Source organism: Tasmannia lanceolata, unplaced genomic scaffold, assembly GCF_043159265.1.
Source record: "Tasmannia lanceolata isolate RefF3 unplaced genomic scaffold, GAP_Taslan_0.1 ptg000023l, whole genome shotgun sequence".
Taxonomy (NCBI): Eukaryota; Viridiplantae; Streptophyta; class Magnoliopsida; order Canellales; family Winteraceae; genus Tasmannia; species Tasmannia lanceolata.
The window spans coordinates 23,320,692-23,464,870 of NW_027518700.1; the positions used below are offsets into that span (position 1 = coordinate 23,320,692).

At 41.1% G+C, this 144,179-nt stretch overlaps 2 protein-coding genes across 2 annotated transcripts; one reads left to right on the forward strand and one right to left on the reverse strand.

The window, feature by feature from the left end:
- Positions 1–21,130: 21,130 nt before the first annotated feature.
- Positions 21,131–84,623, forward strand: LOC143856170 (anthranilate synthase alpha subunit 1, chloroplastic-like). Its single transcript, XM_077366272.1, has 11 exons — positions 21,131–21,593; positions 21,682–21,866; positions 21,959–22,148; positions 31,989–32,140; positions 32,524–32,639; positions 32,750–32,996; positions 33,140–33,196; positions 48,335–48,487; positions 80,725–80,805; positions 82,323–82,409; positions 83,943–84,623. The coding sequence occupies exons 1-11, from the start codon at positions 21,419–21,421 to the stop codon at positions 84,264–84,266; spliced, it is 1,767 nt and encodes a 588-aa protein (XP_077222387.1). The 5' UTR covers positions 21,131–21,418; the 3' UTR covers positions 84,267–84,623.
- Positions 84,624–112,762: 28,139 nt separating this feature from the next.
- On the reverse strand, positions 112,763–115,949 carry LOC143855945 (uncharacterized). The gene is made up of 2 exons (XM_077365990.1): positions 112,896–115,949; positions 112,763–112,771 (listed from the first exon to the last, which is right to left on the reverse strand). Exons 1-2 carry the CDS (start codon positions 115,947–115,949, stop codon positions 112,763–112,765), a joined length of 3,063 nt encoding a protein of 1,020 aa, XP_077222105.1.
- Positions 115,950–144,179: the final 28,230 nt, after the last annotated feature.

Genomic DNA, 144,179 nt, shown 5'->3' on the forward strand with positions numbered 1-144,179 from the left:
CCTAAGTGCGACCATGGTTGGACTACAGGACATAGTCTCAGTGGGGCCCATCATGGGTTTCGCAAGATAGACCGTCGGATCCCTGCGTCGATCCCACTCATTACTTGCTTGTCCCATAAGGATCATAGGATGATCCGGGATCAGGATTTTATCCTTTGCACGGACGGATATGATCGCCTATATGAGATATAGGGAGGAGGAGCACCGAATAATATGGTGCGCGCACACACATGTGCTAGATATTAATAAATGGGATTTATTAATTTATTTGGATAATATGAAAATCCTATTTGCTGAGAATATTAAAGAATAATTGAGAATATGTGTGAGAGAGATTGAATTTAGTTTCATAAAATAAAAGTGTTTTATTTTTTAAAAAACTATTTATTGCAAAGAGAATTGCAGAGAATGAAAGCATTGCCGAAAATGTCTTGCTCGTGCATTGACCTACGAAATCAAAAGAGATTTGTTTTCAAATCCCAGCAAGGTGTTTCAAATAGAAGGAGTTTCTATGGTTTCCAAAAATAAAGGATATTTTATGATTGGACACATGGTACCTGCTAATGGAGTTACCAATATTAAAAGGGTTTTCTCTTTGGAAAGTCATTGCTTTCAAAACACTTTCTATCATGAAGGAGTTTTAGCTTTAGTATCAAAATCCAATCAAGGTTTTAATTTGAGAATGTATTGTAGCTGGCTATGGAGTTTCTAATTAGAATATTTTATTTTAGAAACTCTACTTGCAAAGATTCTCTTTTAAAACAGCAAGCATACTATTCCAACATGGATGCAAATAAAGGTAGGTGGGATTGTTATAAATTGGAGGTGACATGGACGTCCACATGGATGTCCAAAAGCTGATGCTCATTAAAATCTCTTCCGTCTTCTTTATTACTCAATCTCTCTTACACAAATGTTGTCTTTCTTTTCTCTGTTGAGTAAAGAAGGATAGCAATAGAGGAATAGTTTCTCTCTCTCTCTCTCTCTCTCTCTCTCTCTCTCTCTCTCTCTCTCTCTGTCTCTCTCTCTCTCTCTCACGGCCAACACTATTTCTTGCTGGAAAAGCATTCCAAAATATTAGAGAAGAGTTCTCTAGCCCTCCTTAAGTTCGTGCAAAACCGAGAAGTCGCCACTTCAACTTCCGAAGTCCGTGCCTTGAGAAAGGCGAGCCGATCAAGCAAGGAGTGAATCTAGCAGAGGTGATCAGTTGGGTAGCTACAAATCCTTGTAAAGTATTCTTATACTTCTGTATTTCAATTCCTCACCAATGATATGTAGTAACTAGGTCCGTAGGATCGTAGGAAATGGGTAGAAATTTTTGTTCTAACTAGTTCAGAGGCTTCCGCTATGCGTCTTCGCCCGGCTCCCGTGTTTCAGTAAGTTGGATAGCGTGGTGGGGTTCATGGCGAGTGAGGACTTAGTAGAGTTGGACCATCATTAGGGTTATTTATTTTACCAAGGATTATTGACAAAGAAACTTATGTCGGTTGTAGTTATTTATTATTAAGAATTATGAGTAGTGACTTTATATAGAGTAAATTTTAAGGAGTTACTGATGATCCCAACCCTCTATAGATTGGAGGGTTAGGATCAACCTATGGAAATAATTTTTGGGGCAAAATCTATTTAGGATGTGGCCTATCTAATGGACGGTTTGGATCATCTTATGTTGTATGCCATACCGTACTTTTAATCAAGTGAGGAGTGCCCACATCAAAATATAGTATTGCTGATAACATTTCCCTATATATTATCCCTATATTTATAGAGATTCTATATGATGTGTGATGCAGATGCATCTCGACCGATGCTAAAGATCAACGGTCAAGATCGCCAGAAACTTGATTAACGGTCAGATCGGAAGATATAAGACGGCGTATCGATCAACGGCCCACGTTGACTACTATTACGCTTGAAGAGTCATGTGTTGTTTTGCTTTATTTAGAGTCGATCGTGCATATTTAGAGTGAATTTAGGAATTTTGAGTTTTTTTAGGTGTCTGAGAGACTATAGGATTTTAAGAAGATTGAGTTGCTTTTAGAATTTTGATTTGAGAATTTTAGGAGAATAGCTGAAGTAATTGTAGAGAAATCATAGGGATTTTTTTCTTTTCTTCATTTCCTACTTTGAGTAGAAGTGAACGTCCATACAAGCCTATAATATATGGCATTTTGTAATTCTTTTAAATAGCTTTTATGAATAATATTTTGGTTGCCTCTTGTTGCCTTTTTGGAGAACGTACACTAGAGCCATCTGCTGCTCTTTTGCTGCTCTTTTGACTCTCTATGAGAGAGCCATCTGCAGCTCTACAACAAGCCATCTGCTGCTTGTATTTTGCCGCCTCAATTCAACTACATGCTGTTGAATATTTCAAATACAAACTTCCGCTATACGCCTCTACATTACTGTGTGCACGTGAAGTCCAGTATTTTTCAAAAAGAATTTTGGGGCCTACTTTGTAGGATGATCCAAACCGTTCATTTGTTAGGGCCACATAGTAAATAGGTTGTACCCATAATTCATCAGCATAGGATGATCCCAACCCTCTGAATGGTAGAGAGACTAAATATTATACAAACCACTATAGATCGGAGGGTTAGGATCATCCCATGAAGACGATTTATAAGGGTACAGCCTATTTGTGTAATGGCTCGATAAATGAACGGTTTGGATCATCCCATAAAGTGAGCCCCACTGTACCTTTTTGAAAAATATTGGACTTCACACGCGCACAACATACAAAATCTCACATTTATATACCACTTGTCCCCAAATTTAAGTGTTTAACCTAAAATAGGTCGGAAATTTTCTAGTGTCACTTGAGGGGATTTTATTCACAGTCATATATTCTCTGAATATAAATGTGGATATTGTTAGGCCTAAAATCGGTAACAGGTTATGGTAGGGCTGGGTGGTCCGGGCTAACGAGCCACGGCTGAATGGCTGGTTGAGTCCTGCGCTGCACACAGTACAGACAAGAAAGAAAAGGGTCAGAGGACCAACCCGGAGTGATACTCCGGACGGGCGCTTCGACACTCAAGTCAGTATGAGCAGGAGTGTAGAGCAATGTCAGAGCAAAAAGCTTAGAGTTTTGGTTCTCAGATTTTCAGGACCCTCACCTTAGAACAAGTGAAGGCTATTTATAGTGATTCTGAGCCACCTGTCTAGGACAGGTGGTAGTTGTGAGCCAGGTGGTGGCCTCTGTATGGACCAGGTTTCATACCTAAGGAGGGCAGGTGGAGGTCCCTGATTGGTCCAGGTGTCACACCTAGGGGAGACAGGTGTTGGCCTTCCAACGGTCCTTGTGAGGGCCACGTGCCAGAAGCTAATTGGATGCTGAGTTCGGACCCCTCAATGCTGAGTCCGGATTGCTGAGTCCGGATTCCCTCAGTGCTGAGTCCGGACCCTATCAGTTGCCCCCTGGTTCTTCAAGCCATGAAAGTGGCTAGAAGAAGCAAAGAGAAGGTAAAGACAGCGTCGGGCCGGCCTTAAGACCTCCAGGCAGCTGAGGCCGGGCTCAGACTCAGCTAGGAGAAATAGTGGCTGGACAGGAGACTCCTGGCGCCCTGGCCTGGCCTTGGCGTTTAGCCTGAAGGAGTACGGCCGGGCAGAAGGCATTCGACTATCCAGCATGGCTGAATTTTTGACCAGGGGCCTGGGCGGCCAGGGGTCCTGGACGTCCTTGGTTCAGGAAGTCATGGGGTCCTGCTCGGCTAAGGCTGTGAACGGCCAGCCGGGCAGGTCTTTGCTGGTGAAACTTTTTGTCGCCTAGCGCTTTTGTCGTCTAGCGAACGCGCCATATCCTGTCCGGACAGCCGGACAGGTCTTTTGTCGTCTAGCGCTTTTGTCGTCTAGCGAACGCGCCATATCCAGTCCGGACAGCCGGACAGATCTGTGTCTTTTGAATTATCCTGTCCGGACAGCCGGACAGGTCTTTTATCCTCTTGAATCATCCTGTCCGGACAGCCGGACAGGTCTTTTGTCGCGCTAGCGCTTTTGTCGCCTAGCGAACGCGTCATATCCTGTCCGGACAGCCGGACAGGTCTTTTGTCGTCTAGCGCTTTTGTCGTCTAGCGAACGCGCCATATCCTGTCCGGACAGCCGGACAGGTCTCTTGTCTTTTGAATTATCCTGTCCGGACAGCCGGACAGGTCTTTGTCCTCTTGAATCATCCTGTCCGGACAGCCGGACAGATCTTTTGTCGTCTAGCGCTTTTGTCGTCTAGCGAACGCGCCATATCCAGTCCGGACAGCCGGACAGGTCTTTTGTCGTCTAGCGCTTTTGTCGTCTAGCGAACGCGCCATATCCAGTCCGGACAGCCGGACAGGTCTCTTGTCTTTTGAATTATCCTGTCCGGACAGCCGGACAGGTCTTTTATCCTCTTGAATCATCCTGTCCGGACAGCCGGACAGGTCTTTGTCTTTCGAATGCCCCATATCCTGTCCGGACAGCCGGACAGGTCTTTTGTCTTCTGGCGCTTTGGGACCTGTGCCTTGTATTTAATGCAGGCGGCGCATTTAATGCGAGCGGCGCATTTAATGCGGAAGGCGACGTGGCGCACTCCGGCTGGCGGAAATGGGCGGGATTTTTCCCGCTCTTCCCAGCTTCTCTATAAATACAGGAGTTTACTCTTCATTTCTTACTTTTCATCTTTTACTCTCCTCCTCTCTGTTCGGCTGCTCAAGTTTTCTGCCCGCTTCGGATCAGTGAGCCCGGAGGTCCTCGTCCAACACTCCAGTTCGGTAATCTTTTTTAGCTTTTAGCCTTTCTTTCTTTTTTTCCTTTTATGTCTAGCACTAGTTCGGAGACGGACTCCAGTTCAAGGGAGTCCGGTTCGACCAGTACCGCATCGGGGTCCGAGGCATCAGAGAGGGCGGTTCCGGCCTCACCTATAGTGGAGGCCGGTGTTGAGGGCGAAGAGCTAGTGATCATAATAGACGAGGAGAGCGGTGAGGAAATGAGTGTGGACTTAGACACAATCCCGGCCTGTGGGGACGGACCGGATCGGGTAAAAACCAGCGACGATGATGAGGACGTCGAAGCGGCAGTCCCTCAATCGTCGCGCATGCCAGTCGAGGTGAGAGCGGAGGCACAGATGGAAGCCAACCCGCAGTATAACATCGGGGCCCTATACGAGGTGAACCATCTGTGGCCGAACAGGCTTCAGATCGTCAGGGATAAATACTGTATTCCTAGCCGGTACATTCTGAGGGCGGCTGTCGAAGGGGATCGGGCCAGCAACGATAGCGCAGACCTCTGCGTGTATGAGGAGGCCTTCCGGGCCGGGCTTAGGCTCCCCTTCCACCCCTTCTTTGCGGATGCACTGAATTACTACGGGCTGGCAGTTACACAGGTCGTCCCGAACTCTTGGAGGACACTGATCGGCTTCTTGTACCTTCTTGAAGTCCGGCTCCGTAGGAACCCCACCGTGCCCGTCTTCAGGATGTGTGCGCACCTGAAGAGGCATAAGGACGGCGGCTGGATCTACATTAGCCAGAGGCCTGAAATGAAAATGATCACTGGGATACCTTCTTCCATTCACACATGGAAGAACAGGTTCTTCTATGTAAAGGACACCGCGCCGGGCTCGCAGTGGCCGTTCTCATTACAATGGAGAACGCCGGACACTCGCCGCCTTAGTAAAAAACCAGCTCTCGAAGACTATGACCATATGACCTTCGCTCTGATCAAAGAAGAGCTCAAGCGAGGTCCAGTTCACTGCTCAGAGTTCGAAGAAGAGGCCGAGCTGGTCGCACTCGGGGTCAGCCGTGCGACGCCGGCACGTACGTAGACACTATAGGATAGCATTTATTTTTCTGAAGTATTTTTCAACTTTCATATTGCTGACTGCGCTCCGTTCTCTTTTGCAGAAATGGTGAAGCAGATGTCCCTCTTGGACAGAATCAAGCAGTCTTCGGGCGCGTCCCCAGCGCAGGAGCAGCCCCAACCAAAGGGCAAGAAGAGGAAGGTGCCGGAGTCGACCCCGCCGATGGTCGCGCTGGCTAAGCCTCTTAAAAGCAGCCGGGCGACGCATAAGCTTGCCCTATCTAGCCGGGCAGACACCACGGGTCAGAGCTCCAAGTCCGGAGCGGCGACGGGGTCAAAGCACGGCGGGGCAGTACTGGGTATGCCGGCTACGGCATCGGTTGGAGGCGACAACGTCTTCCGCCCGAACTGGGCCGTGCAGAAAACGGACACCGGCCTGGGGGATACCCGGGTGGCCGCAGAGTTGATGTACAAGGGTGTCCTCGCCCGCGACCGGCTAGCAGTCGAAAAAGAGGTGCCGGAGACCTGCGAGGCGGCAATCAGCTCCGCCCTCTATCAACTCCAGGTGTACTCAAGGGATATGGCCAAGAAGCGATATCTCTTCTCTGAGACGATCACAAGGATCGAGTCCGAAAAGGCCCAGCTCCAGAAGGAGAACGGCGAGCTCAATGAAGCCGTCCAGATCAAAGAGGCCGAGCTCAACAGCTTACAGGACGAACTGCAGAGGGTCAAAAACCAGGCCGTGCAGGATCTCCTGAGTGCGGCTGAGAGGGCCGGAAGGAAGGAAAAGGCGGCCGTGGAGAAGGCCGTGAAGGAAACTGAGGAGAGGAAGGAGGCCCAGCACTTCGACTTAGGCCTCCAGGCCTACAGGGCGGGTTTTCTTCTCTGCTCCGAGCAGGTGAAGAGGATTCACCCCGACATCTCCTTGGACGGGCTAACCGTCCCGTATGCACCTCCAGAGGATGAGGAAGATGAGGAGGAAGACGAACCGGACTCCTCCCGGCCTATTGAGGTGGATGCGGAGGTGACTGTGGCCGCCGTCTCCTCGGCGGAGGGTGGCGAGCTCGCAGCCCTCACTCCCGCAGGGGTCGTCACCGAGGTTGTGGCCGACGAGGAGGCCTGAGCAGCAGCCTTCTTTCTTTTTTGTTTGCACAGTCGGTGACGCCTATTCTTTGTAAGCCAGCTCGGCGAAGAGAGCAATTTTGTAATACGAATATGAATACTGAATACAAATACATTTTTTGTTTAACTGTCTGTACAGCCTTCTTATTTTTTTGTACGTATTATTTCTGTGCTGCATCGAGAACCGAGCTGGGAATATTTGAAGTTGGTTTCCACTGCGGGCATCCTGGCTGGAACTGATCTCCAAGCCACTAGGATGAGCCGGAGTGCACCACTGCTGCTCGTCCTAAGTCTGCGAGAACCGAGCTGGAAGCTTGGTACTCAAACACTTAGGAAATATTTGAAGGTGGTTTCCACTGCGGGCGTCCTGGCTGGAACTGATCTCCAAGCCATTAGGATGAGCCGGAGTGCACCACTGCTGCTCGTCCTAAGTCTGCGAGAGCCGAGCTGGAAGCTTGGTACTCAAACACTTAGGAAATATTTGAAGGTGGTTTCCACTGCGGGCGTCCTGGCTGGAACTGATCTCCAAGCCACTAGGATGAGCCGGAGTGCACCAACGCTGCTCGTCCTAAGTCTGCGAGAACCGAGCTGGAAGCTTGGTACTCAAACACTTAGGAAATATTTGAAGGTGGTTTCCACTGCGGGCGTCCTGGCTGGAACTGATCTCCAAGCCACTAGGATGAGCCGGAGTGCACCAACGCTGCTCGTCCTAAGTCTGCGAGAACCGAGCTGGAAGCTTGGTACTCAAACACTTAGGAAATATTTGAAGGTGGTTTCCACTGCGGGCGTCCTGGCTGGAACTGATCTCCAAGCCACTAGGATGAGCCAGAGTGCACCAACGCTGCTCGTCCTAAGTCTGCGAGAACCGAGCTGGAAGCTTGGTACTCAAACACTTAGGAAATATTTGAAGGTGGTTTCCACTGCGGGCGTCCTGGCTGGAACTGATCTCCAAGCCACTAGGATGAGCCGGAGTGCACCACTGCTGCTATATACTGATGTCTAAATGAGTTGCTCAAAGAAGGACAATCATTTGGGAAACTTATTTTATTCATTACAGAATTTGGATGATTACAGCAGTTCTTTACAAGCCTATGAAGGCAAACAAAATTACTGGTAGTAGATCCGAAGATTTCTAGAATTCCAAGCATGTGGCAGCATCTGTTCGTCGAGGGACTCTAACCGATAGCTTCCTGGGCGGATGACTTCCTTGACTCGGTACGGTCCTTCCCAGGTCGGAGAGAGCTTGCCCACGCTTCTTGGCTGGGAAACGGAGGCTTTCCTCAGGACTAGGTGGCCTGCGCGGAATTCTCTTGGTCGGATCTTGACGTCATGATATCTGGATATTTTCTGTTTATAGGCCGCCGCCCTGATTTGAGATTCCTCTCGGACTTCCTCAAGCAAGTCAAGGTTGGCACGGAGTCCGTCCCCGTTGAGCTGCTCACTGAAATGGACGATCCTTGGGGATGGGACGCCGATGTCAACCGGGATCACTGCTTCTGTTCCGAAGGAGAGATTGAATGGTGACTCGCCTGTGGCCGTACGCGGAGTGGTCCGATACGCCCAGAGCACATGATACAATTCGTCTGCCCAACGCCCTGCCTTGCCATCCAGTCTCTTCTTTATCCCCTGCAAGAGGGTCCTGTTCGTCACCTCTGTCTGCCCATTCGTCTGAGGATGTGCCACAGATGTGAATCTCTGCTCTATGTGCAGGTCAGAACAAAACTTTCGGAAGTTCCTCGAATCGAACTGCTTGCCATTGTCCGTTATGAGGACCCGGGGGATTCCGAACCTGCACACCACTGATTTCCAGAAGAAGTTCTGTACATTCTGTTCAGTGATCTTGGCCAGAGGCTCTGCTTCTACCCATTTGGTGAAATAATCAATGGAGACAACGACGAACTCACGGCCTCCTGAGGCCGGCGGAAAGGGGCCCAGAATATCCATTCCCCATACTGCGAAGGGAAGAGGACTGATGATCGGGGCCATCGGAACGGGTGGCTGGTGGACGGCTGGAGAGAACTTCTGGCACTTTTCACACTTTTTCACAAGGCTCAGCGCGTCCTTCCTCAGCGTAGGCCAGTACAGACCTCTCAGGAGGATTTTGATGGCCAGGGTCTTGCCCCCGAGGTGCTCTCCGCAGATTCCTTCATGGGTTTCCTGCAGGGCTAACAAGGCATCACTGGGGCGAAGACACTTCAGATACGGGAGGGTATACGACCTCTTGTATAGAGTCTCGCCATCCAGTGAAAACCTCGCTGCCCTCTGCATGACCTTACGGGCCTCCTTTCTCTCTCCCGGGAGCTCTCCGCTGCGCAGATACCTGATTATCTCATCCATCCAGCACGGTTCATCGTCAATCTGCATCACCACGACGGACTGGGCGTCGATACTGGACCTCTTCAGAAACTCCATGCGAATTTCCCTGAGGGCGGTGTAACCTGAGGCTGCGAGCTTTGATAGCACATCTGCCTTTACATTCTCTGCTCGGGGGATTCTGACGACCTCAAAGCTCTTGAAATAAACGGCCAGACTGCGAACCCTCCCCAGGTACTTGATCATTCGCTCTTCACGGGCTTCATATACTCCCTGGATCTGACAGACGACGAGCTGTGAATCGCAGTACGCCTTTAACCTCTGAGCACGGGTCTGCACAGCAAGATTCATCCCGGCGATGAGCGCTTCATATTCTGCTTCATTATTGGACGCACGGAAACCGAACCTCAAGGCATAGTTCAGGACGAAGTCCTCTGGTCCAGTGAGAACTAGCCCTGCACCACACCCTGTCTTGTTCGATGACCCGTCCACGTAAACTTCCCAGAGCGGCTCTTCATCAAAAACTGGGTGCGGGATGACGGTCTCAGGCCCGGGGGGCGGTGATGCTCTGGAAACGACCCGAGGATCTGGCACGGTCAGCTCTGCTTCTGGAGAGGGAACTGCTACTAGTCCGGGGTCTGGGTCCGGAACTGTGCACTCGGCTATGAAGTCAGCGAGGATCTGAGCTTTGATCGCCGGCCTGGGTAGGAACTTGATATCAAACTCACTGAGCTCCACGGCCCACTTGACAAGCCGGCCCGAAGTGTCTGGCCGGTGGAGGATCTGTCTGAGAGGCTGTCCTGTCAGGACCTTGATTGTGTGCGCCTGGAAGTACGGCCTTAGCTTCCGGGCCGCCGTAATGAGGGCGCACACGAGCTTCTCTACTCTCTGATATCTGGTCTCTGCATCATGGAGGACCTTACTAACATAGTAGATCGGCTTTTGCTGATTAGATTCTTCTTTGATCAGTACTGCTGCAACCGCCAAGGGTCCCACTGAGAGGTACAGAATCAGCTCTTCTCCTGGCTCCGGCGTGGACAACAAGGGAGGGGAGGACAAATACTGCTTCAGCTCCTCGAACGCTGCTTGACATTCCGGAGTCCAGGGCGCGGTTTTTATACCTTTGATCGCATTGAAGAAAGGGAGGCATCTCTCGGCGGATTTTGAGATAAACCGCCCCAGAGCTGCCACCAGCCCGGTCAGCCGCTGTACTTCTCTGATAGTGCTGGGAGGAGTCAGCTCCATTACCGCCTTGATCTTCTCCGGGTTCGCCTCTATTCCTCTCTGGCTTACCATGAAGCCCAGGAACTTGCCTGCTCCGACGCCAAACGTACATTTGGTCGGATTAAGCTTCATGTTGTGTTCCCTCAAGACTTGGAAGGCCTCTTCGAGGTCGGAGACGTGGTTAGAAGCACTTCTACTCTTCACTAGCATATCATCAACATAGACCTCCATGTTCCGGCCAATCTGATTTCTGAACAGCTTGTTGACGAGACGCTGGTAAGTGGCTCCCGCATTCTTCAGTCCGAAAGGCATCACCCGATAGCAATACGTCCCCTGGTCGGTAACGAATGATGTCTTTGGGATGTCAGACTCGTACATTCTGATTTGATTGTATCCCGAGAAAGCATCCATGAAACTGAGCAGCTCGTGACCTGCTGTAGCGTCAATGAGCTGGTCTATTTTTGGAAGTGGGTAGCTGTCTTTTGGGCAGGCCTTGTTCAGGTCTGTGAAGTCTATACAGGTCCTCCACTTCCCGTTGGACTTTTTTACCATTACCACATTCGCGAGCCAGTCCGGATACTGGATCTCACGAATGAAATCGGCCTTCAAAAGCCTCTCCACCTCTTCTCTGATGGCTCTCCGTCTCTCCGGTGCAAAGTGTCTACGCTTCTGCTTCACGGGCTTGCAGGTCTGATCGACACCGAGCTCGTGGGTGCTGATCGACGGGTCAATGCCGGGCATGTCGGAAGGAGTCCAGGCAAAGACATCTGCATTGGCCCTGAGGAACTGAGCGAGATCCTGCCGCGCGGCCTCTGGCAGGGCAGAGCCGATCTGGACAACCCTCTGTTCATCATCGATGTTCAGTTGAATAGAGATGAGGTCCTCTGCGGGCTGGTTGACTGTGACCTGCGCTTCGTCTCTCAGATCGTACAGCTCGATTGGAAGAGACTCGGACGCATTCTTCCCTCTCAGTGCTGCCGCATAGCACTGTCTTGATTGGGGCTGATCCCCTCTGACTTCACCTACGCCTCCTGGCGTAATGAAATTCATCTTCTGGTGATAAGCGGAGGGAATCGCTCGTAGGAGGTTCTGGCCGGGGCGTCCTAGAATGGCGTTATAGGCCGACTTGGCCTTAACCACCAGGAAGGTCACCATTGCGAAGGACTGGCAGGGCGGCTCCCCGATCAGAACTGGAAGCTCAATCTGCCCTTCGACCTTGACAACTTCTCCCGAGAATCCGAACAGATCTGAGTTGGCCGGCTTCAGACGGTCAGCTCCGATCATCATCTGTTCGAATGCGTGGTAGTAGAGGATGTCGGCGGAGCTCCCGTTGTCGACCAGGATCTTCTTCATTTCCCAGTTCGCCACTAGCATTGTGACGACCAGGGCATCATCGTGCGGGAGGATCAGACCATCAAGATCTGCCTCCGAAAAGGATATCTCATTTTCTGGCTCGGCCCTCTTGCTGCAGGCATGGACGGCGTTGACCTGCCGGGCATAGGTTCTGCGGGCCGATGAAGAGGTCCCTCCCGCGGTCGGCCCTCCTGAAATGGTACCAATAACACCATGAGGTTGGAGTTGAGGTTGAGGTACCTGAGGAGGGAGAACGGCCGGGGCTGGAGCCTGGATGCGGTCGCCCAGGGGTTGGGCGTCTCGAGGACTTCTGTCTCTGGATCTCGGGTTGTCCTGGCGCTCCCTTCTGTTGTCGTTATTTTTTAAGTACCTCCCGAGGTACCCTCTGCTTATCAGCTGCTCGATTTCCTCCTTGAGATGGATGCAGGCGTTGGTGTCGTGGCCGTGGCTCTTGTGGAACCGGCAATACCTGGACATGTCTTGGGTGCCTGCCTCCGACGTCTGCTTCTTCGGCCACCGGATGAAGTCTTCTTTCCGGATGGCTGCCAAAATTTGAGCCCTAGACGCGGTGAGGGGCGTGTAGCGCTCCCTCACCGGGGGGCTACTCTCCTTTCGAGGCCGGGGGGAGCTCCTTTCCTTCCGGGACGGACTGCTCTCCTTCCTCTGGGGCCTGTCATCCCTACGCTGCTTGGCGGGGTTCTTCTCCTCTGGTCTTCTCTTGCTGACGGAATCCAGGGCAGCGAGAGTCTCCTCGACGGAGATGTACTCTTCCGCCCCGGTCATCAGATCTGCCAAGGACTGCGGATTTCGCCGGGCGACTGCTCTTCGGAAGTCGGTGGACCGGGCTCCGGCCAGAAGAGCATTCGTTGCCGCGGAGGGATCCAGGTTAGGTACCTGAAGGGCCTCCCTGTTGAACCGGCCAACGAACGCTTTTAAGGCCTCACCGTCTTCCTGCCTCAGGGCCATCAGGGAAGCCGTCGTCTTTCGAGGCCTTCTGCTGCTCATGAAATGCCGGGCCAAGTCGTCCCCGAAGTCGTCGAAATTGTCAACGGACTTGGGCTTCAGCCGTGAGTACCAATCTCTCGCGGCTCCGGTTAATGTGGTGGGGAGTGCCCTGCAAAGGAACCCGTCCGACGCCCCGTGGAGAAGCATCGTGGTCCTGAAGGTCTGCAGATGATCCACGGGGTCGGTGGTCCCATCATACTGCGGGATCTGCGGCATCTTGAAGCCCAAGGGGACTGCCGCACCGAGTACCCGATCTGTGAAAGGGGGATTGCTACTAAAGATCCTTGAAGCAGGGCGGCCATGATCTCTAGCCAGCTCCTCGATTCTGTTATCGATCTTCTGGATTCTTAGCAACATCGGATCATCCCTCTGTTCGGCCAGACGGGCAGGTCTACTTCTTACGGCTGATGGGCTCCTTGCGGATCCGGACTGGCTAAGGGGACTCCTTCGCCGGTGCCGCGATCCTTCTCCGTGCATAGGGTCTCTCTTGCTGCCCCGCTTCTGCACGGAGGGAGATCGTGACCGGTGATGCTGTCGACGAGGCTCAGGGCGCACGCTCCTGTCCCGCGACTGGTGGTCTCTTCGAGTGGAGTGACGAGTTTGGTCGCGGGGTGGAGACGCGCGTTCTCTGCGGGAGCTTTCTTCCCTCTGAACAGGTCGAGAAACCTCGACGGGGTGTTGCTGGAGTGCGGGAGCCGCATTCCTGAACTGCGCGACTACCGCGGTCATTTCCTGAAAAAGAGCCCTCATCTCCCTCGGGGTCGGGGTGGGGTCTGAACGGTCCGAGTGGGGCGAAGTCCGCTCCACGGCCGCCCCGACCTCCACCTGCGAGGCCAGACGCTCACTTCGTCCTTCACGGGGGGCCGTAGCCCGAGTAGCCCGAGAAGTCGGAGGTGCTCGCTTGCCGGTCTGTCCTACCATTTTTATCTGGGTGAGATTTTCGAACAGCTTTTTGTTGCGTAGTCCCACGGATGGCGCCAAATCTGTTAGGCCTAAAATCGGTAACAGGTTATGGTAGGGCTGGGTGGTCCGGGCTAACGAGCCACGGCTGAATGGCTGGTTGAGTCCTGCGCTGCACACAGTACAGACAAGAAAGAAAAGGGTCAGAGGACCAACCCGGAGTGATACTCCGGACGGGCGCTTCGACACTCAAGTCAGTATGAGCAGGAGTGTAGAGCAATGTCAGAGCAAAAAGCTTAGAGTTTTGGTTCTCAGATTTTCAGGACCCTCACCTTAGAACAAGTGAAGGCTATTTATAGTGATTCTGAGCCACCTGTCTAGGACAGGTGGTAGTTGTGAGCCAGGTGGTGGCCTCTGTATGGACCAGGTTTCATACCTAAGGAGGGCAGGTGGAGGTCCCTGATTGATCCAGGTGTCACACCTAGGGGAGACAGGTGTTGGCCTTCCAACGGTCCTTGTGAGGGCCACGTGCCAGAAGCTAATTGGATGCTGAGTTCGGACCCCTCAATGCTGAGTCCGGATTGCTGAGTCCGGATTCCCTCAGTGCTGAGTCCGGACCCTATCAGATATCAAGCAGGACATTTTGACTTCAAACACACGCAACATACAAAATCTCATAATGATATACTGCTTCTCCTCAAATTTAAGTGTTTAACCTAAAATAGGTTGGAAATTTTCTAGTGTCACTTAAGGGGATTTAATACACAGATATTTTACTCATTATGTATATACAATGAATATAAATGTGGATATCAAGGAGGTCACTTTGGTAGGTTGCAGTTAATGCAATAACACATCCTATGAAATAGGCCCTGCTGTACTTTTTGAATAATACTGGGCTTCACGCGCATACAACATACATAATCTCATATTTATATACCACTTATCGTCAAATTTAAGTGTTTGACCTAAAATAGATCTGAAATTTTCTAGTGTCACTCAAGGGGATTTTATTCACAAATATTTACTCATCATATATTATACACTGAATATAAATGTGGATATCAAGGAGGTCACTTTGGTAGGTTGTAGTTAATGCAAAATATGGGTGTGAAATAAAGGGCCCCACCCCATCGCAACATAGGGTGTAAAATTGTGGGACCCATGTATTGCATGGCCTTGTGTGGAGATCCATCAAAACAAGATGTAAACATGGTGGGTCCCACCCCATGCATGGTTTTTAGTTGAGACACTAATCAAAACGGTGTGACAGTGGACCTTACCCTTTCTTTTTTATCTTTTTAATAAAGGGATTTGCTAGCGTCGATCGCAGGAGGCATTTTGCGGAGCATCTATTGCATGAGAGAGCAGCCACCTCATATGAGTAAATGAATAAGACAAAATCTGAGCCTATGTGGCTGCTCTTTCTTGCAACGGACACTCCAAGAAATGCCTTCTATGATGGACGCTAGCAAATACCTTTAATAAAAAATTCAACTTACCGAGTCAAGCCCAATTCTTTGGTGAACAAAACTTGGCTCCAACAGGGGTGGTGGAAATATCAAATCCACGCCTACTTTTTATTTTTTAGAAGGAATTGATATTTCCACCACCCACTATTACGCTATAAACAAGGGGTTTGGAGGAAAGTTCCTCCAGGAGCCAAGTTTTTATTCGTCTTTGGGAGAAATTATATGGTGGCCGACAGTCAAAGTAACAAGGGCAACCCACCTGGCCCTTATTCTTGATCCGGTCAAAACATCTTTTGTGAGTGTTTTGACGGATCAAAAATCAAGGGCTAGCCCTCGTGAATCTCACGGTCGGGCATCATATAAAAACTCCGTCTTTGGTCCGTATCAACCAAGAAACATTACTATTTTTAACATTTTTAAATGTCGGTGGTATTAACAAAACTAAGGGGTGTTTTTTAAGTGGAATCCAAGGTCGTAAAAGTTAACCCTTTTTTTTTTTTTGGTAGGTAAGATGGGGTTAGGCAAGACCCCGACCAGATATCATTAATGAAAAAAGGAGTACAACCAACTAGGGGGGCTTAAAAAGCAACCAAAAGGGAACGTGCTCCCAATACAAAAGGCCTAAAGCATAGGAATTATAATCGGGAGAACAAACAACCTGATGCATCATTAAAAATGATATTGGCAAGCGGGGAAGGGATGAGATCAAGAGGAATATCTTCCCCCTTGCACACACAATCTACTTTAGATAGAAAATCTGCCGCAACATTAGCTTCCCTCCAAACGTGAGACACCTTCCATTTTCTGAACTTGGAGAGGGAGCTATGAATATTATCAAGAATGGGAATCAGTCTCCAAGGACATAACCAGGTGTTGTTGATGATGTTGACTGCCATGAGGGAGTCGGATTCCACCCAAATCTGTTCAAACTTTTTCAAGACAGCAAGATTGAGACCATGGTTAATAGCTTTGATTTCAAGGGAATTGATTGCTTCCTTCTCCATATTGATCGAATAAAGGGCAACAACCTCACCCTTCAGGCCCCGGAGAAGACCACCAATACTTGCACTGTCACACATAAGGGAGGCATCCGAATTGATTTTGATTGTTTGGTTCTCAGCGCTGCTCCAGGAAAATAATTTGGGAGAGACGACAAATTGGAAGAATGGGATGTTCAAATTGGCAGCGAATTTCAGGTTCCTAAAAGAGGGAGTATCCTGGAGACCGAGATAGCACAGCCGGGTCTTCATAGCCGAGAGGATTGACCAAAGGATACTATGCTTGTGGGTGGAAACATTATCATGAATTCGACGATTTCTTTCCAACCATATGAAATATATGGCAGCACAAAATCCAATTCTGATTGCTGTAGCTGTCTGACCTTGTCCACTGAACATCTTACGGATCCATTCCTCCTCCTGCTATATGGAATTAAAGGTTTTTCTTCTGAAGCAAAACTTCCAAAGAACAGATCTCCATAGCCACGCAGAGTAAGAGCAAGAGAAGAAGATGTGGTTTACAGATTCCGGCTCTCTATGACAAAGAACACACCTGGCCTCACGGTTCGGGCCCAGGAAGCACAATCTGTCCCTAGTGCTAAGGCCATTACTCATAGCCTGCCAAGAAATGAAGCTATGCCGATGAACTTTCCCGCGAAACCAAACAGTTGAGTGCCAATCAGTTTTACCATGCGGGGATCTAATTTGATTCCACGCACTCGCAGTTGTGAAAATGCCACTCGAAGTGGGCTTCCAAATCGCACTGTCTTTAGAATGAGTTGAGAAGATACCAAATCTCATGATTTTTTGAAGGTCTTTCCGATGTTCAGAGTGCAGCATAAAATCCCAGAATCCTGACAATTTCACATCTGCAATTGTGACATCTTTCAACAGGTTATACTGGGTTCCTTCAGAAGTCTGCTTGATAACTGGACCATCTAGATGCCATGGGTGCTTCCAGAAGTCAATGTTTTTCCCTTGGCCCACCACATAGCAAATATGGGCTCTAGCAAAGTCTCGGATCTTAAAGATGCTTCTCACTCCCCAAAGAGGATCATAAGGCATAGGCCTGGTCCAAATATTCTTCTTCCTGAGGTATTTCAGCTTGAACCAATTAACCTAGAGCGATTTTCTCCCATCAATTAAGTGCCAGAACAGTTTGGCCTGAGCCGCTTTGTTGATATCCGAAAGTTTCCTCGGGCCAACTCCTCCTTCCGTTTGGGGCCTACAGATAGTGTCCCACGCAATTGAGTGATACTTCCTCATGAGACTCGAACCAGCCCAAAGAAAGTCACGCATAATTCTTTCGATTGATTGAAGCACCCCTTCAGGCAGGTTGAATGAAGCAGACCAGTAGCATTGAAAGGAACCCAGGACAGATTTAATAAGTTCAAGACGCCCTGCCCTTGCAAGGTTCCTATTACTCCAGAGCCCAATCCTGTTCCTTATCTTGCTCAAAAGCGGCTGACAATCATTAGCAGAGAGCCTAGTAGTGACAAGCGGGAGGCCCAAATATTTGATGGGGAGGGCTCCCTCAGAAATGTTCAGAATCGCACAGATGTGCGCTTTAACATGATCCGAACAGCCCGTAAAGAAAATTTCGCTCTTTAAGGTGTTGATATCCAGCCCAGACCAATTCCGGAATTGAGCTAAACAATTTTTTACTCCTAAAACAGATTCCGTTGATGGATCAATGAAGATCATTACGTCGTCGGCAAATAGGAGATGCGTAATGGTGAGGTCTCCTCTGGAGAAGGGGCTCGAAATGCGCTTGTGAAGGAGAGCTTGATCAAGGGAGGTAGTCAACATTTCCATGATTATACAAAATAGAAGAGGGGAGAGGGGATCTCCTTGTCCGAGCCCATTGGTGGAGTTGAAGAAACCTTTGGGAATCCCGTTGATGAGGATAGAAAATGAAGCTGTGGAGATGCATTGCGAAACCCACCTGCACCAAGTCTCATGAAAGCCAATTTTCATCATGAAGGATATTAGAGAGTTATGATTGACATTGTCGAAAGCCTTCCTTAGATCTAATTTAACACACATTGCTTTTTTCCTTTGGTTTCTGTGAAAACCATGGCAGAGATCATGGGTAAGAAGAATATTGTCTTGGATTAATCTTCCTTGAATAAAGGCCGATTGATTTGGACTTATAATTTTGTCCATAACTTTCTTTAACCGGTTAGCCATCAACTTGGTTATAATTTTGTAAAGAAAATTACAGAGGGAGATAGGTCTCAAATGATTAGGACTGGTTGCATTAGCACATTTGGGAATAAGAGAAATGAATGTGGTGTTAAGAGCAGGTAATATTTTACCTGAATGGAAAAAGTGCTGAATAGCTAGAGTGATATCGTCACCAATTAGATACCAAAAACTTTTAAAAAATGAGCCATTAAAACCATCGGGACCCGGGGCTTTATTTCCATCAACCTTGAAAACAACCTCCCTGATTTCCTCATTAGAAAAAGGCAAAATGAGGGAATTTGCTTCTTCAATTGAAAGAGTTTTAGAAGGATCCGAAGAATCTCATTCGAGAGACTGATTATGATTCAGGGTGGAATGGAAATAGCTAACCAAAATGTCTTCAATTTCATCCGGGTTGGTCGTGATCTCCCCATCGGTCCTCGCAATTGCTTGGATGTTGTTCTGGTTCCTTCTCATATTCATCGCCGAATGGAAAAAAGCAGTATTAGAATCCCCCAAGTTCAACCAATTAATCCTGGATTTTTGGTGGAAAAGAGCTTCTTCTTGTCTAGAAATTCTGCAGAGGTCTTCCTTAGCCAGGGTTTCCTCTTTTCTGAGAATAGAGCTGGAGGGGTCAGCTTGAAGTCTGCTCTGAATTCCCTCCAGATTTTGCTTTAACTTAGGAATTTTAGTGTCAATTCTACCAAAGGTTTTGTCATTCCACTCTTTGATGGTCTTTTTTACTTCTTTCAGCTTCCTGGTAGCTCTAAACATGGGATTTCCATCGATCTGAATGTTCCATGCCCTCTCCAGATTTCATAAAGAGATGTGTCCATGAGCCACATATTATGGAATCTAAACGAATATCCACCCCTCGAACTATTTTGCTGACATTGGATGATAATAGAGGAGTGATCGGACAAACCATAAATTTTGAATTGGGCAAAAGAATGGGGGAAGGAAGCCAACCAATCTTCATTAACTAGAGCTCTATCCAGCCTACGAAGCTTAAGATTTCCCATTCTAGAGTTGTTGTTCCAGGTTAAAAAGTGCCCAACCGATCTAAGGTCAGTTAAGGAGCAGGAGTCTATGCAGCAGTTAAACTCTTGGATGTCAGCTTGAATGGGGTCCCTTCCTCCCCACCTTTCATCAGAGAATCTAATGACATTAAAGTCGCCAAGCGCAATCCATGGCCTGTGAATTCCCCTAGCCAAGCTGTTCATATTGTCCCATAAGATTCTCCTCTCTACTGCGTTGTTTGAAGCATAAACAACAGTGAATTCAAACTGATTGTTGGAGTGGAGGACAGTTGCTTCTCCATGGATGAATTGATCCTTTTCAAGAATAATGGCGACATGGACCAGTTGGGGGTTCCAGAGAACCCAAATTCTTCCTTTTTCAGTATGAGCGTAATTAGCATGGGCGTTCCAATTGTCAGAAATTTCAGAAATGTAATCATTCATAACATTTTCAAAGGCTTTAGTTTCTAGCAGGCAAAACAGAGGAGTTTGACTTTCAATAATCATCTGTTTGATATCCTTCCTCCTAGATTGGGAGCCCAGCCCCCTAACATTCCAGGCTCCCAGTTAACCCTTCTCTCAGTTTTGGAGAAGGGAGATGATGAAAAAAAAAAGAAATGATATTTTCACCCTCCTGCATTACGTGGAGACTAGGGGTGGACATGGTTCCGGTTCGAACCGAGGAACCGAACTGAACCGGCACATATGGTTCGGTTCGGTTCCATATTTATATGGTTCGGTTCCGGTTCTAATATCTTGGAACCGATGGAAATTCGGTCCGGTTCTGGGTTTGGGATCCCGGAACCGAGAACCGAACCGAGAACCGACCCTCAACCCTTAAATATGCCTGTTTTTACTTGGATTTGGTGAAGGACTGAGATTAATCAGACTGAAAAACAAGTTTTTTAATCTCAGCACTTCCCCAAAAATAAAGTGAATGGACTGATTCCACTCACTCGATTTTATAAAGCTACAGGGATTTCATTTGAGCAAGTTTCATTCTACCGTTCGTGGCTTGCGGGGAATGAGAATGTTTGGCAAACAAGCCCTAATATTTTAATGGCAGGAAAGAAGATGTGGGAAGGGAAAGTGAAATCTCCTTTTTCTTTTTAATATTAACTTGAAAGTTTTTGGAAGTGTAAGAAGAAAGTGAAAGGTTTTCAAAAATAGCAAAATATTGTGAGAGTCGTCGTCCCCTTTCGATCAAGAGTCAAATATCATGTAATCCATGTCTTGATGACAAATGAGAAAAAAGTGAAAGATAGCATTCTACCAATCAAAAGCGCGTTTTAAAAATCTCATGTATAACGCCCCCACAAAGTCATATTCATCAGCTCATTACAGACTTTTGTGCTCTGCTTTTCCCATCAATGATAGGCTGGAAACAGAAAGTTATTCTATCTCAAGAAAAAAAAAACCAAACATTCAAACACCAGGAGGGAAACTGTTGTGAATAAATTCCATCGATTTGGTGAAGGTTGGGTAAACCCCGAACCGAACCGAACCGAACCGAACCGATTATATATGGTTCTGGTTCGGTTCGGTTCCAAACATATATGGTTCGGTTCTGGTTCCAATTTCAGGGAACCGATTATATATGGTTCGGTTCTGGGTATACCCCAAAACCAAACCGAACCGAACCATGTCCACCCCTAGTGGAGACTCCCTTATAATAACCTGATTTGACTTGCATTACGTGGACACTAGCTTACAACCTGATTTGACTTGAAAACTATGTAACTTTATGCCAAATCACGTGCGGGGAGGGCGGGGGGGGGGGTGGGTGCGCGTGTGTGTACGTACTGCAGGAGGTGAAAATATCACCACGCTGGAGAAACCTTCTCGGTTTGCAATTCTGATAGGGTTACGGCCCCCATCTCCCGGCAGTTAATGCCATAAATGGAAAGCAATCAACTTTCAATATCTTGTATTTATTACTGACAATGTATACGGCAATGAAATTGTTTCCCTGCTGCGTTCAAAATAAGACTCAAACTCAAGTTTTTATACAAATAAACACACCAGGACAGTTCAAACCCAACTCGAAGCTCTTACGAAGATGAAAACCCTCGCCCTTTCACCGCTTCTTTTTCCGTCAACTCCCAGTCTATCTCCACTGTTATATATTAACGCCGTTAACACCAGAAACTCCATTACATTTTCCACCTCCCGCTCATTCTCTTCCCCTGCTCTTAAATGCTCGGCTCTCTCCACTCCCTCCACTCCCTCCCTCAGTACGTTTTTCTTCTCCCTAAAACCCTAATTGCAATTTTCTATTGTTTTATTTTGCAATTGGATTAATTTTTTTTGATTTCTTTGCAGCTGATGAAGCAGTGAAATTCTTCGAAGCTTCGAAGGGAGGAAATCTGGTGCCCCTCTACCGCTGCATATTTTCTGATCACCTGACTCCGGTGTTGGCTTACCGATGTCTGGTTAAGGAAGATGATAGGGAAGCGCCGAGCTTTTTGTTTGAATCTGTGGAGCAAGGTATCAGAGGAACTAATGTGGTAAGCCTATCAAATTTCCGCCCTTTTTGAAAGTTTTTGTTTGTTTCTCTTTGATTCTTTTTTGTTTATTTGGTTTAAGTTTTTTCTGTTAGGGACGTTATAGTGTGGTGGGGGCTCAGCCCACGATGGAAATTGTGGCGAAGGAGAATCTGGTCACGATTATGGATCACGCGGAAGGGTGTAGGATGGAAGAATTTGTGGAGGATCCAATGGAAGTCCCCCGGAGAATCATGGAGCGTTGGAATCCCCAACTTATTGACGAGCTTCCCGATGCCTTTTGCGGTAAGAAATTTGATTTTTTTTAGACTTCCTTTCTGTTGACGTTTATTAGTTTTGTTAGATTTTGTTAGATTTTGTGATGTGAATCCGTGATAGCCAAGAGAAAGAGAGAAATATGGAAATAGAGAATCAGGATCAAGAAAAGGGAACCAAGACATGGTAGTACCCCTCTTATTACTTAAAGGACTTAAAAACACCTAAAAGAGACTTAAAAAATTAGAATATTGGCAATGACTCAACTTGAATCTTAAATTTTGGGGAAAATTGTGTGAATTCTTTGATTGAAGGTTGACATAATGGAATAACAAAGGGTTTTGCGACTGTTAATAGTTGTAGACTTAATCTAATGTTAGGGATTGAAGGTTGATGTAATGAAGTTGCTGTCAACATACTACACATGGATTGTTTCCTGTGTCTTATTAGAATGAATGCTCTGTATCATTCTTTACGAGATGTAAATGACATGTACTGTTATCAATTGACTAAAATTGAATGTGGAGTCTTTTTATATGGTTGATTTGGGTATTTCCAGTTCGTCAATATTACAATTTCTACATGTTTATAGTAGCTTCTTAACAAGATTTGAAATTCTTATATAATTCATCTAATGATTTGATTGGATTCTGATGCACATCCAATTTATGATTCAATTCTATTATGTGAACATTTATGCTTATTTAATATCTTTGAATGCTCGTTTAATTCAAATCCCATAGTGCCTTTGTCTTTGCATGAAAATGGAAAGTCATTGCTTTAGATCTATTGATAATGAGTTGTTGGGTTTTGTTATAGTTGAGAAAGAGAGTCTTTGATTTGAGTTTTCTTGTATCTGTTGCATTAGTTTTAATCATAGTTGCCGGAAACTCCTTGGGCGGGTGGGAAATCCGTTTCCCCTAAAACGCTGGAAACACGTTTTGGAAACATTTTCGAAACATGAAAAAAAAATTGGAGAAACGTTTCTGAAACGCATGGGAAACATAGGAGAAACTTATGTAAATCATGTGTGAAACGCGTGATAAACGTATGCAACACTCGTAGAAAACGCGCGTTAAACATGTAGGAAACATGTGTGGAACTTACGGAAATCATTTTGGAAAAACAAATAAAAAATTGTGGAATAGATATTAAATAAGAAAACAATAGCTTATATTGTAATATAAATGAAAATAAGAAAAATTCAAATAGAAATTTGAAATTAACAAATTTAAATCTACAAAACCACGTATTTCGTATTTTCCTTCTGTTTCATCTGTGCTTTTTCTATTGTATCTGAAACGCTTCTAATGTGTTTCCTAAGATGTTTCTCATCCAATTTTTTATCGTTTTCTCATTTCTCGATTCCCCTATATTTTTTTTTCACGCGTTTTCCATTTCACGTTTCGTTTCCCGAATTCGTTGCCCACCCTGGTAACTATGGTTTTAATACTGTAATGCACATTTGCTAAAATTTATAATACATTAATGTACATTTGCTAAAAGTTTTGATACTTTAATGCGCATTTGCTAAAAGTTAAGTATATAAATAGTTATAGTGTCCATATAAAAAAAACAAAAAAATAGTTATAGTGTGACTCTTATTTGATCGAAACCTAAGGTTCTGAATGAGAAACTGCATTAAACTCAAATAGATGCTTAACGCGCCCAAGAATTTCCAAACTAAAAATGCTTAAATGAAGGAACATAATGAAATGGACTGCTTTTTGCATTCATACAACCGTAGTAAATTGAGATATGTATTTTATTTATGAGGAATGCTAGCATCAAGCGGCTGAATAGCCGCTTGAATGTACCCAAGTTTCTATTGGATGTCACAGCTAGGCTGGCATCCTTGTTAGTTGAAAATCCCTGCTTTTATAGGCAGAACTTTAATTGCAGCTAAAGATGGTAAATGGGCTGCTTTGGAAAAATCCGCATTAAATGACGCCTTGCAAAAATGCACTTCTTTCAATGGACGCTAAAGAATACTTACAAAGTTAAAATGAAAACAAGAAAAAAAATGCTGTCGATGAAGAGGAAGACTGATCTGTGAGACTTTGCTTCGTTGAAATTTGAGGCTCGTAATTGGACGGCTCAGATTGCTCAATTGCAATGGTGTTTTCTGGCTACTGCTCGTCCACTGTTGTACCCAAAATCAATGGTCCTAATCACATTACACATGTGAGATGAATAATTAAGTGGGGCATGACCTCATTGTAATACAATGAGGTGGGTCCACTGCTGGCATAGTGGGTCCCACCTATGGCTGATATGCACCGTCCACTTAATAGGCTTTGCTTTGGATCTCTTGTGAGCCCAAAATCAGCATATCATATCTGATCCTAACATCCAATAATGTGTTCTTTTTATGGTTGAAAGATATGCATTATTAGGCAAAACTATATGGTCTCTACTCTTATAAGGACAGCCGTTGTTGTATCAAATATCAGGGCGGCATCCTGATTAAGCATAGCTACCGGCAGACTCTGTATAATAACTCTTTTAGATATATAGTTGTGCGGGGATGCAAAATATTAATTGAAAAAAAACACTTTCTTGTACTGAGTAATATTTTCGCTGCTCATCTCATTGGGCTGTTGAATTGCCAAATTGGATAAGACCTTCGGGATTTCTCATATATATATATATATATATATATATATATATATATATATATAAGCCCAAGGGTTCCCATGGATATAATCATTCACCTTACCTCTTGTTTTGATGCTAGCAAACACAAATTGATTAGCATTTATGGACTAATGTGTTGCTTTGAGGTGTTGTGTTATATACATGATTTTCATGTCATAATCGCTATTACACAACTCTTCTCAACACATGGATTGTGGATCAAGGATCAAGGAACCAAGAGTTGGCACCTATGTTGGAGACATCATCATTTGAAGATGTTCAAGTCAAGAAGCTCAACATGAAGATCCACATGTTCCTACCAAGTGTCAAGAAGGAGCTTGGAGTTAAACATACTATGGTGACACCTCATTGACCCCGCAACGTGCATTGAAGATTGGAGGGAGTCACAAGAGCTAGAACGAGTTCAAGATGTTCTCTCAAGCCAAAGAAGTCTAAGGAAGTGCAAAGAAGCGAATACATCCAAGAAGACTCAACGATATCATTGTTAGAATGTATTCAGAGTCCTCTTGATTTTATGAAAAATTGCACTTTCAATAGGTTTTCATACTCAACGTTTTACATCTTTGAAAACCATACACACACCAAAAAATGTGTTTGAAAACTTAGGACTAAAGCCCAAAGACCATGGCTTAAAAGCCCTTGACCTTTAAAGTAAAAATGAAATTTTATATAGGGCCGGTCGACCGGGGATTCCTGGGTGATCGCGGAAGGATGGCTGGAATTACAGCATCCTCCGAACAATAGCGGGCCGGTCGACTGGGGTTAGACGGGCGACCGCGGAAATAGTCAACAGAACATTCCGTCATGGTTTGGGCGGGCGGCCACCGTTGGTTGGTCGACCGAGATAGGTTTCTGAGCCAAAATTTTGAGCGAACAGGTAGCCATCGCCGGGCGACCGCCATGGGCCGGTCGAGCACGACAGTAAGAAATTTGAAAATGAAAAAGGGCGCCCGATATGGGCGGGCGTTCGCTGTGGACCGGTCGACCGCAACAGAAGGGCAAACTAGCCGCTGGGGCTTTCACAGGTTAATTTTTTCAACCTTGTTTATTACAGTTTTACCCCCAAACGGTTCTATTTTCAAATACACTATATATACTTCATTAAAACCTATCTAAACAAGCTTTTGAACATTTGAGAAAAATCAAAACCCATTTTCTTTGAGTTAAAACATTCTATCAAAAGCAAAACCTCTTTGAACTTGATTTTTACATTCTCTCAAGAGGATCTCCACTAGGCTTCTTACATTTTCTATCTTTGGAGAGTTTGTGAGCTTTAATCTTTTTAATCCGCCTATTAAGAGGCATTAAGAGAGTTTTTCATTTATTTTCTCTATTGTATTTGAGGGTCTTCTCTTCGGCCCGGTAACAAAGGTGAAGACGTTAGGAGGGTCTACTCTTCGGACCGTTAAGAAAGGAGAAGACATTGTAAGAGGGTGTGTCCCCTCCTCAAGGCTTCGTGCAGAAAGGGTTTGTTCCCTTTGAAGATCGGAGAAGTCGGGTGTACGGCTTCGAGATTCTCCCTTTGAAGAATCTCATTGTTTTAGTGGAGCGCACCAAGGAGGTAAACTGGGAAGAGTGGAGTAGGTCTTGTGATAGATCGAACCACTATAAATCTTGTGCCTTGTGGATGCTTTCTCTCCTCCTTCTCTTTGCACATTTTGGTGATTGTTAATCTCTAGCCCTTTTCTTATATTTATGTTTTATTAGATAAGGGTTAGGGCAAATAGGCTTAAAGTAACATCTAAACCCTAGCTTTCATTATATTGATCTTTTTAATGAGGGTTAGATTAACTAGTGCTTAATTAACAAATTAATTTCTAATAATCTAACTAATTAAGCCTAAAATTTTTAATTGACCAATTCACCCCCCTCTTGGATTGTCACACTTGTATTTCAATATATATATATATATATATATATATATATGAGGAAAATGATTGTACGTTCGAGCGTACCAAGCTTATGGTACGTTCGAGTGCCCAATCACATGTGGGCCCACTTTGTTAGGATGATCCAAAGCATTCATTTGAACGGCCCTTACATAGATGGGGTGTGTACCAAAAATCAGCTCCATAGGATCATCCTAACCCATCCACTTGTGGAGGGCAAAATGGACAGACCACAAATCTGCCCATTTTTGCCCTCCACTTTTGGAGGGGTTAGGATGATTCAATGGAGCTGATTTTTGGTACACACCCTATCTATGATAGGGCCTTGCAAATGAATGCTTTGGATCACCACAAAAAATGTGGGACCCATGTGATTGGGCACTTGAGCGTACCATAACCTTGGTACGCTCGAGCGTACAATCCTTCTCCTCTCTCTATATATATATATATATATATTTTAGGACAGGTTTTTCCAGGTAAGTTCTATTCCACATAATTTCATTCATTCAAGAACTTTTTATCTTCAAAAGATGAGGATAAGTGGAAGGTCTGTAGAACTGGTTCTGAGTAGAGCTCTAGTCGCTTACCAGAACTGGTTCTTCTATGATTTGGCCGACACTTTGAATGTATTGTTGACACACGTGTCGTGTCGTGTCCGACACGACACCCGTGCCCACACGTGTCCACACTCTTTTCGACACTTATAATTGTCTGCTAGAAGTGTCAGTAACTTTATATGTATTTACGTGTATGGGCATGCCACTATTTCTAGATTTTTAGGGGTTGCCATCCTAGACACCCCATATCTTCGTTGAAACTCGGCACACAAATCATATGTTAATGGATAGTTTCTACATATTAAGGTAAAGCTCTGTTCCATTTAAGTCATGCTGTCTTCACCGCAAGGAATAGGAGCTCCAATACATAATGGAGCTTGGGTTTTAGTTATTCATGGCGGGAACATGAGGTGAATGGGCTGTTTTGCAAAATCTGCATTTACATCCTAAAGGAACGTGATGAGCAGGGATTTTCAGTGCATTTACAATCTTTAGCTGCAATTAAAGTAGGCTAATAAGCAGGGAGTTGCGGATTTTCCAAAGCAGTCCATTTACCATCTTTAGCTGTAATTAAAGCTGCCTACAATGGAAATTTATTGAGAGAAGAGAGATTTTAGGAAGAACCGATTGAAGGAAGAGAGATTTTAGGGAGATGTACTATTATAGAGATATTTTAGGGAGAGATTTTACCAAACTAAATAGAGAGAGGGAGAGAGAATCGTTGCTGTATTAAAATCGCATTGACGAAATTTAAGGAGGTTATCTCATGAAGAAGGGAGAAAAAAGGCGTGAAAATAGTGGAATGGGCAAATTTGATTTCGGCAAACCAAAAATAAAAGTGCGAAATTCGTAGAGGCAGCAAACATTTTAGGCAAATTCAATTTTATTGAGCTGGTGTCAAATTCAATTTTGTGGGGCGGCAAACCCAAATTAATATACCAAAATCGATTTTTCAGCTGAAAATTTTTTCCAAAAAAAAAATTCTTGGACAAAATTGAATGTCACTTTGAAAGAAACAGGTGTAATATATATTATAGATAGATGAGCTGCACATGAAATGTGTTATAAGTATTATGTTTAAATATTTATATGAATTGCATGTGAAATGTGTATGTGTACATGTACTGAATTCGTAGACAAGTAGAATAATGCATGTCACTACGCGTTCGATGTTGTCAAACAATTTTTTTTTGGTTGGTAAGCTGGAATTGAACCCCTGACTTCTAGGTCAAAGAACAAAGCCTTGACCGTTGAGCTGTAGGCTCAATCCCAATGCTAGCTGACCAACCAATTATGAATGATCGTCTTGTTTGTGTTGACTATAAGTGTGTATTTGTGCTTATTCTAGAATTCATGAAGTTTCATCTTAAAGTTCTATCATTTGCATATGTTTCCATAAGTTTCTGTGATTTTGCATGAATTCTACGGAAAATTTTCAATCGAAATTGAAACGTTTTCTTTGTGGTGACTGAAACCGCAATTTAAAACCTTGCCTGCTGCACCACCTGACATTGTGAAGCTACTAATTTTCAATTGAAATCGAAACGTTTTCATTTTCGTGGTGACTGAAACCACAATTTTAAACCTTGCCTGTTGCACCACCTGACATTGTGAGGCTACTTCATGCTTGTGTTCTTAGAGAAGAGGTTTAGGTTCAGATTATTAGAAGAAGATGTATTGCCCTGGATGCATAACCTACTTGATGACATAATAATAACCATAAATGGTATATGCCTTAACATGTTTTTTGTTTTTATTGTCACCAATAATTTCATGCTTATAAACTCATAATCTTGTGAGTTTCATGTAGTTTAGGCAAACAGACATGTTACTTGGTTGCTTGTTATTCTTCGAATAAACTTCTAAGCTCACTTAGATTTACAATTCGAAAAAAAAAGATAAAAAAGAAAAGGTCACTTAGGTTTACTAGGCCATTGTTTATTCCGGATGAATACATCGATAGAATACAGTCCTAAATAGGAATATTTGTTTTGCATTTGTGGTTCTGAAATAGCTCATCATAAAGATGGCCTTGTTATCTCTTAGAAATCACTCTCTCTCTCTCTCTCTCTCTCTCTCTCTCTCTCACTCTGTGAATATATATATATATATATATATCTAATACTATATATATATATATCTAATACTATATAGTAGAAGAGAAAATAAGAGAATTTTTTGTAGAATTACACATCACTCTTTTTGACTTTTTTTAACAAAGGCACCCATTCAACACACATATTTTCAATCCTACCCCCTCCTTTATGCTTATTAACAAAGGCACCCATTAAAGCCACATAATTTCAATCCTACCCCCGTCCTTTATGCTTTTTTAATAAAAAATCTATAGGGTGATCTTAACCATCCGATTTAAGAGGAACAACATATTATGGAAACCTCTATAAGATTGGAGGGCTAGGATCAGCCTCTGGAAATGATTTTTGGGGCACGACCTATTTATGTTGTGTTCCATCACATGGACGGTTTGGATCAACTTGTGATGTGGTCCGTACAGTTCTTTGTCGGCCCGTGCATCGCACGGGGTTTTTTACTAGTATATATATATACATATATGTATGTGTACATATATATATATATATATACACATACATATATGTATGTGTGCACACACCTTAGTTATCAATTCCGTTCCGTTCCGGCCGGAACGCACCGGAATTCCGGTTCCGGTCCGGATTCCGGAACGGAATGCCTATATTTTCCGTTCCGGTCTGGATTCCGGTCCGTTCCGGTGGAATCCGGAATTCCGGCCGGAATGGGCGAAACCCCCTATTCCGGCCGGAATGGGGTTGGAAAAATAAAAAAATTCAAAAAAAATCCAAAAAATTACAGAAATGCCCTTATGCTTGTTGGGGAGTGTATTTTACATATTTACCCTCGTTTTATGACGGTGGGGGTGTTGTTTGGAGGGCTATTTTCGTCTTTTTGCAAAAAATTAGAAAAAAATTCAAAAAATTCCAAAAAATTTACCATACCCACTGGATTTTTTTTCCTATTTTTAATTATTTAAAAAAAAAAAATTCCCCTCGCCGGAGTGGAACGAAAAGTTTCGAACGAAACGCCGAACGAAATGTCCGAAACACCAAAACGTTCCGTTCTGGTAGCTAAAACGGAACGGCGACCGGAACAGAATTTATAACTAAGGCACACACACACACACACACACATATATATATATATATGGATTGAGCGAATGCCTAGCAAGTAACCAAAACACTATAACAGGTGGATCAAAGCATGCAAGTAAAACATGATCATAACATGATATAAAACAAGACATTTTTAGCATAAACATATCCCAAAATATTTAACATGGAAAAATAAATAGAACAACTTTTCCAAACAACAAGTTATACCAAGATGCAATAAGCACTAAAACATGCGTCATCCAATTATATCGCCTAGCACCACTAACAGATGTTGATCGGTCCAACATGGTCACAGTCAGTGCCATTGCCCCAACTGGCAGGTAACAAGCTCAAAGTACCATGGGAACCAAAGCAAGTGTTTCTAAGCACGTGCTTAGATAAACTTATCTTTATATATATATAGAAAAGTGTTTCTAAGCACGTGCTTAGATAAACTTATCTAAGCACATCCTCAACAACACATGTGGCCCACATTTTTTGGGGGATCCAAAGCATTCATTTGGAAGGCCCTTCCATGGATAGGGTGTGTACCAAAAATCAGCCCTATAGGATCATCCTAACCCTGTGTGTCCATGTTTCTGCCCATTTTCCCCTCCACAAATGGCAGGGTTAGGATGATCCCATAGGGCTGATTTTTGGTACACACCCTATCCATGGAAGGGCCTTCCAAATGAAAGCTTTGGATCCCCCAAAAAATGTGGGCCACAAGTGTTTTTGAGCATGTGCTTAGATAAGCTTATCTAAGCACGTGCTTAGAAACACTTTCCTCATATATATATATATATATATATATATATGTATGTATATATATATGAGGAAAATGATTGTGAGCTTGAAGCTCATATAGCTTATATGAGCTTGAGGGCCCAAACACATGTGGGCCCACATTGTTAGGATGATCCAAAGCATTCATTTGAAAGGCCCTTACATAGATAGGGTGTGTACAAAAAATCAGCTCCATAGGATCATCCTAACCCATACAAAAGTGGAGGGCAAAATGGACAGACACTGTTTGCCTCAAATTAGCCCATTTTTGCCCTCCGTTGTTGGAAGGGTTAGGATGATCCAATGGAGCTAATTTTTGGTACACACCCTATCTATGATTGGGCCTTGCAAATGAATGGTTTGGATCACCACAAAAAATGTGGGACCCATGTGTTTGGGCCCTCAAGCTCATATAAGTTATATGAGCTTCAAGCTCACAATCATTTTCCTCTCTCTCTCTCTCTCTCTCTCTCTCTCTCTATATATATATATATATATATATATATATATATATATATATATATATATGAGGAAAGTGTTTCTAAGCTATAGCTTAGATAAGCTTATCTAAGCTATATCTCAAAAACACATGTGGCCCCACATTTTTGGGGGATCCAAAGCATTCATTTGGAAGGCCCTTCCATGGATAGGGTGTGTACCAAAAATCAGCCTATATATACATAATGTATGTATATGTGTATTGATGATAAAAGCTATTTCTGTTTCTTTTCATTACATGCATTTTCAGCCCAAGATCCAAATGAATGTAGAGTTTTTTTTGGAAAATCTCTTGATCCATGCATAGTGATTTAATTTGTTTTCTTATATGAACAGGCGGATGGGTGGGTTTTTTTTCATACGATACTGTACGATATGTGGAGAAGAGAAAGCTGCCATTCTCAAGTGCAGCTGAGGATGATCGAAGCCTACCAGACGTTCATTTAGGACTCTATGATGATGTCATAGTGTTTGATCATGTACAGAAGGTATCCCAATTTTGTTTCATTGACCATCTTTGATCTCTTAGTGATTAAGTAAAATTCAAATTTTGACATGTCTTGAAGTATCAGATTGTATTGGAAGGGAACTGTCTTTTGTTACCTTTGTAGATATAATTGTGTTTTCGTTACAATTCTTTTTAGCAGCATCCTTTCCCTATAAAATGCATCGACTGTAACTATTATTATCTTTGCTTTTTTATGTAAAGTTGCTTCAAATATTTTTACTCACTGAACTAATCATTCCTTTCGTATTGTATAACTAACAAATCTATAACGGCAATTCCATAGGTTTGGTTGTTTATATCATTTTCAATGGTCAAATAAGTTTTTGATTGATGTAACGGACTTGTTTATATTTTTTCCCTCAGAAAGCTTATGTTATTCACTGGGTGAGGGTAGATCGTTACTCTTCAGTTGAGAAAGCTTATGCCGATGGAAAGAATCTGCTAGACATTTTAGTGTCTAGGGTACAAAATATTGACCCGTGAGTAATATCTTTGTTTCCAATTTTTCTTTTGTTTAATTACCACTCTTTTCACTTGTTACCTGTTGAGTTCTATACTTAACAATGTTAAGTACATTCGTATTTTTTAGCCCAAGGCTAGTTGCAGGTTGTGTGAATTCATGTACTCCCCCTTTCGGTTATTCCTTGAAGATGTCAAACATGACAAGTGAAGGGTACAAGAAGGCTGTTATGCAGGCAAAAGAACATATCCTGGCAGGAGACATTTTCCAGATTGTGTTGAGTCAACGCTTTGAGCGCCGAACATTTGCAGATCCCTTCGAAGTGTATAGGGCACTAAGAATAGTGAATCCAAGTCCATATATGACTTACTTACAGGTATGTGTACCTTGTGCCATTTTTTTTTCATAAATTTGATGCTTCGCTGCAATCTGGTTACCTTGATATTGTAAACCCCTTGTGTATTCCTCTTTTGGCATTGTTCTTTTCTCAATTTGATTTTTTTATTCTTTCTATCTCAGGCTAGAGGGTGTATTCTGGTCGCTTCAAGCCCTGAAATCCTTACTCGCGTACAGAAGGTAAACTGATTATTTTACTTTTGAATTATGATGACTATTTAAGGTTTTTCTACGATTATTAATTAAGGTTGTCAACCAATTTCTTGGTCGCAATCTGTTTGGTTCACTTATCGGACGATCCTTTTTGATGTGCTTTTTGGATCCTACTTTTTGACTCTGGGTCACAATCCATTTCAAATCGAACCGTCTATTGAGGTGTCCTAGGTGCTACTTACATTGACACAGATAGGGCTTAGGGTTAGGAGTGAGAGGAAAGCAGGAAAATGAAATATCTATGGTTTTGAATTGGGTTTTTAAATATTACGAAAATACCTCTCTTGAATAGACATAAATGAACAAAAATATCACGGGTTTTTTCATACTTTAGAGCCCTCCATTCAGATCTAGGACTTCATCGGATTTTGTGGATACATCTGGGTCACGATCTGAAATAATTTTGGAACTTAGGATGTGGATCCAAAGGACATTGTATGATTCTAGTTACTATGCCCAAATCCTGTCCATTAACGTTCGGATCCTTTGGATCCAGTGGACCATCAGGGTCCATTGACACCCCTATTCTTAATTAACATTTTCTTGGCTTAATTGAAAAACGGCTCTTCATATTTCTCCATATTAGACAATAGCTTGTATTTTTATTATTGCGTTTATTTCATGCACGGGTTCATCTTTATTGAACTAAAATAAGTCATCCATAGTGTATATTCTTTCAACATCTATAGTGTTTAAACTTTAAATGTTAGGGACGTCCACTGATTTTACATCTCCGCCTATTCCTTTTTTAATTTTTTTCCTGTCCGACTTAAAATACATCCATCCAAGTATTTGACAGGTTATCGAATTAATATGGATGCTTCTATGTGGGCATAAAATATTGCACCTATTTCACAAAAGGTGAGAAGACTGCAATACTGAAATGTGACATTGCAGATATGTGTAGACTCCAGAGTTCACACACCAAAAAAGGTAGAACCAACAATTGATTTCAATGATGAAAGACTCAGACATACCTTCTAAAGGCTTGTTAGTTTTCTTCAAGTTTGCAAGGTACAGGACCACAGGTGATAGCTATGTTTCCGATGTCTCAGTTTCCACAATTGAACCCTCCCTCATTTTATTCTCGCCATCCTTCTTTGGATCGCCTATGCCAATATTATTGATGTCATATTTTCTGGTATTTGAACCATATGTGAGCAATTAATATGGTAGTTGTGTCTCTCTTTCAGTAAAGTGAGTCCCTCCTAATGTTGGTTTTCCCAAGAGCCATTGCTCCTTTTACCTGTTTGTTGATCTTACCTTATTTACAGGAGGATTAATTTTTCTCGTGGAGTGACTTGTCCACATCTACCATCCTTGTATTTAATGAATATGCATGTTTTCTATTAGAATTTTCTGTAGCAGAAGGGATGCGATACTTCAGGGAAGTAACTTGAAGAGCCTCTGGCATTAAAAATGATGTTCCCGGGAATGCTTATACTCAAATCCAACAGTCTACATAACGCTTCAGAGAAAGTATTTGTATTTAGCTTTTCATCATTGTCCATTCACAGGTTGGCTTGGGATAAACTATGTAAGAAAATAGGGGAAGGAGGGATTAATACCTAATCTTCGATGTAGATTGGTTTGACTTTTAGACTTCAGAGCACTTCTTCCTTATGGAATAAAAAAAGGGCGGCCCAGTGCATGACGCTCCCGCCATTGCAGGGTCTGGGGAGGGCTAGATGTACGCACCCTTACCCCTGCTTTGCAGAGAGGCTGTTTCCGTGACTTGACCCGTGACCACCAGTTCACAATGGAGCAACCTTACCGTTGCACCAAGGCTCGCCCTCTTTTTCCTTATGGAATGATTTAATAAATTCTCATCTTTAAGGAATGAGAATTTTGGTCTGTGAATCCAAACACGGGTGGCTTTAGAATGTGGGAAGGTATGATTAGAATGAAAGGGGTATGGTTCCCTAATGTAAGTGGATAATAGGGAAGGATCACATTCGATTTTGGTCGGATAGGTGGGTCGTCAGTATACCGTTGCTGGACTATGTAGAGCCGTAGGCTATGCCTCAGCTATCAATTTGAACATGCTTATCAAGGATGTGGTCAATATTCATGGTGAATGGGATTCTAGGAAGTTTGCTAATCAGATGCCTCCAAGTATAGTGTACTCAATCACAAACTCAAATATCAATCTATCTGTGAGGACCAGTTGGTATAGACGCCAATTTAAACAGGGTGCTTCTCTATAAACTCAACGTGGAATTTAATAAGAGATCAAGCTAATGGGCAAGATTTTTTTTGGGAAGAGTTACCGACCATGATTTGCTGTTTTTTTATGTGAGCTGTTTAATAAGGCATTTCCTGTTGATAGTTCCATCAAAATAAATTTATACAACTTGCTTCAATTTGCATTTGTTGCAATAATTGCCAAAAGAATCTCGATCACCTTTTCATTGAGAGCAACATGGTTAAAGAAGTTTGGAGTTTTTTCTCCAGGAAACTTGACATTCTTTTGATTCATAATGAAAGTGCTCAGGTAAGGCTTATCAATTGGTATAATCTCTCTAATCAAAGGAAGCATTCTGCGTTCAGAAAAGTCATAAGGGTTGTCCCGTCTATAATATCTTGGGAGCTTTGGAAGGAAAGATGTATAAGACAAATGGAAGGTTAGTCCAAACCTACCTATATTATTATCATAACAATCTTGGATTGGATTGAGATTATTGCAAAAAATCTTGAGCCCAAAAAAGATTGCTCTTTCATTGAATCTCTGGTGGTCCTGCAATTTGGCATTGATCAGCCCAAAGCTTCTTTTCCTAAGGGTATTTGGTTGACTTGGAAAAGGCCTTCGTGTGATATTCTTGAATTGAACATATATGAAGCCTCTAAGGGTAACCAAGGACGATTCAGGAGGAGAAGGGATATTAGAGTTAGTAAAGCTAAGGTGATCTTAGCTTTCTCTCAATTATGGTGTGAGCACCGATATGCAAGCCTTAGTTGTAAATTTCGTTTCGGTTGCCATTTCATTTTGGCGATTGGAATGGAACATTTCGGTCATTTCATTCTGATTTCGGTTGAAACTTTTCGTTCTGCTATGATGAAGGGAATTTTTTTAATACTAAAAATTTTGAAAAAATCCAATAAATTAGAAATTGTTAGAAAAATATAAGAAACAATTAAATGAACCAAATATGTAAAAAAGAAAAATTACTATTAGCTGAAATGCATGTATTGACCTGTGTGTTGACCAGTGCTTGACAAGATGAAAAATCACTATTAGCTGTGATGGGGAGTAAAAAGATCCCCCACTCACGGATCAACAAGTGGCACCAAGGCAAGCCCACATGCTCATCACCCAACAAGGGGTAATATGGTCATTACAGCCTAAAAAAGGAAAGATCAAGTGTAAACCTTGTCCAACTACAATCTTGCACCTGTCCAAGGGCATGAAGGAAAGGGTAAAGTTTGATCCACTAATAGGCTGACACCTGTCTCCAAGGGTCTCCAAGGGCAAAAGGGTAATCCAATACCCAAAACTCCACTATAAAAGGCCTCATAAGGCTCAAAGGTAGGGGACCGAATCCCTAAAAAGCCATCATCTCTAGCTTTGGTTTTTCCAATTTTGTGCCCGTTACTGACTTGAGTGTTGAAGGGCCTGTCCGGAGCTACGAATCCGGGTTGGTCTTCTGACCTCGTGCACTTCTGTGCAGGACATAATTCTCAATCAGTTCAGCAGTTTGGACCCGGTAGATTAGCTCTTTCGTCACTGCCTCATTTGTTACCAATTTTGGGCCTAACAAGCTGAAATGCCTGTGTTGACCTGTCCTCCCCTTCTTCACAGAGGAAGAAGATGTATCCGTCCTACCGGCGAAGGAGACTCTCTTGTCCGCACTTCGAGCAGGCCTGTGGGTCTTGTCACTGCCTTTTTTTGAAAAGGTGTCTTGTCACTGCCTTACTCATCTGCAATCGCTGCCCATCATCAGGCACAGTCACGACATGCTGATCCGACACTGAAGAAGGAACGCCTCGTGCTTGGCGAAGTACCCTCTCTCGTACCTCAGTATCTCCACCTTCAATAACATTTGAATAACCTGAGCAAAAACAAGCAAACATAGAAGAAGGAATCAACCAAAGGAGGAAGAGCATACCAAGTCTGCTATGCTCTAATCGCGTGTAGCAGTCCCCTCCCTCGGCTCTGTAACCTCATGCTGAAGAGCCTGGATAAGTCTTTCTCCTCCTGGATGGCCTGCTTTGCCGAGCTCACTTTGGCTAGTGCCCCCTGGAGCAGATCCTCGAACCCATATCACTGCAAAGCAAAGCAAACCAATGAGAGAAGAGTTCATAGCGAAGCAATGCGTATTGAGCAACCAAAGCAAAAGAACATACCTCCGACAGTGCACCAGACACGAGGGTCCTCAGGCTGCCAATCTACAGCAGCAGGTCATTCCCCTGAGCCCGAGTAAATTGAGAAGCAACAGAAGTCCATCAAATAAAACGGAAAGTGGAGAGCAAGAGTGCAAAAGAGAGAAATAAACTGTAAAAAAAGGTACTCCTGGCGAAGACTCTGGAATGGGGAACCATATGGCAGACTCTGGCACCTCTAGAGTCATCTTCCTCGCCTCTCCTTTGTAACTGTAAGCGAAAGCCCATCCTGGAGTCAGACGATGATCGGGGATCGAGGAAGGTCCTGATCTAGAGGAATGCTCTGATGGAGTCTCAGTCTGAGGCAGACCCCGAGTCGGAGGTAGAAGAAGGGATTGTGCCATATGACGAGAGCTAACAGATGATCTGTTATGAAACCCCTGTAACATACCCCCGCTTTTCATTTCAAAAAAAACATACCCCCCTTTCCCCGCTCATGGGGAGATGATCGTCCTCAACCCTGTCCCTTCCCGCGCAACCAAGATCTCGGTATATCAGGCAAGGTTTTAAAATTCAGTTTCGGCAACTATTTCGGACCCCATCGAAATCCGAAATTTCGGCAAAATCCGAAATTTCGGCGAAATCCAAAATTTGGTATTAAGCTTCGAAATTTGGGATTGAAATTCCAAAATTTTGTAACATTTATCTTTTTTTTTAAGAAAATGCCATTTTCGGACCGAAATTCCGAAATTTGGTATTTCGTGAAATATCAAATTTCTGGAAATTTCGGTTTGATCCCCACCGAAACTTGAAATTTCGGACTTCGGTCGAAATTTAAAACCATGATATCAGGGGCAGGCTCCTTGATCAATGGACTCCTGTGTGGACAAGGCTCTACAAGGCTCTGGTATCTCATCAGCATGGTCCTCCCTCAGAGACCTAATAAGTGCCTCTGTAAACGCAGTAGGAGAGCCCTCTGCCTCAGCAACGTCCATCTTAATGTCAACCTCATCAGCTACCTCATCCTCTACGTCGTGTCAAAAACATATGCATAGGAAATGTAAAGAGTTGAATACAAGCCGAATGAACAAAGAAAAGAAGAAGACGTGATCAGTGGTCAAAGGAGCCATGAGCTCCCGCAGCGCCCACTCAGCAGAGTCTCCAAGATGGAAGAAACTGTCGCTCACCTCGCGCCTGGCGCTCTCCAACAAATCTCGGTCTTGGGCTCTAATCCAATCCATCCTGATAAGAGCGCAGGAATCCTCGGTGCAGTGTATGCCCAAGGGATTCTCGTGCGATCCTTTCTAGCAAATACAAGCATACACCTTCATAGGACCGAAAGATTGCAAATCGCCTCAAGATCCGGCGAGGAAGCTCAAATCTCCGACTCTGAACACTAGGGTGATCGCTCAAAGGACTCCATATGACTTGCAAAAGTGCAATCATCATGTCGGAAAGACAAATCAAATACAAAAGGAAAGCATACTCAAAGCAAGACAGAAGAGAAGGGTGAGGAAACTCACATCCTCCAGTAGGATCGGATCTATGGCTCTACGAGCCTGGCTCATAGATACTCTGTGCCGTACCCCAGTATCTCTCCTCCCTCATCGGGCGTGGGCTGGCCAGAAATTCCTCTCCACATCCTTCAGAGGAGGAGCGTACAACCGGAATTACTCGTAGGCCCAAAACTGCAAGAAACAAGTCATAAAGCAAATCCCTATGAAAGACTGAAAGCATAAAGGAAATAAATGGAATAAGAGATAAAGGTTGCGTACCCCCCAAAAGTACCACAGCCTGACATCGACTTCCAGTCGCTGCGAGACACCCGGTCCATCTCTTTGGTGAGGTAAGCGTATCCAGCCCTGCCCTAGTCAAACCGATTAAGTGTCTCAACATCGCACACTATGCTTAAAAAGTCCCTAGGAATCGAATTTCCATTCGAAGAGAACGTCTGCCGCAAGACTAATATGAAGGCATCGATAATACACAGCGTCAGGAATCGCAGGTCTCTTGGGATACCTCTCAACCAGGTCAACTTGATCCAAGCGCCAGAAGCATTACCAGCTCGAATGGGCTCTCCTTCCTCGTCAACATCTGGCACCACCTCCTCAACAAAAATCAAGGTAGGTATAACTCTATCTCCTCCAATCGGTAATCCCGAAAGTGCAGAAAATGCAAGGGGAGTCATGCCCACTGCTTCTATCAGAAAGTGGAGTGTGTGGGTACTGTCCCACCATCTCTCGGCCAAGGCAAGTACAAGATCTCTCTTGGACTGCCGAGGATTAAGATCAACCAAACACCCGAAGTGTAAGCCCAAGGGTTTCCATGGGTTCAAACATTCACTTTACCTTATTGTTTTGATGCTAGCAAACTAAATTGATTAGCATTTATTAGCATTTATGGACTGATGTGTTGCTCTGAGGTGTTGTGTTATATACAGGAATTTCATGTCATAATCGCCATTACACAACTCATCTCAACACATGGCTTGTGGATCCCAACACATGATGATCAAGAGCTTGCACTCACAGTGAAGACATCACCATTTGGAGGATGTTTAAAGTTAGGAAGCTCAAGTTCAAGATCCCACAAGTTCCCTATCAAGTGTCAAGAAGAAGCTTGGAGTTGAACATGCCATAGTGACACCCCATGTACCTTTCAACTTGCATTGAAGATTGGATGAGAAGTCACAAGAGCCAAATCAGTTGAAGAAGTTTACTCACAAGCCGAAGAAGTCCAAGAAAGTGCAAAGGAGCGATACATTCCAAGAAGATTCAATGGTATCAATTTTAGAATGTATTTAGAGTCCTCTTGATATTTTGTAAAATGCACTTTCAATAGGTTTTCATACTTAAGTTTTTATATCTTTGAAAACCATACACGCACTCAAAAATGTGTTTGAAAACCTAGGACTAAAGCCCAAAGACCATGGCCCAAAGCCCTGAATTTTAAATGTTAAAAAGGAATTTCAAACAGGGCCGGTCGACCGGGGTGTCCCGGGCGACCGCGGAAGGATGGCTGGAATTCCAGGGTCCTCCGAACAAAGGCGGGCCGGTCGACCGGGGTAAGCCGGGCGATCGCGGAAATGGTTATGTGGAATCAGAACCATTCCGTCACGGGTTTGGGCGGGCGACCGCTGTGGGTCGGTCGACCGAGATAGGTTTTTGAGTTTAAATTTTGAGCGAACAGGTAGCCCTCGCCGGGCGACCGCCATGGGACTGGTCGATCGCGACGGTAAGAAATTTGAAAATATGAAAGTGCACCCGATAGGGGCGGGCGACCGCTGTGGCTCGGTCGACGGCGACGGTCGGGCAAACTAGCCGTTGGGGCTTTCGCAGGTTGACTTTTTCAACCCTATTTTTTACAGTTTTGCCCCCAAACGGTCATATTTTCAAATATACTATATATACATCATTAATACCTATCTAAACAAGCTTTTGAACATTTTGAAAAGATCCAATCCCATCATTTTGAGCTTTAACTTTCAAATCAAAAGCTAAAACCTCTTTGAGCTTGGATTTCCACATTTTATCAAGAGGTACTCCATAGGCTTTACATTTGTATCTTTCTTTGGAGTGATTGTGAGCTATTAACTTTGTAATCCGCCTATTAAGAGGCATTGAGAGTTTTTCTTTTCTTTTGTTCTTCATTTGAAGAGGGTCTCCGATTCGGCCCGGTAAGAAAGGTGAATCTAGTTGAGGGTCTTCTCTTCCATTGTGAGGGTCTACTTTTCGGCCCGTTTAGAAAGGAGAAGACATTGTAAGAGGGTGTGTCCCTTCGCAAGGCTTTGTGCAGAAAGAGTTTGTTCCCTTTGGAGTTGGAGGATGTGTTTGTATGGTTTAGAGGTTTGCCATTGAAGAACCTCATTTTTAGTGGAGTCCCCAAGGAGGTAAACTTGGAAGAGTGGAGTAGGTCTTGTGATAGACCGAACCACTTTAAATCTTGTGCCTTGTGGATCACTCTTCTTCTCCATCCTCTCTTGCACATGTGATGATTGGTAAACTCTAACCCTAACTTGTTTTTATGTTTTAAATTGAACAAGGGTTAGTGAATGCATGATAAAGTAATGTCTAAACCCTAACTTTCATTACTATGCTTATTTAAACAAGGGTTAGACTAATTAGTGCTAAATTAAGTGGATTAACTTTTTAATCTTCCACCAAATTAAGCCTAAAATTTTTAATTGACCAATTCACCCCCCTCTTAGGTTGTCACACGTGGATTTCACGAGGCCATAACAATCGACCTGGTATCTGGAGGGAGAGAATGCCAAAATTCCCCCACCAAGCCCCGTGGTGTCACTAAGGGCACGGCCTACGAATGGGATAAAATAAAAAAATAAAATCTTGTGTCTGATTCCGGTGATTAAAAACTCGCAGTCATTCGATTCACGAAGGGTGGTTCGTAAAATCTCTGGATTAACCACCCTCCACAAATCAAATAATTACGAACTTAATCACACGCAATCTTTGCGATTATCACTACAAGTTCAACCGTAAATATCGCGGCCCGCAAAGATAAACAAATACGAGAGGCTACAAATTTCCTCGTCAAACACTCCCTCCGAGTTCCTTTTAGGGACCGACTCCCTTAGAAACTCCAAATAAAATCAAAGCAATAAATGAAATAAAGTGCAAAATGTAAAGACTCACCGTTGGATCGCAGAAGCAATCCGATAAGTGGACCCGTATGCGGTGAAGGAGTGTAGCCTGGTACCACTGTGTGACTCCCTTGTCTGCATCACCAGGTCGAGATCGGTCTTGTATCACCGCTCGGCCGCCTCTAGGATGTCGTCTCCTTATCACTCGAAATTCAATGAATCAACTAACAAAGAACGAGTGCAAAGCTAAGAACAAGTGCAATAGCTAAAGACAAGCGCAAAGCGGGCACCAAATATGAAGCAACAAATCCAAAAAGAATAAAAAACAAAGAAAAGTGAAAAAACAAAGGGAAATGAGGAGAGAGTGTGGAGTAAAGAGAGGTAGAGAGAGTAAGAAATGCTCTCCCCTTTATATAGCCCTCCCTCTCCAAAATCGCCCCCTGCGATTTTGGAGACCCTCCAAAATCGTTGGTTTTGTTCCGGGACCCCTGGTTCCCTTGGTTTCTCCCCGATTTTACCAATTTCAATTCCTTAATCCTATTTCTTGCATTCTGTTCGGATTTCCTCTCCATATTTTGATCATTTCAAGCAAATTTGATCGATATTCCACTCCGGGGTCTTGACAAAAAACCAATCAAAACCAGAAACAGCCAATCAAAGCATTGGTTAAGCTTTCCTTTAGCTTCTAAAATCTCGTCAAAAGTTCAATGCACTCCACAAAGAATCAATCTAATAATAACCAATGCCTACCCAAAAGTATTTCTTTGGAGTAGTTATTCCCAATCATTGAGATCAGAACCGATTATTCTCAGGAGTCTCCGCGATCAACCCATGAAACTCCTAAACTTTCTTGATTTATCTCCCGCTTTCAAATGTCACTTCATCAAATACCCTCAAAAGCGTTTTGATCTCCAGCGAATTCACAAGCATTTAACAATTGCCTTTGTTGGCATTTCCAGTTGTCCCACGCGGCATTCAACCGACCGCTTATTTGAATCGGTCAATTCTTGTCGAGCCACCTCGATCAATTCAATCTTTCAAATGCATCAACCAATGTCAGCCACACCTCAATCAAAATCAAACTTTTCCATGCATCGGTCATCCAGACCAATCTTTGAATGATCACTCAGATCATTCTCTCTGTCCAAAAAATCAACCAAAGCTCGATAGCTCAACACCCGCCTTTTGCCATTCGATTCAAAATTTCTAGATCGGATGCCAACAATGCATCCCTTCTTTCCAAATTCCAGATCGGATGCCAACAATGAATCCCTTCCTGGTGGTCGATCGGATGCCAATAACGCATCCCTTCCTTCCAAATTCCAAATCGGATGCCAACAACGCATCCCTTCCTGGTGGTGGATCGGATGCCAACAACACATCCCTTCCTTCCAAACTCCGAATCGGATGCCAACAATGCATCCCTTACTGGTGCTGGATTGGATGCTAACTACTCTCCCTTCCTTCCAAATTCCGGATCGGATGCCAACTACGCATCCCTTCCTTCCAAATTCTGGATCGGATGCCAACAACGCATCCCGTCCTAGTGCTGGATCGGATGCCAACATCGCATCCCTTCCAAATTCTGTATCGGATGCCAACAACGCGTCCCTTCCTAGTGCTGGATCGGATGCTAACTACGCATCCCTTCCTTCCAAATTCCGGATCGGATGCCAACAACGCATTCCTTCTTGGTGTTGGATCGGATGCCAACAATGCATCCCTTCCTTCCAAATTCCGGATCAGATGCCAACAACACATCCCTTCCTCGTGCTGGAGCGGATGCCAACAATGCTTCCCTTCCAAATTCCTGATCGGATGCCAACAATGCATCCCTTCTTGGTGCTGGATCGTATGTCAATAACGCATCCCTTCCATAACAATTACTGGATCGGATGCCAACAACACAACCCTTCCTTCCGAATACTGGATCAGATGCCAACAACGCATCCCTCCCATTCAATTCCATTCCATTTTAGGACCGGATCCCAACGAACGGTTCCCTTCCCTTTCATTCAAGTCTTGGATTGGATCCCAACGAACGGAACCCTTCCAATTCAAATGAACGAATCCCTTCCAATTCAAATTCTGGATCGGATCCCAACGAACAGATCCCTTCCAATTTAGGATCAGATTCCATTGAACGAATCCATTCCATTCAAATCCTGGATCGGACCCCAATGAACGGATCCCTTCCATTCCATTCTAGATCGGATCCCAACGAACGTATCCCTTCCGTTCAAAATTCTGGATCAGATCCCAACAAACGAATCCCCTCCCATTCAAATCTTGGATCAGATCCCAACGAACTGATCCCCTCCATCTGGATCGGATCCCAACCAATGGATCCCCTCCACTTCAAGCTTAATTCTGGATCGGATCCCAATGAACGGATCCCCTCCACCTCAAAATCCGGGGTCGGATGCCAATGAACGCATCCCTTCCTTTCAAAATTCGGATCAGATGCCAACAACACATCCCTTCCATTGAAAATCCTCACATCAAATACCCTTCCATTCAATTCAAATCCTTCATTGGATGCCAACAACGCATCCCCTCAAATCAAATCTTGCACTGGATGCCTGAAAGGCATCCCCTCAATTGTCCCTCCCAAGCAAACCAATCTGCAGATCGAGTGCTCTGATAGGTAGCACTGCTACGATCCTGGTTATAATCAGGTGACAGCCTGACCCTACAAGTGTCCCCCCCCCCCCCCCCCCCCCCCCCCCATCAGGCAATAGCCTGGCCCCCATTGGTCCCTCCCGGCTGATAACGTGACGTCCGCCCAAGACTTGCTTAACAGTAGTACATTTTCAAAAACTTAAAACCGTCAGTGAGAGGTTTCCGCTTAAGGAGCTGACAGCAACACCTCTCGGTGAAGGCCGTTGCGCTTAAGGACCCTTAGTCCTTATTGTCAAAATGATGTTGTGTCTTTGGCTTTGGCATTCGCGTGCTAAAGCACTCTCTATCAAAGAGGGGCATATATAGACACCCCATTTTGTCAAGACCAGACTAATGATATGTTGCTGTGATGATGGATCTTATGATTAGTCCCGAGGCTTCTCTGGTCTTTCTCTCGATATCTCTCTCAGTATTTCCCTAGTTTTTTCAACCACACAAAGTTACCCAGAACACCAAGACACTCAACAACCAAGCCTACATCCAGAACCATCCTAGTTCACCAATACCTTCCGACCGAGCCCTGAATTGGTCAAACAGAGGTCCCAAAGATAAAGCCCAATAGCTCGGCACCCGCCTTTTACGACAACACAAAATCCTGAAGATCTAATCACCAAAACTCAGTAAAAGCTCCACCAGAATGCATTTAGGGGAACCAAAACCACCTTTTGGTCACCGGAAACTACTTTTTGGGAATCAGAAACCCCTTTTCGTTACCGGGAACAACCTTCCTAGAGCCAAAATCCACTTGTCAAACAAGTCACAAATCAGAACCAACTTCCAGGAACCAATACCACTTTTGGCTCACAAGAAACCACTTTTTGGGAACCGGAAACCACTTTTGGCTACCAGGAACAACCTTCTTGGAACAAGAAACCACTTGTCAGCCACCAACTAACTAAAAACTGCCAGGGGCCTGGGATCGGCAACCTGAAGCCCGAAACCCTTCATCGTGACCTGGAACCATCAACCGGAACCTGGAACCACTTTTTGGTGGTGGGGCCCTCCCCACCTGCGATTCTGTGAGCCCCCAAAATCACTACTAGTGATTATGGGAGCCTGACAGCGATTTTGGGTGGCCTCTATAAAAGCAAGGCTCTCCCACCTCATTTTCATGCCCTCTTCACTCCCTTTCCTCCCTTGCTCTAGTTTTATTCCCCCTCCTTTGATATTCACACCCCCTATAGCATTTACACCCCTCCTCTTTGATATTTACTCCCCTCCCTCTTTGATATTCACACCCCTTCCTCTTTTGTTTTAGAAAACCCTAGAGAGAGAAAGTGAGAGTAACAGAGAGAAAGCTAGAGAAGCTTGTGGAGATTTCCGGAAACTAATCCTACCTAGTTTCTGCCAAAACTCCTCTGATATATGACAGAGCGTCGGAGTTCTGCCGAAATCTCCTCTGATATACCACCGGACGTCGGAGCTCTGTCGAATTTCTGAGGATCTGGAGTAGCACCAACCTATATTTACAGCTTTTTGTACTTTTCGTTACTGATATATCATCGGACGTTGGAGTTCTGCCAAAATCTCCTTTGATATACCACTGGACGTCAGAGTTCTTCCGAATTTCTGACAGTACCAACCCCTTTTGTAATTTTATAGCTTTATGTACCTTTACAAAATCGGTAGCGGGTAGCTATAGGGTTTGGGGATCCTCTGGCCCCAAACCCTATTGCGTACCCCTTATTTCCTTTACTTTATGTCATTTAAATTATGTCATTTTTGTGAGGATAGCTATAAGATCTGAGATCCATTTGCCTCAGGTCATATAGTCGAAATCCTGTTTCTCTTACAATTAAGTACATAAAAACACTTTCCTTATAGTTATTCTCTTTCTTTCTGTTCAAAACCCAACCCAGGAATAAGTTTAATCGTAATAAGAATGTAAAATCAACTTTGCTAAAGTTTTCCCACATCCACCAATTCAAGTCAGGAGATCGGATTTTCCCGGGCATGAGGGGTGCCTAACACCTTCCCCTCATCTAACCATATCCCCCATCCAGATTTCTGACAAGACCATGCCGAAAACAAAGTTAATCTGGGGCCTAGGCCCCATAAACTTTGGTTATTGCTTTTCTCGTGAAATTCGGATTCTTATCCCAAATTCACTAGAAATGCATATCATGGGTCCTAGGCCCTAACCTAGGTGGCAACTCTGAGAACCTCTCTTTTCCCGTGAAATTTAGTTCTTTATCCCAAGTTCACAGGAAACGAAGACACAAACACTCCCCTAACCAAAGGGAACAAGAGAACAATAAACAGACACCACCCGAGTGTGGGGAGATACGGAGAGATAGGGCGGGTCAACAGACTGGACGACGCGTTCCCTCTTCTATCCGGGGTCCATGCCTACATGAGTCACACTCAACCAGGAATCCTGGAGAGGTACTGCATTGCTTTCTTTTGGGGTTAAGAGTGCCAAAGAATGATCTTCCCACATTGGAAAACAATGTAACATATTGGCATTGCGAAAATCAAAATGGTTATCTAGAAGTTGCCAAGGGCAGTGAGAAGCATCAAATGTGAAGGAAAACATATCCACTGGAGTGTAGCTTAACAAATCAGTCTTATCATTCTTTCGTATAGACTGACATGGCAGCTGGAAGGGTCTAGCACCTTGACATTGAAATTTTCAATTTCTGCCCTCCATGAATTCCCAATTCCCATTCAAGATTTAGTAGCTTCTGCAGAATCTTCTCGTATCATATGATCTCTTTGTCCGTAGCGTAAATAGGTTGTGCCCCCAAAATCATTTCCATAGGATGATCCTAACCCTCAGATCTCATAATCTTCAGTCCCTCAATAGATCAGAGGGTTAGGATCATCTGATGGAAATGATTTTTGGGGCATAAGGCAGGAAATTCACGGTGACTACATCTCAACCGAATGGTTGTTAACTGCTAGCATCTGACACTTTTTTAATAAGAAATCTGCTATGTGCTGCAAGAGGTGATTTGCTTTTGTTGTGTCTACGAGGATAACATCCTTATGATTCTGTAGTTATTCTAGTTTATTTCATTAGTCACATGTTGGTCTAGAAGTTAACTGAGTAAGAAGAGAATTTGATTATTCAGTTAGGCTGAAGTAGTAGGTACAAAATGTAAGTTTTCACCTTGCAGAAGCATGTCATTATGTTTGCCCTGAGCTTTTCTAGTCCTTAGATGTACATCTGCAAAATACTCTGAAAACTTTGAATGGTCATTTCTCTTGTCTTGTTACAGACTATGCAAAAGTGCGGCTGTGAGTTTTACCTGTTTGAAAGAAACTCTTATTTTACTGGAATCTATATTCTGTATGCCTAGGGTAAAACAATTAAAAACACGGACTTTTGAATTCTGATTAGCTGCCACATTCATTTTTTGTGTTTTGACTCGTGCTTGTTTTCTTTTTCTGTATTTTATACGGTACAATCACTTCTAATTGCAAAGCATTTTTTGTTTCACATTCTGAACACTTTAATATTTACTTGCAACAATGTGTACTAATTTCTTCTGTATTGACAGAGAAAGATTGTTAACCGGCCACTTGCTGGGACTGTTAGAAGAGGCAAGACCCAAAAGGAGGATCAGGTGTTAGAAAAACAGCTGTTGAATGATCAAAAGCAATGTGCTGAGCACATTATGCTAGTCGATTTGGGGAGGAATGATGTTGGAAAGGTTCTTCTTTTCATTAGTCTCTAAGACCAATTATTATGCTGCTCGGAAGCTCCAAATTTGGATTTGTTATTCAATTTGATTTAAATAGCCGACAAAAGTTTTCATGCATTCAAAAGCATTTCTAGTTTTGTTACTCATTTGTTCTCTCTTCTACATTTTCCATAGTACATAGCTGAATGAAACATTTAGGTTATATTTCATTTATTACTCTTATTAGTGGCAAATTCATCAACTTTCTAGTTGTCTATTTGGAAAAGGCTGCTTGGTGGGAAGTAAAGATCATTGTGGTCCTCGGTATGCATGGTAACTGCCATGCATTTATGCATTGATATGTGGTTAATCTATGGCTGACCTATCATTTTCAAACAAAAAAAAAAATCTTTGGCTGACCTAGATCTCTGGCTTAAATAACACATTTTGTGCTTAGATCTGTAACGACCCTCTATCAGAGTGGTCGCTACGGACAAGGAAGGCAAATAAAACAACAAGAATTTTTTTTAAAACCATACATACTTAAAAAGGGATTCACCATGAGAAACTAAACTAGATGTTCTCATTCATTAAAATAAAATCTATGACATAAATCAATTCTAAACTAATACCATATCTAGGAATAAAATAAAATTTCAACCTATCAACTACTACTCAAATACTACTCAAAGTCTGTAAATCAATCAAATAAACTAAATATCCAACTACTGGATATCATATCAACCCTCAAACTCTACGAACACGCTCCCAATTCCCGTGATGCCGATCTATGTTTGTTCGTTTTCAAAAGTTCCTTGTTTTTCTCGATCCCTGTGAGAGAAAATGGGGTTAGCAAAAGCTGTGCAAAATCATCTAGTGGCTCGGATAGTAAGATTTCACCAAAAATAAAATCACATTATAAAAGTTTTCTCATGATTACAAGCATTGCACAATAATATCTGAAGAATAAATCTGAACAAGAAACTTGTTAAACAACTAAAATAATAATTTATAAAACAGTAAGAAAAGATACATGTGTATGAAAAGTAAAAGATGCAATTGCACATGCTTAACTATCCCGGGACTATACGGCATTTTCTAATACTTTCCTTATTCCAATTCCATCTTGTAAGACTTTATACTGGTCGTTGGTTCTCAACCATCAAGGACCCTCCACCCACTTTTGGGTGTGCTCCTACCCGTGATGCATCGCCAGCCCGAGGTTGTACGCTCTCAGCCGGGGTGGCTTTTGGCGCTATGCCCAAGGTTGGCTCCAAGGGGGTCTCCCTTTTTGGGCCTCCCTCCCATTTTACCATATAAAATCCATGACGTTAATCAATTCTAAACTAATACCATGTCTAGGAATAAAATAAAATTTCAACCTATCAACTACTACTCAAATACTACTTAAAGTCTGTAAATCAATCAAATAAACTAAATATCCAACTACTGGATATCATATCAACCCCCCAACTCTACGAACACGCTCCCAATTCCCTTGATGCTGATCTATGTTTGTTCGTTTGCAAAAGCTCCTTCCTCGTTTTCTTCATCTCTGTGAGGGAAAACGGGGTTAGCAAAAGCTGTGCAAAATCATCTAGTGGCTCGCATAGTAAGAGTTCATAAAAAAAATCGCATTATAAAAGTTCTCATGATTACAAGCATTGCATAATAATATCTGAAGAATAGATCTGAACAAGAAATCTGTTAAACAACTAAAATAATAATATGTAGAACAATAAGAAACGATGAATGTGCATGAAAAGTAAAAGATGCAATGGCACATGCTCAACTACCCCGGGACCATACGACATTTCCCAATACTTCCTTATTCCAATTTCATCCTGTAATACTTTATACTGGCTGTTGGTTCCCGACCATCAAGGACCCTCCACCCACTTGTGGGTGTGCTCCTCTGTAGGATTTCCTTTGGGTCAACCCATAAGGGCCTACCCGTGATGCATCGCCAGCCTAACGTCGTACTCTCTCGGTCGGGGTGGCTTTTGGCGCTATGCCCAAAATTGGCTCGAAGGGGGTCTCCCTTTTTGGGCCTCCCTCCCAATATTACCATGTATGCAATCGTACTTTTTATACGTACCTCCTCTCTTGCACCTGCATGGTTAGCTTTTAACAAGTTCCATTTATTTTCAACAATTTCAAATATGAGCAGGATATCAACTTCAACAATGTAATATCATATGTAAGAGGCAACAAGAATTACAAAAGAAAAACATAATTATAACTACGATTTCATTCTTGGAAACTATTAGTATCAAAGTCACTACCACTTGGCTTTACTTGATTTAAATGTAAAGGATGAAATGTGGAGTCCTACGTATCAGTCGGGAAATTTCCTAAAAACACGTGTCAATGGTGTTAGCCTATTTATCTTAATGGTTTTATTATTCTCTAAATCCTAGTGAGCCCTTTTTAACTTATTTATTTTTCCTTTACAAACATATTTCCACTACTACGCACACATGACATGTCCTTACACTAAAGAAAATCGCATATGTTCACATACCCCTCTTGCGCCTTAAGCCTTCCTAAAACGACGATTTTAAAAGAATTTCCACCCCTTTTTATTGCTGATTTATACTTAAAACTTCCTTCAAACACTCCCGTACTTAGCACATATATGACATCTTTCACGAACCATCACAAGCAGAATTTATATAACATAAATACGCAAGAAATCCTCCAAAACAGCCCCTTTAAATCGCATTTTTACATGCTGATTTCTTTGAAAACCTATCCGAAATTCACATACGATTCACTACCATACCACAAAGCCTTTTGGAAAATCATATGTACACCTCTCACTACAAACACATACTTATATCATAAAAAAATTACACTATAAGTTGCTGATTTTTGAAGGTAATCCCTACAAAACCATAACTACGAATCCTATCTATTACATATATCAGAATAATTATCTCACAAGCATCATATAACACAACAATCATCAATTCTTATAAAAAACAACCCGGTTGTATGCCGATTTTGCAGAAACACACACCCAGTATCACATACAACTCATTAACAATTATATCTATCATACAAACTAAAAAAAATAATCAACATAGATCGAAAACCCTATAAAATCTTTGAAAAACAGCCCTTCGACCTTGCTGATTTTTAACAAAATACTATTTAAAACCTTAAATATAAGTCTTATGTACTACAAACATCATGAAAATCATCCCACAAGTATCATACCACATAATTACCATTTATTTTTGTTGTGAGGAAGAAGATGAGAGAAAGTGAAATGAGTTAGGGTCTCTCCCCTTCACTCAAGTATATATATTAAGATGGAAAAGAAGAAAAGACTACTATGCCCTTATGGCATACATACATAAAAACACACATAGATATCCAACACTCTCCTTCAAGCTGGAATGTATATATTACACATTCCTAGCTTGTTACAAATATCAATAAATTTAGCTTTGCGCAATGGTTTGGTGAAGGTGTCCGCTAGTTGGTCGGCCGATCGAGTGAAAGTAGTACGTAACACGCCCTGCTGGATCCTGTGTCTAATGAAGTGGCAGTCCACCTCAATATGCTTGGTGCGCTCATGAAACACAGGATTGTTCGCAATATAGATAGCGGCCTTGTTGTCACAATACAACTCTGCAGGAGAAGATGAAGGAAACCCAATCTCAGATAGAAGAGAACGTAGCCAAATGAGCTCACTACAAGTGTGAGACATAGCCCTGTATTCTGCTTCAGCACTTGACTTAGATACAACACTTTGTTTCTTGCTACGCCATGACACAATGTTTCCCCGACAAAGGTGCAATATCCAGAAGTGGATCGTCTGTCAGCAGGAGAGGCAGCCCAATCAGCATCACAAAAGGCCTTTATTTTCATGTGACTATGTTTCTTGAAAAGTAGCCCTTTTCCTGGAGCACTTTTAAGTAACGAAGGATATGCACTATAGCTGCCTAGTGAGAGGTACGAGGGTCTCTCATGAATTGGCTGACCATTCCTATAGCATAGGAAATATCAGGACGAGTGACAGTAAGATATATGAGCTTTCCAACAAGTCTCCTATATCGGCCAGGATCCTGTAATAAGTCTCCCTCTTCTAGAAGGAGCCTTTTATTTGGTTCCATGGGAGTACTAGCAGGTTTGATCCCCAAGGATCTAGTCTCATCCAGAAGGACCAACACATATTTTCGTTGAGATAGGGAAACATTTGTACCAGAGTACAACACCTCAATCCCTAGGAAGTATCGAAGGCGACCAAGATACTTTGTAGAGAACTGTTTCTGAAGAAAACTCTTCAATAGTTGAATGCCACAAGAGTCACTCCATGTAATGATAATGTCATCTACATAGACTATGAGAATGACATACCCAGCATCAGATTTGATGCTAAAGACAGAGTGGTCCACTTCACATTGCTTCATACCATATCCTATGAGAGAATCACTGAACTTGCCAAACCAAGCCAGGGGGATTGTTTGAGGCCATATAGGGATTTGTGAAGATGGCAGACAGAAGTGGTCAACTCCCCCTGAGCAACATACCCTGGAGGTTGCTCCATATACACCTCCTCAACCAAAGTGCCATGGAGAAAAACATTTTTGACATCAAGTTGGTGAAGACGCCACCCATAGTTGACTGCTAATGAGATAAGAACACGCACAGAGGGTATTTTGGCAACAGGGGAAAATGTGTCAGTGTAATCAATCCCATAAGTCTGAGTGTATTCTTTAGCAATCAAGCGCACTTTGAGGCTCTCAATTGTGCCGTCAGGAAGGTATTTGATGGCATATATCCATCTGCATCCAACTAGGTGAACTCCAGGAGGAGGGGGAACAAGAGCCGAAGTCTGATTCGCCTGAAGGGTGCTCATCTCATTGTCCATAGCAGCCCGCCAGCCAGGGTGTGCCAGGGCATCCTGCAAAGAATTAGGCAAGGAGACAGAAGACAACGAAGCTACAAAGCCATGAAATGCAGGAGAGAAACGGTCATAAGAGACATAATAAGACGATAGAGGGTGAGCAGTAGTACGTGAGCGTGTACGAGATGCAATGGGAGAATCTAGTGGAGGGCTAGAAAGAGGCAATACCTGTGAAGTAGGGGCTGTGATCTCTGGTTGGGACGACATTGGCGCAAGCAGAGCTGGAGAAGGCTGAGGACGGGATCTGTGCTGGTAGATCCTTAACGGGGCAGGGAACCTGCAGAGGAGGAGGTGGAGACGGAGTAGCTTGCATGGGGGCAGGAAGAGAGGGTACCGCATCGGGAAGAACTGGGAGAGGAGGAACCGAAGAGACCTATGGAGGAGGACTCGCAAAATACGGGACAGACTCGGAGAAGGTAGCATCGGCAGAAATAAAGCACCGACGAAGACTAGGACTGTAACACCTGTATCCTTTCTGGGTGCGGGAGTAACCCAGAAATACACATCGTTCGGCCCGGGGGTCTAGTTTGTCCACACCTGGGCCTAGCTTGTGGACAAAACACATCCAAACACGCGAGGGGTAAGAGGAAATGGTTCACCGTGAGGGTGAAGGACCGAAAAAGGGGATTGATTGCTTAAGACTGACGAAGGAAGACGGTTAGCTAGGAAGCAGGACGTAAGAATGGAATCACTCAAATATACCTTAGGAACATGAATCTAAACAAGAAGAGTACGTGTCATGTCCAGAAGGTAGCGCAACTTCCTCTCAGCAACACCATTTTGCTGAGAGGTGTATGCACAGGAGGATTGGTGTAGAATCCCATGAGTGGCTAAGAAGTCCTGAAACCCACTCGAAGAGGAAAGATACTCTCTAGCAGGAAAAATACTCGTTAGCATTATCTGTTTGTAAACACTTAAGGGACCAATCATATTGAGTAGTAATTTCAGCATAAAAAGTGCGAAAAGCAGTAAACACTTCAGAACAATTTTTAAGTAAGTAAACCCATGTCATTCGACTAAAATCATCCACAAAGACAATAAAGTATGCATATCCAAAAACTGAGTTGGTCCTCGATCGACCTCATACATTTGAATGAACCAACTCAAAAGGTCTCAAAACTCTACTATCAAGCCTAGAAGGGAACGACACACGATGGTGTTTCCCGAGTTCACAAGACTCGCACTGAAAGGGCTGGAGGCTAGAGGAGACAATGGTGGTCTGCCTGAGGCGTTGAAGAGATGGATGATCAAGACGACAATGCCACTGATAGGCATCAATAGAGCTGTTCAAAATGGTGGGAGAAAGATGGCACTGGAGGTGATAGAGGCCGCCCAGCTCACGACCCGTTCCAATCGTCTTCCCAGTCGAGAGATCCTGAAAAACACAATATGAAGGGAAAAATGAGACAGAGCAACGCAAAGATTTAGTAAGCTGACTGACTGATAACAAATTAAAAGGAGATGTAGGAACACACAAGACATATGACAGAGTAAGGCCCTCATGGGATGGAAGAGAACCACTACCAGAAATGGGGGCTTTGGTGCCATCAGCAAGAATGACAGAACGAGAATGAGAAGGAAATGACTGAAATGATGTAAGGGATTGAGAGTTACCCGTCACATGGTTGGATGCCTTAGAATCAATGATCCAGGAGCTGGAGCTAGTGAGAAGGGAAGCAGGTGCACTACCTGACTGGGCGACCCCGACGGATGGTGGGTGACTGCTAAGGCAGAGACGCTGAAGCTCCTCATAATCGGCTCTGGTGAACTCAAATGGCTCGTCTGGAAGATCGGAACCAGAAGACTGGAATGTGCCATTAGTAGGGGACGCAGCAGAGAGGTGGACGGCGCGGGAATTGCGGAGCTCTGGATGGAGCATGAAGTAAGTATCAACACGGTGACCATCCCTCTGGCAGTCAGTGCAATATGGCCTACCACGACCACGAGTACCACAGCCACCACCCATCACACGACCACGACCACGACCACGACCACGACCATGGCCAAAGGACCCAGGGCCATGACCAAAAGAACCAGTGCCTCGGCCGGAAGAAGCCTGAGTATCATACGAAGCAAGAGCGGAACCCTAAGAAGGAAGCATAGTGGAGGAGCTACCAGGGGCACACTGCTGGGCACGGGAGTAAATCTCCGGGAGAGAGCGTATGGCCCCTGAGCTGATTAGCTGCTGGCGGAATGGCAAGAAGTCTGGGCCCAAAGACTCAAGGTAGTGTATAGCCCGAAGCTGATCCCGCTGCCGAGCAAGAACGGTCAAATCTGAAGTGCCCCCATGAACACATCGAGCTGCTGGCAGAGAGAGATAAACCGGCTGTAATGATCTGAGAGGGATAAATCGCGAAGCTCGAGACGAATCTACTCAGAGTAGGTCGCACAAATGCGAGTGAGGTTATCAACCCCAGAGAACATGAGAGCAGCATGCTTCCAAATATCCTTGGCAGTCGCCAAGTCCATCATCGGCAGAGAAATGTGAGAAGCCATACTCTGCCATAGCAACGTGCTAAGCATCGCATCATCCTGACGCCACTTGTCATAGGAGGGGTCGGAGGAGGGTGGAGGACCCCACTCAATGAGAGACTCTGCCGCGAGCAAGAAGATAGGTCTCAACGGCCTTCCTCCAGCTAAGATAATTGGAGCCATCGAGGCGCTCCGAAGTCATCTGGGAAAAGGACTGCTCAACAAAAGGAGAATACATTGTGGGATGATAGCTCAAGGGAGGAGCCATGGGAGGAGCCGTCACACTGTTAGTAAGGGAGGGTGAGGCAGGAAGATCCGAAGCAGTCGAGGTATCCATCGAGAGGAAGGGGTTCACAAAGACCTGAAAAGAAATAAAACAGATGAGGACAAAGAGAAGTCAGAAAGGCAACTCCATCGGACGAGCGCAGCACCGACGACCATAGAGCATGAGAAGTGACATAGAGAGACAATTCACATGTAGAAGCATAGAGGGGAAGACTCGGGTCAATGCCGAGGGTCAATCGGAGCCGCGAAGACGAAGAATAGAAATAAAGAGGAGATTTAGACCATGGAGAAGGAGAAGGGTTTAGGGTTTTATGAGGACAAGGAAAGGGGAGGAGATGGGATTAGGGTGGAGGGTGTTAGGAAGAAGGCAAGGAGGAGGGAAATAGAAAGAAGAGGGGGGGAAAATGGGACCAGCAGTAGGGGGGTTACGGCAGGTAGGAGAAGACGAGGGAGGCGAGGGGAGGAGAAGAGGGAGGCGGGGGCTGGGGGAGGAGAAGAGGGAAGCGAGGGGAAGGGGAGGGGTTTACCGTGGGGCCTGAGGGAGGAGAAGAGGGAGGCGGGGGCTGGGGAAGGAGAAGAGGGAGGCGGGGCCTTAGGTGGGGGGATCACCAGCAGGGGGCGAGGGGGAGGGGGAGGGGGTGGGGGGTTGGAGAAGAGGGTTTAGGGCATGGGAGGGTTGGAGAAGAAGAAGAAGAGGAGAATGGGAGGTCTCCACTTTGGTCCCTAGGGTACACTACCCTAGGGCGTGAGAGGAAGATGATGAGAGAAAGTGAAATGAGTTAGGGTCTCTCCCCTTCACTCAAGTATATATATTAAGATGGAAAAGAGGAAAAGACTAATATGTCCTTATGGCATACATACATAGAAATACACATAGATATCCAACAATTTTTATCAACAATAACCCTTTTTTTATGCTGATTTTATGGGAATAAGCCCCTAAAACCGCATATAACCCACCAATACATCATATTCTTCATTCAAACCTATTTACTATCATCATAGATTGAAACCCCTACGAATTTTTCAAAAAACAGCCCCCTTAACTTGCTGATTTTTTATAAACAAACACATAAAACCCACTCTTAAACATTCATATGGAATTTAAATCCCCCCAAACAACTCGCTAATAACATATATTAGGATTTTACCTTAAACCCTAAAAAAAAAAACCCACAAACCCCTTTTCTTGATTCAAGAAACTAATATTTTTCACACAAACCCTATAATACAAATCAAAAGTAACATTAAAAATCAAAAGGTACTAAATTAGGGCACTACGTGTGAAGGAGACCAAATTTCGAAGAACTCCTAGGTTTTTCCCCTTTCTTCTTCCCTTCTGTTCTTCTCTCACTCTTGGCCTATCTTTCTTTCTCTCAAACTCTCTTTCTCTTTCTTTCCACAATATCTCTCTATACCTCTTTTATTTCTTTTTTTTTTCCGTAACCTCCCTCGCTCTCTCGGACTCTCTTTCTCTCTCTCATGATCTCCCTCTCTCTAAAACTCGCTCTCTCTCTCTAACTCTTGGTTTTCTCTCTCCCTCTAATTCTTGATTCTCTCTCTCTAACTCTCGGTTAAGTGGGGAGGGCCCACTAGAGGCGTGAGTGGGGTGTCATTATCATTAGGGTTAAGTGATTCAAATAATTAATTAAAAGAAAAGGGGTGTCTTTATCAATATGACACTAAGTAATTTGGTGATCGTTACATTCTACCCTCCTTGAAAGAATTTCGTCTCCGAAATTCCACTTTCATTATCGGGGAGGAGGGGGTTAGTACAAATTTATATCAACCATCATGCAAAGGAAAGAAAATAGAAGTACAAGCACCTTAAACTGAGCAAAACATACCTCCAAACAATTCTGAAAAATTCTTTTGGATCTCCGATTCCCATTCCCAATTAGCCTCTTCAACGTCATGATGACGCCAAAGTACTTTGACCAACGGAATCGTCTTATTCCTCAAAACTCTCCCCTTTCGCTTAAGAATACGCATAGGGCCTTCTGAAAAAGACAAATCGTCTTGAAGCTCCGGCTCGTCCTCTTCTAAAACAGGAGAAGGATCGGGATGGTACAGGCGAAGCATAGACACATGAAACACATTTTGCATCCTCTCTAATTGTGGAGGTAACTCCAATTCATAAGCTCTTGCTTCCACTCGTTTAGTAATCCTGTAAGGTCCAATGTAACGAGGACTCAACTTCCCTTGCCAAAACGCATGACTGCCTTGAACGAAGAAATCTTCACAAACACCATATCTTCTTCTGCAAATTCAATCTCCCTTTGTCGCTGATCAGCGTAACTTTTCTGTCTGCTTTGAGCTGTCTTTAACCGATCTCTGATCAACACAACTTTCTCTGTTGATTCCTTAACTAACTTCGGCTCAATCAATTGCTTCTCTCCAACCTCCGCCCAACATAAAGGAGATCTGCAAGCATGACAATACGAAGTTTCAAATGGAGCCATTTGAATACTTTTCTGAAAACTGTTATTATAAGCAAAACTCGCAAAGATGCAAGTGTTGCTCTCAATCTCCTCCATAATCCAAAATACAGGCCCTCAACAAATCTTCCAAAATTTGATTTACCCCTTCTGTCTGACCATCTTTTGAGAGTTATATGCCGTACTAAAATTCAAATTGGTTCCCAAAGCTGTATGCAAACTCTTCCAAAATCTTGAAGCGAAACTAGTGTCTCGATCTGAAACAGTAGTCGAAGGCACTCCATGATACTTGACAATCTTAGCTACATACTATCTGCTAATTTCTCTAATTTCCATGTCTTGAATAAAATGAGCTGATTTAATGAGACGATCCACAATCACCTATATTGTATCAAATCCGCTCTTCGTCCTTGGCAAACCCATGATAAAGTCCATTGACAAACTATCCCATTTCCAAACAGGAATCTCTAAATGATTTAAAGTACCGCCAGGTTTCTGATGCCTACTATTATCTTTTGACAAGTCAAACATTTTAAAACATAATCTGCCACATCTCTTTTCATACCGCTCTATAAAAAATTCCTCTTCAAATCTTGATTCATCTTGGTGTTACCCAGATGGATGGTGTAACGAGACTTTTGAGCCTCGTCTAAGATGCTATTTCTGAGCTCCTTCTTAGATGGTACACAAATTCTACCCTTGATATACAAACTACCATTTCCTCCAATAGAAAAATCAGGTTTAGAATTTACCTCAGCCTTCATCTTTATAATTTCATCATCCTCTGTTTGAGCTGGTTTAATAGCCTCCACGAAACCCGATTGGACTCCAAGATTGACAATAAATGAACTGTCACCAACTTCGCAAGTCCCCAAATCCGAATCTCTGAACCGCTCCAATAACTTCTATTCCTCCATCATCAAACAAGTCAACTTTGAATGCTCTTGCCTGCTAAGAGCATCCGCCACTACATTCGATTTTTCAGGATGATAGCTCAAAGTAAAGTTGTAATCCTTAGGGGATTCGAGCCATCTCCTCTGGCACATATTCATTTCCTTCTGATCAAAAAGATTTTTGAGGCTCTTATAGCTGTTGTTGAGGAAGAGAATGAGAGAAAGAGATTGTGAGTTAGGGAGTCCCCCCCTCACTTATGTATTTATATATAATGAGAAATATACAAAAGACTGATATGCCCATAGGCATATTCATACACTATCACTCTCCCTCAAGCTGGAATGTATATCTCAAACATTCCTAGCTTGCTACAATTATAACTCAATTTGGCTTTGTTCAATGGCTTGGAAAACATATCCGCTAATTGGTCCACCGATATAGTGAACACTGTGCATATTTCTCCTTTTGAATCCGGTGCCGGATGAAGTGGCAATCAACCTCGATTTGTGGCAATGTGAATCGCTGCCTTGTTGTCAAAATATAACTGAGAAGGAGATGATGGGGATAAACCGATATCTGACAAGAGAGAGCGTAACCAAATGAGCTCTCCACTTGTGTGTGCAATAGCTCTATACTCCGCCTCTGCACTAGATTTGGAGATAACGTCCTGTTTCTTACTCCGCCATGACACAAGGTTACTTCCCACAAATGTGCAGGATCCTGTGGTAGATCTCCTATCAGTTGGAGATCCTGCCCAATCTGCATCTGTGTACCCTTCAATTTTTTGATGTCCATGTTTCTTGAATAACAACCCTATACTAAGAGCACTTTTTAAATACCGAAGAATCTGAAGAACTGCTGCCCAGTGTGAAGTACGAGGTGAACTCAGATGTTAGCTGACGGCACTAACAACAAAGGAGATGTCTGGGTGTGTGACTGTAAGGTAGATAAGTTTACCAACTAGCCTCCTGTATCTGCCTGGGTCATCTAACAAGTCTCCCTCTTCAGGTAGTAACTTCACTTTTGCGTCCATAGGAACTTAGGCAGGTTTCACTCCAAGACAACCTGTCTCCTCAAGCAAGTCTAAGACATATTTTCTCTGTGAGAGAAAAATCCCCTTTGTCGAATATGCAACTTCAATACCCAAGAAGAATCTAAGACGACCCAAATCCTTAGTAAAGAACTTATTTTGTAAGAATGTCTTCAATTTCTGGATCCCAACTATATCACTGCCAGTGATGATGATGTCATCGACATAGACTATCAAGAGTACACACCCAACTATAGACTGACAGCTGAAGACAGAATGATCAACTGCACATTGCTTCATACCAAAGTGCATAGTGGCATCACTGAACCTTCCAAACCATGCTCTAGGAGAGTGCTTGAGACCGTAAATGGCTTTTTTTAATCGACACACAGAGGATGACATCTCCCCCTGAGCAACATACCCTGGAGGTTTCTCCATGTAAACTTCCTCTGTGAGCTCACCATGAAGAAAAGCATTTTTGACATTCAACTGATGTAGAGGCCAGCCCTGACTGATAGCAAGAGAAGTAGAACACGCACTGAAGGAATCTTCGCCACAGGAGAAAATGTCTCGCCATAGTCCACCCTAAACGTCTCAGTGTACCCTTTGGCAACCAAGCACGCCTTAAGGTGTTCAACAGAGCCATCAGGCAAATATTTCACGGTATAGACCCAACGACACCCAACGGGGGCGTGCATCAGGAGGCAGAGGAACTAAATCCCAAGTCTGATTTGCCTGAAGAGCATCCATCTCAAGGTCCATAGCAGCGCGCCACCCCTGGTGATCAAGTGCTGCAGCTAAAGACTCTAGCAAAGAAACAGAAGATAGAGAGGACACAAAACTGCGGAAAGCAGGCGTGAGAGCATCATATGAAACAAAAGACGAAATAGGATGAGCAGTACTATGAGACCGAGTGCGGGAGGCAATAGGAGAGTCGATAGATACCTCAGATCTTGAAGGAGGGGGCTCCTATGGGCTGGTGATGGCGTTGCCGGAGATGGATGAGCTACAGAGGTATGGCGGCGCTGATAGGTCTTCTTAATAACTGGAGCCGGAGGCCGAGTAGGTACTTGTAAGGGAAGAGAGGTCTCTGGAACAGGAATCACAGAAGGAGAAGGTAAGAGAGACGATGGAGATGGACATACTACCGGGTTAGGAAGAATGGGAATCGGTAGAGGAAGATCTGAAGAATTAGAGAGAGAGAGAGATCGTATCCTGAGAGCAAGAAGGGCTCAATCTCGAAGAAGGAAATATCCGCCGAGACATAGGATCGACACAACCGAGGGCTATTACATCGATAACCTTTCTGGAAAATGCATCGTTCAGATTTAGGACCTAATTTATCCAAACCAGGCCCAAGATTGTGGACAACGCAAACACACCCAAATAACCGAGGAGGAAGAGGAAATGGCTCATGATGAGGACGTAAAACTGAGAAAGGGGAAGAGCTCCCTAGAACCGAGGATGGAAGCCGATTGGCCAAATAGTTAGCATTGAGAACTGCATCGCCCCGATAAGATTTGGGAACTCATATCTGGAAGAGAAGAGTGCGAGTTTCATCCAATAATGATTGCATTTTCCGTTCAGCGACACCATTCTGTTGAGAGGTGTGAGCACAGGAAGATTGATATAATATACAACGAGTGGATAGGAATTCCTCAAAACCATTAGATTTTGAGAAATATTCCCTGGCATTATCAGTGCGAAGGCATTTAAGAGTGCAATTAAATTGGTTAGTAACTTCTAAATGAAAAGTATGAAAAACAGAGAATACTTCTGAGCGATCTTTTAGTAAATAAAGCCAATGCATACATGAATAATCATCAATAAAAATGACTAAATAACGATGTCCAAAAACAGAGGTAGTCCACGCGGGACCCCATACATCGGAATGCACTAAATCAAAGGGTGCGAGGCCCGACTAACAGGCCTAGACGGGAAGGACACCCTATTGTGTTTCCCAAGTTCACAGGCCTCACCTGAAAATGGAGTAACAGAAGAAGAAACTATAGATGTCCGTCGCAATCGATCAAGGCTGTGATGTCCAAGACGGCAATGCTACTGATATGCGTCGCTGGAGCTGTGTAAAATGGTACGAGAAGGGCTACAGTCCAGTCGCTAAAGCCTATTTATCTCACGACCTGAGCCAATCGTCCTCCCAGCCAAGAGATCCTGGAACAAGCAGTAAGAGGGATAAAATGAGATAGAACAGTTGAGATTTTTAGTAATCTGACTAACTGAGAGTAAACTAAAGTGTAACTTAGGCACACATAGAATAGAGGACAATGTAAGTCCAACACGAGGAGAGATATCCCCAACACCAGAGATAGGAGTGGAGCTCCCATCAGCTAGTGTGATGGACTGATAAGAAAGTGGACGAAATGAACGAAGTGTGGAAGACTTACTTGTTATATGATTAGAGGCTCAAGAATCAATGATCCAGGAGCTGGAGGTAGTAAGAAGAGATGCAGGGGAGCTACTTGGCTGAGCAAAAGTCGCAGTCAGGGGATGACTGGTAGACTTGAGACGCTGTAACTCATCATAGTCGGCATGAGATATAAAAACCCCATCAGCCTGAGGCCCAGTGTTGGGCGGAACGGAAGCAGAGGAGGACTCAGAAGAATCTGGTGTTTGTGTGTGTTGTTGTTGTTGTTTTTGTTGTTGTTGTTGTGTGTGTGTATATATTTTGTTGTTTGGGAAAGGAAGGGAAAAAGGGAGGGGCGTGGGGCTGGTGGAGAAGAGCGAGGGGGTACGAGGGGAGGGAGGGGCGCAGGGGGCTGGGCTGGGGAGGGGAGAGGGAGAGGCGGGGGGTGGGAAAGCGAGGGGCGCGGGGTAGGGTTAGGTTTAGGGGGAAGAGAAGAGGGGAAGTGGGAGGAGGAGGAGGAGGAGTGAAGGGAAGGGAAGAGGGTGGGGGGCGGGGATGTTGGGTTGGGGTTAGGGTTAGAGGAGAAGGGAGAGAAGAAGAGGGAGGGTCGAGGCTGCTATGGGGGTCCCTAGGGAATCAAAACCCTAGCGCTCTGATACTATGTTGACGAAGAGAATGAGAGAGAGATTGTGAGTTAGGGAGTCTCCCCCTCACTTATGTATTTATAAATAATGAGAAATATACAAAAGACGGATATGCCCATAGGCATATACATACACTAACAACTGTAAAAACCTCAAATTTAACACCATATAAATAATGTCGCCAGATCCGCAATGCAAAAACCATCGCCGATAACTCCAAGTCATGAGTAGGATAATTTACTTCATGCCTCTTTAATTGTCTTGATCCATAAGATGACTTTCCTTGACTGCATGAGAACACATCCAAACCCTCTAAAGGATGCGTCGTTGTACACAATAAAATCACCTTCTTCAGAAGGAAGTACTAACACTGGTGCAGAAGTCAACCTCTTCAATTCCTGAAAACTATTCTCACACTCCTCGGTCTTAATAATTTTACATTCTTCCTAGTCAATTTGGTTAATGGTCCTGCTAGAATAGAAAAGACCTCGATGAATGTTCGATAGTATCCAGTCAACCCCAAGAAACTCCTTATTTCTATCGCATTTGTCGGTTGTTTCCACAAAGTATTTTCTAGCGCGTGACCCAAGAATGTCACGCGCTCTAACCAAAATTCACACTTAGAAAATTTCACATACAACTGATTTTGGTTCAAAGTTTCCAATGCTAACCTCAAATGCTCTGCATATTTCTCTCTTGACTTGGAATAAATGAGGATGTCATCAATGAACACCACAATGAACTGGTCCAGGAAAGGCTTAAAAACTCTATTCATTAAATCCATAAATATAGCTGGAGCATTTGTCAACCCGAAAGGCATCATCATGAATTCTTAATGTCCACACCTAGTCTGAAATGTTGTCTTAGAAATATCCACGTCCCTAATACGCAAAAGATGATATCCAGACCTTAAATCAATCTTCGAAAAATGACATGCTCCTTGTAACTGATAAAAAAGATCGTCAATCCGAGGAAGTGGATAACGATTCTTGATAGTAACCTTATTTAACTGCCTATAGTTGATGCACAACCGAAGACTGTCGTCTTTCTTCACAAATAAAACAGAAGCTCCCCATGGTGATGAACTTCGTCTTATAAATCCCTTATTAAGCAACTCAGATAACTGCTCCTTCAACTCCTTCATCTCAGTCATGGCCATCCTGTAGGGTGCTTTAGCAATAGGCTTGGTCCCTGACTCAAGGTTGATAGTGAAATCAACCTCTTTGTGGGGAGGTAGCTCCGTTAAGTCCTCTGGAAAAACATCCAAGAACGAACTCTCCACAGGAATGTCTGATGCAGAAAGTTCCCTTCTATCATCCTCTTTCACATATGCCAAGTAGCCTTTACAACCTTCTTCCCATAATTTATGAGCCTGCAATGCTGCTATCATTTTGATCTTCTTCGGACGTTTCACTCCTTTAAAAATGAACTCCTCACTAGGAATGGTAAATCTTACCAACTTATGAAAACAATCAACACTGGCATGATAGGAAGCCAACCAATCCATGCCAAGTATGACTTTGAAATCATTCATATCCAACAATATCAAATCTCTTACAAGCTCCCTATCATCAATCTTAAGGGTACACCCTCTACAAATAAGTTTAGGGACTACTACGTCTCCTATAGGTGTGGCAATTTTTAAAGGGTGTATTAAAGGCACATGAGTGAAATCCAACTCCCGAACAAAAACAGGTGAAACGAACGATACTGTAGAACCAAATTCAACAAGAATATGAGCTGAAATATTATCAATAAGAAGATGACTTTCGACCACTATGTCTGATGACTCAGCGTCCTGCTGGTTGAGTGCAAAGACTCGGTTGACTGGCTCCGGAGAGCCATTTTCCCCTTGGTTCTGTGGTCGGTTTCAGTTTCCTCTCCATTGATTTTGTTGCTGTTGCACTGGTGGTCTAGGCTGAACCGGCTGTTTCTGATGTTGTGGCTGCTGCTACTGCTAATTATTGAAGTTCTGTAGCCCTGATTCGCCGTTGGTTGGAAATTCTGCTGCTGTCTTTCTAGTGCTCTAGCTTGCTGCCTGTTTGGCTTAAGGCAGTTGTATTGTTTATGATTGGGGTCTCCACAATTGTAGCAAACATCCATTGCTTTCTAACATTGGCCCTTGCGTCTCTTTCCACACAATTCGCATGGGGGCGTCGATCGGGAATCACCGTCTGTCCTTGGTTTCTTTGAAGGTGGTGCTTGGGTTCTACTTCCTGATGTTTGGATCTGAGCTGCCTGAATTATATTCTCCCTGCGTTCTGCTACTTCAGCTTTCGAACAGGCCTCTGATAAGGTCTGATGTTCGAAGTTGATGACATTTGCCATGATAGTAGGGCGAAGACCATCAATAAACTTTGCCACTATATCTTCCTCTGTAGATGAGTAGCCAGGTGCATACCTCGATAACTCTCTAAATTTAACTCCATACTGAGCCACTGTCATAGTTCCCTATCTCAAAGATGCGAACTGTGACGCCATATCCCTCTTGACATGGTTTGAAAAATACTGATTATTGAATCTTGTCTTGAACTGTGCCATGTCTCATTTCTGACGTCAGGATAATTCAGCTCTACTGACCTCCACCAAATATCGGCCTGATCTTTTGAAATACAAGGTGTGACAACCCAAGAGAAGGGGGGGTGAATTGGTCAATTAGAAATTTTAGGTTTAATTAAGAGAAGATTAAAAATTAATCCATTTAATTAAGCACTAATTAGTCTAACCCTTGTTCAAATAGGTATATCAAAAAAACCTAAGATTTAGACTTTTTAATCATCCACATTTAACTAACCCTTGTTCAAATAAATATTATAAATGCAATTAGGGTTTATATATTTAATTCAAGTGCATTTACTAACCCTTGTTCCATTAAAACAATAAACAAGTTAGGGTTAGAGATTACCAATCACCACACGTGCAACAGAAGGAAAGGAAGAGAGAGAGAGACAATGAACACAAGATTTATAGTGGTTCGGTCTATCACAAGACCTACTCCACTCTTCACGTCCACGCGTGAGTTCCACTATCTCGATCCTCCTTTAAGGCCGTATCAATGAGCCATTACATAACCAAGCTTTTCCATTCTCAACGACCAAAGCGAAGCCCATCTACATGAAGCCTTGCGAGGGACAATCCCTCTTACATGTCTTCACCTTTCTTAACGGGCCGAAGAGGAGACCCTCGTATTCACTTTTCTTAACAGGCCGAAGAGAAGACCCTCTTCTTCACAATTCTTACCGGGCAGAAGAGAAGACTCTCAATGAAGAACAAATAAAAATAAAAACTGTAATGCCTATTGATAGGCGGATTACAACTTTGAAAGCTCACAATCACTCCAAGAAAATACAAATGTAAAGCCCTATGGAGTGCCTCTTGATAAGATGTAGAAATGGAAGATCAAAGAGGTTTTTGCTTTTGAAATAAAATGTTAAAGCTCAAAGAGAAATGGGATTTGATCTTTCTCAAATGTTCAAAAGCTTGTAGAGATAGGTTTAGATGATGTATATATAGTGTATTTGAAAATATGACCATTTGGGGTAACACTGTAAATAACTGACTTGAAAAAGTCAAGCAGAAAACGCTCCAACAGCTAGTTTGCCTGACCGTCGTGGTCGACTGAGCCACCGCGGTCGCCCGCCCCTATCGGGCACCCTTTTATATTTTCAAATTTCTTACCGTCGCGGTCGACCGGCCACATGGCGGTCGTCCGACGAGGCTAACCTGTTAGCTCAAAAATTCGGCTCAAAAACCTATCCGTGGTCGACCGACCCACGGCGGTCGCCCGCCCAAACCCATGACGGATTGTTCTTGACTTTCTAGGAACACCTCCGTGGTCGCCCGGCTTGACCCGGTCGACCGGCCCTCCAATATTCGGCAAGTGCTGGATTTCCAGCTACCTTGCAACGGTCGCCCAAAAGACCCCCGGTCGAACGATCCTAGTCAGAATTCCATTTTTACTTTAAAGTTTAGGGGCTTTTGGGCCATGGTCTTTGGGCTAAAGTCCTAGGTTTTCAAACACATTGTAGGGTGTGTTAATGGCTTTCAAAGATGTAAAAAGTTAAGTATAAAAACTATTTGAAAACCTTTTGAAAGTCCATTTAAACATAAAATCAAGAGGACTCCAAATACATTCTAAAAATGAATACCATGAGTCTTCTTGGAATGTGATGGCTCCTTTACACTTTCTTGGACTTCTTCTACTTGGGTAAACATCTTGACCTTGTCTTGGCTCTTGTGACTTATCTTCCAATCTTCAATGCATGTTGAGGTACATGAGGTGTCACCATGGCATGTTTAACTCCAAGCTCCTTCTTGACACTTGCTTAGGGAACTTGAGGGATCTTCATGTTGAACTTCTTGATTTGAACATCTTCAAATGAGGATGTCTCCAATGTAGGTGTAAGCTCTTGGTTCGTTTGCTCCTTGATCCACAAGCCATGTGTTGTGAAGAGTTGTGTAATGGCGATTATGACATGAAATTCCTGTATACAACACAACACCTCAAAGCAACACATTAATCCATAAATGCTAATCAATTTGGTTTGCTAGCATCAAAACAAAAAGGTAAGGGGAATGATTAACCCATAGAAACCCTTGGGCTTACATTCTTCACCTTTTTATGATGGCAAACAAAATGATTAGGGAGGTAAGAGATTTTAAACAAATTGATGAATAAGCATTAAACACTATAAATAATAAAGCAATGCTCCCCCTCATTATATGTACAAGTTTAAATGGATAATGTAAAGCATGTGGTGCGCATGTGGTGCATACAAAATATGGACTACCTAATCAATTATAAAAAACTCTCCCCCTTTTGGCAACAACAAAAAGGATGGATATGCAAGTGAAAGTGTAAGTGGGGTGTCAAGATGAATGTTAGCTTATCTAAGCTATATATATGGTATATGATATAACATTTATGCTCATAAAATGCTTATCAAAATAGAAACAAAGTAAAGTGCATGATAAGCCCTTTTTAAAAAAAAATAATTTTGATCTAAAAGATTTGTAAGTTAAGCACTACTATAGGAGGTAATAGATCATTTAATCATATCATAATGATCTATATAAGCATGAATATGTAACCATTTGGCTCTCCCCCTTTCTATTTGTCAGTGGCCCTAGGTGAAACCTATGTAATAGGGCATGATAAGGCAGAATGGTTGAAAATGTGAGTGATTTAAACACTTGGGCTTCATTTGCAACTTGCAAGAGATGAGGCTCTACCTGAGCAGAAATATGCTTAGATTGATGACATAACCATTTGGATTCACAAGTTGCTTCGGATGGGGTTATCTTGTCATATGCCAGATAAGTCTCTTCCTGAGCATGAACATGCTCAGAATTATAAATTAACTTTTGAGTTCAAGTTGCTTGCCCCAAGAGAATTAGCAAATGAAAGCCCCCCCTGACTATGTGCATCTAAACTAACTGTGATAGTTCAAGGCACATAGAACCCATGATTTAATTAATCACCTTTAGCCATTCAGATTGTTCCATTTATAAAACAATCACACTTTGAATATGAATGAATGATTATTAGACACAGGATATGAGTTTAAGGCAGATGGTCTAATAAACATATGGCTAGGAGAATGAAATCAATGAGGCACATATCCATGGCAACCAAAAGATCATGTATACATAGATAAGAACCATAAAGCTCAATATATATGATGAAGATTGATACCACATTTCTTTTATCACTTCAAGAAATGATAAAAGTGGTATTTGAAAATCTCTCGAAAGAAGTAAAACTGAACTTCTTTCCTTCTATCCAGAACTCTTCTACTAATGAATGTTTAGAAGAGCTTAGATCAATGCTTAACCCTTTCTTCCATGTAAGGGAGGCATCATTAAAAGTTCTTCCCGGATTGAGAGATTGGGTACTTGTTTTAACTTTTCTTCTTCATCAAAGGGTCATCCTTGAGATGATCATGAAGTTCACATGCCAGCCTTTAGACATGAATCTTCAATTTCCTTAGTCTCCGTTCATCCTTCACTGTGGAAGAATGTAGAGATGGACAGAGGAAAATTGAGTACATCTACCATCTTATTACATCTGATACAATGGAAGGAGACAGGTACCATAGACAAGCTGCGAATGACATATGATTTGAGTGGAGTCCTCCGAAGCAAGAATCTTGGAAGAGATGATGGGACATGATAAACTCAAAAATATTTTTAAATCATCCATCTTTCAAGAAATTATCATTGGCCTTAGATAATTCTTATAAATGCAAGGCCTGACAATATACAATGGCTTAGATATGAATAAAAGAAAAAAGCACAGCCATTGGAACTAATCATGATAATATATTTTCATTCAAAAATACATGATAAGAGATTACTTCATAAACAATGAGATGATCATCTCAAGCACTGTCTAATGAAGAAGAGTTCTAGAGATATTTCAAACTCTAGAACATGATACTTATCATTGGCAGAGATAGAAACATGTAGGTCTATCCAAGTATAAGGCCTAAAAGGATATGGCACTAAGGCTTTAGGCCGAGGGAACTTGTCATAAGATGAGAGATGATCTCAAATTTAAGAATAAGACAAGACCCAAATACCACACATATGGAGTAATGTGGCTCCACATGAGTGTACTTATCATATGTGATGCACATCAAACAACATATGATAAGATGGATGGACAGACATTGATCATGTATAGCTCTCCCTTTGAGGTGACTCATACAGTGTATGAATCCAAAGGGCTGTTCAACCACAGATACACCAAGGGATTTAAAGGTGAATGATTTTCAAACCACCTCTGGGCCACTAATTCATGATTTGCTTAGGTTGAAGGTATCAACCTAGCATACCATGCTCTCCCTAAATATGTGCATATAATATATATATGTATAACACACGGCACACATATGGCTAATCATGGTTAAGATGTTGGCTAAAAGCCAAAGAAATTAGTGTTTTAATTAAAGGTGAGTACACTCTCCATCTTACTAGGTAATAGACTAAGAGTACCAATTGAGTGATTTTTAAATTAAGTTTACCATCTTTACCATGTACCCAATAGCATACAAGGGGAAATTACTTTAAATTATATAGATTATCAATTAAGTTTAAATCTATAGAACTTAGACATTATAAGAGGGATTAATAGAATCCCATGTCTAAGAGAGACATCCATGGCTCATGCAATGAGAGCATTCATGGATAGTTTACCATGTTTGGACACAAGAATCATGGTCCAAACATCTATGCCTACATCCACAAACCACTATATATAAGATTGGGCATTTACGCACAGAGTGCAAAAGGCCCATGGAAAATCAAGATGTGTGGGAAACAAGTGTTCCGATCACAATGTGTTACATGATAACTACTACAATGAGAAACTGCCCAACAATGGTACTAGATTTCTATGACATTTTCAATTTTACTCAATTGAGTTTCACACATTGAATCTAGACTCATTTTCAATTTTCTACAAAAAATATTCATGCAGGACTGTAGAGAATAATCCAAGGACTTCTAGAGAATGTCAAGTAATGAACACCTAGGACATATGCATTCCAAAATAAACTACTATGACTAGATAGTTTTATCATAGTCATGAGAGGATATTCGTTTTAAGCCTTTTTGGAATACATCAATTTAACCCATCAAGATTTCTTATGCATTTAATGATAATCATTAAGCACATAAGAATGGGTTTAAAGGACAACTGGGTGTATAATAATAAACATATTTACTCACCTAGGGGCATAATAGATGTCTAAGAAAGGATTTGAGTGGATTTCCTTAGACATGGCTTTTAACACTTAATCTAGCTAGAAATGATATTCTACTTAAGTTGAATATACCAAGATCTAGCAAATGCCAAAAGTGTCCTAAATAGAGTTCAAGAATGAAGGAAATGAACTTGAAAGATCAATTCGAACTCAAGGGCAAACAGGGAGGTTACTTTTCATGAAAGCACATATATGGTTTTCACATTAAATTTTCTATTGTGGATTTGCTATGTGGATGCTAAGTGCACAAGTGATGTGATTTGCACTTAGATAGGCTTTTCAAGTAAAGATATTCAATAAAGCACAAAAAGGAAAATGTGATCATTTAAGCACAAAGAGCAAAGATACAAACTATTAGGAACATGAATAATGATGAGTATCTAAGCTCAAAGTTAAAAAGATATATCATTAAGCTCATGAAAACTAGATACAAAGAGTATTCAGTGAATTAAAGTATCTAGTAAGAATGTGAATGAAATGAACATTTAGCATAGCCCCTAAACTAACTCATTCACTAATTATATTAGAGGGATTCTTTTGGAACCCAAATCCCTTTGGTTCCATCCAAGTTTGTTTGTGAGAGTCTACTTTTTCTTATCCAAACAAACTTGTTAGATTTCACAATTCTAAGCTTACACTCAAAATCGTGATGTCCAGATCTACCACATTGGGTACAATAGTAATGATTGGTAGATAAGGAACAAATGGAATCACAAGACTTAGAAGTATGTTTATCTTTTTCTTCTTGAGGTCTTTGATTCTTATTAAAGAGTTTTTCATTTATTTGTTTTTCATTTTTACAAACATGTTTATATTTTTCAACAAGTTCATTGTTTATGATTTCAAGGCTTTTAATTTCTTTCTCAAAGGCATTCCATCTTTGAAATAAGTCAACATTTTTATTTATTAAAAATATCCTCAATTAACTTACTTTTTCATTTCTTTTCAGACATACATTTATTTCCAATTTCAGATTTTCAATTTGAATTTCCAAATTGGAAATAGAATGTTTGAAAGAATTTTCTTTTGCAAAAGATTTTTCTGAAGTCTCTTTTGGACTAAAAAATTTATCATTTGAAAATAGACAAATGTTTTTCTCAAAAGTGTTTTCTAATGAAGTCCAATTATCTTTTGCAACATGTAATTCGAAATATTGTCAAAAATGATTGGAGTTAAATCACAACACAACAAAATCATTGCCTTTGAGTTCAAGGAAAATAATTTCATTTCACCTTCACTGCATTTTCTTGAAAAAGAAATTCCCTCTTCAATGACATCTAAAATGTCATGATCTATGGATTTGAGATAGGCTTGCATTTGTGCTTTCCAAGCTCAATAATTCGTTCCATCAAAGAATGGAGGAATTAGGGTGGATCGGCCTTTCTCAAAATTCATATGGATTGTCACAGAGCTTTTCTCTTCTAGATTTTTAAGGCTCTGATACCAAATGAAATATAGGTGTGACAATCCAAGAGGGGGGGTGAATTGGTCAATTAGAAATTTTAGGCGTAATTAAGGGAAGATTAAAAACTAATCCATTTAATAAGCACTAATTAGTCTAACCCTTGTTCAAATAGGTATATCAATAAAAGCTAGGATTTATACTTTCTAATCATGCACATTTAACTAACCCTTGTTCAAATAAATATTATAAATGCAATTAGGGTTTATATATTTAATTCAAGTGCATTTACTAACCATTGTTCCATTAAAACAATAAATAAGTTAGGGTTAGATATTACCAATCGCCACACGTGCAAGAGAAGGAAAGGAAGAGAGAGAGAGATAATGAACACAAGATTTATAGTGGTTCGGTCTATCACAGGACTTACTCCACTCTTCACGTCCACGCGTGAGTTCCACTATTTCGATCCTCCTTCAAGGCCGGATCAATGAGCCATTACATGACCAAGCTTTTCCATTCTCAAGGGCTAAAGCGAAGCCCATCTGCATGAAGCTTTGCGAGGGACAATCCCTCTTACATGTCTTCACCTTGCTTAACGGGCTGAAGAGGAGACCCTCGCCTTCACCTTTCTTAACGGGCTGAAGAGAAGACCCTCTTCTTCACAATTCTTACCGGGCCGAAGAGAAGACCCTCAATGAAAAACAAATAAAAATAAAAACTCATGCCTCTTGATCGGCGGATTACAACTTTGAAAGCTCACAATCACTCCAAGAAAATGCAAATGTAAAGCCCTATGGAGTGCCTTTTGATAAGATGTAGAAATGGAAGATCAAAGAGGTTTTTACTTTTGAAATAAAATGTTGAAGCTCAGTGAGAAATGAGATTTGATCTTTCTCAAATGTTCAAAAGCTTGTAGAGATAGGTTTAGATGATGTATATATAGTGTATTTGAAAATATGACAGTTTGGGGTAAAACTGTAAATAACTGGCTTGAAAAAGTCAAGCAAAAAAAGCCACAACGGCTAGGTTGCCCGACCGTTGCGATCGATCGAGCCACCGCGGTCGCCCGCCCCTATCGGACGCTCTTTTATATTTTCAAATTTCTCACTGGCGGTCGACCGGTCTCATGGCGGTCGTCCAGCGAGGCTAATCTGTTAGCTCAAAAATACGGCTCAAAAACCTATCCACGGTCGACCGACCCACGGCGGTCGCCCGCCCAAACCCATGACGGATTGTTCTGACTTTCCAGGAGCACCTTTGCGGTCGCCCTGCCCGCCAATATCCGACAAGTGCTGGATTTCCAGCTACCTTGTCGCGGTTGCCCAGGAGACCTCCTATCGACCGACCCTAGTTAAAATTCCATTTTTAATTTAAAGCTTAGGGGCTTTTGGGCCATGGTCTTTGGGCTAAAGTCCTAGGTTTTCAAACACATTATAGGGTGTGTTAATGGTTTTCAAAGATGTAAAAGTTAAGTATAAAAACCATTTGAAAACCTTTTGAAAGTGCCTTTAAACTTAAAATCAAGAGGACTCTAAATACATTCTAAAAATGAATACCATGAGTCTTCTTGGAATGTGATGGCTCCTTTGCACTTTCTTGGACTTCTTCTACTTCGGTGAACATCTTGACCTTGTCTTGGCTCTTGTGACTTGTCCTCCAATCTTCAATGCATGTTGAGGTACATGAGGTGTCACCATGGCATGTTCAACTCTAAGCTCCTTCTTGACACTTGCTTAGGGTTGAGGGATTTTCATGTTGAGCTTCTTGACTTGAACATCTTCAAATGAGGATGTCTCCAATGTAGGTGTAAGCTCTTTGTTCATTTGATCATTGATCCACAAGCCATGTGTTGTGAAGAGTTGTGCAATGGCGATTATGACATGAAATTCCTGTATACAACACAACACCTCAAAGGAATACATCAGTCCATAAATGCTAATCAATTTGGTTTGTTAGCATCAAAACAAGAAGGTAAGGTGAATGATTAACCCATAGAAACCGTTGGGCTTACATCCTTCAACAAGAAAGTGACATGACGGATTTTCTCAACGTTGGTACACTCCATCACATCAAATATCCGCTCTACCTTCACAATCCAATGATATGCTGCCATGGGATATCCTACTCCTGTAAAATTTGGAAGGTGATAATCTTTGAACTGCCGATGTAGCTGGGTAGGGTTTGCTACCGCCCTCGGCTCCTGACGTCCTACAAGGGACGTTGCAATGTTCTGAAGTGCTGCTTGTTTTGTTTTCTGGGTTTGCACTAGTGCATTCTGATTGCTCTGCTTGCCCTTCAGAAGCTCAGCAATCATGTGCAACGGGTCATCCTCATTTTGGGCATTGCCCCTATCTACCCTCCCTACTATAATGTTGCATCTACAAAATGAGCAAATCCATACTTAGTACACAATCAGAATTAAACAATTCATCCTTTTTATTTTAACATGCAAGGTTTTATTGGGTGGGTTGGTACATTTTATTTACATTCAACCTACCGTCTATGTTGGTGTGTATTTTCCTTTAAGTGTTTTCAGAAAACATAAGGGAGGTGCGTAACTTTTACTTAACGTACCCAAGACTCGCAACCAGATTCCTCACTTATAAACCTGGCGGCTCTGATACCATAATTGTAACGACCCACTATCAGAGCGGTCGCTACGGACAAGGAAGGCAAATAAAAACCACAGATTTTTTTTAAAAAACCATACATACTTTAAAAGGGATTCATCCATGATAAACTAAACTAGATGTTCTCATTCATTAAAATAAAATTTATGACATCAATCAATTCTAAACTAATACCATGTCTAGGAATAAAATAAAATTTCAACATATCATCTATTACTGAAATACTCCTCAGAGTCTGTAAATCAATCAAATAAACTAAATATCCAACTACTGGATATTATATCAACACTCCAACTCTACGAACACGCTCCCAATTCCCGTGATGTTCATCTATGTTTGTTCGTTTGCCATAGCTCTTTCCTCATTTTCCTCGATCCCTATGAGGGAAAACAAGGTCAGCGAAAGCTGTGCAAAATCATCTAGTGGCTCGCATAGTAAGAGTTCACTAAAAATAAAAAAGCATTATAAAATTTTTCTCATGATTACATGCATTGCACAATAATATCTGAAGAATAAATCTGAACATGGAACCAGTTAAACAACTAAAATAATAATATGTAGAACAATAAGAAAAGATGCATGTGCATGAAAAGTAAACGATGCAATCGCACATGCTCAACTACTCCGGGACCATACAACATTTCCCAATACTTTCCTTATTCCAATTCCATCTCGTAATACTTTATACTGGAGGTCGGTTCCCGACCATCAAGGACCCTCCACCCACTTGTGGGTGTGCTCCTCCTTAGGATTTCCTTTAGATCACCCCATAAGGGCCCACCCGTGATGCATCGCTAGCCCGAAGTCGTATGCTCTCAGTCAGGGCGGCTTTTGGCGTTATGCCTAAGGTTGGCACCAAGGGGGTCTCCCTTTTTGGGTCACCCCCATAAGGGCCCACTCGTGATGCATCACCAGCCCGAAGTCGTATGCTCCCAGTCGGGGAGGCTTTTGGCACTGTATCTAAGGTTGGCTCCCAGGGGGTCTCCCTTTTTGGGCCTACATCCCAATATTACCATGCATGCAATCATGCTTTTTATACGTACCTCTTTCCCTCTTTACAATGAGGGCTTTTTGCCTCTCTTGCACCTGCATGGTTAGCTTTTAACTGTTCCATTTATTTTCAACAATTTCAAATACGAGCTGGATATCAACTTCAACAATGTAATATCATATGTAAGAGGCAACAAGAATCACAAAAGAAAAATATAATTATAACTATGATTTCATTCTTGAATACTATTAATATGAAAGTCACTATCATGTAAATGATGAAATGTGGAGTCCTACATATCACTCGGGAAATTTCCTGAAAAGACAACTTGTCAATGGTGTTAGCCTATTTATTTTAATGGTTTTATTATTCTCTAAATCATAGTGAGCCCTTTTTAACTTCTTTAATTTTCCTTTACAAACTTATTTCCACTACTATGCGCACATGACATTTCCTTACACTAAAGAAAATCTCATATGTTCACATACCCCTCTCGCGCCTTAAGCCTTCCTAAAACAAAGTTTTTAAAAGATTTTCCACCCCTTTTTATTGCTGATTTATACTTAAAACTTCCTTCAAACACTCTTGTACTTAGCACATATATGACATTTCACGAAGCATCGCAATCACAATTTATATAAGATAAATACGCAAGAAATCATCCAAAACAGCCCTTTAAATCACATTTTTACATGCTGATTTCTTTGAAAACCTATCCGAAATTCACCTACGATTCACTACCATGCCACAAGCCTTTTGCAAAATCCTACGTACACCTCTCACTATAAACACATACCTATATCTTCGAAAAATAATACTATAAGTTGCTGATTTTTTAGGATACTCCCCACAAAACCATAACTACGAATCCTTCCTATTACATATATCAGAAGAATTATCTCACTAGCATCATATAACACAACAATCATTAATTCTTATAAAAAACAACCTGGTTGTTTGCTGGTTTTGCCGAAACACACACCCAATATCGCATACAACTCATTAACAATTATATCTATCATACAAACTAAAAATAATAATCAAATCCTATAAAATCTTTGAAAAAAAGCCCTTCGACCTTGCTGATTTTTAACAAAATACTATTTAAAACCTTACATATAACTCACATACATCATGAAAATCATCCCACAAGTATCATACCACATAATTACCATTTATTTTTATCAACAATAACCCTTTTTTATGCTGATTTTATGGGAATAAGCCCCTAAAACCGCATATAGCCCACCAATACATGATATTCTTCATTCAAACCCATTTACTATCATCATAGATTGAAACCCCTGTGAATTTTTCGAAAAACGGCCCCCTTAACTTGCTGATTTTTTTATAAACAATCACATAAAACCCACTCTTAAACACTCATGGAATTTAAATCCCCCGAAACAACTCACTAATAACATAAATTAGGATTTTACCTTAAATTAGGGCACTTACGTGTGAAGGAGACCAAATTTCGAAGAGCCTCTAGCTTATTCCCTTTTCTTCTTCCCTTCTCTTCTCTTTCTCTCTTTCTTTCCTTTCTTTTCCTCTTTTCTCTTCTTTTCTTTTCTTCTTTTCTCTACTTCCACTCTCGGCCCATCTTTCTCTCTCAAACTCTCTCCCGGTCTCTTTCTCTTTCTCTCCACGATATCTCTCTCTGCCTCTTTTCTTTCTTTCTTTTTTCCGTAATCTCCCTCACTCTCTCGGACTCTCTCTCTCTCACGCCTCTCTCTCTAAAACTCTCTCTAACTCTCGGTTTCTCTCTCCCTCTAATTCTCGATTCTCTCTCTCTTACTCTCGATTAAGTGGGGAGGGCCCACTAGAGGCGTGATTGGGGGTGTCATTATCATTAGGGTTAAGTGATTCAAATAACTAATTAAAAGAAAAAGGGTGTCTTTATCAATATGACACTAAGTAATTTGGTGGTCATTACAAGATCTCCGGTTCAATAAGTAGAAAATATGTAGTATGTGCTGTATTATAACTTTTTTATCGCATTTCAGAGTTTTTTTGAATGATTTCATAGTTACCAATTTTATTCTCATTTAGATAATATATAGCCATAAAATCTGTAATAAATGATGTTCTTCTCATTTATTTTTGGTATGCACGATGAAGTTTCGAAACCATGCTCTTGGCAAGGTTTTAAATTTCGGTTTCGGCCGAAATCATGTAAAACTATGTTAATGATGTCAGTTTTTTTAAAAATTTCGGCCGAAATGTCTAAAATATTGGTGTAAATTTCGGTTGATATTTCAGCTACTTTGGTGGAAATTTCGTAAATTTCGTTGGAAATTATAACATTTCATTGGACATTTTTAATTTTGGGTGGAAATTTTGTAAAATAAGGATAAAAACGAAATTTCGGCGACATTTTAGCGAAAATTTTGAATTTCGGAGAAATTTCGGTCGCTAAAATCTTGTAAAGAAATGACTTGTGAATTTCGTTTCGGCCTTGGCCGAAACCGAAATATTTCGGCCGTTTCGTTTCGTTTCGTCCGAAATTTAAAACCATGGCTCTTGGAGATTGTTTTAGTCCATACAAGGACTTATGGAAACTCAAGACATCTCTCCCTGAGCAACATTCCCATGAGGTTGCTCGATATACACCTCCTTAGTCAACTGCCCATGAAGAAAGGCATTTTTTACTTCCAGCTGATACAGGGGCCTGCCTCGATTGACAGCGAGGGAGATAAAAACTCTAACAGATGGAATTTTGGCCACTGGTGAAAAGGTCTCTGTGTAGTCAAGGCCATAAGTCTGGGCGTAGCCCTTAGTGACAAGGCGCGCCTTAAGTCGCTCAATGATTCCATCTGGCAAGTGTTTGATGGCAAATGCCCAACGACAACCAACAGTCTGAGTTCCAGAAGGAAGCAGAACCAAATCCCATGTATGATTAGATTGAAGGGTTGCCATTTCAGCATCCATAGCAGCACGCCAACTAGGGTGGGCTTTTGGAGTAATTGGTTGTTTCACGTGGTATCAGGGCAAAAGTCCTAGGTCTAAAATTGCTTGATGTTAAAAAGCCACATGCAGTGGCCAACACAAAAAAGAGGGGCTACATGTGCCACGTGTAGGCCAACCTTAAAAAAGAGAGGCCACATGTGAGGGGGAGTGTTAGGGGGAGTGTTAAAGTGTAAAAGATTCAATATCGCCTTGTCCAACAGCTTAAGCTTTTGGAGTAATTGGGGGAGTGTTAAAGTGTTGGAGTAATTGGGTGAGGGGGAGTGTTAAAGTGTAAAAGATTAAATATCACCTTCTCCAACAGCTTAAGCTTTTGGAGTAATTGGTTTTTTCACAGATGCAATTTTTTACAAATACATATTTAGTAAATAGAAGACTTATTATTTTTATATACCTGTTGGAAGAGAATGAAAGCTTATAAGTTTCAACTTGCTTATGTATAGCTAGAACCGGCATTTCTCTTAATTGGCTGTTGGTTACATATAATCCTAGACCACTTGATTCACCATCGACGACTAGAGATATACAGAAAGAATGCACCTTACATATCTGAGATGCTTCACAAGTCCAAATCGAGTCTGTTATGCCTAAAATTAGTAACAGATACGCCAGTGACGAAAGAGCTGATCTAGTGGGCCCAAGGTATCGAACTGGAAGTATTATGCTCTGCACAGGAACGCACGAGGTCAGAGGTCCAACCCGGAGTCGTTGCTCCGAACGGGCCCTTCGACACTCAAGTCAGTATGAGCAGAGGAGCAGAGCCTAAGCTTAAGATGGTAGTTTTGAAGTTATTACCCTCTCCTTAGCGTGAGTGAAGGCTATTTATAGTGAGAGCCCTAGGGTGGTTGAGTTACCTACCCCGGGACAGATGTCGGCCCATTTGTGGGTTTAGGTTTACCTGCTCTTAGCAGATTACCGAGCTACCCCTGGGTGGGTGCCAAATTCATGGTGGGCCCTTCGGGGGCCACGTGCCGACAGCTAATTGGTTGTTGTTTTTCATATCTCATCAGAGTCCTTAATACTTCTCTCAGCAATGCAAAATGAACAATGTTTTCTCCAGGAGCGAGGAAGATTCTTTCCTTACATAGCTGAGATGCTTCACAAGTCCAAATCGAGTCCTTAATACTTCTCTCAGCAATGCAAAATGAACAATGTTTCCTCCAGGAGCGAGGAAGATTCCTTCCAACCATTTTACCATAGCAAACTGGCAACTGCAAGTGTTACCTGGATCTATGATCACGATCTAGGGTCTCAACTGAAAATTGTGCATAGTTATTAGCATTTTATGTTTGGCAGTATCTATATTCAACCCATATTTACGTTTCAGGCATATAAATAAATATATTATTATTACATTGTCCATTATATCTTGTTTGCTCACAACCTATCTTTGTTAGTATTTTTTGCTATGAAACATGAATTGGGCCTGTATGTCTCATACTTACACGGACTATTGTTTCAGGTCTCAAAGCCAGGTTCTGTTAAGGTGGAGAAGCTTATGAACATTGAACGATACTCACATGTTATGCATATCAGCTCTACGGTGAGGCTTTGACCTCATTTTTTGTATAAGTGTGGGAAACTCATGCCTAGCACCAATCTTTTATACGTCACTTGTATTCTCCTTTGTATTCTACTTTTGTGCTTGGAAATCGTAATTCATATCGGTCAGTATGAATAGATATGTATTAACCTGTTAGTTGATCTCTGTATATACCAAGAGATTATCATCCCTTATAATTGAGTTTTCCTCGGACCTTCTAGCTTGAGTCTACTTACTGTTTGAATGTGTTCACTCCATTTCTAGCATTTTGAGCTATTCTTTTACTTTAGTCTTTGGAAAAATATTTGATGTAGGCTAAGAAGAGAAAATACGAAGAAGAAAGAAAGAAGAAGAAGAAGAAGAGGAAATCTGCAAGGGAAAGAAAGCTCACACAATAATCTCAGTTAATTATAAAAAGTTAACAAAATGCCTGTAAATAAAGAGAAAATAAGAAGAAGAAAGAAAGAAGAAGAAGAGAAGTAGAAGATAAGAAGAAGAAGAAAAAGAAGAAATCTGCAAGGGAAAGAAAGCTCACACAATAATCTCAGTTAATAATAAAAAGTTAACAAAATGCCTGCAAATTGGCCTATAAATAGGCATCCAAGAATCCATGATAGACTAAAATACCTTAAAAGGCAATAAAGACTAAATAACCCTAATAATGTAAAATAAGACCCCGAATATCCCTACGAACAATAAAATAACTCTAAGAACAATAAAAAGATCCCTACGGGGCCCCTTTAGTACGGCCCCGTGTACAATAAACCCGCAAGAGACGTCTACGATCCCCATCAATATTGCTCGTAGATGTGAAGTTGTAGTATAGATGAGGCTTTCTTCTGATAGATACGGCTGTAGCATTCTCAGATGATGTCAGAATGGAAAGAAAATCAGTCTACATAAAAAAAAAATCGGTCTACATGAAACTTCAAAAAAAAAAAAGAAGTCTACATGATGCTTTTGTTTCCAAGAAATAGCCCAAATCCAGAATCATCTTACATTGATTTGGCATTTGGTGTCTAAGGCTTGTTCATAATGATTTGATTCTCCATTTTATTGAGTTAGTTTGCACTCAGTTTGTCTTATTCCAATGTTGACCTTATGAATTGGATTTTTTGAGCTCACAGCTTTCATATGTTTCCTGTCAGTTTGCTCATTCCAATGTTGACAGTGTACATTTTAAACTTTATTCTGGTTAAATTCGGATTGTTCCATTTTAGTTGATATGTTGCATTACATCTTATTTGCTGTTTAATTAAGTTTCTTAAAGAAAACAATCGTGTACACTGACGGCTTTGCTTCCTTTTATTTAAGCTAATACATTCGCTTTGACTTTGGAAAATTTATTTCATGCCACTTTTATAATGGCACGAGAGTTATAGCGCATGCATTAGCGAGCTCCAACCCACATGCTAAATACCATATGTCATCAGTGCTTTTTACACTGGATGAGATTTTCTTTCTTCATTTACTTATCAGTTCAAAGTTTTATAGACTATTCTATTGCTATTCTGCAGGTTACGGGAGAGTTACTTGATCATCTCTCTTGCTGGGATGCTCTACGTGCTGCTTTGCCTGTTGGAACCGTGAGCGGAGCACCAAAGGTTCAGTCACTTTCCCTATTACCATTGATGGTTTTCGCTCATTTCTCTTTTGGTTAGGGTGGTATCTAGATACTAAGTCTGAACTCTGATTAAACTTAAATAACTAGCTGTTAAAGTTATGCTGATTCCCTAAAAGCTATTAATAGCCAATCAAAGTCATTAGTAATGTGAGGACCCCTGTTACTGAGACAAGGGAGTGCGTACGCACGCAGACGCACTTCTCATTACAAACACTCCTCATTGACACTCGTTAACTCTTAACCTCTCACCTTCTGACTGGACAGATTAGCTGTTGTAAAAAATCCTTACTGATTCTAACTACTATTCATTAACTGTGTAATATATTACCCATAAACCTAATTCCTACAGTCTAAGAAGGGAGTTAGGGTTTCCACGAGTTATATCAGAAATCAGACTGTTCGAAAGTAAAATGTTTTTCTATGGGTTATTTGCAGTGAACACATGAGCAATACCAATTGCTACTTGATATTGAAAATATGACAATGGAAAGAACCAAGAAGAAAGGAGTGTACTAGACAAACATGCTTGCACACGCACGCACGCACGTGCAGACAGACACGCACATGCACACTCGCATCTATACAACAAAGAAACGCCATTTTCAAGAAGTTGTTTCTCCCAACTCACGCATTAGAAACCAAAAAAATAAAATAATAATACTCACGCAGCTACTAGGAACATGGAGGAATGGTTGAGGGGAAGCCTCAATTGTAATGTAACCAGGAACATATTTATTGCATAAAGTGGGATCCACCACACTGTAGATCAATCTGGACTGCCCACATAGTAAGTCCCACCTTGGATCTTGCAAGGCCCAAAACAGACTATCCTACCAAATAGATTTTGGCCATTGAATGCTGACTGTTGCCTCGAGTTTTTGACAGTCCATTAGCAAACACTCCAGAAGGAAAGGGATGACTTGTGGGCCATTGGAGAACCAAGGTAGTGCCAAATTGATGGTTGATCGAGATTGATCGAAGGGGGAGCCCACATACGTAACATGAGTGTGCCTTACGAGCTTTGCTTCAGTTGTCTGCTGGAGGACCGGAACAGTATCATATCAGACTGGTCCCATCCTTCCCAGTTGGATGGGTGGAGAGTGAACTCTTCCCCTTTTTCTATACCTATATGGGTTAGTGGCACGATGCCTATGTCAAATTTCCATGTTATTTGAAGTTTTCTGAAAGGAACCTGATCTTCACTCTTGTTTTGGTACTTACACACCCTAGGTCAAATTTCATGAAAATTATTATTATAGAAGGAGCTTAGCACCGAAACAAGGTGTAATTGTTACCTCCCGATTGGAAAGAGCATATGCTATGGTATTTCAGTTTTGCATTTGTGATTTTTTGCTCTCCTACTGTACCTTTATCCAAGCATCTTTTGCCAATAAACTTTTTGTGCACCTGTTTTTATTGTTTGGCCTGTCCTTGCCCATAGTTTTGATACTTTGCCTACCTGAAAAGTTCTTATTTTTCCTTGGTTTCCTTCGTAATCTCTGGTGCAAAACAGGTGAAAGCGATGGAGTTGATTGACCAGTTGGAAGTAACAAGACGAGGACCCTACAGTGGTGGCTTCGGAGGTATCTCATTTTCAGGTCACATGGATATTGCCCTTGCTCTTAGGACCATTGTTTTCCCAACCAATGCCCGCTACGACACAATGTATTCGTACAAGGATATTAACAAACGTAAGGAGTGGGTGGCACACCTTCAGGCTGGAGCAGGCATTGTGGCTGACAGCAATCCTGATGATGAGCAGAGAGAATGCGAGAACAAGGCAGCCGGTCTCGCCCGTGCTATTGATCTCGCAGAATCAGCGTTTGTCGATAGATAATCACTCGTCTTTCTATTTGCATTGGAGGGTACATTTTTTCCCCATGGTAGTGTTTCTGGCCGAGGATTGGGTTCTTCAGGAAACAATACTATAAAAAATAAGTATAATTTAGTTAGATATAGCATAATCCTTTGATTTGTTGTTTATATTTAGTAGTTAACTTTTACTTTATGGGTTAAAAAACTCTTTCAATTGGGATCAGATTGTGGTAGTACAATACTCCAATTCAAAACGGCATACCTTGTATTTATGATTTGTTGCAAGTACAGGGAGAGAATAAGAAGAGAAATACTGTGTATTGGACTATTAAATATGATTATAGTGAAGGGAGGTTATCCCCTTCCGGCAAGATCGCTATGCGCTGTGGAACAAAAATCGTATGGAACTTTAAATTTTTCTTTTCGATCTTGCTTTTGCCCAAGATCCTAGAGTCTAGATTAATTAATTATGTTAATTAAACATAAACAAATACCTCTTTGAAGAAGAATCAATGAATCGCGTTGTTTGATCTACTCCTTGAACGGTTACAATCGTTCTGAACGTCGCGAACCCCGCAAGTTGAACCGATGAATTCTTTTTCTTTGCATGGACTATTGTGGATGTGAATAACTTTTATTCACCTATTTAAGGTCTGATCTAATCAGTATCTTTGTGGTAGAGAATAGAGAAATTGATTTGAAGCCTTTCTCTTTAAAACTATTTCAATTCGAAGAGAGAGAGAGAGGGAGAGAGGGAGAGAGATGGAAAACTATTTTTCAAAGGGGTAAGCGAGGGAGAACGAATTTTTAAGTATTCTACAATTGAAATGTCGTTCTCCCCTCTATTTTATATAAAGTAGAGTTTTGGTTTGATAAATCTTTGTTTCTGTCTCCCAATTCCAATCCAATTGAGAAACCAACTTGAATAGAGATTCCTCGAGTGAATGAGACTCTTCCAAACCTCTAAGGTTATGTGGGGACACTAAACATACATGTGAGAACGTGTATGGAGGCTTTCCTCCAGCCCTTTGGCTTTATCTCATAAGAGTTGGTGTTGGAAACAAATTGCTTGTTTTGTAGATCCTACAATTTAGCAATTCTTATCCAATAAGGAGTTTGAGTGCAACTCAAAGTCCTTAAGCAATTGGGACTCCTTTTTTCAACTCTCCAACTGATTTAGGAGTGTTGTGGGCCCCATAAACCTTATCCAAATGTGTAATCATATCCCAATTCCCAATTCCGTTCCAATTCTGCAACTTTTGCAAAACCGGTTTTGGAATAACTATCCTTATTTGGATTACACATTATTATCCTAATTATTAATACATAATAATGTATAATAATTAAACAATTAATTAATAACTCACATCCAATGGGAGTTATTTCGGTTCCAATTTGTCTTCGAAAAATTCTCTTACTGTCTCTTATTACTTTCCTAACAAAGACATATATATATATATATATATATATATATATATATATATATATATATATGAGAGAACATTTCCTACATAGTTGTGTAGGTAAGTTACCTACACACTAGCTTAAAATACAGTGGGGGCCCACATTGTTTGGGTGATCCAAACAATTCATTTGAATGGTCTTCACATAGATAAGGTGTCCACAAAAAATCAGATCCATAGGATCATCCCAACCCTACGATTTGTGGAGGTAAAATGGACGTGTATAAACCTTCACAAATTAGTCCATTTTTTGCCTCCATAGTTTGAATGGTTAGGATGATCCTATGGATCTGATTTTTTGTGGACACCCTATCTATGTGAGGATCATTCAAATGAATTGTTTGGATCACCCAAACAATGTGGGCCCCCACTGTATTTTAAGCTAGTGTGTAGGTAACTTACCTACACAAGTGTGTAGGAAATGTTCTCTCATATATATATATATATATATATATATATATATATATATATATATATATATATAACATCTACATTAATCTAACAGATCATATCCGTCCTTGCAATTACATAAAATGCGAAACCTTGATCTATTTGGATGTTACCGGGTCATTCGAGTTATGAGTGGGATCGCCGCAGGGTCCAACGGTCGATCCTGCAGAATCCCATGGTGGGCCCCACTGCGATCTCGCTTTGTAGTTAAACTACACTCGCATTAGGTCAGTGGCCTCCATCGAGACGTAACCCTAAAGATGGCCGTCAGATCATCTTACCCCTAATCACATCATGTATATGCAAGTCCTTTCTTCGTAACCACATCTACTGAGTTGAGTCATACGGGAGGTGGACACCATCTATCCCCTTAGCCCACTCTTGGTATACCATTTTGGTCAAGTGGTGTTCGGCCTCCAAATGCATTTGTAAAATCTTTTGAAAACAATTCAATGTCTCATAAAACTTTCCGATAAATATTTTATCAAATCCGCCTGGTCAGGCTATTTAATTGGCCTACCGCTGTGACAAGATTGATGCTAGTTGTGTACAGAAAGAGATGTCCAGTCTCTTTCCCAACTAGGAACTATTTAGGCTTGCATAGAACCGAGATGCCATATCTCCTTGCTCTCATGGATCTGTGAATCTTTTGAGCATGGCATTTCTAATATGCTGCCTAAGGACGAACATGTGTCAATAAAATAAGCACATCAGACACATTCATAAATATAAATACCCATTCATGTAATGAAATAAACCTTTATTGATTAGAAAATGTCGTTCTAGTGGCTTTTCAGGGTATATACTCTAACATATGGAAGAGAAAATAGAAGGTACAAAATGAAGTTCTTATCATAGGTCAAATGACTTACATAATGGAGAATGTGAAGTGTGGAAAGAGAATTACTAGGCCGAACATCTCTAAAGATATGTTAGGTAAATGCCAGCTGAGCTTGTCACAAGGCTTCTTTGAGTTCTCTTTTATTCTCATGGCTTCCTCTTTCACACTCTCTCCCTTATTTATTAATATTTAACAGGATGTGAACAACTCATGGGTGTTACTATGTTTTCAAGAATTGTTTCTGGCCAAAATAAAGCCGGTCTGTATGCGACTATTGAGTCTGGCAATATGAGTTGAAGTCTATTCGCAACTAGTTTATATCGGATTTTGTAGGACGTAGGAAACTTTTTTCTTTCCACGATTTACAGAAAAATTTAGAGGGGTAGTAACAATCATAAATTGATTGTCCCTCTTTCTGTCTAAAAAAACTATGAAATTTTAGTAGCATTTTTCCTTTCAAACTTTTTTATAAAATTCCTGGCTAATTGGTCTAAATATTTCAAGGGAGTTGCTAGCCAATTTCGCGGAAAGCCATTTTGCGGCTGACCTTTGCCTGAGAGAACAGCCACCTCAAATGAATTAATCAATAAGACAAAATTTGCTAAAAAGTGAGCCTATGTGGCTGCTCTCATACAAAAGTCATCCGTGAAATGTCTTTCTGCAAAATTCCCTATCAAATCCCATATTTCAACGGATTGGTTGTTTGGGACTTTGGGTACGAGGGTAAAGTGTGTTTTTTTGAGATCTTGAGAAGTCCGAAATGGAAAGCAGAGTTAAACGTGTGCAATCCTCATTTTGTTCCCTCTTGACTTGACATTTGTGACCCCCAACTTTTGTGTGCCTAATGATGATGATAAATTTGCTCGGTTTTAAAAAGTATAAACACTCCAAAATAAATTTTAAGTGGTTTTAAAAGTATAAACACTTCAAAATAAGTTTGAAGTGCTTTGTTTTGTCTGTAAGGCCTTTTGGATCATTACCAAAACAAGCCTAACTTCTAGGAGTTAGGGTTTTGTGCCTAAATAATCTTGATCCTAACCAACTGCAGTGGAGCTCCCAATCTCATTTATTCCAGAGTCAGTCTTCCAGTCTCTACTGACGTTGGATGATTACCAAAACAAGCCTAACTTCTAGGAGTTAGGGTTTTGTGTCTAAATAATCTTGATCCTAACCAACTGCAGTGAAGCTCCCAAATCTCATTTATTGCCGAGTCAATCTTCCAGTCTCTACTGACGTGAGGCTCTTTATTATATTCAATTTTCCTATGATTTGGATTCATATTTTTAATATAATTGATTCAAAACTTGATTTTTAGTCTAACAATCAATTTCAAGTCATTTTCCCTAAAGAATGGAGTTCAATAAGAATAAGACCTTTAAAGCATTCAAGGGTACACAACCATTGCTTTACTTTGCGAGAGTAAAAAAATGTTCTTCCTAACTCTTGGAGATTCTCAAGATGCCCAATGAAGAGCCAACTTTGGTTCAAATTTCCAAGTATTCTTATAAGGAAAACTGAGGAATGCTATGTCAAAGTCTTCTTCAAGCCATGGGTAATGCTTCTATTTTTTTTTTAAATGTATCCAAGCGCGTGAGTCTACGACATACCAAATATCTTCCGTCTCCCTTAACCAGACGGAGATCACAGTCCTTGGTTTCTCCGTCTCTTTTCACCTTCAGGAAGAGTCCCTCCTCACATGGATTAAAAGAGGCTTTAAGGAGCTTCAAAATGAAGAAGATAAAGAATAGGATAGATCTGCAACCGTGAGTAATGCTCTCCCTTTGGTTGCTATTTATATTGAATAAGAAATTTTTACAAGACGATAATGCCCCTTGTAAGAGGACTATATTACAATTTTACAAAACACAGAATAATACATGCTATTACCCTCCCGCAATTTGAGCGGGTTTGGAACAAACTGTCAAATTGGAATGTAAAAATTCAAAGCGTGACGAAGATAGCCCTTGGGTAAAAATATCCACAATTTGTTTTTCTGTTGGAGTATAGAACACTTGAAGTTCTCCTCGCACTGCTTTTTCACGAACAAAGTGATAGTCAATATCAACGTGCTTAGTTCTTGAATGCATAATTGGATTTGCCACCAAATATGTTGCTCCTATGTTGTCGCAGTGTACCATCACTGGTTTGGGAAGAAAAATATCAAGCTCTCGTAACAATGATTTGATTCAACACGTGTCTGCTACAGCATATGCCACCGCTCGATATTCTGATTCTGTACTGGAATGAGAAACAGTTGGTTGCTTTTTGGCAGACCAAGAGATGATGTTATTTTCGATGAAAATACAAAATCCAGTAGTGGATCTTCTTGTATTAAGATAGCCAGCCCAATTCGCATCAGAATATACTCGAAGATGAGTAATAGGTGATGAAAATAATCAAATTCTGTAGTTGATAGTACCCTTCAAGTAGCATAATATTCTTTTTACAGCTTGGAAGTGAATATCTCTCGGTGCATGCATAAACTAAGAAACTAAATTGACGGCATAAGAAATATCAGGTCTTGTAAATGTTAAGCATTGTAGAGTTCCTACAATACTTCTGTACGCTGTTGGATCATTAAAAATTCACCGGAATCATCAGATAATTGGCATTTCGGTGCAATAGGAGTAGAAATAGATTTTGAATTTTCCATATTGGTCTTTTGTAAAATATCTTTGGTATACTTCTCTTGACATAAGAACAATCCATCCTTTATTTTTTGAGCTTGAATTCTAAGAAAATAATGTTAATTACCCAAGTGTAGCATCGCAGACTCACTATTTAGTGCCTTGATGATGGATTCTAACAAGGAGTCGTTGGATGCTGTTAAAATAATATCATCGACATCAAGCAGAAGTATAGCCATACTTGTAGAGGTATGTATAACAAAAATAGAATTGTCAAATTGACTACACTTAAAACCTTTTTCTTTTATGAAAGTAGTGAATCACGTGGAGCTTGTTTTAACCCATACGAAACACGTGTTAGTTTGCAGACATGAGTTTGATAATCAGGATGGACAAAACCTTGTGGTTGAGACATATATACCTCTTCTTGTAATTCTCCGTGAAGAAAAGCGTTTTTTGATGTCAAGTTGACGGATAGACCAATTCCGAACTAAAGTAAGTGTTAAAACAATGTGAATTGTTGCAGGTTTGACAACCGGAGAAAATGTTTCTTCTTAGTCAAGAGCGGCTTTTTTATTGTAACCCTTGGCAACCAATCTGGCTTTGTAACATTCAACACTGCCATTAGAGTTCAATTTGATCTTGTAAACCCATTTTGAACCAATAACGTTTTTATGGTGTGGCAAGGGCACTAGATTCGATGTTTTGTTTGCAAGTAGAGCATTATATTCGGCTGACATTGCTTCCTTCCAATTTGGATCCTTGTTAGCTGTTGTGAAACAAGCAGGTTCAGTGAGTGTAAATATCCAAAATGCCTTCAAACGAAAATTCATTTTTCCCTTTTTGGGAGGAGTGTTTTTGTCCTCTAGTGTTTGGCTTTGATTAGGGATTTTTAAAGAAAGCCTATAAATATATCTTTTGAGAGTTTAATGAAACCCTAAACTCTTTTTTCTACAGCCCTAAGAGAAGATTTTCGTGTGCGAAGAGAAGAAAAAAAAGTTTTGGAATTAGAGAGTGAAGATCAAGGTAAGAACTATGTTCTTTATTGATTTATGTTATTAGAAACCCTAAAATAAGAATTCTGTGATCTTAAAAAAGATGAAAGCGAATGTTGATTTTGTTTAAGATGTTCCTTATGACTGATCTCAACTTCCTTAGGATTCGCTTTGTTATGGAATCCCTAACGTGCCCAAGATCGGATCGTTTTGGTTTTTAGAAAAGTTTGTCTTGAAGGGTTGAACCTTAAAATTTAGAGTCGATGGATTCCTCTCATCGATACGAATCCAACGGATCCGAATACGGGCGAATCAGAGCTAAAACGAGAAAGTTATGGTCCGTAGAAGTTTGGGTAAAATCGATGACGAATAGGGAATTATCGTAGAAAATTGTGAAACTTCAAAAATTCATAGCTTCTTCGTTTCTTATCCATTTTTAACGCTCTTGTACTCACGGATATGCTAGAAATGTGTACTTTCTATTAAAAATAGTTTTAAAAATTTTTGGAGACTCTATAATGATGATAATTCTAAAATACTAAAATGAATCTTAAAACGGTTTACCGATTCTTTTCGAAGAGGCACCAAAGGGTGTCTTGTGTCAGTAGGATGATATATATGCCTGATAGGAGTGAAATTAATGATGAAACTCATGGAGAATATTCATACTCTTGATTGTAGGTTGTTAACTTACCAACTTCTCCAAAAGCTTAAGCTGTTAGAGAAAGGCGTTATTTATCTTTTATACTTTAACACTCCCCGCACACGTGTGGCCCACTTGGCAAACACGCGGCACATGTGGTCCCTCTTTGGGCCGACCATTGCATGTGGATTTTTGCTATCTGGGAGGTTTGAACTCGAGACCTTTGGCTTTGATACCATGTTAACTTACCAACTTCTCCAAAAGGTTAAGCTATTGGAGAAAGGTGTTATTTATCTTTTATACTTTAACATAGGTAATTAAGGTGAATTTGAAAAGGAAAGTATTCATCATTGGAGGTACGTAATTTCATACTACTTTAATGATATGATTCATCGTTCGATAACATGCGTTCTGATTTGCAACGCTCTAGTATCTTTGAATATATGAAATCTCTGATAACCTTAGCCTTTGATTTGGGTCTTTCATGCTTATCCTTCATTGAAATACGATCTATTGAATTTTGTACTGATTGGCAACCTATGAATTTCATATTGAATATCTGACCCTTTCTAACGTAAGAACCTTTTGATCATTGTATACCCAATCATTTTGGAAAACCATATGAAACCAACGTAAACCACAATCTTTGGAACTTTATACGTATCTTGGGACATTTTGTATATGTGGACACCTTTTGTGGAGGCTTAGGTTTATATGTGAACTATAAGGGCCCGCACCAATGGGGGTAATACGTTGGCTTTTGGGTCCTGTCAGTGGGTGCTATTCGCTGACCCTGTCGACAGGTATATGAATTTAGAAACTAGGTTCGAATTGCGGGCAGTCGGATAAAATAACTTGCTTTTTGGGCTAAGCCGATGACCTTTGAGTGATTTCATACCTTTCTGATCGCTTTCAGTGATCTCTTAAGACTTTGTGACTTCTCATATGAGACCTTCTTTGATGTGATATTTTGAAATATGATTTTGTAAACTTTGTTTTTCAGATATTGTATTTGTATTAGTCACCTGATGTGTAGGTTTTACCATATTCGTTCACCTATTGACCTTCTCTATATATCATGCTTTTGACCCCACTTTTGTGGTGGTCTTTATGTACTAAGCTTTTCAGCTGACTGTGGTTTATCATTTTCAAACATTGACCCTCTTGGTGCGGACGAGGGAGCGCAGGCATGATTTCGTGACTACCAGCTTTAGTTGATTCCTTAGTTTCATTAGACAGTGAGTATTGTTTAGACATTATTGAGACTGTTATTTTATTTATTTGTTGGTTATTGGGGAGAGTGAGAGAAGGATTAAATATTGATTATTTGGATTATTTATGCAAGTTTGGACCTTTATTGATGTTATGCTGTGGATGGTTTTTTTATCGCTTTGTTAGCGTTGTATACTTTTAGGGTTTCCTTGCAGGTGCACGCGCTGTCATGTTCCCAAGCCTTATGCGGCTTGGGGGCGTGACAGTGAGAGAAGAAGATATGTTTTCTATTGAAAGAAGAGAAGGGATAAAACGTGGTTTTCTAATGCCAACTTTGGAACGAGTAATCATAGGGTGTGTGGGCCCAGTTGGACAAATAGGTTGAGGTTGTGAAATATTTAGAGAATTTGAAAATTTTGATAAACTTTGTGGAGAAGGCAGTTGATGGGAATTAGGAAAACGTGGAGAGAGGATAGAGGGTGTGGTCGGTGGTATGATGTGAAGATAAATACTGGGAATTTGAAAATTTTAGAGAAGGTACTTGAGGGGAATTAGGAGGTTAAAACGTGGAGAGGTGGTAGAGGTGTTGTCGGTTGCATGTGTAGTTGAAAATTTTTGGAGACTTGAAGAATTAGTACAAGGAATATCGTGTTGTAGATCCAGAGATAAAGATGGAGAATTTTGAGGACGCGGAGATAGTTGGCTGGCATCAGCGATTGAAGTGGAAGGAATTTTTAAACAAGTTCTGTGAGTGGGAGAGAGACCGTGGAACGAATTTGTTGATAAAGATTGATTTAAAACATTTCGAAATTTAGAAGATCGTGGGTTTGAGTCACGATTTGAAGTTGAAAATTTTTGGATTCTTGTTCTATTATTGGTGCATGAATCCTGCAAATCAGGTTGAGATAAATGGAGATCATGATGATTAAAAATTGAAATAGATATTAGTCTTATAAGATTATCACATACCTTTAAGGAAAAACAATTTCTCTCCTATGATCCTCCACACAGTTTCCTCCAAAAGTCTCCCTTGGCTCTTGAACTCCCTCAACACAAAACATTTTTTCTCAAATTGATTTCTACATGATTTTTGGGTGGAGATGAGTATTTATAAATCTCCCTTAAGAGTCCTTAATTTGTAGGTTTGCAAAATCCCTAGTTTCACTTAAACTAGGAAACCTAATTTAATTTAAGTTGTGTGGGAAAAAAATACCCCTCCCAAAAATGTGTAAACATTTTGGGGTATATCACACTCCGTCAAAGCATGGTATAACAAATTTAAAAAGTTATCTCAAAATTCATCTCGACACATTAAAAATGTACGGTTCTATTTATTTTGTTTTGATAATATCTGACTAAACTTAATTGTAAAATATTTAAATTAAAGAAGCAGTAATCAACCAACAAAGAAAGAGTAAGAGAAGAAGAAGAAAAAAATAGAAATGAGAAAAGGAATGAAACCAAAATAAAAAAGAAATAAGAAAATTCGATTGTCAAAATACTACATGCTAGATTTTCCTACCAAGAAGGAATAGAAATAAAAATACTAACCCTTTGTCCTCCAATGTGGATGATATTTCTTTCTCAATTTCCTACAATATTCTTTAATTTTTTGAGTGGTAGATTCAATAGAAACTCCAATCAACTATTAATAACCTTCTATTTTTGCTTCCTTTCTTGTCCTTCTATTGGAGGATCTAACTCCAACAAATTTTTGTAAAAGAAAGAGGCAAAATCAAACTTTGGGGAAACTCAAATTGGTTGTAGGAAGTGAAATTTAAATTCGAAAAATATATTTTGTAGTGGACGATTTTGTAGGGGCTAAATTAGTAGGAATCGATTTTTGTAGGGTCGATTTTGTAAGGGGCGTAAATAGGCAAAACTGTTTCTGTTTTGGTGAGATTTTGTAGGGGATGTGGTAAATAGTGAGTATTTAGAAATGGCAAAACAGAATTAGTAGGAGGCAAATTCAAATTTTGAGCGGGCATTTTGCAGGAACCAAATTAGTAAGCTAAATTTTCAATTTTGAAGGGCCATAAATCGGGAGAAGGAAAGATTTTGTGGAGGAAATTTTATAGGACATTTAAATGGCAAAACACAATTAATGAATAACGATTTTAGGAGAAAAACTTTCAATTTGTAGGGCGGCATACTCCATTTTGTGTTGGAAAAATATTTCTTAAAAATGCTTTTCTTGGAAAAGACGAAGGAGACTTGGAAAGTTACATGCTTAGTATATATTATGGATAGATAGATAGATGTGCAGAGTAACAATAATGGATAAACATATAAACTAAATACAGAAACTATAAATAATAGAGAAAAGTGTTTCTACACACTATTGTGGATAATTTATCTACACACCAGCTTAAAAAACAGTGGGGGCCACGTTGTTTGGGTGATCCAAAGCATTCATTTGATGGTCCCTCACATAGATAGGGTGCGCCCAAAAAAATCTGCTCCATAGGATCATTCTAACCATTCGAACCGTGGAGGCAAAAATTGGACAGATTTGTGAAGGTTTATATGCGTCCATTTTACCTCCACAAATCGTAGGGTTGGGATGATCGTATGGATCTGATTTTTTGGGCACACCCTATCTATGTGAGGGCCAATCAAATTAATGCTTTAGATCACCCAAACAATGTGGCCCCCACTATATTTTAAGCTAGTGTGTAGATAACTTATCGACACTTGTGTATAGTGTGGACCCCAGATCTCGAGGCACCGGAGGGGCCTTTCGATCTTCCACACGAGTTGGAGAGCTTCGTTGCAGCTCTCTCAAAGTAGTGCCCTCACAGCATGAGTCATTGGCATGCGCGATACCTCTTGATTCAGAGTAGAACTCGAAATCAAGACGTATCTAAATATAAAGAAGAGTTGCCATCCAGAGTTAAGGTCCTGGAACCCATAAAATGCTCTGTGCAACGGATAACCAGAGATGAAAAGGCCTGTGCCTGGTTACGAATGGGGAAGGTGTTAGGCACCCCACTCGCCCGAGCGAACTGGGTCTCTTATGCCATTTTTATTAGTTTTGAAGAATTTTGGCAAACATCATGTGATGGAAACCGGCATCCCCGAGAAGACGATCTACCTAAAGCATTCCTGACCCAGGGATGGGCAATATCATACAAAAGAAAAGAAAAAACATCCATGGCCTACGGAAGGTTGATGTTAGTATCACCTAACATTGGAATAAAGGCTAGAATCTGCCGTCTCCTCCTCTCAAAATGAAAATATATATACAATGCTCAGTACATACTTAATATCCTCACATCACTCATGAAGAGGCGGAGAAGACTAGAGCCAATACTATGCAAGATAATCCTGATACTTGTCTCTACTAATCCTAACTCATCACATCTAAGAAAGCAGTAAACATCCACATGCACAGCTACAACTAATCGGATAATGACAGATATGAATGAGCAAATCTGATAAGATAAAACAAGCAGATATCCTGAACAGATAAGCATGGAATAATAAACAAACAATCAATAAAGAGTTACAGCTAAGGAGATGATTAAAAGATAAGGACCAGCTATATGCTACAGCTAAGCATGTGAACAAGTAGACGAGATAAGACATGTATGTAAATGCTATAGCTAAGTATGTGAATGAACAAGTAAAACCACACAAGATATGTATCTAAAGTAGAAACACTCAAGGCAAGGAAATAAACATACTAACATGCTCCTATATAAGAAATCATGACAAGCAACATACCACAAGTCCTAAAACCCTAAAAACTTAAAGAAAATGTGCCACGGGTGATCTGGACCTAGATGGGCGTCCAAGCTGCCTATGTATCCAAGCCTCTTTTGGAATCAAGATCAACGAAGTTTAGTGGCTCTATTCTAAGCTACAATGCCTATTGTGCCTAGAACCACTAAACTAGACTCGACCAACTATACTCGAACTAGTGATTACATTTTATTGAATATGATTAGTTAAGTTGAAGTTAATTGTGAGTTTTATGACACCCTATATGCTCCTAAACTAGATGCAATTATTATCTTAGATTAATGTAGGCGGGCCCTACATCCTATGTGCGACTAGGCTAATCTTGAGAAGAAGATGGGCTATCTAAGTGAATCCTATTCTAGCCATTAGTTGACGATGTGTACAATTGACCATGACAGAGGCTCCTAACTCTAAGACTCTCCTATACATCTAGGACAGACTCCTATCTAGAACACTCTATACATCTAGGATAGACTTCCATATATCTAGGACAGACTCCTACTGCATAGAAGGAAGGTTTTGAAACGTTTTGACAATGTTTTTGAAAATATCTTCTTACAAGGTTTGACTGGACTTGGGAGGACGGTCCCAAGCTGCCTACGTACCCCGTGGAAGGGGATCAAGCCAACGTAGTTCAGAAACTGCTTTTCCAAAATACTTCTAATGTCTTAACTTTTGCATGTTTTTACAGTTTTCTGTTATTTTTGTCGTTTTCTAGAATTTCCTAATGTTTTTGTTGTTTTACATGTCTGTTGTTTTTGTGTGTTTTACATGTTTGAATGTTTTTGTATTTTATGTATTTTTACCCTTTCAGCTAAAGGGAACCTATATGACCACATTTCGTGATCCACAACTTCGTGGATTGTCAACACTAAGAACAGAATTCCTATGGCCTAAGGGTATCCTTAACATGTGAACTAGTGTCCGAAAGTAATGAAAATGATCCCAAAAAAGTAGACCGAGCTAGTCTCTATAACAAGGTGTGAATATCTAAGCTAAATGACAGACTCCTATCTAAAGGACTGACTCCCTAACTAGAGGATAGACTCCTAACTAGAGGACTGACTCCTAGACTGATTACCATATGAGGATGTGCTAACTAGACTAATGTAAGTCTCCTAGAAGAAGGGGGACTGAGGGTGCTTGATGAGCACATTTATGTGTGAATTGTAGGTAGAAAAATCATGTAATTCTCTCATTTAAAGCGGTGCTACTAATGTATTTTTCTTGTTTTTGGTGTTTCAGGGTTATTTATGGATTATCGTGAAAAATGGAGCTAAAACGATGAAATTCCAAAGAAAGATTCAAAAGTGGAAACAACTATTGGATCAACACCATTGTGGATCATCATTTGAAGGGTTCGGATTATTTTACGATCCACCAATTGGTTGGTTCAAAATAGCCTTGGGAAGTCATTTTAGGAGTGCAACTAATTTAAATGCCCACAAGACGAATGCTTCGAATCATCCATTTGACGGCTCGCCAAATGGATGGTTTAGATCATCCCATGGAATGGACCACTAAGTACTCTCATTACCCATAGTAGAAGGGGTTGGCTTGGGAATATAGAAGGGTTCGAATATATCATTTCTCCATAAGTAGGGGCCCACTATTGTGCAACACCAATTCATCCATATTCGGTCAGCCCACTTTGAGTTTAGAAAGTGAGTCTATATTTATTAGAAGAAAAAAAAAAAAAAGTTCTTTTGAATTCATGTGGGGGCCACGATTGTTGGCAATTGGAAATTGATGGAGTTAGGTATGAAATTGGAGGGGGGTAGGAATGAAAAGTATGAAAATATAAAGTTAGTGGAATATGGTGGACGTTGCATGTGCATCTCCAATTTGGAAAGCTTTATAATAATAGGATACCATGCAAAGGTTTAAGGTTGGAAATATTACCAATGGTTGGCAGCATGCATGGAAATAGTATTGGAAAGTCAATAAGATATAGGTGGGCGTGACATCATGCAATTTCAATATAGAAGCTGTTGTTTCTTTTTATCTCATGAGAAATCCATGCAACGTCCATTTTAGATAGCAATTTGTGTATTCTAGGCATGCATATGAAATGGACGTTTGTGATTGTTTGGGTATTTTGGCACAAAAAGATTCAGCCATGGTTTGTATTTGGAAATGGGTCCCACTTGCTACTTTTCTTTTGTAAAAACGTGGAAAGTGAGAGAAGCAAAGTAACTTCTGTTTTTTTTTAGTAGGCTCGGTTTTAGCATCTTGCCTATAACCGTGGGACCCACCAAGATCATGCTCATTTGCAAGAAGATTCAGCAAGGTTATTTTGATTTTTTTTAGCAACAAACCATATTCAGTGGGTAACATCCAGTGATATTTCGGTTCCATTACTTCTCATGATTTGGAAAGTTATATGTAGGGCCCACTAAATTGGATTGTTGGGAGAAAGAACGCAAGGGTTGTTAATTACTTGCTAAAGAAGAATTCAGCTATTCTTGAAGAAAATATAGTTTCGGCCAATTTTTTTGTAAGGTCTCTCTTGATTTTGGCAATCCTACCTATTGGGCAATCTCATGATTAGCAAGCTTTCTTTCTTTCTTCACTCTCTACTTTCTGTAATTTCTCATTTGTCTTCTCTATATATCTCTCTTTCTTCCAACCGGCGAGAAAAAAGGATTCTCTAATTCTCATTCTCTCTAGCTCTCTCTCCATTCTGTCTTCTTCTCAATCTCTCTCTCTTCCCTTAGTAGCTCTCTCTCCCATACTCTCTCTCTCTCTATGCTTTTGCTTGTTCTTTCTTTCTACTATCTCTTATTTTTTCTTGCTCTCTTTTCAAGCTCTTTTTCTTTTCTTTCTCTCAATCAAGGAACGATCCAACCGTCCGAGATCCTAATCCAAGGCGACACCAAGGTTTGAAGGAAGGCGATCAAGGATTCAACCATTGTTCGGAGGAGAAAAAGACTAAGTTTACTTTACTTTTGTTCTTTATTTTCAAGTTCAATTCCAAGTTATCATTCGATGTACTTTTGTTTTGAAGTTTAATATTAAAGAGAGTACTTGTGTTATTTTGCTTGTTTAAGTTCTTATATGGCATCTCTTCTCTTTTCTATCTCCTTTATTTTTATTTTTCTTGCCTTTTCCATGAACAACTAAATCCTAATTACTTAGGGTTTAGTTGAAACCATGGGGAAGGAGAAATAATTACAATTAAATCAATCTACTCAATTGAAAAATTGTGTAGGAGTTTGTGTTTGGAAAATCCCAATCATTCATGCCATTGGCTTTCCCCTTTCGTATGAATGATTGTTGATTAACAAATATAAAGTTCTATATAATCAATGTAAATTGGAGAGTGGATTTGATTAATTACTTATAAGGAATGACATCCCTTTGATCTTATTCCTTATTGACTAGTTAATCGAATTTTCAACCCAATTCAAGAGTTGTTTTAATTAATCAATTTTATCCAAACCCATGGTGGATTCTAACCCTAAGTAATCTTTTATATTGACTTAAGGTTTTTACACTATTCCAAATTACTTTCGCAATTTTTCAATTAACTTAGGCCTTTAGAATTTTAGTTTTCTAATTAGATTAGATAAGTAGTTAATAAAGATCATTAGAATTTTGGTACACTTTGCCTAAATTAAGATTTCCAAATCAAAATCGTAGTTGAATTTGATTCTTAGATTGAATAGAATACACGCTTATATATAGTGTTGGCTCCGAGGTCTAAGTCCACGGAAATCCTGAGTCCATTCCAGGCAACATTATATCATAGTTAGTATTCTAATCGGTAAAAGAATAGGATTGACAACTAGATTTCTCTTCCTTGAGTTCGACCCGTATTTACACGATCCGTGCACTTGCGGTTATTTAATTTCTCAAACAAGTTTTTGGCGCCGCTGCCGGGGAAGAGAGTTGCATTAGAATCTTAATTATTCGAAGTGTTAGATTAGTAGTTGTTTTTAGTTTAGTTATATCTTTTTTGGTTTCTTGGCTATCCATCTCTCTTACTTGGTTTTCCTGTGTTTATGAGTGAAGGTTGGGTGCGGAACTCGGCCAATCGACTAGAAAGAGCAAACCGGTTAGAGACGGCAGAAGACATCGCACCAAATCCAAATCAAGTAGTCATGGCGGAAGAACAAGAGCCGCCCAAGAGTTTGCGAGATCGCTTCTATCCGGCCCGAACCGCGCAACCTTCTTGCATTAGATTGCCGGTTGCGCAGGGCAATAATTTTGAGCTAAAATCGCAATTTATTTCTTTGCTTCCTCATTTTCATGGCCTCCCTTCGGAGGATGCTTATTTATTTTTGCGTGACTTTGAAGATGTATGTGCTTTGATTAAGTTGCAACAACTTACCGATGATGCGGTAAAGTTGCGGTTTATTACGTTTTCACTCAAGGATGGAGCCAAAAAGTGGCTCTATGGCTTACCAACGAACTCCATCACCACTTGGGAGGAGTTCGTCGTCGCTTTCCTAAAAAGTTTTTTCCATTACATAAAACTAATAAGCTTAGGAACGATATTTTACAATTCAAACAAAAGCCATTAGAGTCATTTTCTAAGTTTATGGAGAGGTTGAAAGACCTACTCCAAGAGTGTCCTCACCATGGAATTGATTTGTGGCACTTATGCCAAATTGTTTATGAGGGCATAGATTACCAAACAAAGCAACTTCTTGAATCCATGTGTCCTAACGGTTTTACATCTTTCACGGATGAGGCCGCGGCATGGAACTTCTTACTTGATTTGGCAGAAAAAACAAGAGAGTGGGAATCCACTCAAGATGGTGAGAAAGCCACTTCAAGTAAGGGATTTTTAATAGAGGGTGCCGTGGCAAAAGAGGCCCATCTTGATAGCCTAATCAAAAGGCTAGAAGCAATAGTTGTCAAAGGACCTTCACAGGTCCATCAAATTGCACATAGTGTTCCTATGTGCAATTGGTGTCAAGCCACGGACCATGTCATGGAAGAGTGCCCAACTCTTGCTAAATTTGGTAATTCTAATGAAAATGCAAGTGCCATGTGTGGACCCCGATCCGAGAGAGGCGCGGCGGTGAGGGACGTGCCCCCACGCGCTAACAGTCTCAGGATCATCCACGTGAATGGAGAGCTCTACCAAAGAACTCTCGAAAGAAGAAATGCCCCTCACAGCATGAGTAGCGATACAAAGGTGAGATACCTCTCGATTCGCGGACTAGCCCAGATTCGAGGCGTACCTTAAACAAAGAAGAGTCGCCATCCAAGAAAAAAGGCAAATGGGCCCTGGATCCCATACTATGCTCTGTTGCAACGGATAACCAGAGATTATAAAAGAGGGTTCGTGCCTGGTTACGAATTTGGAAGGTCTAAAGAGCACCTCATCCGCCCAAGTGTAAACACCTGGTCTCTTATGCCATTTATTTAATGATTTTGAAGAGTTTTGAGCAAAAGTCATATGAAATGAGAATCAATATCTCCGAGAAGACGTCTATCTAATCATGCATGTCTCGGAGATGAATTACAATCACACATAAAAGAAATGAAATAAGTGTCGCCTAAGCAAAACTAGGTTATAAGTGACATGCCTAATGGGTGTCTAAGTTCTGGTGAACAAACACATGCATGACGCACCAAATAAGTACAAGGTCTGCGCAATAAAGTAAGAAAACACTGCAAAACATAGAAAATGACTCGATACCATACAACCCTAAAACTCTAATCTATACCTAGGCCCGAGTCTTTAGATGATCTGATGTTCATCCAAAGAAGCCTACGTATCCCCGCCTCCACGAGAATCAAGGCAACGTAGTTCTTCGCACTTATTCTAAGCTATGATGCCTAAGACATCTAGACCTTTATCCTAGACTCAATCTAAAAGACCGGACTAGTTCTTAAAGCTTCTTATGTGATTATTTAAATTCCAATGAATTGTAGATTTTAGGACACCCTATATGTCCTAACTAAATGCAGGTTAGCCCTAAGCTAATGCAGGTGGTTCCTATAATCTAATGTGTAGCTAGGCGGTATATCCTAAGGAAAACAGTAGGATCTATCGCATCTTAGACCTAGTCATCAATTGGCGATGTGGATCGCCAACTGACCGGACGGAGGCGTAAAACTCCTAGCTAGGACTCACTCCTAACTCTAACACAAGCAAATGAAATACACAACAAACAAACAACGAACGAGGGAGCAACTCCCGACTCAAAAACTCTCTAACTAGAACAACTTCCTAACTCTAAAGGAAGATCCTTTCGAAAAAAAACAATATTTTGAAAGATTTTTATAATTTTGAAAGATTTAAAATGCTTATCTTTAAAGGTTTGGCTGGACTTGGGATGTGAATCCCAAGCTGCACTACGTACCCTGTTGAAAGGGATCAAGCCAACGTAGTTCGGAACAGAATTCCTAACTACTCTCCTAATGACTCAAGATTTTTGAGATTTTTGGTTTTTCAGATGTTTTTGTTATTTTTAAGTGTTTTTGACTCAAGGGGAATAAATCCTATCATCATAAGGGGAGGACAGACTCCCGATATCCCGCAAAGGTTGGACAGCATCCTATGCTTTGCGGGGGAAAAGAACAGAAACACAGCTCTGCAAGGGTTGGATAACATCCTATACCTTGCAGGAGCGGATAGAAAAACACAAGATTTGATGAGAGGTTGGATAAAATCCTAACCCCTATGACGATAGGACTGACTCCTGAAAGAAAAACAGACTCTCTAGCTAAGGACAGACTCCTAGGCTAAGGACTGACTCTGAAAATAGGATTCTAAGAAGGAGGTGCTAATGAGACAAAGCCTGTCTCCTAAAAGAAAAAGAGATAAAGAAGGGTGCTAGTGAGACTATCAAGCTAAGATAAAACTCACAAGTACCAAGGAAAAAAAGACCTTGCGCATATTTAGCAAAGGTAAAACATCCAGCCGGGCCGGACAGCTACCTAGCCCTAGGGTGCAACAAATGTGCAACCCAATACCCATAGGGTAAGGGGTATGATGCCAAGCCGAGCAAGGTGTTCTTCCAAAAACCAAAAGACGCACAAAGATGAGGTTTAGGAAGAAAAATGAGATTGGATGAGACTCCTAAACAAAAAGATGAGCTCCAAGAGAGGTGCTGACGAGACATGGCATGTCTCCTAAGGATAGACTCACTAATGAGACAAAGCTTGTCTCTAAAGGATACAACTTTCTCTGTCTGAGACATAGCCTGTCTCCCTAAATTGAGGCTTTAAATGACAAAGTTTAAGGGTATCTCAAAAGACTGAGCACGTCTTAAAAACAAACGAGGGAAGGGCTACTCGGACTAAGAGAGTCCCCTAAGGATGGGCTTAGGCTAGCGCCTTCATCGCCCTACAAGAAAAGGGGATTCTAATATCTAAAGAAAATTAACAGCAATCTATAAGACTGTGTTAGTCTATCAAAGAGAGAAGAAAAAGCTGCCAGATAATTGCAAATTTCACTCTATTTTTATAAAAATAAATCAAGTGCTAAGCAAAGAAGAATTTTCAATAAAAAAAACAATACACAATCTAAAGCAATCATAAAATGATAAACAACATTAATTAGTCCAGACCAGCCGCTGGATAGCCTAATAAAGTAAAATAAAACAATATCAAACACTTCTAAACCAACCACAAACCCCAATACGGGGACTCCAATGAAATCAGATGATGCCAAAGTAATCATCTGATATCATATGCACATGATAATATTTCTAATCCCGCTTTGAGATCAGACAGTGTTCATGTCGATGATATCGAATAGAGTAGTCATCTGATCTCCTTCTTCCTATTAACAATTCATTTAAATAATAAGGAATGAGTATAATAAGCTTTGAGATAATCTCACCTGAACAATCCATTCATCTTCAGAATCTAACTCAAAACTTAAGATAAAAGAAAAATAATAAATTTTCAATATTTTATACAAATTTTTCCAATGATATTTCTAATCTATACAAAGTATGAATTAAAAGAGGCATATATATATGATTTCAACCATGGGTCAATTGGATTCATAGTATTATATACAGAAATATAAGTTGAACTACATATGGGAGAACTGATTTCATGACACACAGGACAGGGATTGAGCCACATATGGATGAGCAAATTTTACAATAGACAAGATATGAACTGAACCATGTATGGATGAAATGCCATTAAAAAGTAGGAGTTGCTATTCCACATCCATGGAAAGGACTGCCATTATCAAAATGTGACAAGATGGACTTATCTCATGGGAATGAGCCAAACAGAAATATGTGAATGAAGCTACTATAAGTAACTAAAAGAGTGTCAACAATACATTTTAATTTATTTGTAAATAATAAAATGCCTACCAAGACATTTATTTCTGTTCTCAAAAATCCTATAAGCCAATTAAAAGAAAAATCTAGTTAAAACTCCCCATGACGGCCAAAACATGGTTAGACTAATAATATCTCTAAAAAATAAATACCTTCTTGAAAACTGTTGTCACAAAGAAACTCAAATTTTTTTTTATTGATCGTTAAAATGGAAGCAACACAGACAAATTTTACCCCACTGTCAAAATTAAGTTAAAAATGACCAAAGCGAAATCATTTATGTATTATGCTAATGATATGTACACTGGAAACATGGAATACATCCTGAGAAATGAAGTGTATATCAAAAATTTAATATGTACATATTAGAACACAATGCTTTTATTCAGATATCATACAATTAATTAAAAAATCATCATTTCTTTTTTTTTTCTTCTTTACATCCTTTGTATCATTTTCCACGTTTTAAAACATTTATCCATTCATTTCATTGATAAAACTAAAAAAAAAAAAAAAGTCTGATTCATCCATCCACAGATCCTAATTCCAGCCAATGCAAACAGAAACAACACAGTATATATATATATATATATATATATATATATATATATATATATATAATAATAATAAAAAATTAGAGAATACCTTTTTGCGAATGAGATTGATGAAAAATCACTCCAAATATGTATAGCTTCTTCAATCCGAGACCTCCGAACCTGTTGACACTGAGGAGATCAAAATTTTCTTCAAGATTCTTGTTCTCACTTCTCACCCCCTGACAGAGTTCCAATTCACTAGCTGATTTGAAATCGAGAAGGAATTCCAGCTCTAAAAAAAAAAATCAGATCTCAATTTTGCCTTTTCTTCTTCTCCTTTGCTGAATCAACGTGGCTGATAACAATGATCAGAGCAGCAGCATACAAGTCTCTATCCACTCCTCTTCTTCGGAATACTCTAAATCGTTTAGAATTTCAGAAATTAGGGCTGAGAATAGCCGGATCTGATGGAAGTAGAGCCAATGGTGAAAGAAGAAAATCAGATTTGAAGGATCTTGAATTCAAGAAAAGAAATTAGGGTTTCGAAGATAAAAATAGAGATGGATCTAAGTTTTCATGATATTTAAGAAGAAATCAAAGATGGAAAAGGTTAGTAAAGGTGAAAGGCAAGGTGATGAGATGTAAAAATGGCCGGCCGGAGGTTGGAATTCTGGCAACATTCGCCGGAGAAGAAAGTGTCGGAGAAAAGAAATTTCCGATCGGAAAAACTAAACAAGCTAGAGTTCCGAATGAGAAATCAAGATTTGTTTGAAATTGAGACAAGAATAGATGGAGAAGATGATCAGAGATTACAAATTCTACCAGAACTCCGGTGGATCTCGCCGGAGAAGATCGATAAAAGAAAAAACGGTGAGATCTACTTTATCTCACTAGCTTTCTCTCCCTGTGTGAATTTCTCTCCTCTCCCTGTGTGTGTGTGCAGATCCGATTTCTAAAAAAAGAGAAGAACTGAAGCTTTACGGGAGGCTTGCCGTTGATCAATCAGAGAAGATGATATCGATCGGGTAAAAAAAAAATGGGGAAAAAGCTTGGATTTAAAAAATTCTAGGGTTTGCAACAGAGATGAGAAGAAATTAACAAATAAGAAAAACAAAGTTGTAGCTGGCCGGGGTTTGGCCGGAACTTGACCGGAGAAGGTGATCGGAAGAGGAGGGTTTCGGCAAGATCTGTTTTCTCTCACCTCAGAGTTTCTCTCTCTAAAAAAATAGAAAAAACCTTGATTTCTTGAAAATGAGGGCTTAAGCTGATATTTATATAAATTTGGGCAGTTGATATCGGCACTCCCATTTGATAAGCGCACACATGCGCGACCCCAGCTGGCTAATGCACCCTCCCCACGCTTGATAACTGCACTAACTCCACTTGTCTTTTTCGAATTTCTTTGTCGGATCTTTCTGGAATTTTGCAGGGATTTTTCTGGGGTCTTAAGGTTTCCAAAAATGTATTCATGGGTACTTAGGATCTTTGGATAACTTGAATTTTCCCTAAAATACAAGGTTTTTTTTTTAGGGTAAAATGAAAACCTAGTGGGCCACCCCCCATTACACTACACACACCAATTCAACCTGTTTGCTGGGCAAACGCGCTCAGATCATGATGAAATTTTGCAGGGGGTTAAAAGAGACTCAAATCCAGCCTAGGGTGAAGTTTGGGACCCCAATGCTGAGATTCGGATGGATTTGGCACGAGCCAGGAAGGTTTAGGGCTCAGTCAAAATGGGGTGTCTACAGATGCCCCTCTTTGGCAGAGCGTGCTTGCCGCGCGAATGTCAAAGCTGAACATACGTCACATTTTGACTAGCCCCAAAATTGATTTAGAGAATGGGGTGGAGAAAATGACTTGGTGAATGTTGGATTATAATAGGGTTGGTTTGTTAGGAATATTGGTTTTATGCTCAGAGGCGGATGGTTTTATGCTCAGAGGCAAAATGGTTTATGCACGGAGGTTGAAAGGTTTTAGCTTAGATGTTAGGGAATTTTAGCTCGTAGGCCTGAGTTTTTTGCACAGAGGCGAGGATTTATGCTTGGAAGCAAGGTTTTATGCTCAGAGGCAAGGACTTATGCTCGGAGGCAAGGATTTTATACTCGGAGGCAGGGTTTTATGCTCAGAGGCAAGGAATTTATGCTCAGAGGCAGGATTTTATGCTCGGAGGCAAGGATTTGTGTTCAGAAGTAGGGTTTATGCTCGGAGGCAAGGTTTTATGCTCAGAGGCAAGAATTTATGCTCAGAGGCAGGGTTTATGCTCGGAGGCAAGGTTTTGTGCTCGGAGGCAGAGAATTTATGCTCGGAGGCAAGGATTTGTGCTCGGAGGCAAGGATTTGTGCTCGGAGGCAGGGTTTATGCTCGGAGGCAAGGTTTTATGCTCGGAGGCAGGTTTTATGCTCAGAGGCAGGGTTTATGCTCAGAGGCAAGGAATTTATGCATAAAAGTTTGATTTTTAGCTTGGAGGCTTGATGGTTTAATTTTAATGCTTGGTTTATTTATATTGTGGATAGAAACTCCACTGGGGATTATGAGATAGGTTTTCAATAAGATGATAAGAAAGACTCTCAGAGGAATTTGATTAAAGCCCTACTGAAGCTCTTCTTATCTTCACTTAATGAAAATAATTATCTCAATTATCAGAGTTCACTTGATATCTTTTATAACCTGAACAGGTTATAAAAAATGCCCCTAGTACGAATTTACTTCCATGAAAAATTCATAGGAGAGCAAACACAGGGAAAAAGGTAAAAAAAGGGTTTCATTTCCTGAATTTTTGAAATTACAAATCTTTTTATATATAACAGACTGAATCTGCTAATTTTCTTCTCTTTCTGTCCGCTGCCAATACTTCGAATGGTCTGAGTACTATCCTTCTGAATTCTGTTCTGCTCTGTATCATTTTCAAGGATCCACAACTTCATCATTTTTCCATCACTCCCACCTTGGAGAGACATTGACCACACAGGACTCCCCACACAAGACTTTGGAGTTTAACCTTGACTTTGACAAGGACTGAACTGTGGCTAACAACAAAGGAGGACTTCGACCATGACTTGGATTCTAAGAGAAACTGAATCTGCTTTTCATCCTGATAAGTATTTTAAAATGGTATAGTCTACCACTTCTTAGAATCTTTCAAAAACCGTATTTAAAGGTGTTCCATTCCTCTTTTCAGATTTTCCGTCATGGTTATTATCCCTTTGGTTTGCTTAGTCTTAACTCCTTAGCTTATAGAGTGTCAGAAGAATCTCTACTGGCGCTTACTCAGACTTCAGAGTAATGCCTCAGAAGAAATAAAAGTCTTGCTGGCATTCAGAGGTTTTATCCTTTTGAAGTCACTGCCATGACCAAATCACCTTTTCAGGTTTTTGATTTGGCAGATCGCCTGTCTTATATTTTGCCTGGACTGTCTGCCCTTGCAGATTTTCCATCCAGCAGGCTCTGCACCTTGATTTTTGCCTAAGCCGCCCTTTCGGGTTTTCAACTTAGCAGGTGAATGACCCTAATTTTTGTCTAGACCGTCCTTTCGGGTTTTCAGTCTAGTGGGTCTAAGACTCCACCATTTTTTCTTTCTTTCTGTTTCTCTACAAACCTGGACCTAAAATACACCAGAAGGACTTTTAGGTAGGCTTGGGTTCAAACAGGTTAAACTTTTGGTTTGTTTTATGTATTTAACCGAATCTGGCCCTCCAGACTGCCTACGTATCCCCAAAGAAAATGGGAATCAGGTCCGCGTAGTTCGCCCATTTTTGGGGTTTCAAGGATTTTTTGTTTTGTTCTTTCTTTCATATTTTCAAGGATTTGAAAGATTTGAAGGATTTGAAGAATTTGACCGAACCCGAATTAATCAGGTGGCCTACGTATCCTGTAGAAAGGAATCAGGTCAGAACGTAGTTCAAGCTTACTATCTTTTATGACGCAAGTCATAAAAGATGCCCCTGGTTTGTGTTTGTCAAGAAAAAGGGATTTTTTTTTATAGGCCCAAAGGGTTTGCAAACGGTATTTTGACTTTTGGGTTGTTAGCTTTTGGCTCTGATCGATCAAGGATGGCCTCCTGGTGTATTTAAGCATAGTACTTCTTTAGTTGGTCCAGGTTTGTAGGTTCTGTTAATTTTTCACCATTTTCGTTGAGGAGTCTTACGGCTTTTCCAGGCAGGACTTCATCAACAATGTAAGGACCAGACCAGTTTGGCCTGAATTTTCCTCTGGGATCGAACACCGGTGCTCGATAAGATTTCAAGACGAGATCTCCTGGTTTCAGGTCTCGAACCTTGACTTTCTTATTGAATGCCCTTTCGATTCTTCTCTGATACCCTTGGATGTGGTATAAGGCTCTGAGCCTCTTTTCATCAATCATCTGCAATTCATCATGTCTGGCTTTGGCCCACTCAGACTCTGGCAGATTCGCTTCCATCATAACTCTTAAAGACGGGATTCTCACTTCAACAGGGAGGACTGCTTCCATTCCGTAAACTAGAGAGTACGGAGTTACACCTGTAGAGGATCTGATCGATGTCCTGTAAGCCCACAAAGCATACGGGAGTTTATTCGACCAATCCTTATAAGTTTCTGTCATTTTGCTAATAATAACCTTGATGTTCTTATTAGCTGCCTCTACAGCACCATTTGTCTGCGGTCTGTAAGGAGATGACTTATGATACTTGATTTTAAATTCTTCGCACAGGTGCACTACCTCTTTCTTGAAGTGAGATCCATTGTCAGAAATCAACTCATGAGGTACTCCATATCTGCAAATGATGTTTGCACGGATGAACTTCGCAACTGTATTGGAAGTTATGGAAGCATATGAAGCAGCTTCTATCCACTTCGTGAAATAGTCAATGGCCACCAAGATGTACTCGTGCCCACTTGACGACTTAGGATAGACTTTGCCAATGATATCAATCCCCCATACTGAGAATGGCCACGGTGAGGTCATAGAATGCAGCTCTGACGGAGGCACATGAATAAGATTCGCATAAACTTGGCATTTATGACATTTCTTCACGAATGCGAAACAATCTGTTTCCATTGAGGGCCAATAGAAACCAAGTCTAAGGATTTTTCTTGACAACATTTTACCGTTCATGTGAGGACCACAAATACCTTCATGTGTTTGTTCTATGAGCTCTGCAGCCTGATCTTCATCAACACACAGAAGCTGAATCCCATCAAAGGATCTTCTGTACAATTCTTCACCACAAATGATGAAGTTAGCGGCGAATCTCTGAAGAGTTTTTCTTTCTTTGCTGGAAGCTTCAGGGGGATGCCCCTTGCCTGAAAAGAGATTTTGGATATCAGTATACCACGGTTTTCCATCTGGACATCGCGCTGATATCTCAATGGCATTTACATGCGCTGGAGCCCATTGCGACCTCACAGCTAAAGGCTGAACCTCCATCGTCTCAGAAATATCCAACATCGAGGCTAAGGTAGCCAAGGCGTCTGCAAAATGATTCTTGGTTCTCGACAGATGGGTAAATGTGATACTCTTGAATTTCTTGGCCAGAGATTCGAGATAGAAATTATACGGGATCAATTTTGATTCTCTTGTCTTCCAATTACCATTGGTTTGACAAATTATTAGAATTGAATCTCCAAATACATCAATCTCTTGGACTTTCAAAATTAAAGCTGCCTCAAGTCCTGCGATACAAGCTTCGTATTCTGCCATGTTATTTGTACATTCGAATTGCAACTTGATGGATATTGGGATGTATTCTTTCTTGGGAGATACAAGCACTGCTCCTATTCCTTGTCCTCGATTGTTAACGGCTCCATCAAAGTACATTGTCCATCTGGTACTTGGAATTTCTTCTTCAAGTTCCATGATCTCTTCATCAGGAAATTCAGCCTTCAGAAAAGCATTCTCCTCAACAGGAGCATCAGCTAGCTGCTCAGCAATAACCCGTCCTTTGACAGATTTCTGAGTGACGTATGTGATGTCAAACTCAGATAACAATAGCAACCACCTTGCAGTTCTTCCTGTAAGGGCGGGCTTCTCGAATAAGTACTTCAACGGATCCATCCGTGAAAGCAGAAATACCTTATTCGATAATAGATAATGTCTAAGCCTTTGAGTCGCCCAGACTAATGCTAGACAAGTCTTTTCCAAGATAGTGTACTTTATCTCGTACTCTAGCATTTTCTTGCTGATGTAGTAGATAGGCTTCTCCTTCTTAGATCCTACATCTTGCTGAGCAAGCATACAACCCATTGCTGTATCTGTGATGGACAAATACATCAACAATGGTTGACCAGGAATGACTGGGGATAAGACAGGAGGTAAAGACAAACATTGCTTGACTTTTTCAAATGCTTCCTGACATTCTTCATTCCATTTCTTGGAGGAATTCTTTTTCAATAATTTGAAGATGGGTTCACATGTCATAGTTAAATGAGATATGAATCTCCTCAAGTATTGCACTTTGCCAAGGAATCCACGAATTTGCTTTTCCGTCTTTGGTGGTTGCATTTCTTGGATAGCCTTGATCTTCTGAGGGTCCACTTCGATTCCTCTTTCACTGACCATGAATCCCAGCAACTTCCCTGACGTGACCCCAAATACACATTTATTTGGGTTCAAGCGAAGTTGAAACTTTCGGATTCGCTCAAAGAACTTTCTCAAAGCGACTGTATGCTCTGGTCGAGTCCTTCCTTTGACAATCATGTCATCTACATATACCTCGACCTCTTTGTGAATCATGTCATGAAGAAGAGTAGTCGCAGCCCTCTGATAGGTAGCTCCAGCATTTTTGAGGCCAAACGGCATTACTCGGTAACAGTACGTCCCCCATTGAGTAATAAATGCCGTCTTCATCATATCCTCAGGCGCCATCTTGATCTGATTGTAGCCTGAAAACCCATCCATGAAAGATAACAGAGCATGTCCAGCAGTGTTGTCTACCAGGATATCGATGTTCGGAAGAGGAAAGTCATCTTTTGGGCTCGCCTTATTCAGATCTCTGAAATCAACGCACATCCTGACTTTTCCATCTTTCTTGGGCACAGGAACTATATTTGCAAGCCATTCGGGATATTCCACTACTTCAATGAATTTTACTTCGAGTAGTTTCTTCACCTCATCATGAACCTTTAACTCCCATTCTGTCTTGAGTTTTCGGAGTTTTTGCTTCTTCGGTTTAATGCCAGGGATTAGAGGTAATCTGTGTTGGACAATATCTTTGCTCAATCCCGGCATGTCATCGTAAGACCAAGCAAAGACCTCCTTAAACTCTTTTAGCAAAGTGATTAATTCTTTGCGCTCCTCAGGAGATAAAGTTTTGCCAATCCGAATCTCCCGAATTAAAGTTTCATCACCTATATTTACGGTTTCAATTTCTTCTTCGAGTGGTTTTGCTCGGCGAATCTCCTCTTGTTGAATCATGTATTTGATTTCAAAAGGAGTTTCGTTGGCTTCCTCGTTTGAGGGGGAGTCTTGATTATTATTATTATTAGTTATTTGATCAGGCTTTGAAGCAGAATCAGAAACAGAATTAGAAATAAAGACAGGATCGTACACAAATGAGTCTTTTATTTCTTTTGCAGAATTGATGATTACATCGAATGATTCACCCACAGCGGGCGTTACAGACTCCGAATTCAAATGAAATGACATGTTGACATCAGTATCAACATAGACAGGACTATGTACAAATGAAGAATCAGTGAAAACATCTTCTGACCGAGACTCGACAGGAACCGACTCTTCACCACCTCCGAGAACTACTCCGACCTCTATGGTACCTGCATCAAAAGAAAAGTTAGAAATGACAGACTCTGGGTTGAACTCAGAAACTGACACGTTTTTTGAAATGACTGACTCTTTTGAAAGGACTGGACTATACTGGAGGACTACTTGGGGTATAACCTGTGCGGTCCAATTGTCTAAGGGTCCAGTAGCTGGAGTAATGCAGTTTTTGGGGCTCACGAAAGGCACATCTCCTCCAATCATAGCGATGATTGGGGCCTCGACCTGATATAGGGAGTCTAGGAGATGCGGCTCAATATTTTCCACCCAATCTGTAGCTGGTTTTTCTGCTATCGCTGCCAAGGTAAACTGCTCACTGTAGAAGTCTTCTGATAACTCATCTGTGAAGAAGATCTCTAACCCTGGAAGCCTCTTCCCAGTCTTATCGCACCAGGTATCAGGAAAACCATAGAACGGACAGTCTGCCCCTTCTCTTCTGAATCGGCCGTTCATAATCATGCTGTACGGTCCTGTCGGAAATTCTATGCCCCGACGACGGCATTCAGCCCTCTTCAACATATACTTTCTCATTTCTTGAACCTCTTTTCGGGTTGGCTGATATCCTAACCCAAATAAGCCATCTACTGCTTTCAACTCTGGCCACTCAGTAGGGCCTTGTAGATTTCTTCCCAGGCCAGCTCCTGGGACATAACCATATTTTCTCATTATCTTTACTACTTGAGTGTTTGCGCTTGAGAGAAACATTATTTCTTCATTCATTGCTTCCCCAAAGGAAATAGTAGAGACTTCTAAAGAAAAGCCGGTTAAACTAACATCTCTTGATTTTTCAGTGACCAATTCAGATGTTATTTGACCAATTTCCGGTTCAGGGTCGCCTCGCACTATGATCACCCGATTGTTTCGGACGAATTTCAATTTTTGGTGAAGTGTGGAAGGAACGACTCCAACTTTATGAAGCCACGGCCGGCCAAGCAGGAGAAAGAAAGATGTTTTGATGTCAAGAACCTGAAACTCTATCTCGAAAGTTTCACCTCCTATTTCGACTTCTGTGGCGAGTGTCCCGATGACATCTCTTCTAGTTCCGTCGTACGCCAATATCCCCTGTTCCGACGGGATAAAATCAGCTGGCCCGAATCCTAGAGTAGTGGCGGTGCTTAAAGGACATACATTTAAAGCTGACCCATTATCCACTAACACCTCGGGGACTCTCTTCTTGTTGCACAGTATGGTGATACAGAGAGGTCTTGTGTGATCTCTTCCTTCTTGAGGCAGATCCTCATCAGTAAATGACAATGTTCTAGAAACCCTGGCCATTGCCACGAGATTTACCAACTCATCGGGGGTAATTTCAACTGATACTTGAGAGGCATTTAATTCTCGAAGCACAACCTGTCTGTGTTTCGGCGATGCCATTAGTAAACCCCAGATGGACACGTTAGCTTGTGTCTTCTTCAGTTGTTTCAACAAATTTTCTTCTTCTTCATCCACAGTCTGCTTCTGTTTCAGATTCTCTGCAGCTCTTACAACTTCAGTAGGATTTTCTGCTCTGAGTTCTGCAGGCTTGAAGACACGACCACCTCGTGTGACATGGCGGAGCTCGTCACACTGATCTTCCAGAAGCAAGAAGTCTTCTTCTTCCAATCTTAAAACATAAGGGATCTTTTCTTTCATCTCTTTCTCCTCCTCACTCTTGAGGACATAAGAACAAGAACACTCAGAGGATCCTGTTAATCCTTCATCTAGAGGGGATAGTATATAAGGTTTCTTGTTTTCGATCGCTTCATCTTCATCATCCCATCTCAGAACATACGGTCTATCAGAAATAACCGCACAAATACGGGAGTGATCTAAGAGGATTTCTTCAGTGAAAATGGCATACACGTTCGGGGGAGGGATTGCATGTGTAGGTAATGGGTTTCGAGTGACATTAGGCGCTTCTACGGCAAGATCCTTTGCTTCTATCATGTCTTGGATCTTGTGTCTTAAAGCCATGCATTTGTCAGTCAAATGCCCTGAATTCTGATGATAATCGCAGTATTGGTCCTTCCTCCAATACTTGGGCAAAGGGTTGGGAAGCTCTCTAGGTTCCAATAGAGTAATCTTTTTATCTCTCAGCAACTTCTTCAAAGCCACTGATAAGGAGTAAGGGAGGGGGTCAAACTGACGAAAGACCTTCTTTTCAATAGGCCTCCTGACCTCAGTCACCGTTCTGGATGGTGGTTGATCATAACCCGGTGGTCTGGCATAACTGGAAGGCCTGGTATAGTTAACATTGGGCACCTCCTTCGGTGCCACAATAGGTCTTTTTCCCTCTCTCACATCAGACGAAGATCTTGATCTTAGTCCCTTGGACAAAGCATCTTCGATTTGAGTTCCTGTTTTTATCAGATGGTTGAAGTCCAGAAAATACTGAATAGCCATGTGATGATAGTATTGCGGGGATAGGTTCTTGACAACAATCTTAATTTGATCGGCATCTGATAATCGATGTGTCATCTGCGCCGCTTTACGCCTCCATCGGCGAATGAAAGAAGTGAAGGTTTCATTGTGCCCTTGTTTCAGCGCCTCCAGATCTCTTTTTGTCACATCTATTCCCTCCTCCATGGAGAATTGCTCAACAAATCTATTGGCAATATCCTCCAGAGTTCTGATCTCTTCGGTTTTCAAGCTTAAAAACCATTTCTTTGCTGTTCCAGTAAGAGATCTAGGGAAAAGAAGAGCAATCTGCTCTGGAGTAAGCCCATGCTGCTGTAAGAGAGGAATAAGGGCTTTCAGATGACTCTTGGGACATCCTGTCCCATCATACTTATCATGATCCGGCATCTTGAAATTAGGAGGTAGCACAACTCCCGGTATTATCATATACTCGGCCATGTTTAATTTTTTCGGACCCTGCATTTTCATGCTCTCCATCTCCTGGGCCATCTTATCCAACCTATCGACTATCCCCTTGCCTTTATCCAGATGGGGGAGACAGTTCTCTTCTTCATACTGCTCGTCATCAGAATTGTCAAAGACTGGCAACACAGGAGGCTGAGCCATCGTAGGAGGTGGGCGAGGCATGATTGGGGTTTGCTGAGGTGCAGGATTTTTGGAAGTAGATTCTCTGTCATTCTTTAATCGGGCTATTTCTTCATTAATGGTACTCAATTGCAACATTATAGCTTTCATCATCTCATTGGTGTCCATACCATTTTGCCCATTCTCTGCCATCGTTTCAGGGGTTGGTTGGACTGGTGAAAGTATTTCTTGAAAATTCAAGGAAGGTGATAAAGGAGAAGTAAAAGAAAAAGGTGACAAGGATTGTCGGCTCAGCCTGGAATCAGATGTCTGACGGGACCAGGTTGGTTTTGAAACGAGGATTTTCTTAGGAGCAATGGCTGCTCGAACAAGAATCCTGAAATGGAAATATAATCACTAGATTAAAATTTTGATAATCGAGATAAACTATTTTGATCAAACAATGACAAAAGAAACAAAAACACACTTTCATTAATAAGATTCAAATTGTGATTACAACGGATGAAAAATATTAATCTCTGATCACAGCTGGATAAACAGACTGACAAGAATGGGAAATACAGAAATCGGAATAACAAAACATGATATGGATCCTCAAGGCTCCTCAATCCGAGCTCTCCGGCTTGCGGGCTCTTCCGATATTTCTTCACGTCGGAATTTGCGAGATAGACCTAACCTCCTTTCTATATTTTTGTTTCCCCAAGCAGCCACAATGGATCGGACGAGATCAGGAGTAAGATCTTCACAAAGAGGAGGGACTATGATTCCGGGAGGACATGGAATTCCCGTAATCTGATGGAGAATTCGAATGGGTGCATAAAAGGAAGATTTCTCGGTACCCATGAGGTAAACAAATGAATGCGGGTAAGTGCTAGTAAAAACGTGGAAACATGAATGACTTACCCAGCGAAACTGGCTCTCCTCTACATGTTGTAACCAATTGTGCCATTCATCAATGGACTGAGGTTGGTTGGCTATTGGTTTCCATGTATGGAAATTCTTCAGGGTATACGGATTTTGTTTTTGTCGCTGAAGAATTTGAAATTTTTCACCAAGCCAGACATACAACAACTTCACACACCCACAGAAATTGTCTTTGATATTTTGGGAAGCAATAAGATCTAGTCCCAAAAAGGTCTCTGCTAACATGGTAGGAATGGGATTCCTCCCTTTGTTAATTTGGTCTACCACAGTTAACAAGGTTAACGGAGCAACACGAGGGTTTTTCCGAATGACATATCGCGCAAAGACACTAAAAATCAAAGCATTGCGTCGACAACTCTGAAAACGAGAGTTAGTAGGATCGACGTTTTCAGAAAAAAGGGTGATGAGGTTTTGAACTTGCACACACGTATCCGTTAAGCATGAAAGTGCATCAACAGTTTGATTTTTGAATAGCTTGCAAAAAATGGAATGAGAGGAATCTATGTTCGAAGATTGTATCCAAAGTCCATCTGTTGGGAGCTCTAATAAAGCACACCAATCTTCGAATATAGGACAAAGCTCGAAGGATCCAAATCGAAAAACATGAAGATTAGGATCCCAGAATCTAGCGGCTGCTTGGAGAAACTTCCAATTTATATCGGAAACACTCAAATGATTGAAGGCACAGATGAACCGATCAGCCATACTCCTATCCGAAGATTCTAGCGAAAGAGCCCTAATAGTCTCGCTTATCCAGCCTTTCAACAAATTATTCGCCATGATTTAACCTAAACACAAAGAATAGGATGGGATAATTAGGGAATGGAGAATAACTTGGAATAAACAAAGAATAAAGATGGACTTAACCAATAATCACAAGAAGGATATAATTGGCGACATCAAATGTTCCATTGATGATCAAAGATGATCAGAAACTCAGGGAAGAGACCACGGTCATAAAATGACAAAAGTAGATCATAGACCGGATCTAAATCTGACAGGTGGACGACAAAAATGTACGATCAAGAAGATCAATAATGATAGACTATGGTCATAGAGACAGCAGACAAGCTATCGACCATATCTAAGACAGGACGAACAATAATTTGAGTAATACAACAAAAGAATGGATAAATGAAGTTTGCATTTGAAGGATGAAAACAGGTAATATTTATCATCACTGGGTCAAGGAATAAACCATAGCTATGAGTGTGACAGGTAGAAGCCACTAGCTAGGTTTAGATCTGAAAAATGAATATACATGATTGATTGATTCAAGCCCAGGAATCTCTACTAGAAAGTGGGTCCTGATCTTATAATCAAAAGATATATGGACAAAAATCTCAATGAATAGAGCAAAAGATAGGCCACGACCATGAGAGGGCAAGTGAAAGCCACTGGTCGGGTCTAGATCCGAAGAACGGACTGATATGACTAATTTGATTAGATAAGGAAGCCTCACTAATGAGTAGGCTCCAATCTGATAATCAAAATATAGATATATACATATATATCCTAACCAGGGGCACCAGCCCTAAATATGATCCCATAGAGTCAAGAAGCTTGACTCAAGACAGAGATGTGAGTGTATTAGGACTGCGTCTGTAGCCACATAAGGTGAACTGCAATAATCTATGGATAGGACATGGCTCCTAAATCTAAGCTCCAACATGTGTAAGCAACACATGTTCGTCCTTATATGAATGCAATATATATATAAGCACATGCAGATCCTAATTGGGTTTTACTAAATCAACATATATATCCATGTACATAATATATGTAAAATGAAAGTAGAGCTCCGGACTCAATATCAGGTACTATGCATATGATCCATACTTTAAGTATATAACACAAGTACACCGAGTGTTATATACAGTATGCTTCATTGCTCACCGGCTGCTGTAAACACAAGTACACCGAGTGTTTACGACTGCAGCACTGGCGCATAGCTTGGTAATAGATACAACAGCACCATCTGGATAGTGATATCCCATGAGGCACGCATTATATCTATCCCGTGGAGCCAATAATAAGAAAATCAATAAAAGAAAATAAGGAACAAAATGATGTATGCTGTGCAGTGTGTGAATCCCTTGTTTTAAACACCTATTTGGTGCCCCTGGATTCTAAGCGATTACATTCCCATTTATAATGATTTTAGCTCAAAATTCTTCAAAATTAATAACAAATGGCATTTTAACAGAGTTAGGCAATATCTCGAAAGAGAAATCCCCAGCAGAGTCGCCAGCCTGTGGACCCCGATCCGAGAGAGGTGCGGCGGTGAGGGACGTGCCCCCACGCGCTAACAGTCTCAGGATCATCCACGTGAATGGAGAGCTCTACCAAGGAACTCTCGAAAGAAGAAATGCCCCTCACAGCATGAGTAGCGATACAAAGGTGAGATACCTCTCGATTCGGGGACTAGCCCAGATTCGAGGCGTACCTTAAACAAAGAAGAGTCGCCATCCAAGAAAAAAGGCAAATGGGCCCTGGATCCCTTACTATGCTCTGTTGCAACGGATAACCAGAGATTATAAAAGAGGGTTCGTGCCTGGTTACGAATTTGGAAGGTCTAAAGAGCACCTCATCCGCCCAAGTGTAAACACCTGGTCTCTTATGCCATTTATTTAATGATTTTGAAGAGTTTTGAGCAAAAGTCATATGAAATGAGAATCAATATCTCCGAGAAGACGTCTATCTAATCATGCATGTCTCGGAGATGAATTACAATCACACATAAAAGAAATGAAATAAGTGTCGCCTAAGCAAAACTAGGTTATAAGTGACATGCCTAATGGGTGTCTAAGTTCTGGTGAACAAACACATGCATGACGCACCAAATAAGTACAAGGTCTGCGCAATAAAGTAAGAAAACACTGCAAAACATAGAAAATGACTCGATACCATACAACCCTAAAACTCTAATCTATACCTAGGCCCGAGTCTTTAGATGATCTGATGTTCATCCAAAGAAGCCTACGTATCCCCGCCTCCACGAGAATCAAGGCAACGTAGTTCTTCGCACTTATTCTAAGCTATGATGCCTAAGACATCTAGACCTTTATCCTAGACTCAATCTAAAAGACCGGACTAGTTCTTAAAGCTTCTTATGTGATTATTTAAATTCCAATGAATTGTAGATTTTAGGACACCCTATATGTCCTAACTAAATGCAGGTTAGCCCTAAGCTAATGCAGGTGGTTCCTATAATCTAATGTGTAGCTAGGCTGTATATCCTAAGGAAAACAATAGGATCTATCGCATCTTAGACCTAGTCATCAATTGGCGATGTGGATCGCCAACTGACCGGACGGAGGCGTAAAACTCCTAGCTAGGACTCACTCCTAACTCTAACACAAGCAAATGAAATACACAACAAACAAACAACGAACGAGGGAGCAACTCCCGACTCAAAAACTCTCTAACTAGAACAACTTCCTAACTCTAAAGGAAGATCCTTTCGAAAAAAAACAATATTTTGAAAGATTTTTATAATTTTGAAAGATTTAAAATGCTTATCTTTAAAGGTTTGGCTGGACTTGGGATGTGAATCCCAAGCTGCACTACGTACCCTGTTGAAAGGGATCAAGCCAACGTAGTTCGGAACAGAATTCCTAACTACTCTCCTAATGACTCAAGATTTTTGAGATTTTTGGTTTTTCAGATGTTTTTGTTATTTTTAAGTGTTTTTGACTCAAGGGGAATAAATCCTATCATCATAAGGGGAGGACAGACTCCCGATATCCTTCAAAGGTTGGACAGCATCCTATGCTTTGCGGGGGAAAAGAACAGAAACACAGCTCTGCAAGGGTTGGACAACATCCTATACCTTGCAGGAGCGGATAGAAAAACACAAGATTTGATGAGAGGTTGGATAAAATCCTAACCCCTATGACGATAGGACTGACTCCTGAAAGAAAAACAGACTCTCTAGCTAAGGACAGACTCCTAGGCTAAGGACTGACTCTGAAAATAGGATTCTAAGAAGGAGGTGCTAATGAGACAAAGCCTGTCTCCTAAAAGAAAAAGAGATAAAGAAGGGTGCTAGTGAGACTATCAAGCAAGATAAAACTCACAAGTACCAAGGAAAAAAAGACCTTGCGCATATTTAGCAAAGGTAAAACATCCGGCCGGGCCGGACAGCTACCTAGCCCTAGGGTGCAACAAATGTGCAACCCAATACCCATAGGGTAAGGGGTATGATGCCAAGCCGAGCAAGGTGTTCTTCCAAAAACCAAAAGACGCACAAAGATGAGGTTTAGGAAGAAAAATGAGATTGGATGAGACTCCTAAACAAAAAGATGAGCTCCAAGAGAGGTGCTGACGAGACATGGCATGTCTCCTAAGGATAGACTCACTAATGAGACAAAGCTTGTCTCTAAAGGATACAACTTTCTCTGTCTGAGACATAGCCTGTCTCCCTAAATTGAGGCTTTAAATGACAAAGTTTAAGGGTATCTCAAAAGACTGGGCACGTCTTAAAAACAAACGAGGGAAGGGCTACTCGGACTAAGAGAGTCCCCTAAGGATGGGCTTAGGCTAGCGCCTTCATCGCCCTACAAGAAAAGGGGATTCTAATATCTAAAGAAAATTAACAGCAATCTATAAGACTGTGTTAGTCTATCAAAGAGAGAAGAAAAAGCTGCCAGATAATTGCAAATTTCACTCTATTTTTATAAAAATAAATCAAGTGCTAAGCAAAGAAGAATTTTCAATAAAAAAAACAATACACAATCTAAAGCAATCATAAAATGATAAACAACATTAATTAGTCCAGACCAGCCGCTGGATAGCCTAATAAAGTAAAATAAAACAATATCAAACACTTCTAAACCAACCACAAACCCCAATACGGGGACTCCAATGAAATCAGATGATGCCAAAGTAATCATCTGATATCATATACACATGATAATATTTCTAATCCCGCCTTGAGATCAAACAGTATTCATGTCGATGATATCGAATAGAGTAGTCATCTGATCTCCTTCTTCCTATTAACAATTCATTTAAATAATAAGGAATGAGTATAATAAGCTTTGAGATAATCTCACCTGAACAATCCATTCATCTTCAGAATCTAACTCAAAACTTAAGATAAAAGAAAAATAATAAATTTTCAATATTTTATACAAATTTTTCCAATGATATTTCTAATCTATACAAAGTATGAATTAAAAGAGGCATATATATATGATTTCAACCATGGGTCAATTGGATTCATAGTATTATATACAGAAATATAAGTTGAACTACATATGGGAGAACTGATTTCATGACACACAGGACAGGGATTGAGCCACATATGGATGAGCAAATTTTACAATAGACAAGATATGAACTGAACCATGTATGGATGAAATGCCATTAAAAAGTAGGAGTTGCTATTCCACATCCATGGAAAGGACTGCCATTATCAAAATGTGACAAGATGGACTTATCTCATGGGAATGAGCCAAACAGAAATATGTGAATGAAGCTACTATAAGTAACTAAAAGAGTGTCAACAATACATTTTAATTTATTTGTAAATAATAAAATGCCTACCAAGACATTTATTTCTGTTCTCAAAAATCCTATAAGCCAATTAAAAGAAAAATCTAGTTAAAACTCCCCATGACGGCCAAAACATGGTTAGACTAATAATATCTCTAAAAAATAAATACCTTCTTGAAAACTGTTGTCACAAAGAAACTCAAATTTTTTTTTATTGATCGTTAAAATGGAAGCAACACAGACAAATTTTACCCCACTGTCAAAATTAAGTTAAAAATGACCAAAGCGAAATCATTTATGTATTATGCTAATGATATGTACACTGGAAACATGGAATACATCCTGAGAAATGAAGTGTATATCAAAAATTTAATATGTACATATTAGAACACAATGCTTTTATTCAGATATCATACAATTAATTAAAAAATCATCATTTCTTTTTTTTTTCTTCTTTACATCCTTTGTATCATTTTCCACGTTTTAAAACATTTATCCATTCATTTCATTGATAAAACTAAAAAAAAAAAAAAAGTCTGATTCATCCATCCACAGATCCTAATTCCAGCCAATGCAAACAGAAACAACACAGTATATATATATATATATATATATATATATATATATATATATATATATATATATATATATATATATAATAAAAAATTAGAGAATACCTTTTTGCGAATGAGATTGATGAAAAATCACTCCAAATATGTATAGCTTCTTCAATCCGAGACCTCTGAACCTGTTGACACTGAGGAGATCAAAATTTTCTTCAAGATTCTTGTTCTCACTTCTCACCCCCTGACAGAGTTCCAATTCACTAGCTGATTTGAAATCGAGAAGGAATTCCAGCTCTAAAAAAAAAAATCAGATCTCAATTTTGCCTTTTCTTCTTCTCCTTTGCTGAATCAACGTGGCTGATAACAATGATCAGAGCAGCAGCATACAAGTCTCTATCCACTCCTCTTCTTCGGAATACTCTAAATCGTTTAGAATTTCAGAAATTAGGGCTGAGAATAGCCGGATCTGATGGAAGTAGAGCCAATGGTGAAAGAAGAAAATCAGATTTGAAGGATCTTGAATTCAAGAAAAGAAATTAGGGTTTCGAAGATAAAAATAGAGATGGATCTAAGTTTTCATGATATTTAAGAAGAAATCAAAGATGGAAAAGGTTAGTAAAGGTGAAAGGCAAGGTGATGAGATGTAAAAATGGCCGGCCGGAGGTTGGAATTCTGGCAACATTCGCCGGAGAAGAAAGTGTCGGAGAAAAGAAATTTCCGATCGGAAAAACTAAACAAGCTAGAGTTCCGAATGAGAAATCAAGATTTGTTTGAAATTGAGACAAGAATAGATGGAGAAGATGATCAGAGATTACAAATTCTACCAGAACTCCGGTGGATCTCGCCGGAGAAGATCGATAAAAGAAAAAACGGTGAGATCTACTTTATCTCACTAGCTTTCTCTCCCTGTGTGAATTTCTCTCCTCTCCCTGTGTGTGTGTGCAGATCCGATTTCTAAAAAAAGAGAAGAACTGAAGCTTTACCGGAGGCTTGCCGTTGATCAATCGGAGAAGATGATATCGATCGGGTAAAAAAAAAATGGGGAAAAAGCTTGGATTTAAAAAATTCTAGGGTTTGCAACAGAGATGAGAAGAAATTAACAAATAAGAAAAACAAAGTTGTAGCTGGCCGGGGTTTGGCCGGAACTTGACCGGAGAAGGTGATCGGAAGAGGAGGGTTTCGGCAAGATCTGTTTTCTCTCACCTCAGAGTTTCTCTCTCTAAAAAAATAGAAAAAACCTTGATTTCTCGAAAATGAGGGCTTAAGCTGATATTTATATAAATTTGGGCAGTTGATATCTGCACTCCCATTTGATAAGCGCACACATGCGCGACCCCAGCTGGCTAATGCACCCTCCCCACGCTTGATAACTGCACTAACTCCACTTGTCTTTTTCGAATTTCTTTGTCGGATCTTTCTGAAATTTTGCAGGGATTTTTCTGGGGTCTTAAGGTTTCCAAAAATGTATTCATGGGTACTTAGGATCTTTGGATAACTTGAATTTTCCCTAAAATACAAGGTTTTTTTTTTAGGGTAAAATGAAAACCTAGTGGGCCACCCCCCATTACACTACACACACCAATTCAACCTGTTTGCTGGGCAAACGCGCTCAGATCATGATGAAATTTTGCAGGGGGTTAAAAGAGACTCGAATCCAGCCTAGGGTGAAGTTTGGGACCCCAATGCTGAGATTCGGATGGATTTGGCACGAGCCAGGAAGGTTTAGGGCTCAGTCAAAATGGGGTGTCTACACCATGTTTTTAAATAATCCATATAGTAGCACTTATAATCCGGGATGGAGGAATCATCCTAACTTTTCTTGGAATCAAGGGAATTATCAAGGAGGGCCATCAAATTTCCAAGGTCAAGGCCAATTTGTCCAACCTAGGCCCACCTTCCCTTCTATGCATGTTCGACCACCCCTAACCACACCTCCACCTTTTCAAAACCCAATTTTAAATAATGTTTCAAATCAGCAACCACCGGGTTTTCAAAAACAAGGGGAGTCGGCACGCATAGCTTCCTTGGAAAAGAGCATAGAACTTCTCACTAGCACTTTCATGACAAGCCAACACAATATGGAGAAGCAAATCTCCCAACTTGCCATGGCTTTGCATGAAAGGGAAAAGGGGAAGATGCCAAGTCAACCCGTTCCTAATCCAAGGAACTTGAATATAAATGTGCTCATCAGTGCTAGTGAGACTGGGCTAGTCTCCTGAATAAAGAGGAAACAACTACCACTAATGGGACAATGCATGTCTCTTATGGAGGACTCCAAGTAACCTTATCATTGCCCCTGCAATATAAGGCTGTTATCTAAAAGACTAAGTTAGTCTTTAACTTAAAGGGGAGAGTTCTATTGATGAGACTACGGTAGTCTCCTAAAGTTTAACTTTCTACTGAGACTCATATAGTCTCTTAAAGGGATAACTCACTAATGAGACATAGCATGTCTCCTAAAAGGGGAACTCACTATTGAGACAAAGCATGTCTCCTAAGGGTGTGACTTTTCTAATGAGACAAAACTTGTCTCCTAAAGGGGGAGGCTCCAGATAGCTCCATCATAGCTCAAAACTCTAGGAAGAATACCTGAAACTTGATAGAAAATTCAAAAAAAATAAAAATTGAAAACCCCTAAACTAGAGAAAATCCAAAAAAACTAAAAATTCTTGAAACTAATGAAGATCCGAAGAGGATGGGATTAAGAGGTTAACTGTTGAACTCTACTGTCTACATAAACATATGAGGAATCAAAGAATAAACAAAAGCCAATAATCACACTCACCAGTTTACCATGCATATGCTATGATTTGTCAACAACAATTGAAATAGAACCCGAAAGAGAACTTGACCTTAAGCTTGTATGTATCAAATGCAAACATTAAAGCTTTCTAGACTAAATAGACATTTGAATTAGGGAAAGTATCGTATTTATGCCTCCCCACCAATTCAATTAGTGAGAGTTATCACAATTCTTAAGTGAAATACAAGTGTGGCAACCCAAGAGGGGGGGTGAATTGGTCAATTAAAAATTCTTGGCTTCAAGTTCCTGTCTAAGGCACAACACTCAAGGACAACACATTAGTCCATAAATGCTAATCAATTTGGGTTTGGTAGCATCAAAACAAGAAGGTAAGGTGAATGATTAAACCCATGGGAACCCTTGGGCTTACACTAAGAAACTAAAAAAATAAGGGATCAATTAAATAATAAAGACAAGCTGATTTGATATAACCATTAGCTCTTAGTACAATTGATACCAGAATCTTATGATGATTTTTGTCATAAGTTTTACCTCATTTAAAAAAAAACAACACAAAATTCATTTTATTATTTTCATCTTATTTTAAAGAACTGTCCAAAACTTATTACGACTTACAGAGTACCTTAATAATCCAATTAAGAAAAGAAAACCAGCTGATAAGGTGGTGCCAGTACTAACATTCAATAACAAATATCCATATTACACTCTTCTGTAGGAATACTGACTATGTGAATAATACTGACATGTATATAAACCATCCATTAAAACTGGTGAATGCCAAATAATATAACAATACTCTTCTCAATAGAATGATGCAAGTATTAGCTTCTACTACCATTTTAAAATAGCTACATCACTGCAACTGTGTTTTCTAAAACTATCCAACACAATTGTCTTTCCTATTGTAAGCCCAAGGGTTCTCATGGGTTCAATCATTCACATTACCTTCTTGTTTTGATGCTAGCAAACCAAATTGATTAGCATTTATGGACTGATATGTTGCTTTGAGATGTTGTGTTGTATACAGGATTTTCATGTCATAATCACTATTGCACAACTCTTCACAACACATGACTTGTGGATCAAGGATCAAAGGAACCAAGAGCTTGCATCTACAATTGAGACATCCTCATTTGAAGATGTTCAAGCCATGAAGCTCAATATGAAGATCCTACAAGTTCCCAACAAGTGTCAAGAAGAAGCTTGGAGTTGAACAAGTCATTGGTGACACGTCATGCACCTTCCAACATGCATTAAAGATTGGAGGAGTCACAAGAATCAAACGAACGTTCAAGAAGTTCACTCTCAAGATGAAGAAGTCCAAAGAAGTGCAAAGGAGCCAAGACATTCTAAGAAGACTCAATGGTATACACTATTAGAATGTATTTGGAGTCCTCTTGATTTTATGTTTAAATGCACTCTCAAAAGATTTTCAAAATGATTTTCGTACTTAACATTTTACATCTTTGAAAACCATCAAAACACATCTAGAAATGTGTTTGAAAACCTTGGACTTAAGCCCAAAGACCATAGCCCAAAAGCCCCTGGTTTTTAAAGTTAAAAATTGAATTTTAGTCAGGCCCGGTCGACCGAGGGATGCTAACTGAAACTCCAAAGCATCTCAAAATTTATCAGGCCAGTCGACCGGGGTAAGCCAAGCGACCGCAGATACATTTCTGTTTTAGACAGAAACAATCCAGTATGGTCTGGGCGGTCGACCTTCATGAGTCCGGTCGACCGCGATAGTGTTTTGAGCAGAATTTCTATTCAAACAAATTGCCCTCACCTGGCGACCGCCATAGGGCCGGTTGACCTCGTCGGTATGAAATTTGAAATTCAAATTTAGAGCTCAATAAGGGCGGGCGACTGCCGTGCATCGGTCGACCGCCGCGACAAGAAAATACATCCGTTGGGGCTTTCGCAGGTTAACTTTTTCAACCCTGTAATTTACAGTTTTACCCCCAAATGGTCATATTTCCTTGTGGGCTATATATACATTATCAAAACCTTTTTAAACAACCTTTTGGCAAAATCAAATCACATATTCTTGAACCTAAACTTTTACATGAAAGGTTAAACCTCTTTGAAGTTGTATTTTTACATTTTATCAAGAGGATCTCCATAGGCTTTACATTTGTATCTATTCCTTGGAGAGTTTGTGAGGTTTAAAAGTTGTAATCAGCCTATCAAGAGGCATTGAGAGTTCTTTCTTTTTATTTCTTCATTCTATAGTTGAGGGTCTTCGATTTGGCCCGGAAAGAAAAGTAAATAAATTGTAAGAGGAAGGTGTCCTCGGAAGGCTTCGTGTAGAAAATGGTGTGATCCATTTGAAGAAGGAGTTGGTGTATGGCTTTAACATTCAGCTGTTGAAGAATCTTATTGGTTAGTGAAGAATCCCAAGGAGGAAAACTTGGAAGAGTGGAGTAGGTCAAGTCGTGACCGAACCACTATAAATCTTGTGCCTTGTGGATGCTTTCTCTTCTCCTTCTCCTTGCACTTGGGTGTTTGATAATCTCTCCCTTTACTTATGTTTATGCTTGATTGATTAAGGGTTAGATTTGTTAAGGCTTAATTAATAAATTGATTTTAATAATCCACCTAATTAAGCCCCAAATTTTAATTGGCCGATTCACCCCTCCTCTTGGGTTGTCACCTTGTATTTCATTTGGTATCAAAGCTTAGGCTCTTAAAGAGATTTTTAAATTCAAAATCTACAAGAGATAAAGATCTGTGACAATCCAACGGATTTTGAGCTAGGTCAATCTGCTATAATTCCTCCTTTTTTTTATGGAACGAATTTTAGAGGTTGGGGAATAAAAATACTTGCCGATCTCAAATCCATAGACTTTGACATCTTAGATGTCATTGAAAGGAGATTTTCTATTTCAAGGAAATGCACCAAAAATGATGCAAAATTATTTTCATTAAATTCAGAAGCTATTATTATAATATGTTGTGGACTATGTCCTAATGCTTTTGATAAAATATCGTCATGTATAAATGCAAAAGATATTTGGACTAATCTTGAAAACTTTTATGAGAAAAATGATGGTCTCTCTTCAAAAGATAAAAATGTTGTTTTTGAACAAAAAGTAAGTCTACAAAAATCTTTTGCAAAGGAAAATTCTTTCAAACATTCAATTTCTGATTTGGAAAAACAAATTAAAAATTTGAAATCGGAGATTAATGAATGTTTAGAAAGAAATGAAAAATTAAGTCATTTAAGCAAAATCTTAATAAACAAAAATGATGACTTAATTAAAAGTGCATTAGTCTTGGAAAAGAAAAAGAAAGCCTTGATAACACAAACAAAGATTTAAATGAAAAATATAAACTTGTTTGTGAGAATGAAGAAAAAGTGAAAGCTAATTTATCTCAACAAACAAATTGCTTTGAAAGTCAATTAATTGAGATTAAATTAGTTAATAAAGAACTCTCTATGAAGAACCAAAGAATACAAGAAGAAAAGGACAAACATGTTTGTCATCATATGTATTCTTGTGGTTCTAGTTGTTCCTCATCTACCCACACTTATTCATGTTCATATTGTGGTAGATTAGGGCATCACAAATCTAGGTGTAGGCCTAGATTTGTGAAATCAAGCAAGTTTGTGTGGATAAGAAAAGATACACTCCCAGACACAAACTTGGTTGGAACCAGATTGATGTGGGTTCCAAAATACCCCACTCAACTCATTGTTTAAAATTATTGATATATGGGGTTGTACTTTAATTGCTATATCATATGAATTCTATCTAGATACTATTCAATAGTACATTATTTGTATCTAGATCACTTGTGCTTTAGTGACATCATTTCATAATTAAGCATAGATACATATCATCAGTCGTGTTGTTGATAGAATGTATCCTTGCTTATTGAGCTTCATGATCACATCATATATCTCTTAAGTCTATAAAGAAAACAAGAAATTACCTCGTTAGACTATATGTTGTGCTTTATTGAAAATCGTTTATTAAAATCCATCTAAGTGCAAAAACACACACATATGCACTTAGCATCCACAACTAGAAGAGCTAACATGTCAAACATTGCTAAACATAGATCATCATGTATCATATTGTGTATCTAGCAAAATTCATCTAGAGCATCCACAAAGAACTCCATTGAAAACATATGTCCAATCATCCTCTTGATCATCAATGTTAGAAAAATCGAAATGAATTTTTATATGTTCTCATATTGCCTAGGGATAGAGCTTGCATGTTCATTAGAATCCCATAAAGGCGAGAAAAATAGGAAAAAATTGATTTGTCCACAAAACCCCTTGAAAAATATCGAGAAATTGAAAACAGGGGTGTAGCGGTGGACCGAGCCTCGGAGGGCGCCGCAGAAGGCAATCTGGGCCAAAAATAAAAAGGAACAGGTTTGTCGTGGCGGGCGACCAAGCTTCTGCGAACAACCGCTGATGGTCGAAATGTGAAAAATAAAAAAAATGGACAGTCATATCGCGGCGGGCGACCGCCATAACCCGGTTGACCGCGACGATCAAAAATTGCTTTTAAAAGGGCTTCCGCGGTTTCATTTTCCACTTCCGCCATTTGTTCTTCTCCTAGGTTCTTTGCTCCTCTTCGCCTCTAAAGCAATTTTAAGAGTCAAAGCTTCAAGATTAAAGGGTTCTAGTAAGGTTTGATTCATTCCCCTTCCTCCATTTCTCATTTTCTTTCCTTCTTCTTCATTTCTCTCCATTAAATCTCTCCATTGTTCATCTTCTTCATCTCTCTCGCCATATCTCTCTCTAATCCACTAATCTCCCTATTCATTCATCATCTTCATCCTTTACCTAACCACTCATCCTTCAACTCGTTTTTCTCTCAAAACCCTAGGGGACAAACCCTTTCTGCACGAAGCCTTGCTAGGGGACACTCCCTCTTACACCGGATTCACCTTTGTTACCGGGCCGAATCCTAGACCCTCAATACAATGAAGAACTAAAAATAAGAACTCTCTCTTTACCTCTTGATAGGCAGATTACAAACTCTTATGCTCGCAAATACTCTAAGAAAATATACAGATGTAAAGCCTATGGAGTTCCTCTTAATAGAATGTAAAAATACAAGTTCAAAGAGGTTTAGCATTTGATGTGAAGGTTTTAGCTCAAAACTATGGGATTTGATCTTTCAAGATGTTCAAAAGCTTGCTTAGATAGGTTTAGATAGTGTATATATAGCCCATTTGAAAATATGACTGTTTGGGGGCAAAACAATAATTTACTGTGTTGAAAAAGTCAAGCCGCAAAAGCCCCAACGGCTAGTTTGCCAGACAGTGGCGGTCGACCGGGCTACGGCGGTCAACCGCCCTTATCGGGCACACTTTTTATATTCAAATTTCTTACCGTCACGGTCGACCGGCCCATGGCGGTCATCCGGCGAGGGCTACCTGTTTGATTAAAAATTTTGCTCAAAAACCTATCCGCGGTCGACCAGCTCTTGGCGGTCGCCCGCCCAAACCATTTCCGCGATTGTCGTAATCACCCTGGTCGACCAGGCCGCTATTTGAAGCCAAGTGCTGGATTTCCAGCCTTGCTTCTGCGGTCTCCAGGGGAACCCCGGTCGACCGGCCCTGTATAAAATTCCATTTTAACTTTAAAAGTTCAGGGTCTTGGGCTATCGTCTTTGGGCTTTAGTCCTAGGTTTTCACAACACATTTTAGGGTGTGTATGGTTTCCAAAGATGTAAAATATTAAGTATGAAAACCATTTGAAAACCTATTGAAAGTGCATTTAACATAAAATCAAGAAGACTCCAAAATACATTCTAAAAGTGCATACCATTGAGTCTTCTTGGAATGTCTTGGCTTTTTGGCACTTTCTTGGACTCATTTGACTTGCGAGTGAACATCTTGAACTTGACTTGGCTCTTGTGACTCCCTCCGATCTTCAAGACATGTTGAGAGGTACATGAGGTGTCACCATATTGGTTCATCTCCAAGCTTCTTCTTGACACTTCCTATGGAACTTGTGGGATCTTCATCTCGAGCTTCTTGACTTGAACATCTCCAAAGGGTGATGTCTTCAATGTGGGTCATTGATCATTGTGTGTGGATCTGCAAGCTATGTGTTGTGTAATGGCGATTGACATGTGAAATTCTTGTATATCACACAACACCTCAAAGCAACACATTACGCTTAAGGGCACCAACACTTCTCTCTCTCTCTCTCTCTCTCTCTCTCTCTCTATATATATATATATATATATATATACACGGAAAACTGATGCTACTCGGTCGTAGATAAGTTTATCTACTTGGTCAGGTTAAATATAGTGAGGGCCCACATTGTTTGGGTGATCCAAACCATTCATTTGAAAGGCCCTTACCTAGATAGGGTGTTCATAAAAAATCAGATCCATAGGATCATCCAATCCCATCCAACAGTGGAGGGAAAATGGGAAAAAATGGACAGACACAGTTTGTCCACGAATATGCCCATTTTTCCCTCCACTGTTGGATGGGTTAGGATCATCCTATGGGGCTGATTTCTTGTGGACACCCTATCTAGTAAGGACCTTTCAAATGAATGGTTTGGATCACCCAAGAAATGTGGGCCCCCACTGTTTTTAGCCATCCCCCACTGTTTTTAGCCATTAGAGTAGATAAGCTTATCTACTTGACCATGTACGCTCAATTTTCCCATATATATATATATATATATATATATATATATATATATATATATATATATATATATATATATATATAAAGGTTTCTTAGCTCGAGCTCAGCCTGAGCTAGAGCTCAGAAACACCATCTCCCATAGTTGTTTCACTCATCCAACCCATTCATTCCATAAAAGTTTACATACGTAGGATGTCCTTGAGGAATCATCTCCATAGGATCATGGTAACTATTGATTTGTGGAGGTTTAAAATTGATGGCTGGAAAATGGGCTTCCATAGATTGAATGGTTAGGATGATAGTATGGAGATGGTTTCTTAGGAACACCCTATCTATGTTAGGTTCTATGGAATGTATGGGTTGGATGAGTCAAACAACATGGAGAAGGTGTATTTATAGAGCTCTAGCTCAGGCTGAGCTAGAGCTCAGAAACCTTGCCCTCATATATTTATATATGTAATCTTCTCAGAAACTGCTCATTAGTGATTGATGTGTCATCCGATATGCCAATGTCCTCAAGAGAGAATGTTGGTATTATTGAATTACCGGTATTGGAATAATAACCCTACTTTCCTCAAATGTCTCCTTACTTTTTGTGGAGATTTGATACGGTGTAAGCCCTTATAGTTCCTTATTTTTCAAAAAGTACTGTACAGACCACACTACATGATGATCCAAACCGTCCATTTGATGGGCCACGATGTAAATAGGTTGTGCCCAAAAAAATCATTTCCATAGCATGATCCTAGCCCTCTGATATATGAGGTTTCAATAATATGCATTTCATCTATAGATCGGAGGGCTAGGATCATCCTATGGAAATGATTTTTTGGGGAACAGAATATTTACGTTGTGTTCCATCACATGGATGGTTTGGATCATCCTATGATGTGGTCCGTAAAGTACTTTTTGAAAAATACGGGACTATAAGGGCTTACACCATATAATAGCTCTTTTTTGTGTACTAACTTCTTCGCAACATAGCTTAAATCTCGTCCTAGGTAAGATATCTCAAACTATGATATTTTTTAGTTAAAAAGATCCTTTGGACTGCTATTATTTCGTTAACACAATGATAGTGGGACGAATATTGTTGATCGTCATAATTCCGGCCCATCACCCTAGTCCCACCCTCATCCTATGATTTTAGACAAAAAAAAAATATTTCCTTTTTTTTAATGGTAAAAATGAATTTAGACAATTGACATTGCTTGCTGAAAAGGAAAAAAAAGAAGTCCTTAAAACACATTTTGAGACAATTGATCATGCTTGTAAAAAAAACGGAAGTCCTTTAAGCTTTGTTTAAGCCATTAACAGAGTGATAGCCACTTTAATTAATCAAGATGAGATCTTCTTGTAATAGAGATGCAGTTTATGGCTCAGATAATTGAAAAGATGAACTGAAAAACGGAGATTTTATGAAGGGAAATGATATCACCACTACCATATCATTTCCCTTTATAAAATGCAGGGAAAAATACACTTAGATCCCCTGTGGTTTTTGACACATTCAAATGATATCACCACTACCATATCATTTCCCTTTATAAAATGCAGGGAAAAATACACTTAGATCCCCTGTGGTTTTTGACACATTCAACTTAACCCCTAATGTTTAAAAAGTTATAAATAGACCTCCTGTGGTTTCAATTTGTGTAAGGTAGACCCCCTCAGTTGACAGTTCGTCCACAGATTGAAGGGTTAGGATGATCCTGGGAAGCTGATTTTTTGGGCACACCCTATCTATGTCAGGGCCCATCAAATGAACGCTTTGGATCATCCAAACAATGTGGGCCCACTGTGTTTTTGGTAGTCTGGCCCAAATCTAAACACTACCAAAAACAAGTGGGCCCACATTGTTTGGGTGATCCAAAGCATTCATTTAATGGGCCCTGACATAGACAGGGTGTGTCCAAAAAATCAGCTACATAGGACCATCCTAACCCTTCAATCTATGAACGAACCGTCAACTGAGGGGGTCTACCTTACACAAATTGAAACCATAGGGGTCTATTTGTAACTTTTTAAACATTAGGGGTTAAGTTGAATGTGTCAGAAACCACAGGGGATCTAAGTGTATTTTTCCCTAAAATGTACAGTGGGGACCACTTCATAGCATGATCCTAAATGCTCATATGTTGGGCCACAGTGTAAATAAGCTGTACCCATGGGTTTCTAACATGCACAGTCCCTCTTTAGATGGGAGGGTTAGGATCATCCTCAGAAGAAAAATTAAAGGGGACAACATATTTACACTCTGCCCAACAAATTAACGGTGTGGATAATTTTCAGGGAACAACCTTGTTAGACCGAAAATCGGTAACAGGTACGGCAGTGACGTAAGAGCTGAGCTGGATGACCAGAGGAACTGAGTCCTGAGGGACCGGAGTGATGCGGAGTGGAGGGACTGAGTCCTGCTGAGAGAGCTAAGTCCTGCACAAAGGCAAGCGAGGTCAGAAGACCAACCCGGATTTTACTCCGGACAGGCCCTTCGACACTCAAGTCAGTATGAGCAGGAGTGCAGAGCTAGTTTTAAGAGTTTAGGGTGGAGAGAAGGTTTATCATTACCCTTGGTTTGAGCTTTGAACTCCCTTTTATAGAGGGAAACGTGGTGACGTGGAACGACCTGCGCGAGGACAGGTGGTGGCCTGCTAGAGGCTGGCACTCACCTACTCCCAGGACAGGTGGCGGGACAGGTGGTGGCCTACTAGAGGCTAGAGCTCACCTACTCCCAGGACAGGTGGCGGGACAGGTGGTGGCCTGCTAGAGGTTGGAGCTCACCTACTCCCAGGACAGGTGATGGGACAGGTGGTGGCCTGCTAGAGGCTGGAGTTCACCTACTCCCAGGACAGGTGGTGGGATAGGTGGTGGCCTGCTAGAGGCTGGAGTTCACCTACTCCCAAGACAGGTGGTGGGACAGGTGGTGGCTTGCTAGAGGCTTGTGTTTTTACACCCCATCAGTTGCCTCCCAGTTCTCCAAGTTATTGTGGTGACTTGGGGAAGTGTGGTGAGTTACATTCCTGAATGGGCGGAATCTGTTCTGGAAATGAGTCCGGAAATTTGCCAGTCCGGAAGTTCGTCCGTCCGGCCTGGAAATGAGTCCGGAAATGAGTGCGAAAATTTGTCAGTCCGGAAGTTCGTCCGTCCGGCTTGGAAATGAGTCCGGCTTGGGCCGGATTGGCGTTTAACGAAGCGTCATATCCAGTCTGGCTTGGGCCGGACTGACTTTTGTCGTTTTGCAAAATGCGTCATATCCAGTCCGGCTTGGGCCGGACTGACTTTTGTCGTTTTGCGGACGCGCCATATCCAGTCCGGCTTGGGCCGGACTGACTTTTGTCGTTTTGTGAAACGAGTCATATCCAATCTGGCTTGGGCCGGACTGACTTTTGTCGTTTTGTGGAACGCGTCATATCCAGTCCGGCCTTGGCCGGACTGACTTTTGTCGTTTTGCGGAACGCGTTATATCCAGTCCGGCTTGGGCCGGACTGACTTTTGTCGTTTTGCAGACGCGCCATATCTAGTCCGGCTTGGGCCGGTGAAAAACTCAAGAGGGGGGTGAATTGATTTTAACACTAAATTAGCCCTTTTGAAAATTACCTATGAACCCTAATTGGAATTTTTCTTCACTTAATTAAATATTTGGTTAGTGCAAATATAATTGAAAGCAAAATGAAATGCCAAACCAAAAACAATAATGAAAGTGCAAGACAAGAAAGAACACACCGATGTATAGTGGTTCGGGCAAGGCCCTACTCCACTCTTCTTAAGATCGTCCTTAAGGATTTCCACTATTGGAGACCTCCACGATGCCCGGCTCCAAGGCGGTTACACTTCCAAGGGATATTAAATGAGGATGCCCTTACACCTTTACAAAGACTCTCCTTCTCCGCCGAGTTCTAAGCGGTTGCTCTCTAGGGAATTAAAAAAGGAATGCCCTAGCCACCTATACAAGAAGTGAAGATTGAATAGCTTGGCTTCTTCTTGAAAGCTTGATGCTCTTTGTAGATCCTTGATTGCTCTTCAATGATGGTAGTTGCAAGTGAAAGCTCTAAGTATCCCAACTCAAGAAATTTGCAAGTGCAAGGCAAGTTTTGGGAAGAAAACAAAATATCAAGCACAAATAGATTGCAAGTTTTCTTTGATGCTCAAGTATGTTTTCAAAATGATCAAGAGAGGAAAAAATCCTCTAGATGTTGTATTTATAATCTCTCAAGAGAATATGACCATTTGGGGGTGGAAATATCAAATTTCACAAATTAATTCAAATCCCAACGGCGATATTCTTACTTGTCGCGAGGTTCTCGGAGCTCCGAGAAATTCTCGGAGTTCCGAGAAATATTCTCGGAGTTCCGAGAAAACGGCCAGAAGAACAAAATATTCTACTGGACCATTTCTCGGAGTTCCGAGAAAATTTCTTGGAGTTCCGAGAAAATGGCCAGAAGCTACTGGACCATTTCTCGGAGTTCCGAGCTCGGAGCTCCGAGAAAAACTCGGAGTTCCGAGAAGCCTAAAAATCTGTATATTTTGAGATTTTATTTCTTGTTTGATCTTTGGCTTTTGGAACTCAACTCCTATGATAATTATGGAATGTTTATAAGGGTCCCAACATGTTGGTCCACCACATAATCATTCACTAAACCGTTGAAGTTCTTTAAGTGTTGTGTGAAAACAATTTTGAAAAACACTTTGAAAACGTTTTGCCTTGACTTGAAAATCTAAAGAGAATGGATGTACAATGATACCTATGCAACCTTCAATTCCTCTTTAGCTTTGGTCTTCAATTGATCTTCCATCTTTGTATGCTTGCTTGAGTGATGATGTGAGCTCCACTTAGCTCCATTGACTCTTGTTGGGTACATCTTCAAGCATGACCATGTTGTGTGTTGGTTTCTTCAATGATCAATCCTATCTTAAAACACAACACTTCAAAGCAAATTGATTAGTATTCAAAAACACAATCAATTATGGTTAGAATCATCAAAACAAGATTGGAGAGTAGACCCTTGGGCATACAGCCGGACTGACTTTTGTCGTTTTGCGGACGCGCCATATCCAGTCCGGCTTGGGCCGGACTGACTTTTGTGATGGACGCGACCATATCCAGTCCGGAGGCCCTTAGCTTTTTGGAGATACGCGCGTGTTAGCCCATGCCTTCGCCTAGAAGCGTGTGTCCGTCATACACGTAGCACCATTCAAGCACCCTCGAAGCTTGCGTCTTGCATTAAATGCACACCGCCTTAGGTAAAGCTTAATAAAAGGAGGTTTTTACTTTTCATTTTTCACTTTTCACCTTTCACTCTTCTTTTTCTCTCCGGTCTGCCAGTTCGGCTTGCGTAGTGCGTGGTTGGAGTCGTGCCCGGATTAGGAGCTTTCTACTCTGCCCGGTATTCTTCTCAGCCTTTCTCTTTTCTACTTCATGTCTCATAGTAGTTCTAGTTCCGAGTCTGGCTCGGAGTCTTCCTCCAGCAGCTTAGAGTCTAGTCCGATTCAGAGTCTAGTAATGGAAAGTCCAGACGTTAGAGTAGAGATTGTAGATAGTGACGATGGAGAGAATCACGACGAGGTGATATTGGATCTAAACGTCACTCCACTCCCAACGGGTAGCCTCCGAGCAGAAGGGAGTGTTGGTAGTGACGTCACTGAGGCGTCCACAACATTTCTTCCTGGCCGGGCCGTTGAAGTTGTAGCTAGGGCCCGGATGGAAGCCAATCCTAAATACAATATGCGGGCTCTTGTCGAGGAGAACTACCTTGATGGGTCCATGATGAAGGATATTAGAGACAAGTACTGTGTGCCCCCAAGGTTTAGGCTGAGGGCGGCGACAGAGGGAGATAGGGCTTGTAATGAAAGTTCGGATGTTTGTATCTATGATGAGTCGTTGAGGGCCGGACTCAGGTTCCCTTTGCACCCGTTCTTCACCGCGGTGCTTCGATATTACCGACTGGCCCCAGCCCAGGTTGCTCCGAACTCGTGGAGGTTACTGACCGGGTTCGTGTATCTTGTTCATGGTCGGCTAGAAAGAAGCGTATCTGTGCCGCTATTCCATGCTTGTGCTCACCTGAAGACGCATAAGGAGGGGGGCTGGATTTATATTAGCCAGCGCTCCGAGTTGAAAATAATCACTGGTATTCCCTCTTCAATACACACGTGGAAGAATAGGTTCTTCTATGTCGAAGATGGGGAATCCAGCGAGCCCTGGCCGGTTCCTCTAATATGGAATGTCCCGGACACAACTGCACTGAGTCGCAAACCGTTTCTCGAGGGTGAAGATTTGAGGACGTTTGCCCTTATCCGAGAGGAGGTGGAACGAGGGGGCCTCATTCACTGTGCGGACTTTTTAGAGGAGGAAGTTCTGGTCGAGCTTGGTCTTAGTACTATGACTCCGGCACGTATGTGGCTAGCCTTGTTCTGAACTCTGTTTATTTTTTCTTTTTGCTTCTGACTGCTCTGTTTATGTTCACTTGCAGAGATGAAGCAACAATCAACAGTTGAGAGAATAAGACAAGGGGCTCTTCCAAGGGCTTAGCAAGTGGCCCAGCAGAGCCAAAAAAGGAAAGCAGCCGAGATGGCGAGTCCGGCTTATACCCAAGACACTGCGCCTCCACCGCCTCCCAAAGGCAAAACCACGGTGAAACTGGTTGGTGCTTTTGGCAAAGGAGCGGGATCCTCGAAGTCGGGGGGGACGTCCGCTGGAGCCGGAGCCCGTCCTCCCCCAGCAAGGGTAGGGGACAACGTTTTTTGGCCCAACTTGGCCGTTCAGAAAAATGATACTGGCCTAGGCGAAAGCCGAGTAGCTGTCGAGATTCAGAGCAAATGTATTCTCAGCAAAGACAAGCAGCAGGTTCTCCACGAACCGCCAGCTACGGCCGAAGAGGCCATATTTTCTTCACTTTATCAGGTAAGATGGTTAACGAGTATGCTCACTTTCTATCCGTCTTTTACTTCGCTTTCCTGTATTAACACTTGCTTATTTGTATCTGTAGATTGGAGTGTACTTCAATGATCTTCAGGAGAAGAGTAAGAAGTTCTCTGAAGCAATCACGAAGTCGGAAGCGGAGAATGGGAAGCTGGCGATGGAGGCTAAGGAGCTTCAAACGAGCATCGGACGGGTGGAGGCGGAGAAGAAGCTGCTTAGGGAAGAGCTGACCCTTCAGAAGCAGAAAGCAGCCGAAGCCCTTAACACCCAGAGGGAGAGAGCCAAGGAGAGACAGATTGTAGCCGTTAAGGAGGCCGTCGCAGAGGCCATACAGAAGAAGGAGGATGAACTTTTCAGTTTGTCCAGCGAGGCCTACAAGATTGGATACTTTGACTGTCTCGAGCAGGTCAAAGCGTCCAACACGACCGTGACCTTGACCGGCCTGAATCTCCCTGAAGCACTGATGCTTGTCAACGAGGAGCCGGTCACCACCACTGCCGCAGTGGTTCCGGAGGAGGCATTACAACAGAATGATAGCCACGAAGCCTCTTGAGCCGTCCTATCTTATTCTTTTTGTAATGGTCCTTTGAGGCCCTACTTTTGTATCAGCCTTTTGAGGCCAAAATATTTTTTTTGTAATGGTCCTTCGAGGCCCCACTTTTGATGAATGGAAATTATAATTAGGTGTATACCTGTTCTCTCGTCGGCCTTTGATAAATACCATTAGAGATAAACTCAATTGGCGAGTTTCCAAGCTTTAATGAACTGGGTTTCCAGATATGAGTACCCAAGTTTTAGCGAACTGGGTTTCCAGATATGAGTACCCAAGTTTTAGCGAACTAGGTTTCCAAACGGCTTTGGTTTCTGCTATCCGGGCTGGTTCCGGACCAGGAATGAGCTCCCGGCCTTTGCGGATACGAGCCGTGGCGAACCAAGCAGCGAGTACCCTAGTTTTAGTGATCTGGGTTTCCAAATATGAGTACCCGAGTTTTAGCGAACTGGGTTTCCAAATATGAGTACCCAAGTTTTAGCGAACTGGGTTTCCAAGCGGCTTTGGTTTCTGCTATTCGGGCTGGTTCCGGACCAGGAGTGAGCTCCCGGCCTTTGCGGATACGAGCCGTGGCGAACCAAGCAGCGAGTACCCTAGTTTTAGTGAACTGGGTTTCCAAAAGGCGTGGAGATCTGTAGAAGAGTTTTCATATTATTTATATTTAACATGTATCTACATTTACAAAATCACCTTTCATGTCTGACGTTTTGGCTACTGATAATATTTTCTGAGATTCTTGGAGTTCCATGCGTGGGATAATAGGTGCTCCTCCAGTGTCTCTAGCTTATAGCTTCCTGGGCGAATGACTTCTTTCACTCGATACGGCCCCTCCCAGGTCGGGGAGAGTTTTCCGACTTTCGTTGGTTGGGAGACGGTAGCTCTCCTCAGGACTAAATCTCCTGTCCGGAATTCTCTGGGGCGTATCTTCGAATTGTGGTAGTTGGATACTTTATGCTTGTAGGCGGCGACTCTGATTCGAGATTCTTCCCTGGCCTCCTCCAATAAGTCGAGATTTGCGCGAAGCCCGTCACCATTGATCTGCTCATTGAAACTGGTGACTCTGGGAGACGGGGTGCCTACATCGACCGGTATCACCGCCTCTGTTCCAAAGGACAGGTTGAATGGTGACTCACCCGTTGGTGTGCGCGGAGTGGACGATATGCCCACAGGACATGATAGAGCTTATCTGCCCATCGGCCCGCCTTATCATCCAGCCTCTTTTTAATCCCTTGAAGAAGGATTCTATTTGTCACTTCTGTCTGCCCATTAGTTTGCAGATGAGCTATTGAAGTAAACCTCTGTTCGATTTTTAAGTCGGAGCAAAACTTCCGAAAGGTCCGGCAGTCAAACTGTTTACCGTTATCTGTTATCAAAACACGGGGAATCCCAAATCTGCAAACTACCGATTTCCAGAAGAAATTCTGCACGTTTTGCTCTGTGATCTGGGTTAGAGGTTCAGCCTCCACCCATTTGGTAAAATAGTCAATCGCCACTACCACAAACGTGCGTTTTCCGGAGGCCGGTGGGAAGGGGCCCATGATGTCCATCCCCCATACTGCGAAGGGGAGCTGTAGACACCCCATTTTGACCGTACCCTGAGCCTCCTGTGTTTGAGCAAAAACCCAACCAAATCAATCAATTAGGGTCCCAAACTTCACCCTGAGCTAGGTTAGGGCCCCATCTAGCTCCCCGTAAAATTTCGTTGAAATCCGAGCGCTTTTACCTAGTGAACGGATTGAGCAAAGTTGTAGTACAAGTTCGCAGAAGGGGGGTGAATTATCCTGGGACGGTACCAATCGGCTTCCGAATAGGACACAATTCAATCGTGCGCCTATCAATTTTCGCGCAACCGCGCGCTCATCAAATATGGGGGTGCCAATATCAATGATCGTTTTTCTATTATAAATATCAGGTTTTCACTGTTTTTTTTTTTTTAAAAAAAAAGAAGAAAAAATTCGAGAGAGAGAGAGAGATCTGTGCGAGAAACCCTAGCTTTCCCATCTTTCGTCTTCTCCGATCTCCATTCTCCGCCATCTTCTCCAGCAAGATCTTGCTAGAATCGGGTCATCTCACCGGAGATTTGATCTCTTAACAGATCTGCAGAGAGAGAAAGAGAGAGAGAGGCTGGGGGTTTTGCTTGTCTTCTCCGGTCATCTCACCGGTGCTCCGGCGAGCATATCTCCATCAGCCACTACCTCTCTAACACTTCAATCTCTCCAAGCTTTGACCGGCCAGATCCACCGGAGCTCAAATCTGAGAAAGAGACAAAGAGAGAAAAATCTCGTCAAAACCCTAACTCATCCAAAGCCTCAGATCTATAAAAGAGAAAGGCAAATCTCACTTCAGAGGAATTATCAAGATCTATTTCAATCACCTTGATCTCATCATCAAGATCTGTAAAAGAGAACCGAGACTAATTCTTTTTCTCGCCTTTCTCATCATCTTCTCCGGTGACATTCCGGCTGTACTCCGGCAAATGGATTCTTCATCTCCTCTACGAGGCTGATCTGCTAGAATCAACAGGTCAATTTATAGATCAGACAAGATTTGCAGAAATCAAAGTCAAAATTCAATTTCTGTTATATTGTGCTCGAATCAGAAGCTTTTTATAAAGCAGATCAGGTGAGTTTCTTTGCCAATTTTAGAAATCTTATTTATTTTTAGAAATATTAGCAATCGAATGCTCTATGTCTCATGATTTTGGGATCATCCCATGAGAGAGAAATAGAGAGGAATTGTGACCCTCTAATTGATGGTTAGGATCATCCCATGAGAGAGAGAGAGAGAGGTGACGGTATTTTAAAAATGAGGGTATTTTTGTCCTAAACCCTTGCAAACCAGTCACCATCACTATAGATTGGTTATTTCCAAGTCTCCCCTCTTCATATGTCATAGTCAGTAGAAAGTCCTTTCATTTGGTAGTTTTCCCGGGAAAATGACCAAATAGAAGGGGTTTCTACTGACTATGACATTTCAAGAGGGGTGTTTTCTAAATCACCAATCAATAGTGCATATGACTAAAATGCCCTTGACTCTCTCTCTCTCTATCTCTCTCTCCCTATCAAATCACCTTTTTGAAATGATTACATTTAGAGAAAAACAAATCCCAAAACCCACCTTTTTCCCTCTTCTTCTTCTTCCTCCCACCTACCAAAAAAACGTACGTATGAAAAACCCAAAAACCTCCATTGTTAGATGCCAAAAGCTCCATTCTATTGCTGAAAACCTCATTTTTAGATGTGAAAGCCTTCCTAACCCTTCATTGCATTGCACAACGCCTCCATTTTCAACAAATATTGAAAAAAAATGTTATTGGATTTGGAAATCTTAAAAATCTTCACTAGAAACCACCATTCCATTGCAGAAAGCTTCCATTTAATGGAAAGGTGTGTATTTTTACCCCTCTCCCCTCTCTTTCCATTATAAGGTATGTTTATAAACTTGAATGAAAGTTTTCCATGTTAAACTATTGTCTTCCATTGCAGAAAGCCTTCAATCACTATTTAATCTTATTTAAATTACTTTAAACACTTTATAATCATTGTTATTTTTCTGTAAACCACTAATTTCTTAAGTTTAACCAGTATTTCACTACCATAAACCGGTACTGAAGTGGGTGTTTATAAGTGGTTTATATAGCTTCTTTGGTTAAGAATCCTCCGTAGTGGTTTATAATCGTAATTAGTGGTTTATTAAGGCTTACCAGTGGTTTAGAGAGTTTATAATTGGTTTATAAGGATTTATAAATGATTTATACAGGGTGAGCAGTAGTTTATAGTGTTTATAAGTGGTTTATATAGGCTTATAAGTGGTTTAGAGTGTTTACAACTGGTTTATATAGGGTAAACAGTGGTTTATATAAGCCTATCAGTGATTTAGAGTGTTTATAAGTGGTTTATGTAGGCTTATCAGTGGTTTAGAGTGTTTATCATTGGTTTATACAGGGTAAGAAGTAGTTTATAGTGTTTATAAGTGGTTTATATAAGCTTATCAGTGGTTTAGAGTGTTTACAACTGGTTTATATAGGGTAAACAGTGGCTTATATAAGCCTATCAGTGGTTTAGACTGTTTATAATTGGTTTATGTAGGCTTATCAGTGGTTTAGAGTGTTTATACATGGTTTATACAGGGTAAGAAGAAGTTTATAGTGTTTGTAAGTGGTTTATATAGGTTTATCAGGGGTTTAGAGTTTTTACAACTGGTTTATATAGGGTAAACAGTGGTTTATATAAGCCTATCAGTGGTTTAGACTGTTTATAAGTGGTTTATGTAGGCTTATCAGTGGTTTAAAGTGTTTATACATGGTTTATACAGGGTAAGAAGTGGTTTATATAGACTTACCAGTGGTTTTAGAGTGGCTTATCAGTGGTTTATAGTGTTTATAAGTGGTTTATATAACCCTATCAGTCGTTTAGAGTGTTTATAAGTGGTTTATATAGACTTACCAGTGGTTTTAGAGTGTTTATAAGTTGTTTATTTAGGATTACCAATGGTTTAGAGTGTTTATAAGTGGTTTATATTGGCTTAACAGTGGTTTATAGAATTTATAAGTGGTTTACATAGGGTA

Bases quoted from the DNA above. Each gene is read 5' to 3' on its own strand.
- LOC143855945 (XM_077365990.1), bottom strand. From the start codon at position 115,949: ATGGCAGAGAATGGGCAAAATGGTATGGACACCAATGAGATGATGAAA.
- LOC143856170 (XM_077366272.1), top strand. From the start codon at position 21,419: ATGAAAACCCTCGCCCTTTCACCGCTTCTTTTTCCGTCAACTCCCAGT. The intron at 22,149-31,988 runs GTAAGAAATTTG...TTATATGAACAG, and splicing joins GCTTCCCGATGCCTTTTGCG to GCGGATGGGTGGGTTTTTTT. The intron at 82,410-83,942 runs GTTCAGTCACTT...GGTGCAAAACAG, and splicing joins CCGTGAGCGGAGCACCAAAG to GTGAAAGCGATGGAGTTGAT.